General features: G+C 49.8%; 9 protein-coding genes and 1 long non-coding RNA gene across 16 annotated transcripts in view; 6 read left to right on the top strand and 4 right to left on the bottom strand.

The window, feature by feature from the left end:
• SLC25A42 (solute carrier family 25 member 42) overlaps nucleotides 1–2,982 on the bottom strand; it is a 28,581-nt gene extending 25,599 nt beyond the window's left edge. The window contains exon 1 of the mRNA XM_062510033.1: nucleotides 2,928–2,982. The gene's annotated coding sequence lies outside the window, so the exon portion shown is untranslated. The remainder of the gene's footprint in view (nucleotides 1–2,927) is intronic.
• A 964-nt stretch (nucleotides 2,983–3,946) lies between these two features.
• On the bottom strand, nucleotides 3,947–11,166 carry ARMC6 (armadillo repeat containing 6). 4 transcript variants are annotated; one of them, XM_062510091.1, is made up of 8 exons: nucleotides 11,129–11,166; nucleotides 10,510–10,666; nucleotides 9,983–10,065; nucleotides 8,757–9,327; nucleotides 7,953–8,098; nucleotides 6,817–6,948; nucleotides 6,346–6,483; nucleotides 3,947–5,131 (listed from the first exon to the last, which is right to left on the bottom strand). In XM_062510091.1, the coding sequence occupies exons 2-8, from the start codon at nucleotides 10,628–10,630 to the stop codon at nucleotides 4,919–4,921; spliced, it is 1,404 nt and encodes a 467-aa protein (XP_062366075.1). In that variant the 5' UTR covers nucleotides 10,631–10,666; nucleotides 11,129–11,166; the 3' UTR covers nucleotides 3,947–4,918. The 4 variants fall into 4 exon arrangements, with proteins under 4 accessions (XP_062366075.1, XP_062366076.1, XP_062366077.1 ...); XM_062510092.1 differs by lacking the exon at nucleotides 11,129–11,166 and having other exon boundaries at nucleotides 6,817–6,951; nucleotides 7,935–8,098; nucleotides 10,510–10,944; XM_062510093.1 differs by lacking the exons at nucleotides 3,947–5,131; nucleotides 11,129–11,166 and having other exon boundaries at nucleotides 5,894–6,483; nucleotides 10,510–10,944.
• A 723-nt stretch (nucleotides 11,167–11,889) lies between these two features.
• Nucleotides 11,890–40,892, top strand: SUGP2 (SURP and G-patch domain containing 2). The gene is made up of 12 exons (XM_062510076.1): nucleotides 11,890–12,004; nucleotides 13,066–14,685; nucleotides 15,684–15,801; nucleotides 16,435–16,865; nucleotides 16,965–17,006; nucleotides 18,943–19,054; nucleotides 20,851–21,278; nucleotides 23,467–23,531; nucleotides 25,836–25,957; nucleotides 30,713–30,837; nucleotides 39,523–39,780; nucleotides 40,879–40,892. The coding sequence occupies exons 1-12, from the start codon at nucleotides 11,890–11,892 to the stop codon at nucleotides 40,890–40,892; spliced, it is 3,450 nt and encodes a 1,149-aa protein (XP_062366060.1).
• HOMER3 (homer scaffold protein 3) lies at nucleotides 39,517–52,179 on the top strand. 3 transcript variants are annotated; one of them, XM_062510122.1, is made up of 11 exons: nucleotides 39,811–39,831; nucleotides 40,338–40,438; nucleotides 41,769–41,912; nucleotides 43,389–43,545; nucleotides 44,804–44,935; nucleotides 46,146–46,253; nucleotides 47,112–47,233; nucleotides 48,393–48,549; nucleotides 49,372–49,479; nucleotides 50,559–50,639; nucleotides 51,631–52,179. In XM_062510122.1, the coding sequence occupies exons 3-11, from the start codon at nucleotides 41,899–41,901 to the stop codon at nucleotides 51,817–51,819; spliced, it is 1,068 nt and encodes a 355-aa protein (XP_062366106.1). In that variant the 5' UTR covers nucleotides 39,811–39,831; nucleotides 40,338–40,438; nucleotides 41,769–41,898; the 3' UTR covers nucleotides 51,820–52,179. The 3 variants fall into 3 exon arrangements, with proteins under 3 accessions (XP_062366108.1, XP_062366105.1, XP_062366106.1); XM_062510124.1 differs by lacking the exon at nucleotides 40,338–40,438 and having other exon boundaries at nucleotides 39,517–39,831; XM_062510121.1 differs by lacking the exon at nucleotides 40,338–40,438 and having other exon boundaries at nucleotides 39,517–39,831; nucleotides 41,723–41,912.
• A 3,383-nt stretch (nucleotides 52,180–55,562) lies between these two features.
• Nucleotides 55,563–65,445, bottom strand: DDX49 (DEAD-box helicase 49). The gene is made up of 13 exons (XM_062509933.1): nucleotides 65,331–65,445; nucleotides 64,911–65,034; nucleotides 64,167–64,252; nucleotides 63,523–63,644; nucleotides 62,674–62,861; nucleotides 61,605–61,745; nucleotides 61,240–61,315; nucleotides 61,085–61,161; nucleotides 60,323–60,420; nucleotides 59,610–59,684; nucleotides 58,416–58,504; nucleotides 57,397–57,468; nucleotides 55,563–55,902 (listed from the first exon to the last, which is right to left on the bottom strand). The coding sequence occupies exons 1-13, from the start codon at nucleotides 65,443–65,445 to the stop codon at nucleotides 55,744–55,746; spliced, it is 1,422 nt and encodes a 473-aa protein (XP_062365917.1). The 3' UTR covers nucleotides 55,563–55,743.
• A 187-nt stretch (nucleotides 65,446–65,632) lies between these two features.
• COPE (COPI coat complex subunit epsilon) lies at nucleotides 65,633–75,922 on the top strand. Its single transcript, XM_062510132.1, is given in 11 exon segments — nucleotides 65,633–65,761; nucleotides 66,272–66,334; nucleotides 66,978–67,078; nucleotides 67,795–67,947; nucleotides 68,493–68,546; nucleotides 68,826–68,859; nucleotides 68,862–68,909; nucleotides 69,754–69,909; nucleotides 71,228–71,296; nucleotides 72,491–72,565; nucleotides 73,029–75,922. Coding segments are annotated over 11 exon segments (909 nt in total). The 5' UTR covers nucleotides 65,633–65,653; the 3' UTR covers nucleotides 73,077–75,922.
• An 840-nt stretch (nucleotides 75,923–76,762) lies between these two features.
• Nucleotides 76,763–90,614, top strand: CERS1 (ceramide synthase 1). The gene is made up of 7 exons (XM_062510147.1): nucleotides 76,763–76,984; nucleotides 84,223–84,382; nucleotides 85,337–85,517; nucleotides 86,887–87,048; nucleotides 88,724–88,871; nucleotides 89,989–90,125; nucleotides 90,572–90,614. Exons 1-7 carry the CDS (start codon nucleotides 76,763–76,765, stop codon nucleotides 90,612–90,614), a joined length of 1,053 nt encoding a protein of 350 aa, XP_062366131.1.
• Nucleotides 90,615–92,303: 1,689 nt separating this feature from the next.
• GDF1 (growth differentiation factor 1) lies at nucleotides 92,304–94,442 on the top strand. The gene is made up of 2 exons (XM_062510175.1): nucleotides 92,304–92,565; nucleotides 93,631–94,442. The coding sequence occupies exons 1-2, from the start codon at nucleotides 92,304–92,306 to the stop codon at nucleotides 94,440–94,442; spliced, it is 1,074 nt and encodes a 357-aa protein (XP_062366159.1).
• A 5,199-nt stretch (nucleotides 94,443–99,641) lies between these two features.
• UPF1 (UPF1 RNA helicase and ATPase) lies at nucleotides 99,642–125,826 on the bottom strand. Of its 2 annotated transcripts, none has more exons than XM_062510181.1 (24): nucleotides 125,530–125,826; nucleotides 118,377–118,519; nucleotides 117,941–118,030; nucleotides 116,521–116,688; nucleotides 115,553–115,733; nucleotides 114,934–115,095; nucleotides 114,287–114,371; nucleotides 114,048–114,146; nucleotides 113,744–113,861; nucleotides 112,791–112,950; nucleotides 112,555–112,673; nucleotides 112,138–112,302; nucleotides 111,817–111,931; nucleotides 110,984–111,127; nucleotides 109,944–110,157; nucleotides 109,069–109,186; nucleotides 107,919–108,075; nucleotides 106,063–106,205; nucleotides 103,771–103,945; nucleotides 102,487–102,568; nucleotides 101,264–101,425; nucleotides 100,916–101,133; nucleotides 100,473–100,595; nucleotides 99,642–99,725 (listed from the first exon to the last, which is right to left on the bottom strand). In XM_062510181.1, exons 1-23 carry the CDS (start codon nucleotides 125,752–125,754, stop codon nucleotides 100,476–100,478), a joined length of 3,363 nt encoding a protein of 1,120 aa, XP_062366165.1. In that variant the 5' UTR covers nucleotides 125,755–125,826; the 3' UTR covers nucleotides 99,642–99,725; nucleotides 100,473–100,475. The 2 variants fall into 2 exon arrangements, with proteins under 2 accessions (XP_062366165.1, XP_062366167.1); XM_062510183.1 differs by having other exon boundaries at nucleotides 113,744–113,852.
• Nucleotides 125,827–126,295: 469 nt separating this feature from the next.
• Nucleotides 126,296–135,170, top strand: LOC134054317 (uncharacterized). Its single transcript, XR_009934026.1, has 5 exons — nucleotides 126,296–126,377; nucleotides 127,390–128,522; nucleotides 129,461–129,548; nucleotides 130,847–130,973; nucleotides 134,566–135,170. It is a non-coding gene; the product is annotated as an uncharacterized LOC134054317 (long non-coding RNA).
• Nucleotides 135,171–136,842: the final 1,672 nt, after the last annotated feature.

The raw sequence follows: 136,842 nt of genomic DNA, 5'->3' as shown, positions 1-136,842 counted from the left end.
CAGAATTGCCGCGAGCCCCATTCACCTGGCGCCCCTGAGGGAGGTGTTTGCACCCCGCAGCTCAACTCGCCCCTCCAAGCCAAACAGGAAAATTCTCTTCCAAGGATTTCCTTTTACCTGGAAAAATCCAGGCAGAATGAAGAATTCGTCTGGTTTGCGTTGATTTGTCGCCACACGCGCGCGCAATACAAAAGACAGAACTGAATAAATCTACCTCCAAGCAGCAGGAAAACGACTCAAAAATAAAATAATTCCTGGTTCCTGTTTGTTTATTTATTTTTATTTGTTTTTTTCCTGACAGCAAACCTGTCCGACCTGTACCGAGCCCACGGTTTTGAGTTTTATGCAACCTCCAAAAACCAAATCTGACGCACCAAAACCACCTGGAGCTTGTGCAGGGCAGGTGAAGCAAAGTGAAATTCTTGGGGTTGCCAAATTCCAGCTGAAATCCAACAGCCAGGACAGCCCCGGTCCTTGCTTTTCCTCAGCATTTGTGGTTCTAAACAAATTTATTTAAACATTTATTTAAATGTTTATAAATGGAAATTTATAAATAAATGTAAATAAATGGAATATTCCCAGCTCTGTGAAGATGCTCAGGGAGGGGGGAGCTGGAATCCAGCCCTTAAAAATCAATTTTTATTTTTAAATCCCTTTCACCCGCAGGTTGTTGGCGTGATTAAATCAACTCTTATTGCAGCCTCTGTTTCCTCAGGTGGTTGGATTTTATTCCTCTGTTCCAACTTGGAGAGGTTTTAAAAGCCAGGGTGTTTTCAAAACACTCCAAAAATCCATCGAAACCACAAAAAATAAAAACAAGGGAGGAGCAGCCAAACCTCCAGACACGCTGAGTGTCCAAAGGGACAGCAGCTTCCAAATCAGCAGCCAGAAAGGGGAAAAAAAAACCAAACCAAAACAAAAATCCATCAACATAGACAGAAAAGGGGGAAAAAAATCCATCAAGACAGCAAAAATAAAGGGGGGGGGGAAATGCATCAAGAGAGCAAAAAAGGGGGGGGAAATGCATCAAGAGAGCAAAAAAAGGGGGAAAAATCCATCAAGAGAGCAAAAAAAGAGGGAAAAAATCCATCAAGAGAGCAAAAAAAGTTGGGGGCAATCCATCAAGAGAGCAAAAAAAGGGGGAAAAATCCATCAAGAGAGCAAAAAAAGGGGGAAAAAATCCATCAAGAGAGCAAAAAAAGGGGGAAAAATCCATCAAGAGAGCAAAAAAAGGGGGAAAAAATCCATCAAGAGAGCAAAAAAAGGGGGAAAAAAATCCATCAGGAGAGCAAAAAAAGGGGGGAAAAAACCCATCAAGAGAGCAAAAAAAGGGGGGAAAAAATCCATCAAGAGAGCAAAAAAAGGGGGGAAAAAACCCATCAAGAGAGCAAAAAAAGGGGGGAAAAAATCCATCAAGAGAGCAAAAAAAGGGGGGAAAAAATCCATCAAGAGAGCAAAAAAAGGGGGGAAAAAATCCATCAAGAGAGCAAAAAAAGGGGGGAAAAAATCCATCAAGAGAGCAAAAAAAGGGGGGAAAAATCCATCAAGAGAGCAAAAAAAGGGGGAAAAAAATCCATCAGGAGAGCAAAAAAAGGGGGGAAAAAACCCATCAAGAGAGCAAAAAAAGGGGGGAAAAAATCCATCAAGAGAGCAAAAAAAGGGGGGAAAAAATCCATCAAGAGAGCAAAAAAAGGGGGGAAAAAATCCATCAAGAGAGCAAAAAAAGGGGGGAAAAAATCCATCAAGAGAGCAAAAAAAGGGGGGAAAAATCCATCAAGAGAGCAAAAAAAGGGGGAAAAAAATCCATCAGGAGAGCAAAAAAAGGGGGGAAAAAACCCATCAAGAGAGCAAAAAAAGGGGGAAAAAATCCATCAGGACAGCAAAAAAAAGGGGGAAAGTCCCATGGACACACATAAAAACCACATCCCTGACACATCCAGCCCGGGTTTAAGGTCAGCAGCAGCCGGTGCTCAGCTGGAACAGCCAAATTCCACCCTCCCACAGCTCCCAGTGACCCTGCTCCGGCATTCCCTGCATTTCCCAGCTCTCTCTGAAGGCAAAGCAGGGAATTCTGCCCAGCCCTGGAAGGTTTTTTGGGGTTTTTTTTTTTTTTTTTTGGTTCTGTTGAGAGGCAGGAGATGCGTTCAACGCTTTTTGTGCTCGCTGGGATATGGCCCTGAGTACAGAGTTATTGCTTTACCTCGTTTTTCAGCTTTTGGGAGATTTAAATAAATGGGATAAATATCGAATTCAGCATCTGGAAATGATGGATGGGCGAGACCAGCTTGGATTGGGAATAAGAGCAGAGACAGAGAGGATGGCAGGGAAGGAAAAGGGACATTGGGACAGGGATGGAAAAGTGGCAGGGAAGGAAAAGGGCAGAAATCCTGGAAAATGTGGGAAACAGGGAAAGCAGGCAGGGAAAAGGAGCAGAGAACAGGGGCAGGGGTGGGGAAAGGAGTAAAAGGGGAGGTAAAAAGGAGCAAAGGGGGAGGTAAAAAGGAGCAAAGGGGGAGGTAAAAAGGAGCAAAGGGGGAGTTAAAAAGGAGCAAAGGGGGAGGTAAAAAGGAGCAAAGGGGGAGGTAAAAAGGAGCAGGGAAGGCGGCGATGCAGGAGGGAGCGCAGCCCCTTCTCTCTCTCTCTCCCCACCCCGAGCCCGGCCTCGCCTCCCGCTCGGTGCCGCAGCCCGGCCCCAACGCCGCCAAGGCCGGCGCCGCTCCCCCGCACTCCCGAGGCGGCCGCAACAGCCGGGGAGCCGCGCCGCAGCCCCGGCCGGCACGGGGTGACCCCTCGGGAGGCCGCGGCAATGGCAGCCGGTGCCTCGCGCCGCCACAAGGCGCCCGGGGCTCGGGGGCCAGGTCACGGAGGTGAGGACGCGGCGCTGGGCCCGCACTCCCCGGGCCCGCACTCACCGGGCCCGCACTCACCGGCTCCGCTGCGCGTCCGTCCCGGCCGCGTCCGCCGCCGCCAGGCCGCCCCCGCTGCGCCGCGGGAGGCGGGGCCCGCCTCAGGGAGCGGCCAATCAGCGCGGCGGGGGCAGGACCGTGCGCGGGGATTGGTTGTGTGGGGACGATTGATAGGCTAGTTGGCCAATCGATGTGGGAGACAGGCGTGGTAAGAGGCGAAGGGCGGGGCGGCGGTAGCGGCACGGGGGGGCGAGGGGCGGGGCCGGAGAGCGAGGGGCGGGGCCGGAGAGCGAGGGGCGGGGCCCCCGAACAGAACCGGGGGGAGCCCCGAACGGAACCCCGGGGGAATCCCGAACGGAACCGCGGGGGAATCCCGAACAGAACCCCGGGGATCCCGAACAGAACCCCGGGGGAATCCCGAACGGAACCGCGGGGAGCCCAAAGAGCCCTACTGGGGATCCTGAACACCCACACTCCAGGCGCGAGCAGTGCCGATCCCAGTTCCCCCTGCAGCACCGGTACCGGTACCGATGACACTGGGGGATCCCGTCCCGGGGATCCCGTCCCGGGGATCCCACCCAGCTCCACCGTCCTGCAGGCCACGGCTCTGCCCCCTCAGGGCTCAGACCCCGGGGACCGGAGGTGGGAGCTCAACTCTTGGAAATTCAATCTCGTTTATTCTCCCCCAGCCGTGGGGGCTGCTTTTCCCCCCAGAAAGGCAAAGCTGGGGACCACGCTGCCCTCAGCAATCCGCTTCTCCCCAAAATGAAACTGTGCTCTTGTCCACTCTGTGAGGATCCATTCACCCACGCCGGAGTCAGAGCAGTGTAAACCCCCCCAGCTCTTCCCCCAGCAGGCAGAGAGCAGCCAGGCAGGCTCTGGAGAACACACTGACCTTTGCAATCTGCTGGCAGGGCTCTCGGGGAGGTTTAACTCACTAACTCTGCACTGAAGCCTTACCCACCACCTTGCTTTTCCTGCCACAAAACAAAACAACTAAATAAACTTAAAAAGGCTCCACAAAGAGCCAAGCAGCCCTGGAAGGTTTGTATGTTTTATAAGGTCACCATTTCTACAGAGAATATCACATTAAAAACATCCACTCACAAAAACAGCGGCGCAGGAGGAAGGCTCAGCACCAGAGCAGGGCTGGCACAAAACCCTTCAGAGCCTGTCTGGGGCTTGCCTTGCCCACAAATCCACGTTTCTGCCTCAAGCCCGTGAGGTTCTTGGCCTCTTCACTACAATGAAAGCATTCCTGGAGCCAGGGAAGTGCTAAGAGGTGGCAAAGGCTGGGATTCCCAGCGCCTCCTGCAGCGCCAGCTTGGCCCCACTTTGGAATTCCCAGCCCCACTGCCAGTCCCTGCCCTGCTCCTTGCACTGGGGGAGAACATGAACTTTCCTCCTGGATGCCAACAGTTCCTTTGGATATTATCCCAAATCCTTATTTTGCCTTTTGTTGTTGCTGTTGGAATTCTTTTTTGGTTTTTTTTTTGTTGTTTGAAATGTTACGCCGGCGGAAAAATCCCAAAGCAAGCAGCGACACAAGAGTAGGGTCAGCAGTAAAAGAACGAGGGAATGGGACAGAGAGAGCACATTCACAAATGTTGGGGGGATTCCTCCTCATCCAGCCCCTGAGCAGGGGGACAAATGGGAACCAGCAGCCAAACTCCGGGCAGGAGAGAGCCACTCCTGCTGTCACCACGGGGACCAGAGCAGTGACAAGAGCCCCGTCCTGCCCGTGAGGGATGCCAGGGAGGGAGCAGATCATCTTCAGCCGTGAGATGACCCAGGGAACCATCACTACACAGAGTTGATTTTGCAGCTTGTGAATGCAGGAAAAGCCGTTTCAGCTGTAGCTCCCGAGGGGGAAAAAAAAAAAAATTCCCTGCAGCCTCTCCCAAGCCACGTTTGCTTCGGGCATTCCCAGCTGGGCAACAATCCAGGCCTGTCGCCTTTCCCACGAGATTCCAGGGGTGCCTTGGACGTTCCCTGCTTGATGAAGGGAGGATTCACTGAGCCAGGCTCCCCTTCTGGCCCGTCCAGAGCTCCCGAAGCTCCACTTTACAGCCCAGGTCCCTGAGGGCAGCCCTGGCCACGTCATCGCAGTCGCGGTGCGCGGCGCGAGCCTCGGAGATCAGGATCTCAGCCCCCATGTCCAGGATGGGCCGGGACAGGTCCCGGCTGCGCGACACCAGGTTCCGGATCAGCATGCAGGCCTGTTTCTGGGGACAAGGGACAGGGGCTCAGGGCTCCTGCACGGGGCACTGGGGGGCTGTGGAGGGGTGCTGGGGTCAGGGGGTGCTGGGGTCAGGGGGCGCTGGGGTCAGGGGTTCTGTGGAGGGGGCGCTGGGGTCAGGGGCTCTGTGGAGGGGGGCACTGGGGTCAGGGGCTCTGTGGAGGGGTGCTGGGGTCAGGGGGTGCTGGGGTCAGGGGGTGCTGGGGTCAGGGGGTCTGGGGAGGGGTGCTGGGGTCAGGGGGTGCTGGGGTCAGGGGGGCTCAGGGGTCAGGGGGCTCAGGGGTCAGGGGGTGCTGGGGTCAGGGGGTGCTGGGGTCAGGGGGTGCTGGGGTCAGGGGGTGCTGGGGACGGGTGCTGGGGTCAGGGGGTGCTGGGGTCAGGGGGGCTCAGGGGTCAGGGGGCTCAGGGGTCAGGGGTCAGGGGGTGCTGGGGTCAGGGGGTCTGTGGAGGGGGGCACTGGGGGGCTGTGGAGGGGGGCACTGGGGTCAGGGGTTCTGTGGAGGGGGGCACTGGGGTCAGGGGCTCTGTGGAGGGGGGCACTGGGGGGCTGTGGAGGGGGGCACTGGGGTCAGGGGCTCTGTGGAGGGGGGCACTGGGGGGCTGTGGAGGGGGGCACTGGGGTCAGGGGTTCTGTGGAGGGGGGCACTGGGGTCAGGGGCTCTGTGGAGGGGGGCACCGGGGGGCTGTGGAGGGGGGCTCAGGGGTCAGGGGCTCTGTGGAGGGGGCACTGGGGTCAGGGCTTTTCCTAGGGAAGCTTCAGGGTCAGTGGTTTTTAGAGGGAAGACCAGGGATTTTATAGGGGGACAAAGGGGGTTTTGTAGGGTAGCTCAGGGTCAGGGGTTTTTGTAGGGAAGCACTGGGGTTTCTGTGGGAAAGCTCAGGGTCAGGGTTTTTGAAGGGAATCTCAGAGGTTCTGTAGGGGAGCACAGGGTCAGGGATTCTGGAGGGAAGCAGGGATTTTCCCAGGGAAGCACTGGGGTTTTTGTAGGGAAGCTCAGGAATCAATGGTTTCCTAGAGAAGAACAGGGGTCAGTGGTTTTTGCAGGGAAGCTTCGGGATTTTTGTAGGGAAGCACAGGAGTTTTTCCAGCCAAGCCCAGAATTGGACGAGTAAAAAGGCAAAAAAAAAAAAAAAAAAAAATCCCAAAGAACCACGAACTGAACCAAAACCAGCGGTCCCCGAGGCAGGTGAGGGACATACCTGCACAGCCACCTCTCGTGGGTGAGCCTTCATGGCCTGCAGAGCTGCCAAGGCCCCTCCGCCCTCCACGATGACGCTGCAGTTCTCGGGCTTGCGCAGGGCCAGCACGCAGAGGGCAGCGCAGCCCTGCTCACACACCTGCAACACGCAGGGCAGCTCGCTCACAGGCTGCAGCCCGCCCTCCAGGCAGCCTAAAGCAGCGGGCTTGCTCTTTCAGGGCACTTTTGTTTTTATATCCCTTTGCTTTCTCCTGCTGCTCCGCAGCCTAAACCAAAGGGGAGGGTTGGAATAATGACCTTCGAGGCGTTTCCAACCTTTGCAGAGGTGTCAAGCCCACTATCCATCCGATTCAAGAGGAAGAAAAGCAAAACAACGCGAGGGTGGGAAAAACCCCCTCAATTCACCCCAATATCCGCTCCACGTTCAAGGTTTACCCATCCCAGAGGGAATCCCCAAGGCCCTGGAGGTTACCTGGGGGTTGCCCAGGTGGTGGCTGATGGCCAGCACGATGAGCTCGGTGGCCCCGGCGTCCACGATGGCGTCTTTGACGTCGTCGTTGCCGGCCACAGCACGGATGGCACTGAGGACCTGCTTCACCACGTCCTGCTCCAGGGGACAAAAACCAGCTCAAAAAGCAGCAGAGAGAATCTGAGAGACTGGACAGCAAAGCACAACATCCCCCACTGCTCCACAGCAGTGTTTGTGGCAATTAGCAGCTGTAAAAAGTCTGCCCCCAGTCATCTCCTTGTCACACAAAGGACTTTGAAAATCTCTGCCAGACCACCAGTGAAGCTTAAAAAAAAAAAAAACAAACAAAAAAAAAAAATCACACATCAACCTCTGGGATTTGAGTATCTAAATCCTCCTGAATCTCTTCTAGCTAAAAATGGTGGAAAAGCAAATATTCAGCTTTTCTGGGAGCAAGCAGAGTTCTGCTGGTGGAACTGGAGCACGCAGGAATAATTCTGAGCAAGGAGATCACAGATTTTACCTGCAGAGCATTTAATTCTGCATATATGGCTGTAAATAGGGATCAGAGGGGTTTAACTCTACTTGCAACTAAAATTCTGCACAGGCTAAGGCTCATTTATTAAAACAAACCTCATTCCTGAGAGGAATGATGGAACTGTCTTTATAAACAAGCTGGCAGATAAAACCAGCACTGAGAGAAAAAAAGAAACAATGGGATGGAATCCACTGATTGATGAATGGGAAAAGGTATTTGTCTTTACAAACAAGTTGCAGGTTTGCTGATAAATGAAACTGGATATTGAAAGATGAAAGCAGCAATGAGGGGAAAGCATGAATTCTCTAAGAATTAAAAATTAAAAGGGGGGGGGGGGTTATACATTAGAGGGGAATCTCAGGTATCAGGTTCTGGGAAGTCTCAAGTACCTCAGCCAGTGGGGAAAGAGAGAGGGAGATTAGGATAAAAAGGAAGGAAGGCTGCATCCTCCAAAAACTGAAGAGACCCCTTGATCCAAACAAAGCTCCAGGACTCCTCTGCCTCCTCCTTGCACATAAACCTCTGGAGTTTGTGCATTAACTTCCCTTAGAGTGAGCTGCTCCCTCCAAGCCATCCCCAGGACCCTTCCCACACCGCTCACCGGGTGCTCCATGCAGTCAGCCAGCAGAGTCACCATGAAGCTCAATCCCCCGAGGTCCACGATTTCCTGGCAGAACTCGTTCCTCACAGAGAGGCGGGACAGGGTGGCACAGAGCTCGCTGAGAACCCCAGAGTTATCTGTGAAGGCTGCAGAGGAGAGAGGGAGGAGGCACTGCACAGTCAAGGTGGTTTATTTTGATAATTTTAACAGGAAACAGAGTGCTTTTGTTTTATGTGTTAAAAACAGGGGAGAGGACACCAGCTCACTCTGTTCCTAGACAGTCACGGGGTCTTGGCTGGGCAAGAAGCACCTCAGCAGAGACAACGGCCCCCCAGAGGTGTAAAATACTTCCTGAAAACAGTGAAAAGCTGCTCTGACAATCTGACTGCTCAACAGGTTAGCAGCAGCACCACGTGGCACTTTTTGGCTCTCTCAAGGCACTTTATATCTGTAGAATTAAACCCCATTTGAGTGACCAATTCCTAAATCACCTCTGAGGAGCTTCAAGTTATGACAATGAGAAGGAATCAGACAGTGAGAGAAGGAAGGAATCAGACAGTGAGAGAAGGAAGGAATCAGACAGTGAGAGAAAGGAATCAGACAGTGAGAGAAAGGAAGGAATCACACAGTGAGAGAAGGAAGGAATCACAGCACCAGAGCAGGAAGGAATCACAGGTGATTCCTGAGACAATGAGAGAAGAAATCCTGGGTGGTTCTTGTGACAGCGAGAGAAGAAATCAGGACTCCAGAGACAGTGGGAGAAGAAATCACCGTTAGCATCAACATCCCCGGGGTGAACCGTACCTTTTGCAGCTTCAATGAGCACTCTCAACCCATCGTTCTCCAAGACAATCATCCTGGCGTGGTCATGGGCGTGGCCGAAGGGCACACGGATGTCATCGTCGAACGTCATGACCCTGAGCGCCGAGGCTGCCGTCCTGACCACGTCAGCGCTGTCCCCGTGCTGGACGATGGCCCCCGTGAGGAGAGGGAGGATGCCACCCTTGACAAAGCGCTGCCTGTTCCGCTCGTGCTTGAGGCAGGCGTGCCGCACGCAGCGCATCCCGGCCAGCGCCACCTCCGCGTCCTCCCGCCGCTCCCTCAGGCTCTGCAGCAACATCTCCAGCCCGGAGCCATCCAGCAGGTCCGGCTGTCCGTCCAGCAGGGCAGACAGGGTGCACAAGGCTTGCAGCAGTAAATCCCTGTCTCCTGCGGCCAGCTGGCAGGCCGACAACACCACGGGGTAGGCGCCGTTCTGGCCGGCCAGGTAGCGGAACGCCGGCTGCTCCTTGCACTGCGCCGCCAAGGCCGACAGCTGCTGGGGCAACTCGGCCACATCTGGCTCTGCCACGGCTCTGCTCAGCGACTCCAGGCTCTGAGGGACACACGGAGGGTTAGTTCCGCACCTGGACTCCGGGCAGCCTGCTTGTTTTGAGGTTTAAAATCGGTTTGGTGTTACGGGAGGAGGGGTTGTGCTCAACAGCGGCCCTTGGAGGGGTAGGGGCTTCCCTCTGTCACGCCTTCACTGGGCACCAGTGCGACCAGTACAAGGTGAACTGGGTCCAACCAGCTCATTTCCAGCTCTGGGAGTGTCCACAGACAGGTTGGACAAGGCTGGGAGCAGCCTGGGATAAGTGGAACTGATCCCCAGCTCGTCGCCGGCACAGAGTGCTGAGTGCCACATCCTGTCACCCCTTGGACACCTCCAGGCTTGGAGATCCCCAAACCTCTCTGCCCCACCCTTCCCACGAGGAAATCCCTGCTGAGGTTCCCCCTGAGCCTCTCCTGGCACGCCTCGAGGCTGTCCTGCCCTTGGGGAGCAGAACCCCACTTCCCCCTCACTTACACAGATCCTCCCCCTGAAAAGTGCGAGGCGCTCCTGGAATTTTTTTAATTTGCAGAAGAAATGGGATTAACTGCTTGAAGAGCTCCCAGAGAAATGGGGCAGAGGCAGAACTCGGCCTAGTATTTATAACATTATTCTTATATAACCCTGATGCTAAGGAGACAGCACCAAGTTGGGCTCCTACCAGCAGGATTTGATGCTTTTGCCTCTGCCCGTTCTCAGAGGCAGGAGGTCGCACAGCTTTCACAATATTGCTCAGGTCCACACCTAAAAGAGGAAATAAAACCAAGTTTAATACCGGTTCCAGGATAACTACAGCCAAATAAACGGTATTAATCCCAGTTCTAGGGAAAAGCTGCCAAGTTAACCACAGGGAACAAAGATGAACTTGTTGTAAAGATGCTGAAATGTTCAATTCTGATTGGAAGGTCAAATTCAGCCTAGAACAAAGCTAGATGTCAGCTGGGGGGGGGGGAGGGAGAAAAAAAAGAAGGAATTTAATTTCACTGACCAAATTTTGCCCTCCAGCTTCCCTCTAAGCAGTTTTGCAGTCATAATTAATCCACAAAACCAGGCCAGCATTAATGGTGTCTCTGTTCCACTTCACAAAGGCTCCTTTCCAACACTTCATGATCCATCTTTGCCTGCAGGATTCTTTTAAACCTTTGGATTTGTGACAACCCCAGCCTGCAACAACCCGAGCTGCAATACCTTGGGACTCGAACTGCTGCACAGCTTCTCGTACAGCCTCCTCCGGATCCATCTCAAACTCGGCGATGTTCTCCTGCACTGCATCATCAAACGTTTCCTGGGCGATCTGTTTGGACCCCATTTTCCTGGGATGGGATGGATCCACCGCCGTGTCCTGCTGTTCAGAGAGACCTCAGCTAATTTTTCGTGCAAAACCTCCTCACGCCAACAGGAGACAAAGCAGGGGGCTTATTCTTCCTCAAGACAAAAGCTCAGAACTCTGCGTCAAAAACGTACAAAGGCACGGTCGGGTTTTTATTTTACGGGGAAAAATACGGCAGTTAAGAGGGATAAGGAGACATTTCAGCAGCATCTAGATGGGGTTTCAGCGTCTGTCAGCGTGATAGAGCTCTCGCTGCAGCACGGAGGGCACCGTGCCCGGTCACAGCCCCGGGCCCTCAGCCCGCCCTGCCCCGCTTCCCCGGGGCCCCAGCGCATCTCACACCCCTCAGCAGGCCCCGCCAGCCCGCGGGCTCCCACCCCGCAGCTCCCAGCGACGCGGACAGGGCCCCGAAGGAAGGCGGCGGTGCTGGAAGAGCTCCGGGCCGCACCCACGGCCTCGCTCCCCCTCACGACCCACCTGGGCTCCCGCCCGCCGCCGCCGCCGCCGCCGGACAAAAGGCGAGCGCGGAAAGGCCCTACTCGGCCACCGTACGCCTGCCCCGCCCACTCCGCGCATGCGTCGATGCCCTAATTCGCGCCTTTCGCCCTCGCGCCGAGCGACAAAAAGAGCGCGGGGCACCGCGGCGCGCATGCGCGCCGCTCCCGCGCGCGGCCGCTCCCACGCACGTGCCCCGTGCCCAAGCGAGGCCGCTCCTTTGGAGCGCGAGGCCGCGGGCCTCTCCCCTCCCTCCCGTCCCGCTTACCGGCAGCGTGCCCGCACCACCCTCCCGTTCGCAGGGGAAGAGGCGGAGCAGGCGCGGCTCGAGGGGGCGGGGCCCAGGGGCGCGGCTAACCGAGGTGGGGGCGTGGCCGGTGTGAGGGAGAGGCTCGGTTTTACCGTTTGGGGGGCGTGGCCTATAAGGAGGCGTGGTCACCCGCGATCTCCGTGAGGCGCGGGAGGGGGGGCGTGTCTACCGGCGAAGGGGGCGGTGTCGGTGAGGGCGGGCCGGGCTCCGCTCCGCCACCGGCTCCTCCTCATCCTCATCCTCCTCATCCTCATCCTCATCCCGGCGCTGCTCGGGGGGCGGCGGGCAAGCGTGAGGCTCCCCTCAGGCCGCGCCTCCCCTCAGGCCGCGCCGCGGCGGGACCCCGCTGCAGGCCGTGCCGTGCCGTGCCGTGCCGTGCCGTGCCGTGCCGTGCCGTGCCGTGCCGTGCCGTGCCCCGGGCCGTGAGGGGAAAATGGCCTCTCGGAGAATCACCCGCGAGACGTTCGAGGCCGTGGTGCAGGATAAAGTTAAACGGTACCGCATGGAGCGGAGCGATGCCGCGGGGGACTCCATGCATCGTTTCAAAGGTAAAAGGGGTGGTGGTGGGGGGGGGGGGAAATTAAATAAATAAAGAAAAACGGGATGACGGGAGCGGCCTCGCATCGCCTGGCGTTTATTCGCCTGGTGCTGGTGTTTTTCCACATCCATTTTTATGGATGTGGAACAGCTGGGTGAGGACTGACAGCGTAAGGGGGTGGGAAAAAAAACGGGAATTCAGACAAAGGAATTCTCTTCGGCATCAGAGAGTGGGTCCAGTTTCAGCCAGGTCTCCCGGGATGTTGCTGAAGGATGGAATTCTGGTGGTGGTCGGTAAGTCAAATAAATGTAGGAGTGCTCTGGAAGCCTTTGGGTCCTTGTGTTTGATGTTATTTGGGGGGCTCAAAGCTCAAAGCAGGGCACTGACCTCATGAACGTAACCCAAAATGTGGTCCCCAAATTATTTTACCTCCTAAATTTGAGGTGCAAAATGTCCAGCAAGAGGCTTGGATTGCATTCACAGGGATGGACATTGATAGGAGAGCTTGAAAATGAAATCTGTTATTTTTAGAGTTATGTGCGCCCTGAAGAAATAATTTATATTAAACCCTTCCATTTTTTTCCCACTCTTCTTCACTTTCTGAATTGAACTTCTGGGACTGGGGAGCAAGGATCTTGGATACTGAGAAATACCAGAATTGCCCGCGATAATGAGGGAATTGTGGTTGAGTTTATGGAAGATAAAAGAGTTTCTGTCCAGCTGTGGAGTTCCTCCTGGGAATTCTGCTCTGGGTGTCAAGGTGGGGATTGGCCAAAGCTTGGAGTTGATGATCTTGGAGGTCTTGGACAACTTGAACTCTGGGAGAGCTCAAAATTCAGAGTTGTGATGGGTTTTATGCTAGTAGAAGATCAAGACTTGAGAAGGCGATGAGCAAAGAAAAAATTCAAATTAGAGGATTCGGATTCAACTTGAATTGAGCTCCTCAGAGCACGTAGGGGAATAGGGGAACGGGAATAGCCCGAAGTCAGCTTTCCTCCAGAAATCTTGACGTTTGCACTCTTTTAAACCTCTTTGGACTCTTTCACACCTCTGAACGTTTCCTTCCCCCAGCTCACTCCAGGCCTCTGCCCCGACCCCGCTACGACGATGACGACGACGGGAGATTGAGATTCCCTCGCTCCAACTCCCAGCACCAGGACTGGAGCGAGGATCCCAGGGAAGATTATCCCGTGGAAGATTATCCCGGGGAAAACTACCCCGGCCCTTCCTACCGACCCGCCAGCCCCCTGCTCCGTCAGGAGAATTATTTCCACGGACAGTTCCCCCGCCCCGCGCCCCGGGAGCGGGAATTCGGCCGCGATTACGGGCGCCCCGCTCCCCAAAACCGGGAGTTTGGGCGCGCGGCTGTTCCCGACAGGGAATACGGGCAGCAGCCCGCTGCTCACGGCCGGGAGTACGGACAGCAAAACCGGGAATTCGGGCGGGACAGGGATTACGGGCGCGGGCAGGATTACGGCCCCGCGGATTGCTGGGAAGGCAGCGGGCCTCGCGAGCCCGAGTTCGGCTCCTCGGAGCTTTTAGGGGATTTCAGGTCGCCCGGGTTGATGGAGGAGGAGTTTGGCAGCGTGGAGAATGAGGAATACGAGGAGGAGCTCGCGGCGCCCGACGGCGAGTTCCGGCCGCTGCACAGGGGAGGTGTGGGCAGGGGCAGGGTCCTGAGGGGGAAGCGCCTCACCAGGGGGGTGGCGAAACCCAGAGCGTTCAAAGGAGACCTCAAAAGCCCCCTCAAGAAGTGGAACGTGAAGAAGGCACAGCCAGGCCCGGATGCCAAAGCTCTGGATCAGCCTCTGGACGTCGCCGAGCGCCCCGGCCAGAGGCCGGTGCCCCTCCAGCAGCACCCCAAGCTGCCCCCCTCACACCCTCTGGCAGCACCGAGACCCGTCCTCAGGCTGCCAAAACCCACCCACCTCTTCAGGAGCCTCAACTTCGACCTGGTGGATAAATCTGACATTTTCTCCACCTTTGGCATGGAGATCATCAAGTGGGCCGGGTTCCACGCCATCAAGAACGACGCCGAGTTCTCGCGGCTCTTCGGGGCCCTCTTCGAGCTGGAGACTGAGACCTGTGCCAAGATGTTGGCCTCCTTCAAGTGCTCCCTGAGGCCGGAGCACAGAGATTACTGCTTCTTCACCATCAAAAGCCTGCAGCACGCCGCCCTGAAAACCCCCAAGGTGGACAACGAGTTCTTGAACATGCTGCTGGACAAGGGGGCCGTGAAAACCAAGAATTGCTTCTTTGAGATCATCAAACCTTTTGACAAATACATCATGAGGCTGCAGGACCGCCTCCTCAAGGGGGTGACCCCGCTGCTCATGGCCTGCAACGCCTACGAGCTCAGCATCAAAACCAACGGCTTTGGCAACCCCAGGGAAATGGCCAATGCCTTCGAGACCACCGTGTCCCTCTGCCGAAAATCCCTGGCTCTGCTGGGCCAGACCTTTGCTCTGGCCTCTGTCTTCAGGCAGGAGAAAATCCTGGAGGCTGTGGGGCTGCAGGAGATGGCTCCGGCGCCGACGTCCTTCCCGAATTTCGACGATTCCACGCTGTTTGGGAGGGAGTACATCGAGAATTTGAAGGCTTGGCTGGAGAAGAGCGGGTACCCCATCCAGATGAAAAAGGCAGAGGCAGAATCCACGGAGCAGCTCAAGGCAGCCTCCCCTGACACCAAAGGTAACGGGCAGGGAGCTGCTCTGCAGGATGTGATGGATCTCTGTGCTCCTGTTAGGGCAGGAACTGCTGGCTGTGGGAATTCCAGGTGAATCCAAATCAGGGATGGGGCAGGGAGGGAACTCCAGGTGAATCCAAATCAGGGATGGGGCAGGGAGGGAACTCCAGGTGAATCCCAGTTTGGGATGGAGCAGGGATGGAATTCCAGGTGAATCCCAGTTTGGAATGGGGCAGGGAGGGAACTCCAGGTGAATCCCAGTTTGGGATGGAGCAGGGATGGAATTCCAGGTGAATCCCAGTTTGGAATGGGGCAGGGAGGGAACTCCAGGTGAATCCCAGTTTGGGATGGAGCAGGGATGGAATTCCAGGTGAATCCAAATCAGGGATGGGGCAGGGAGGGAACTCCAGGTGAATCCAAATCAGGGATGGGGCAGGGAGGGAACTCCAGGTGAATCCCAATCAGGGATGGAGCAGGGATGGAATTCCAGGTGAATCCCAATTTGGAATGGGGCAGGGAGGGAACTCCAGGTGAATCCCAGTTTGGGATGGAGCAGGGATGGAACTCCAGGTGAATCCAAATCAGGGATGGGGCAGGGAGGGAACTCCAGGTGAATCCCAGTTTGGGATGGGGCAGGGATGGAATTCCAGGTGAATCCCAGTTTGGGATGGAGCAGGGATGGAATTCCAGGTGAATCCAAATCAGGGATGGGGCAGGGAGGGAACTCCAGGTGAATCCAAATCAGGGATGGAGCAGGGATGGAATTGCAGGTGAATCCCATTGAGGAATGGGACAGGGATGGAATTCACCCTGAGATTCCAACAGCTGTCCAAAAAAAAAAAAAAAAAAAATTTTACAATTATCAAATGTGTGAAAATACAAAAAAAAAAAAAAAAAAACCCCAACAAACCGCACGAAACCCCAACCCCACACGTCGCTGCTGCGCTGAGGAGAGCAGCCGAAGGAGTGGGGTTTTAAAGGGGGGTTCTTTTGGTGCCCGCAGCCCCCCAGCGAGCTGACAGGAAAGTGTTGGACGCCATCGAGCGGCTGGTGAGCAGCGCCGCGGCGGGAGCGGCGTCTGCCACGGACGGCGGCGCTCGGAGGAGCCGGCCCGAGTATTGGTGGGTGTGGGCCGCGTTTGGGCTGCGCTGCATTTACACCTCCACCTTCCGCTGCGCGGCAAAGATCAAAGCCCTCTTGGCTATTTCGTCAGAGGTTTTTTTTGGGGTTTTTTTTTTTTTGGTTTTTTTTTTTGTTTTTTTTTTTTTTTTTGAGGGACGGGGGGATGTTTTCCTGGAGTGAATTATCCCTGGAAACGATCCTGCTGTTTGTGCTGTTGCTTTTGATGTGTCAATAATGGCTCTTTGTCTAAATTCAGAAGCAATTTGTATTTTAGGAGCCAGTGCAGGTGATGGAGACACCCAGCAAAGGTAACAGGATTTAGAGTTCCAGGAAAAACGTTGGAAAAGGGGGGAGCTGAGCCATCTCCAGGTGTGTGCCAGCACCTCTGCTGTGTGAGCTGATTAATTACCCCAATTCCTATCAACCCCCTCCATTAATTATTTCCCTGCTGCTTGTTATTCCCAGAAAAAAAAAAAAAAAACAACAAACAAAACTTTTCATACTAAACACCTGCAAAAAAAACCAAACCAAAAACAACCTGGATTGCTGAGGGGTTTGTTCGGTTCTCTTTTTAACTTTAAAAATTCAGATTTTTTTCACCAGATTTTTAATTTTTTTTCTCTTCCCTTCAGGTTCCTTTCTGACGAGGAGAGCCTGGAGTACAAATATTACAAACTGAGGCTGTCAGAGGTGCAGAGGAAGAGTGTGGGTGAGGAAGGCTCAGCCCCAGAATCCCTCAGAGCTCTGCTTTACGCCAGGAGAGTGGCCAGCATCAAAAGGAGACTTTTCAAAAGGCAAAAAAAACCTGGAATTTTCCAGGTGAGATCCAGCAGAACCGGCAAGGTGAGGAGAGCGACGAGCGCTCGCGCTCTGCCGGCAGCTGGGATGAAGCAAGGACAGAAAAATCTTCCAGATGCCGAGATTTGCCTGCCAGGTGCCACCTCGGGCACCACCTCGGGTCCCCAGGGCGCCACCTCGGGTCCCCAGGGCGCCACCTCGGGTCCCCAGGGTGCCACCTCGGGTCCCCAGGGCGCCACCTCGGGTCCCCAGGGTGCCACCTCGGGTCCCCAGGGTGCCACCTCGGGTCCCCAGGGTGCCAGCAGCTCCGAGAGCCCCGAGGCACAAGCAGGTCCTGAGCAGGTGGCGGCAGCAGCAGCAGCAGCACACGAGGTTTTCTTCCCTTTGGGGTCTCAGTTTGCTGCTGGTGAGTGAAAAGTGGGGTTTGGGGAGATTGGGGTTTGGGATCTGGGGTTTGGGATCGGGGGTTTGGGGGTTTGGGGAGATTGGGGTTTGGGATCTGGGGTTTGGGATCGGGGGTTTGGGGGTTTGGGGAGATTGGGGTTTGGGGGTTTGCGGAGATTGGGGTTTGGGATCTGGGGTTTGGGGGTTTGGGGAGATTGGGGTTTGGGATCTGGGGTTTGAGGTTTGGGGAGATTGGGGTTTGGGATCTGGGGTTTGAGGTTTGGGGAGATTGGGGTTTGGGGGTTTGGGGGTTTGGGGAGATTGGGGTTTGGGATCTGGGGTTTGGGGGTTTGGGGAGATTGGGGTTTGGGGGTTTGGGGGTTTGGGATCTGGGCTTTGGGGTTTTGGGGTTTGGGGAGATTGGGGGTTTGAGGGTTTGGGGGGATTGGGGTCTGTGGTTTGGGATCTGGGGTTTGGGGAGATTGGGGTTTGGGGGTTTGGGGAGATTGGGGTCTGTGGTTTGGGATCTGGGGTTTGGGGAGATTGGGGTTTGGGGGTTTGGGATCTGGGGTTTGGAGGGTTTGGGGTTTGGGGTTTGGGGAGATTGGGGTTTGGGAAGATTGGGGTTTGGGGGTTTGGGTTTGGGCGTTTGGGGAGATTGGGGTTTGGGATCTCGGGTTTGGGGTTTGGGGGGTTTGGGGTTTGGGGGGTTTGGGGTTTGGGGGGTTTGGGGAGATTGGGGTTTGGGGAGATTGGGGGTTTGGGGGTTTGGGGTTTGGGGGTTTGGGGTTTGGGGGTTTGGGATCTGGGGTTTGGGATTTGGGGTTTTGGGGGTTTGGGGGATTTGGGGTTTGGGGAGATTGGGGTTTGGGGGTTTGGGGGGATTGGGGGTTGGGGGTTTGGAGTCGGGGGTTTGGGGTTTGGGGGGAAAAGGAGGTTAAAGGGATTGAAGTTAAATTGAAGGGGGAAAAATGGTAAAAATGTGTTGTTGGTTATAAAAACAAAAAGAGAAGTTGTTACCAAAAAAAGTAAGGAATTGTTACAAAAAAAAGGAAGGGATTGTTAAAAAAAGAAGGGATTGTTAAAAAAAAAGGGTTATTACAAAAAAATAAGGAATTGTTAGAAAAAATATGAGATTATTAAAAAAATAAGAAATAATTTAAAAAAATAAGGAACTATTAAAAAACCAAAATTATTTTAAAAATAAGAAATAATTCAAAAATAAAGAAATTATTTTAAAAATATTAAAAAATAAGAAATTATTAAAAAAGTAAGAAATTATTTTAAAAAAAGAAGCCACAAAACCCCTCAAAATTCAACAAAAAACCACCAAAAAAAAAAACCCCAAAACTCCTCCAAAAAATCAAAAACCACAAAAAAAACCCCAAGACCAAACCCAAAAACACAAAAACCACCAAAAAAACAATGTTAGATTTAAAATTTGAAATTTTGTCCCGAAAAAAATAGAAAAAGAAAAAAAATAATCGAACCAAAGTTTTTTTCTGCAATCCAGTTATCCACAAGAAAAAATTCCTGCTGGGAACCCCCTAAGTTTATTTTATTTTCATTTTTCTTTTGCTCTTATTTTACTGGCATTTTACTCCTATTTTATTTCTATTTTACTCTTATTTTACTCATATTTTTCTCTTGTGTTACTCTTATTTTACTTTTATTTTCCCCCCTTTTTCTCCCCTTTTTCCCCCCTTTTTTCCCCCTTTTTCCCCCTTCTCCCCCTTTTTTCTCCCTTTTCCCCCCCTTTTTTCCCCCCATTCCCCCCCATTTTTTCCCCCATTTTTTCCCCCATTTCCCCCCCATTTTTTCCCATTTCCCTTTTATTTTATTCCAATTTTATTCCCTATTTTTACACCAACTCTTCCTCTACTGCGCTGACCTTTCCAAACTCTACCTGACACTAAAATAATTTGAATTTTTTTGTTGTTTTTTTTTTTATTTTCCAGTGGATGCCAAAACCATGGAAACTGCAGAAAAATTGGCCAAATTTGTGGCTCAGGTAGGACCAGAAATTGAACAATTCAGCATTGAGAACAGTGCAGATAATCCTGACCTCTGGTGAGTCCCAAATTCTGGTTTTTTTTTGCTGAAAAAATCTCATTTTTTGGGTATTTAGGAAGAGAGGATTTAAGGCAATTCTCCCCAGTTCTTCAGCACTTCCATGAATGGCTAAAAAAAGAAAAAAAAAAATCGATTTATTTTATGATATATTGATTATTTTTTTTTTAATTTTTAATTTTTTTTTTTTTTTGGATCCTAACAATCAACCTGAATCCTGAAATTCAGGATTTTTAAGATTATTCCAATTAATTAATATTTTCCTGTTGAATTAATTAATTCTTCCCAGAAGAATTTGGTGATTTGCTGATGAAGGGAATTCCTCATTTCTCCCCAAAAATCTCTGCAGTGAGCGCTCTAAAATCAACCACAAATTTATTCCTGATGTCTTGGAAATTAAAGGAAAAATCTCCTTTTGACCTTCATTTCCTTGGAATTTTTAACCTTCATTTTCAGGGATTTTTGACCTTAATTTCATGGAATTTTGACCTCATTTTCATGGATTTTTTGACCTTAATTTCATGGAATTTTGACCTCATTTTCATGGATTTTTGACCTTAATTTCATGGAATTTTGACCTCATTTTCATGGATTTTTGACCTCATTTTCATGGATTTTTGACCTTAATTTCATGGAATTTTGACCTCATTTTCATGGATTTTTGGACCTTAATTTCATGGAATTTTGACCTCATTTTCATGGATTTTTGACCTTAATTTCATGGAATTTTGACCTCATTTTCATGGATTTTTGACTTTAATTTCATGGAATTTTGACCTCATTTTCATGGAGTTTTTTTACCTCATTTCCCTGGATTTTGGACCTTAATTTTCAGGAATTTTTTACCTCATTTTCATGATTTTTTTTTACTTCATTTCCCCCGGATCTTTGACCTTAATTCCCTTGGATTTTCGACCTTGAATTCCCTGGAATTTTGGACCTTAAATTCCATGAAATTTTTACCTCGTTTTCCTGATTTTTTCACCTCATTTCCCCTGGAATTTTGACCTTAATCTTGGATTTTTGACCTCATTTCCCCTGGATTTTTAACCTTAAATTCCATGAATTTTCTGCCTCGTTTTCCTGAACTTTTCACCTCATTTCCCCTGGATCTTTGACCTTAATTCCCTTGGATTTTTGACCTGATTTCTCTTGGGAATTTTATGTTATTTCACTTGGATTTTTGACCTTGAATTCCCTGGAATTTTGACCTTGAATTCCCTGGATTTTGGACCTTGAATTCCCTGGATTTTGGACCTTAAATTCCATGATTTTTTTGACCTCATTCTCCTGAATTTTCCACCTCATTTCCCCTGAAATTTTGACCTTAATCTTGGATTTTCCACCTCATTTCCCCTGGAATTTTGACCTTGAATTCCCTGGAATTTTGACCTTGAATTCCCTGGATTTTGGACCTTAAATTCCATTATTTTTTTGACCTCATTCTCCTGAATTTTCCACCTCATTTCCCCTGAAATTTTACCTTAATCTTGGATTTTTCACCTCATTTCCCCTGGAATTTTGACCTTAACTCCCTCCAACATCCCTCAAATCCCCAATTTATTTATTTTTTTTTTTTAATCCCCCCACCCCAAACCTCACCTCCCTGAATTTCTACCCTTCACCCCCTCCATCTCTTCCCCTCAATTCACCTCTTCACCTTTCACCTCTTCACCTTTCACCTCCTTTATTCATTCGCCTCTATTTATTTTTTAATTTCTGATTTTTTTTTTTTAATTTTTTTTTTTTTTTTTCACCAAAAAACCCCTCTCTCCCCAAAATCCCCACCACCCCAGGTTCCTCCAGGACCAAACCAGCCCAGCCTTCAAATTCTACAGAATGAAAGTCTACGAGCTCTGCCCTTCCATCACCTTCAACCCCAACTCTTCCCAAAACTCCAAAACCTCCGAGACAACCCCGGAGCTCTCCGAAGACGACGACGACGAAGACGAAGAACTGGAAACCTCCCAAGCTGCAGGAGACGAGGATGAGGATGATGAGGACTTGGCAGCAGGTAGAAGGGTGACAAAGCTAGAGGAAGATTTGGTTTCCAGAGCAGGAGAGGAAATGTCAGGAGGTGACGGCGCTGTCCCAAATCTGTCGACACAGGCACCGAGCCCGGCCCCCGGCGCGCCCTTTCCCCGAAAAAGGGTCAGCAGCAAATCCCTCAAAGTGGGCATGATCCCGGCTTCCAAAAGGATCTGCCTCATAGAGGAGCCCAAAGGTCAGTTTTAGATTAAAAAAAAACAAAAAAAACCCGAGGATTTGGGCAAAAATCACGAATTTTTTAGGTGATTTTTTAGTTAAAATTCGCGTTTTTCGCGCAAAAACGAGCACGGAATTTAATTTGGATTTTCTTTGAAGTGGTGAAGGAGAAGCTGCATGGAGGAACCCAAAGGTCAGTTTTAGATTAAAAAAAACCAAACACAACGAGGATTTGGGTAAAAATCCCCAATTTTTTAGGTGATTTTTTTGGATAAAAAAATCGCGTTTTTCGCACAAAAACGAGCACGGAATTTAATTTGGATTTTGTTTGAAGTGGTGAAGGAGAAGCTGCATGGAGGAACCCAAAGGGGGGTGGACACTGAAATATTTCACTTTTTTGTCAAATGAGAAGAGAATTTGGGCAAAAATCCCAATTTTTTAGGTGATTTTTTAGTTAAAATTCGCGTTTTTCGCGCAAAAACGAGCACGGAATTTAATTTGGATTTTGTTTGAAGTGGTGAAGGAGAAGCTGCATGGAGGAACCCAAAGGTCAGTTTTAGATTAAAAAAAACCAAACACAACGAGGATTTGGGTAAAAATCCCGAAATTTTAGGTGATTTTTTGGATAAAAAAATCGCGTTTTTCGCGCAAAAACGAGCGAAAATCGGAATTTAAATCTTCATGGAAGTGGTGGAGGAGAAGCTGCGTGGAGGAACCCAAAGGTCAGTGAGGATCAAAATAATTTTATACAGAAATAAAAAACAGGATTTGGGTAAAAATCCCCAATTTTGGGGTTTTTTTGGGTTTTTTTAGTTTTTTTGGGGGGGTTTTTTGGGGTTTTTTTTGGGGTTTTTTGGGGTTTTTTTTTGGTTTTTTTGGGTTTTTTTTGTTTTGTTTTTTTTTTTTAGTTTTCTTGGGTTTTTTTTTTTTTGTTGTTTTTTTGGGGTTTTTGGATTTTTTTTGTTTTCTTGGGGTTTTGGGGATTTTTTTGGGTTTTTGGGGTTTTTTTGTTTTTTTTTTTTTGTTGTTTTTTGGGGGGGTTTTTAGGGTTTTTTTGTTGGTTTTTTTGAGGTTTTTTTTTGTTTTTTTATGTTTTCTTGGGGGTTTTTGGGGGTTTTTTTTGGTTTTTTTGGGTTTTTTTTGTTTTGTTTTTTTTTTTAGTTTTCTTGGGTTTTTTTTTTTGTTGTTGTTTTTTTGGGGTTTTTGGATTTTTTTTGTTTTCTTGGGGTTTTGGGGATTTTTTTGGGTTTTTGGGGTTTTTTTGTTTTTTTTTTTTTGTTGTTTTTTGGGGGGGTTTTTAGGGTTTTTTTGTTGGTTTTTTTGAGGTTTTTTTTGTTTTTTTATGTTTTCTTGGGGGTTTTTTGGGGGTTTTTTGGGGTTTTTTGGGATTTTTTTGGGTTTTTGGGGGTTTTTTTTGTATTGATTTTTTTGGGTTTTTTTTGTTTTTTGGGGGGTTTTTTAGGTTTTTTTTGTTGGTTTTTTGAGGGTTTTTTTTGTTTTTTTTTGGTTTTTTTTTTGTTTTCTTGGGGGTTTTGGGGGTTTTTTTGGGTTTTCTTTGGGGTTTTTTTGTTTTTTTGTTTTTTTAGGGTTTTTTGGTTTGGGGTTTTTTTTTGTTTTTTGGGGGTTTTTTTGGGTTTTTTTTTGTTTTTTTGGTTTTTTTTGTTTTCTTGGTGGGTTTTTTGGTGGTTTTTATTTTTGTTTTTTAGTTTATTTTGGGGTTTTGGGGTTTTTTTTTTGTTTTTTTTTATTTTTTGGTGACTTTTTTGTTTTTTGTGTTTGTTTTTTGTGGGTTTTTTTTTTTTTTTGCTTTTTTGTTGTTTTTTTAATATTTTTTTTTGTTTAAAAAAAATTTCATTTGTCCATCCAAAAAAAGAATCAAAAATTTCACTTCCAAAGCAAATCTGAACAAAAAATTTCTTTGCTGTTCCGGCGGCGACGTCCGTATCAAAAATCTTCAATATTCTGAATATTTATTAAAATAAAATGAATTATAAATTAAATTTTTAATTCGTTTTGTGCCTTTTTTTTTTAAATTATTTTTACATGGATCTAATTTTTCTCGTTGCTTCCATTTTAGGTGCACGGAATTGGGATCGAAATGAATTTTTTGGGAGGTTTTATTTAATTTTTTTTTTTTATTTTTATTTTTTGGTTTTTTAATCAAAAGAATGAAGAATTTCCAGCTGAATTTTGGTTTTTATTTGCAGTTCATGAACCTGTCAGGATTGCTTATGACAGACCCCGGGGTTGTCCCATCATGAAGAAGAAAAAGGTAAATTAAAAACAAAAAAAAAAAAAAAAAAAAATTCACGTTTTGGTCACCAAAAAAAAGAAACAAAAAACAAACAAACAAAAAAAAAAAAACACAAAAAACAAACAAAAAAAAATAAAAATTAAAAAAAAAAAAATTTCAAATTTTGGTCACAAAAAAAAAAACACAAAAAAACAAACAAACAAAAAAAAAATTAAAAAAAAAATTCACATTTTGGTCACCAAAAACAAAAAAAAAACCAAAAAAAAAATACAAAAAACCAAACAAAAAAATAAAAATTAAAAAAAAAAAGAAAAAATTCACATTTTGGTCACCAAAAAAAAAAAAAAAACACCAAAAAACAAACAAAAAAGAAAAAAAACACAAAAAAACAAACAAAAAAATAAAAATTAAAAAAAAAACAAGAAAAAAAATTTCACATTTTGGTCACAAAAAAAAAACAAAAACAAAAAAAAAAACAAAAAAATAAAAATTTTAAAAAATAGGAAAAAAATTTCACATTTTGGTCACCAAAAAAAGAAAACAAAAAACAAAAACAACAACAAAAAAAAATAAAAAAAATTAAAAAAAATTAATTTTGGTCACCAAAAAAAAAAACCAAAAACCAAAAACCAAAACCAAAAACAAAACAAACAAAAAAAAACAAAACAAAAAAAACCAAAAAAAAAACCAAAAAAACAAACAAACAAAAAAAAAAATTTAAAAAAAAAAATAAAAAAGAGAAATTTGGGAAAAAAAAACAAAAATAAAATCAGAATTTTCTGGGGGAAAAAAAATAAAAGAAAAATCTGGGCTGAAGGTGAATTTTTAATTTTTATTTTTTGCTTTTTTTTAGGGTTTTCTTAGTGTCAAAATTAAAATTTTTAAAGGATTTTTAAAGGATTTTTAAAGGATTTTTAAGGAATATTAAAGGATTTTTTAAAGGAATTTTAAACGATTTTTTAAGGATTTTTAAAGGATTTTTTTAAAGGATTTTTAAAGAATTTTTAAGAAATGTTAAAGGATTTTTTTAAGGTTTTTAAAGAAATTTTAAGGATTTTTCAAAGATAATTTTTAAGGATTTTTTAAAGATTTTTTTAAATTCCTATTTAAAAATCCCTTTAAAAAATGGAATTTCCTATTTAAAAATCCCTCTAAAAAATGGAATTTCCTATTTAAAAATCCCTCTAAAAAATGGAAATTCCTATTTAAAAATCCCTTTAAAAAATATTTGGGGTGATTTATTTGGGGTGATTTATTTGAGGTTATTTTGTGTTATTTGGGGTCATTTATTTGGGGTTTTTTTTGGGGTTATTCGGGGTTATTTTGGGTTATTTTGGGTTATTTTGGGTTGTTTTTGGTCATTCAGGGTTATTTGGGGTTATTTAGGGTTATTTGGGGTTATTTAGGGTTATTTGGGGTTATTTAGGGTTTTTTGGGTTATTTAGGGTTATTTGGGGTTATTTTGGGTTATTTGGGGTTATTTGGGGTTATTTTGGGTTATTTGGGGTTATTTAGGGTTATTTGGGGTTATTTTGGGTTATTTGGGGTTATTTGGGGTTATTTTGGGTTGTTTTTGGTTATTTAGGGTTTTTTGGGGTTATTTAGGGTTTTTTGGGTTATTTAGGGTTATTTTGGGTTATTTTGGGTTGTTTTTGGTTATTTAGGGTTATTTGGGGTTATTTAGGGTTATTTGGGGTTATTTTGGGTTTTTTGGGGTCGCTCAGGGCTGTCTATCCCCTGTCACTCCCCAGACCCTGGGGTTTTATTTAGGGTTATTTAGGGTTATTTGGGGTTATTTTGGGTTATTTGGGGTTATTTGGGGTTATTTTGGGTTGTTTTTGGTTATTTAGGGTTATTTGGGGTTATTTAGGGTTATTTGGGGTTATTTAGGGTTTTTTGGGTTATTTAGGGTTATTTGGGGTTATTTAGGGTTGTTTTTGGTTATTCAGGGTTATTTAGGGTTTTTTGGGGTTATTTAGGGTTATTTGGGGTTATTTTGGGTTGTTTTTGGTTATTTAGGGTTATTCGGGGTTATTTAGGGTTATTTAGGGTTTTTTGGGTTATTTTGGGTTATTTTGGGTTATTTTGGGTTGTTTTTGGTTATTCAGGGTTATTTAGGGTTATTTGGGGTTATTTTGGGTTGTTTTTGGTTATTCAGGGTTATTCAGGGTTATTTAGGGTTTTTTGGGGTTATTTAGGGTTTTTTGGGTTATTTAGGGTTATTTGGGGTTATTTTGGGTTGTTTTTGGTTATTTAGGGTTTTTTGGGGTTATTTAGGGTTTTTTGGGGTCGCTCAGGGCTGTCCATCCCTGCTCCTTGCAGCTGCAGAGGCCGCGGGGTCCGGAGCCGTTCCGGGGGGGGCCGAGCCCCGGGACCGGGGGGTCCCAACTGCTGCGGGGGATGGGACGGCACCAGGGCCACGGCACCCGCCAGGCCCTGCGCCTGTAAGGGGGCACTGGGGGTACTGGGGGGTACTGGGGGGTACTGGGAGGGGATTGATGGGGTAATGGGGGCACTGGGGGGTACTGGGAGGGTACTGGGGGCACTGGGGGGGATTGATGGGGTAATGGGGGGGGATTGATGGGGTAATGGGGGCACTGGGAGGGTACTGGGGGGTACTGGGGGGGATTGATGGGGTAATGGGGGCACTGGGGGGTACTGGGAGGGTACTGGGGGGTACTGGGGGGTACTGGGGGGGATTGATGGGGTAATGGGGGCACTGGGGGGTACTGGGGGGTACTGGGGGGCACTGGGGGGGGATTGATGGGGTAATGGGGGCACTGGGGGGTACTGGGAGGGTACTGGGGGGTACTGGGGGGTACTGGGAGGGGATTGATGGGGTAATGGGGGGTACTGGGGGGGTACTGGGGGGTACTGGGAGGTACTGGGGGGGTACTGGGAGGGGATTGATGGGGTAATGGGGGGTACTGGGGGCACTGGGGGGGTACTGGGAGGGTACTGGAAGGGGATTGATGGGGTAATGGGGGCACTGGGAGAGTACTGGGAGGGTACTGGGAGGGTACTGGGGGGTACTGGGGGGGATTGATGGGGTAATGGGGGCACTGGGAGAGTACTGGGGGGCACTGGGAGGGTACTGGGAGGGTACTGGGAGGTACTGGGGGGGGATTGATGGGGTAAGGGGGGCACTGGGGGAGTACTGGGGGGCACTGGGAGAGTACTGGGGGGCACTGGGAGGGTACTGGGAGGTACTGGGGGGGATTGATGGGGTAATGGGGGCACTGGGGGTAATGGGAGGGTACTGGGGGGCACTGGGGGGGTACTGGGAGGGGGTGATGGGGGGGATTGGAGTGATGGGGTAATGGGGGGGAGTGATGGGGAGCATTGATGGGGTACTGGGGGCACTGGGAGTACTGGGGGGAGTGATGGAGGGGATTGATGGGGGTACTGGGGGGTACTGGGGGGGTACTGGGTGTAATGTGGGGTACTGGGGGGGTACTGGGGGGGTAATGGGGGGTACTGGGGGGGTAATGGGGAGGTAATGGGGGGTACTGGGAGGGTAATGGGGAGGTAATGGGGGGTACTGGGTGTAATGGGGTTACTGGGGGGGTGCTGGGGGGGATTGATGGGGTAATGGGGAGGTAATGGGGGGTACTGGGGGAGTACTGGGGGGGTAATGGGGGGCAGTGATGGGGGGATAATGGGGGATTAATGGGAGGGATGAATGGGGGAATAGTGGGGGCTACTGGGGGGGATAAAGGGGAATTAATGAGGGAATAATGGGGGGGTACTGGGGGGAATAATGGGGGAATAGTGGGGGAATAATGGGGTTTGAGGGGGGCATAATGGGGGAATTAATGGGGGTTTAATGGTGGAATTAATGGGGATTTAATGGGGGAATAATGGGGTTTAATGGGGATTCAATGGGGGAAATAATGGGGATTTAATGGTGGAATTAATGGGGGAATAATGGGGGAATAATGGGATTTAATGGGGGAATTAATGGTGGAATTAATGAGGATTTAATGGGGGAATTAATGGGGATTCAATGGGGGAATTAATGGGATTTAATTGGGGAATAATGGGGGAATTAATGGGATTTAATGGGGGATAAATGGGGTTCAATGGGGGAAATAATTGGATTTAATGGGGTACAATGGGGAAATTAATGGAGAAAACAATGGGGAAACAAGGGGTTTAATGGGGGAAATAATGGGAAAAACAAAGGTTTTTAATGGGGGAAATAACGTGGAAAATTGCATTTTTAATGGGGGAAGAATTCCCTAAATCTCCATAGAATTCCCTTTAATCCAGAATTCCGTGGCACTCCCCGCTCCCTCCCCAAATCCCCCTGCACTTCCATGGCAGAAAGCCCAAAATTCACTTTTTTTAACCCATATCAATTCCCAATGTCAATTTCCATTCCAGTATCAATTCCAACATCAATTTTAACATCAATTCCAATTTCCCTTCCAATCTCAATTCCCAATCTCAATTCTAATTCCCAATTCCAATTCCCAATTCCAATTCCCAATTCCCAATCTCAATTCCCAATCTCAATTCCAATTCCCATGTCAATTCCCATGTCAATTCCAATGTCAATTCCAATTTCAATTTCCCATGTCAATTTCCATTCTAATGTCAATTCCCCATTGTCAATTTCCATGTCAATTCCCAATGTCAATTCCAATGTCAATTCCCAATGTCAATTTCAATTCCCATGTCAATTTCCAATTTCCAATTCCAATTTCCATTCCAATGTCAATCTCCAGTGTCAATTTCCATTCCAATTCCAAATTCCATTCCCATGTCAATTTCCATTCCCATTTCAATTCCCAATCTCAATTCCCAATGTCAATTTCCCATTGTCAATTCCCCAATGTCAATTTTCTTTCCCATGTCAATTTCCTTTCCTGTGTCAATTTCCACTCCCATGTCAATTTCCCAATCTCAATTTCCAATTTCCCAATGTCAGTTTCCCAATATCAATTTCCCATTGTCAGTTTCCAATTTCCCAATGTCAATTTCCAATTTCCCATTGTCAATTTCCCACTGTCAATTTCCCATTGTCAATTTCCAATTTCCCATTGTCCCTTTCCCATTTCCCATTGTCCATTTCCCATTTCCCATTTCCCATTGTCCCTTTCCCATTTCCCATTTCCCATTGTCCATTTCCCATTGTCCCTTTCCCATTTCCCATTGTCCATTTCCCATTGTCCCTTTCCCATTTCCCATTTCCCATTGTCCCTTTCCCATTGTCCATTTCCCATTGTCCCTTTCCCATTGTCCATTTCCCATTTCCCATTTCCCATTTCCCATTGTCCATTTCCCATTTCCCATTTCCCATTTCCCATTTCCCATTGTCCCTTTCCCATTTCCCATTGTCCCTTTCCCATTGTCCCTTTCCCATTGTCCATTTCCCATTGTCCATTTCCCATTTCCCATTGTCCCTTTCCCATTTCCCATTTCCCATTTCCCATTTCCCATTGTCCATTTCCCATTTCCCATTTCCCATTGTCCATTTCCCATTGTCCATTTCCCATTGTCCATTTCCCATTGTCCATTTCCCATTTCCCATTGTCCATTTCCCATTGTCCCTTTCCCATTTCCCATTTCCCATTGTCCCTTTCCCATTTCCCATTTCCCATTTCCCATTGTCCATTTCCCATTGTCCCTTTCCCATTTCCCATTTCCCATTGTCCCTTTCCCATTTCCCATTTCCCATTTCCCATTGTCCCTTTCCCATTTCCCATTTCCCATTTCCCATTTCCCATTGTCCATTTCCCATTGTCCCTTTCCCATTTCCCATTTCCCATTGTCCCTTTCCCATTTCCCATTTCCCATTTCCCATTTCCCATTTCCCATTGTCCCTTTCCCATTTCCCATTTCCCATTTCCCATTGTCCATTTCCCATTTCCCATTTCCCATTGTCCATTTCCCATTGTCCATTTCCCATTTCCCATTGTCCATTTCCCATTGTCCCTTTCCCATTTCCCATTTCCCATTTCCCATTTCCCATTGTCCATTTCCCATTGTCCCTTTCCCATTTCCCATTTCCCATTGTCCCTTTCCCATTTCCCATTTCCCATTTCCCATTGTCCCTTTCCCATTTCCAATTTCCCATTTCCCATTTCCCATTGTCCATTTCCCATTGTCCCTTTCCCATTTCCCATTTCCCATTGTCCATTTCCCATTTCCCATTTCCCATTTCCCATTGTCCATTTCCCATTGTCCATTTCCCATTTCCCATTTCCCATTTCCCATTTCCCATTGTCCCTTTCCCATTGTCCATTTCCCATTGTCCATTTCCCATTTCCCATTTCCCATTTCCCATTTCCCATTGTCCCTTTCCCATTTCCCATTTCCCATTTCCCATTGTCCATTTCCCATTTCCCATTGTCCATTTCCCATTTCCCATTTCCCATTTCCCATTTCCCATTGTCCCTTTCCCATTTCCCATTGTCCCTTTCCCATTTCCCATTTCCCATTGTCCCTTTCCCATTTCCCATTTCCCATTTCCCATTTCCCATTTCCCATTGTCCCTTTCCCATTTCCCATTTCCCATTTCCCATTGTCCATTTCCCATTTCCCATTGTCCATTTCCCATTTCCCATTTCCCATTTCCCATTTCCCATTGTCCCTTTCCCATTTCCCATTGTCCCTTTCCCATTTCCCATTTCCCATTGTCCCTTTCCCATTTCCCATTTCCCATTTCCCATTTCCCATTTCCCATTGTCCCTTTCCCATTTCCCATTTCCCATTTCCCATTGTCCATTTCCCATTTCCCATTGTCCATTTCCCATTTCCCATTTCCCATTTCCCATTGTCCCTTTCCCATTTCCCATTGTCCCTTTCCCATTTCCCATTTCCCATTGTCCCTTTCCCATTTCCCATTTCCCATTTCCCATTTCCCATTTCCCATTGTCCCTTTCCCATTTCCCATTTCCCATTTCCCATTGTCCATTTCCCATTTCCCATTGTCCATTTCCCATTTCCCATTTCCCATTTCCCATTTCCCATTGTCCCTTTCCCATTTCCCATTGTCCCTTTCCCATTTCCCATTTCCCATTTCCCATTTCCCATTTCCCTTCCCATGTCCATCCCAATCCCCCCTTCGGCCCCTTGGATCCGTTTCCTTTCTGCCGGAACTCGATAAAACGCTCGAACCCCTGCGATCCACGTCAATGAATTCGCGCCACCGGCGTTAATTAATTAACGTTAATTACTGTGATTCCTTTCAGGGGCGCCCCGGCGGCGGGGGAGGGGCTGGGCGTGGCCGAGGGGGAGGGGGAGGGGGACGCGTTCGACGTGTTCCGGCAGAGGATGATCCACAGGTACCGGCAGAGGAGGGCACGGGCACCTGCAGGTGAGAGCTGGGATCCCGAAAAGAGCAGGGAATGGTGTGGGGGGGGAGAGGGAATTCCCAAAAATGTCAAATTATGGGGTCACGGCGTGGGGGGGATTGAGGGAATTCCCAAAAATGTCAAATTATGGGGTCACGGTGTGGGGGGATTGAGGGAATTCCCAAAAATGTCAAATTATGGGGTCACGGTGTGGGGGGATTGAGGGAATTCCCAAAAATGTCAAATTATGGGGTCACGGTGTGGGGGGATTGAGGGAATTCCCAAAAATGTCAAATTATGGGGTCACGGTGTGGGGGGGATTGAGGGAATTCCCAAAAATGTCAAATTATGGGGTCACGGTGTGGGGGGAGAGAGGGAATTCCCAAAAATGTCAAATTATGGGGTCACGGTGAGGGGGGATTGAGGGAATTCCCAAAAATGTCAAATTATGGGGTCACGGTGAGGGGGGATTGAGGGAATTCCCAAAAATGTCAAATTATGGGGTCACGGTGTGGGGGGGAGAGAGGGAATTCCCAAAAATTCCAAAGAGAATTTCACTTTCCTGATTCCCCTTTTCCCTTTTTCCCATTTTCCCTTTTTCCTTTTTTTCTCTTTTTAATTTTTTCTCTTTTTAATTTTCTCTCTTTTTTTCTCTTTTTCTCTTTTTCTCTTTTTCTCTTTTGAATTTTTTCTCTTTTCAATTTTTTGTCTTTTTTTTTCTCTTTTTCTCTTTTTCAATTTTTTCTCTTCTATTTTCACTCTCTCTTTTTTCACTTTCTTATTCTCTTTTTCATTTTCTCTTTTTCAATTTTTTTTCTTTTTCACTTTCTCTTTTTCTCTTCCTCTTTTTGTTTTTCATTTTCTTTTTCATTTTCTCTTTTTCACTTTTCTCTCATTTTTCTTTTTCATCTTTTTTAATTTTTTCTTTTTCACTTTCTTTTTCTCTTCCTCTCTTTGTTTTTCATTTTCTTTTTCTCTTTTTCACTTTCTCTCTTTTTCTCTTTTTTATTTTCTCTTTTTCACTTTCTCTCATTTTTCTTTTTCATTTTCTCTTTTTGAATTTTTTCTCTTTTTCACTTTCTTTTTCTCTTTTTCCTCTTTTTTATTTTTCTCTCTTTTTCACTTTCTTATTCTCTTTTTCATTTTCTTTTTCATTTTTTTCTCTTTTTCACTTCTCTCCATCTCTCTCTCTCTTTCCTTTTCCCTTTCCCCTTGTTTTTTTTTCCCCTTTTTTTCCCCTTTTTTTCCCCTTTTTTTCCCCTTTTTTTCCCCTTTTTTTCCCCTTTTTTCCCCCTTTTTTCCCCTTTTTTTCCCCTTTTTTTTTCCCCTTTTTTCCCCCTTTTTTTCCCCTTTTTTTCCCCTTTTTTCCCCCTTTTTTCCCCTTTTTTTCCCCTTTTTCCCCCTTCCCCTCCCCAGCTCCAGGCTCTGTTCCATGGAATTTCCTGCCCCGTTCCCTCTCTGCTGTCTCTGCTGATTTTTGCTCGGATTTTTCCTCCACCCCCTGCAGAAATTCCCTCCAAGAAACAGAAAAAAAAAAAAAAAAAAGAGAAAAAACAACAACAACAACAAAAAAAAAGAACATTTTCCCCCATTTTAGTGTAAGTAACTCTGGTAGAAATGTTAAATTTCTGGTAGCTGCAATAAATGTAGAGCTGGGCAATTTCTGCTTCCTGTGACTTTTAATTTTGGGTTTTTTTGGGTTTTTTTTTTTTTCAATTTCTGCTTGTTTTTGGCCATTTGGAAGAGATATGCATTTTTATTTCTACCCGCTCCATTCCATTTTCTTTTTTTTTTTTTTTTTTTTTTTTTTTTTAAATTCCTGTGGCTGCAGAGCAGGATTTTGGGGTCAAAAAAAAAAAAAAAAAAAAAAAAAAAAAAAAAAAAAAAAGATTTTTGGGATGGGATTTCCTCACCAAAAATTGGAATTAATGCCTGTGCTCAACCCTTTCTCCAACCAAGGATCTTTTTTTAATTTTTTTTTTTTTTGCCAAAATTCAGATTTTTAAGATTACTAAGGAGCTATTTTTGGGGTAAATCTTTTCCCCCCTTTTTCCCCCTTTTTTCCCCCCTTTTTCTCCCCTTTTTCCCCCCCCTTTTTTCCCCCCCCCTTTTTTCCCCCCCTTTTTTTCCCCCCCTTTTTTCCCCCCCTTTTTTTTCCCCCCCTTTTTTTCCCCTTTTTCCCCCCTTTTCCCCCCTTTTCCCCCCTTTTTCCCTTTTTCCCCCCTTTTTCTTCCCCTTTTTTCCCCCTTTTTCCTCCTTTTTTTCTCCTTTTTTTCCCCTTTTCACCCCCCTTTTCCCCCCCCCTTTTCCCCCCCCTTTTCCCCCCCCTTTTCCCCCCCCTTTTCCCCCCCCTTTTCCCCCCCCTTTTTCCCCCCCCTTTTTCCCCCCCCTTTTTCCCCTTTTCCCCCCCCTTTTTCCCCTTTTTCCCCTTTTTTCCCCCTTTTTTTCCCCTTTTTTCCCCCCTTTTTTCCCCTTTTTTCCCCTTTTTTCCCCTTTTTTCCCCTTTTTCCCCCTTTTTTCCCCTTTTTTCCCCTTTTCCACTTTCCCATCCCCCCTTGGTTTCCTGTTACCTTTAAATCCAAATTATTTTATTTTTTCCCTTTCCCCACTCTCCTTTCAATTTATGGCGCCCAAATAAAACCTGGCCTCAAAAAAAAAAAAAAAATCCAATTATTTTCCTTTTAGATCATTTCAACAATTACAACAATATCAGAATTAAAATTAAAAAAAAAAATCAGAAAATCTCTTTGATCACCTTTTTAACCCTGCATTTCTCACACCTGAGTGGCCAATCACAACCCGATGTGGATTTGAGGAAACAACAACCAAAAAAAACCTGAAAAATGAGAATTTCCTCAAGAAAAAAAAAAAAAAAACAAAAAAACCACCAGGATCCATCTGAAATAAATCAGTTTTTGTTTGTTTTTTTATTTTTATTTTTTAATTTTTGGTGAACTTTGTGAAGTGGGAGCCTTGGCTGGGAACTGTTGGCGTTCTCTGTGGGCAATAAAATTCTGTTTGAGGAATTTTGGGGAGTTTTCCTTTGGTTTTGTGGGGTTTGGGATGGGAGGGACCCCAGAGCCCACCTGGGGACACCCCCGGGACCTTTTGGGCCACCCCAGGTGGCTCCAGCCTGGCCTTGGGCATTCCAGGGATCCTGAATTCCCATCCCAAATCCATTCCCCGTGTCCCTGAATTCCCATCCCAAATCCATTCCCGTGTCCCTGAATTCCCATCCCAAATCCATTCCTGTGTCCCTGAATTCCCATCCCAAATCCATTCCCCGTGTCCCTGAATTCCCATCCCAAATCCATTCCCTGTGCCCTGAATTCCCATCCCAAATCCATTCCCGTGTCCCTGAATTCCCATCCCAAATCCATTCCCGTGTCCCTGAATTCCCATCCCAAATCCATTCCCTGTGCCCTGAATTCCCATCCCAAATCCATTCCCGTGTCCCTGAATTCCCATCCCAAATCCATTCCCCGTGTCCCTGAATTCCCATCCCAAATCCATTCCCCGTGTCCCTGAATTCCCATCCCAAATCCATTCCCGTGTCCCTGAATTCCCATCCCAAATCCATTCCCGTGTCCCTGAATTCCCATCCCAAATCCATTCCCGTGTCCCTGAATTCCCATCCCAAATCCATTCCCCGTGTCCCTGAATTCCCATCCCAAATCCATTCCCCGTGTCCCTGAATTCCCATCCCAAATCCATTCCTGTGTCCCTGAATTCCCATCCCAAATCCATTCCCTGTGCCCTGAATTCCCATCCCAAATCCATTCCTGTGTCCCTGAATTCCCATCCCAAATCCATTCCCGTGTCCCTGAATTCCCATCCCAAATCCATTCCCGTGTCCCTGAATTCCCATCCCAAATCCATTCCCCGTGTCCCTGAATTCCCATCCCAAATCCATTCCCGTGTCCCTGTCCCCTGCTCTCGTGTCCCCTCCAGTGCTGTCCCCGTGTCCCCAAGGACTGAGGTGACACCGGGACTGAGGTGACACCGGGCGTGTCCCCAAGGACTGAGGTGGCACCGGGTGACTCCTGCACAGCCGAGGCCACCAGCACAGAGCGGTTTTGTCACTTTTGTGCTCTCCTGGTGCTCCAAAATCCAAACATTGCCAGGAACAGAAAATCCTCAGGAGCCTCCTGGGCACGGGGACAGAGGGACAGGGGGACAGAGGGGACAGAGGGACAGAGGGACAGAGGGGACAGAAGGACAGAGGGACAGAGGGGACAGAGGGACAGGGGGACAGAGGGACAGAGGGACAGAGGGACAGGGGGACAGGGGGGACAGGGGGACAGAGGGACAGAGGGACAGGGGGACAGAAGGACAGAGGGACAGAGGGGACAGAGGGACAGGGGGACAGAGGGACAGAGGGACAGAGGGACAGGGGGACAGGGGGGACAGGGGGACAGAGGGACAGAGGGACAGGGGGACAGAGGGACAGGGGGACAGAGGGGACAGAGGGACAGAGGGACAGAGGGACAGAGGGACAGAGGGGACAGAGGGACAGGGGGACAGAGGGGACAGAGGGGACAGAGGGACAGAGGGGACAGAGGGACAGGGGGACAGAGGGACAGAGGGACAGGGGGACAGAGGGGACAGAGGGGACAGGGGGACAGAGGGACAGAGGGACAGAGGGACAGAGGGGACAGAGGGGACAGAGGGACAGAGGGACAGAGGGACAGGGGGACAGGGGGACAGGGGGACAGAGGGACAGGGGGACAGAGGGGACAGAGGGACAGGGGGACAGAGGGACAGGGGGACAGGGGGACAGAGGGACAGAGGGACAGAGGGACAGAGGGGACAGAGGGACAGAGGGACAGAGGGACAGGGGGACAGAGGGGACAGGGGGACAGAGGGACAGAGGGACAGAGGGACAGAGGGACAGGGGGACAGAGGGAGGGACAGAGGGACAGGGGGACGGAGGGACAGAGCTGCTTTAATGAGGTGTGCGGTTAATGAGTTAATTAATGGGTTCATTAATGGGTTAATTAATGGGTTAATTAATGGGTTAATTAATGGGTTAATGGATTAATTGGTTAATTATTTAATTTGGTTAATGGATTAATTGGTTAATTGGGTTATTTGGTTAATTGGGTTATTTGGTTAATTGGGTTAATTGGGTTAATTAATTGGATAATTGGATTTTTTGATGTTTTTTGATTTTTTTTGGAAGGGGGGGATGTGGGAAAAGTCAAATTAGGAGGGGGAGAAAAAAAAAAGTGAGGGAAAATAATTGTGAGGGGATAAATAAAGGGAAAAGAGAGAAAAACAAAAAGGGAAAACCAGATGTGACCCCTCTGGCCAGTGAGAAATAAATGAATATATTAATAAATTAATGAATTAATGAATGGAGAAATGGAGAAATTAATAAACGGATATATTTATATATGAATAAATTAACAAAGTAATAAATCGATAAATTAATGAATTAATAAATTAATAAATGCATAAATAGATTATGAATTAATAAATGAATAAATGAATAAATGAATAGGTTGATAAATTAATAAATTAATAATTTAATAAATTAACATTTTGGTTAAAATAATAAATGAATAAATTAATAAATTCATAATTAAATGAATAAGTTAATAAATTAATGAATTAATAGATTAATGAAATAATAAATTAATAAATTAATAAATGAAAAAATTGATAAATTAATAAATGGAGAAATGGAGAAATTACTAAATGAATAAATTAATATATCAATAAATGAATAAATGGAGAAATGAATAAATGGAGAAATTACTAAATTAATAAATGAATATATCAATAAATGGATAAATGAATAAAAGGATAAATGAATAAATGAATAAAAGGATAAATGAATAAATGGAGAAATGGATAAATGAATAAATAAATATATCAATAAATGAATAAATGAATATATCAATAAATGAATAAATCAATAAATGAATAAATGAAGAAATGAAGAAATGAGGACCTGGGCATTGGGGTTTAAAGGATTTTGGGTTTAGAGGATTTTTGGGTTTAGAGGATTTTTGGGTTCCAGCACAAACAGAGCCCACACAAAGTTAAAAAATAAAAGTGGATATTTTTAATTTAACGAGCGGCCTGCACGGACGATGGAATTTTCCAGGTTAAGTCTCCTTTACAAATTGATTTCTTTACAAAATTAAGATTTCATCCTCCAATTCCAGCCTCATCCCCCCACAAATCCCCTTGTGCTGATATTTTTTTGGTTTTTTTTGGGGGGGCCCCGAGGCTGTGAGGTTTCTGCGGGTGCCCAAAATTCAAACACACAACTGCACCTCACTCGGGGGGGAAAAAAAAAAAAACCAAAGAAAACCCCCAAAGTTGGAACCTGGAAGGCACCGGGGAAAAGTTTGGGGTTTCAGGGATGGAAAAGGGAACATTTTAAGGCACAGGAGCAGTTTGGGGTTTCAGGGATGGAAAAGGGAACATTTTAAGGCCCCGGGAGCAGTTTGGGGTTTCAGGGATGGAAAAGGGAACATTTTAAGGCCCTGGGAGCAGTTTGGGGTTTCAGGGATGGAAAAGGGAACATTTTAAGGCACAGGAGCAGTTTGGGGTCTCAGGGATGGAAAAGGGAACATTTTAAGGCCCCGGGAGCAGTTTGGGGTTTCAGGGATGGAAAAGGGAACATTTTAAGGCACAGGAGCAGTTTGGGGTTTTAGGGATGGAAAAGGGAACATTTTAAGGCACAGGAGCAGTTTGGGGTTTTAGGGATGGAAAAGGGAACATTTTAAGGCACAGGAGCAGTTTGGGGTTTTAGGGATGGAAAAGGGAACATTTTAAGGCACAGGAGCAGTTTGGGGTTTCAGGGATGGAAAAGGGAACATTTTAAGGCACAGGAGCAGTTTGGGGTTTTAGGGATGGAAAAGGGAACATTTTAAGGCACAGGAGCAGTTTGGGGTTTTAGGGATGGAAAAGGGAACATTTTAAGGCCCCGGCTGCTGCCGGCGCTGGGAATAAAACCGGGAGAAGGAAAAAGCTGCGAACGTGAGTGGGATGGGGCGGCTGGAGCGGGGAAAGAGCGAGCTGGGAACGGGCCCGGGTCAGACCCGGGTCAGGCCTGGAACCCTCCGTGCATCCGTCCATCGTCCGTCCGTCCGTCCGTGCTGGAAGGGAGGAGGGAGCCAGGGCACAGCAGGGTCCCGTTCCCGTTCCCATTCCCGGTTCCGTTCCCATTCCCGGTCCTGTTCCCATTCCCATTCCCATTCCCATTCCCGGTCCCGTTCCCATTCCCGGTCCCATTCCCGGTCCCGTTCCCATTCCCGGTCCCGTTCCCATTCCCATTCCCGTTCCCATTCCCATTCCCGGTCCCGTTCCCATTCCCGGTTCCGTTCCCATTCCCGGTCCCATTCCCGGTCCCGTTCCCATTCCCGGTCCCGTTCCCATTCCCATTCCCGTTCCCATTCCCATTCCCGGTCCCGTTCCCATTCCCGTTCCCATTCCCGTTCCCGTTCCCGTTCCCGTTCCCGTTCCCATTCCCGGTCCCGTTCCCATTCCCATTCCCGGTCCCGTTCCCATTCCCGTTCCCGTTCCCATTCCCGGTCCCGTTCCCATTCCCATTCCCATTCCCATTCCCGGTCCCGTTCCCATTCCCGGTCCCGTTCCCATTCCCATTCCCGTTCCCATTCCCATTCCCGGTCCCGTTCCCATTCCCGTTCCCATTCCCATTCCCGTTCCCATTCCCATTCCCGGTCCCATTCCCGTTCCCATTCCCATTCCCGTTCCCATTCCCGTTCCCATTCCCATTCCCATTCCCGTTCCCATTCCCATTCCCGGTCCCGTTCCCATTCCCATTCCCGTTCCCATTCCCATTCCCGGTCCCGTTCCCATTCCCGTTCCCATTCCCGTTCCCGTTCCCGTTCCCATTCCCGGTCCCGTTCCCATTCCCATTCCCGGTCCCGTTCCCATTCCCGTTCCCGTTCCCATTCCCGGTCCCGTTCCCATTCCCATTCCCGTTCCCATTCCCATTCCCGGTCCCATTCCCATTCCCGTTCCCATTCCCATTCCCGTTCCCATTCCCATTCCCGGTCCCGTTCCCATTCCCGTTCCCATTCCCGTTCCCGTTCCCGTTCCCATTCCCGTTCCCATTCCCGTTCCCGTTCCCGTTCCCATTCCCATTCCCATTCCCGTTCCCATTCCCATTCCCATTCCCGTTCCCATTCCCGGTCCCGTTCCCATTCCCATTCCCGGTCCCGTTCCCATTCCCGTTCCCATTCCCGTTCCCGTTCCCGTTCCCATTCCCGTTCCCATTCCCGTTCCCGTTCCCGTTCCCATTCCCATTCCCATTCCCGTTCCCATTCCCATTCCCATTCCCGTTCCCATTCCCGGTCCCGTTCCCATTCCCATTCCCGGTCCCGTTCCCATTCCCGTTCCCATTCCCGGTCCCGTTCCCATTCCCATTCCCGGTCCCGTTCCCATTCCCATTCCCATTCCCGGTCCCGTTCCCATTCCCGTTCCCATTCCCGGTCCCGTTCCCATTCCCGGTCCCGTTCCCATTCCCATTCCCGGTCCCGTTCCCATTCCCATTCCCGTTTCCATTCCCATTCCCGTTCCCATTCCCATTCCCGGTCCCGTTCCCATTCCCGGTCCCGCCCAGCCCAGCCCAGCCCAGCCCAGCCCGGCCCAGCCCGGCCCGGCCGTGCCCGTCCCTGCCCCGCTCGCTCCCCGAGCAGCTGCGAAAGCTTCAAAGTGAAATTCCGGAGGAAATTTAAAGAGCATCCGGATCCGGAGAAAGAGAGAAAGAAAGAGGAAGGGGGAGAGAGAGGCGGAGGCGGGGATCGGCTCGGGTCGGGCGGGATCGGGTCGGGTCGGGCGGGATCGGCTCGGGTCGGGCGGGATCGGCTCGGGTCGGGCGGGATCGGCTCGGCTCGGCTCGGGCGGGATCGGGTCGGGTCGCGTGCGATCGGATCGGATCGGATCGAATCGGGTGCGATCGGCTCGGCTCCGCTCGGCTCGGCTCGGCTCGGCTCGGCTCGGCTCGGCTCGGCTCGGCTCGGCTCGCAGCAGATGAGGTGAGACCTCCCGCGCGTTGATTTTTAATTTTTAACTTTTTTGGGGTTTTTTTTAATTAATTTTTTTCCCTCCGCTCCCTTCCCCACGCCCGAGGCGCTTTTGGAGAGGCAGCGGAGGCAGCAGTTAAAGGGTTAAACGCCCGCAATGCTTTTCCTTTTTTTATTTTAATTTTTTAATTTTTTTCTTTTATTTTTTTTTCCTTTTTCTTTTTTTCTTTTTTCCCTTTTTTTCCTTTTCTTTTAATTTTTCCTCTTCTTTCTTTTAATTTTTACTCTTCTTTCTTCTTCTTTTTTTTTTACTTCTTCTTTTCTTTTAATTTTTCTCTTATTTCTTCTTTTTTTTTTACTTCTTCTTTTCTTTTAATTTTTCCTCTTCTTTCTTCTTCTTCTTCTTGTTTTTTTTTACTTCTCTTCTTTCCTTTTAATTTTTCCTCTTCTATTTTTTTTTTTAAATTTTCGCTCTATTTTTTTCCTTATTTTCCTTTAAAAAAAAACCCAAAACCAAGAAAAAAGAAATGAAACCTTTTCCTTTTGACCTAATTAGATAAAAGAGTCAGACACAGCTCGGGGAGGAGAAGTGACAGAAATGTCAGAGGATCCAGGACAGGTTTAACAAAACCCAGATTTGGGACTCAATTTATCTTGCAGCTCTGGGATTTTATTTTATTTTTTTTTTTTTTTTTTCCCAGCTTTAAAAATCTTGGGATGCAGCCTCAGTATGGAATTAAAAACAAAAAAAATTAAAAACAACACAAAACAAAACAAAACAAAAAAACCCAAAAAACACCAAAAACAAACAAACAAAAAAACCCTAAACAAAACAAAAACAAAACCAAAAACAACAAAAAACCCCATTGCTCAGGCAGAAATTACCACCCCAAAAATTCCTCATTTCCCCCCAAAATTCCTCCTTTCCCCCCCAAAATTCCTCATTTCCCCCCAAAATTCCTCCTTTCCTCCCCAAAATTCCTCATTTCCCCCCCAAAATTCCTCATTTCCATCCCAAAATTCCTCATTTCCCCCCCAAAATTCCTCATTTCCCCCCAGAAGGGTTCTTGTAGTGAATATTCACTGATAGGAGGGGTTGTTTTAGTGAATATTCATTAAAAGAAGGATTTGGATGGGACAGGGACACAGGGATGGGACACGGGAATGGGACAGGGACAGAGGGACAGAGGGACAGAGGGACAGAGGGACAGAGGGACAGAGGGACAGAGGGACAGAGGGACAGGGACAGGGACAGAGGGACAGAGGGACACAGGGACAGAGGGACAGAGGGACAGAGGGACAGGGACAGGGACAGAGGGACAGAGGGACACAGGGACAGAGGGACAGAGGGACAGAGGGACACAGGGACAGAGGGACACAGGGACAGAGGGACAGGGACACAGGGACAGAGGGACAGGGACACAGGGACAGAGGGACAGAGGGACAGAGGGACAGGGACACAGGGACACAGGGACAGAGGGACAGAGGGACAGAGGGACAGAGGGACAGGGACACAGGGACACAGGGACAGAGGGACAGAGGGACAGGGACACAGGGACACAGGGACAGAGGGACAGAGGGACAGAGGGACAGAGGGACAGGGACACAGGGACACAGGGACAGAGGGACAGAGGGACAGAGGGACAGGGACACAGGGACACGGGAATGGGACACAGGGACAGAGGGACACAGGGACAGAGGGACAGGGACACAGGGACACGGGAATGGGACACAGGGACAGGGACACAGGGACAGAGGGACAGAGGGACAGAGGGACAGAGGGACAGGGACAGAGGGACAGGGACACAGGGACACAGGGACAGAGGGACAGAGGGACAGAGGGACAGAGGGACAGAGGGACAGGGACGCAGGAACAGTAAAAGCTCAACTTCTCCATTTGCAGAGACGCAGCAGGGAATAACTGAGGGATGGAATTCCTGATCCTGCAGGGAATGAATCCCGGGGGAGGCGCCAGGAGGGAGCCCCAGAGCAGCTGAGAGAGCCCCGAGGAGGAGGAGGAGGAGGAAGAGGAGGGACCCCAAATCCTGCACCCCACTGTGACCCCCTGCCCCGGGACAAATGTCAGCACCTCGGTAAGACCGACCCCTGCTCCCCCCAAAACGAGAAAAGGGCCACAAACAGCCACAATTCCCAGGAGAAATCCTGATCCGAGTGGAAATTGGGAAATCTGGGTGGTCAGGGGCAGAAAAATCCAATTTTTTATTCCTTGTGTGTCCAGGAGAAATCCTGATCCGAGTGGAAATTGGGAAATTTGGGGGTTCAGAGGCAGAAAAATCCAATTTTGAAATTTGAACCTCATCCCAAAATGCCCAGGCTGGGAGGAGAAAACCAAATTCCCCTGTGGGGTTTGGGGGTTTTGGGAAGCAGGAGGTGCCTTTGGATTTTTGGGAGCAGCAGGATCTGGGATTTTGGGGAGCAGGATTCCAGTGCCAGTGGGGGAAATTTTCATTTTTTTGGGGGGGAAAAAAAAAAATCCATTCAAGATTAATTTTATTTTATTTATTTTTTTTTTAATTTCCTGATATAAAATTCTCAAGTGTGCCTGGGGAGAAATTCCCTCTGGGATTTTGTTTTGTTTTGTTTTGTTTGGTTTGGTTTTCTTTGGTTGGTTTTGTTTGGATTTTTTATTTTGGGTTTTTTATTTTGTTTTGGGGTTTTTTTTGTGTGTGTGTGTGTTGGGGTTTTTTTGGGGTTTTTTTGGATTTGTTTGGGGGTTTTTTTGGCGGGGGGGTTTGTTTTTGTTTTGTGCCAGGGAGATTTTTCCAAGTCCCAGGAGCTGCTGTCACCTTTTGGGGACAGTGGGGACAAACAGGAGGAAAGGGAAAAGGGAAAAGGGAAAGGGAAAAGGGAAAAGGGAAAGGGAAAGGGAAAGGGAAAAGGGAAAAGGGAAAAGGGAAAGGGAAAAGGGAAAGGGAAAGGGAAAAGGGAAAAGGGAAAAGGGAAAGGGAAAGGGAAAGGGAAAGGGAAAAGGGAAAAGGGAAAGGGAAAAGGGAAAGGGAAAGGGAAAAGGGAAAAGGGAAAAGGGAAAAGGGAAAGGGAAAGGGAAAAGGGAAAAGGGAAAAGGGAAAGGGAAAAGGGAAAAGGGAAAAGGGAAAAGGGAAAGGGAAAGGGAAAGGGAAAAGGGAAAGGGAAAAGGGAAAAGGGAAAGGGAAAGGGAAGGGAAAGGGAAAAGGGAAAAGGGAAAAGGGAAAGGGAAAGGGAAAGGGAAAGGGAAAGGGAAAGGGAAAAGGGAAAGGGAAAAGGGAAAAGGGAAAGGGAAAAGGGAAAAGGGAAAAGGGAAAGGGAAAAGGGAAAGGGAAAAGTGAAAAAGGAAAAGGGGAAAGGGAAAAGGGAAAGGGAAAGGGAAAAGGAAAGGAAGGAAATTCTGCACTTCCCCTTCCTCACATCCCTGATTTCCTGTCCCTTTCCGTTTCCCTCTCCCTTCCTCTCACCCTATTTAGGATTTTTGTTTTCCTTTCCCTTCCCCACGTTCCTATTTAGGATTTTTCCCATTTCCCTGTCCCTTTCCCTCACCCCTCTTTGGGATTTTCATTTTCCTGGCCCTACAGGGAGCAGCCCATTTTCAGCACCAGGGCTCACGTGTTCCAGATCGACCCGGCCACCAAGAGGAACTGGATCCCGGCCAGCAAACACGCCCTGACCGTCTCCTACTTCTACGATGTCACCCGCAGCGTCTACAGGATCATCAGCGTGGGGGGAGCCAAGGTGGGGCCTGGCCCGCAGGGGCTGTGCAGGAGCGGCTGTCCTCAAGGAAACAATGATGTGCAGCTGTTGTCAAAAAAATATACAGCTGGTAACCAAAAAAATACAGCTGTTAACAAAAAAAAAAAAATATACAGCTGTTGTCAAAAAAAATATACAGCTGGTAACCAAAAAAAATAATACAGCTGTTGTCAAAAAAAATATACAGCTGGTAACAAAAAAAATAATACAGCTGTTGTCAAAAAAATATACAGCTGGTAACCAAAAAAATACAGCTGTTAACAAAAAAAAAATACAGCTGTTGTCAAAAAAAATATACAGCTGGTAACCAAAAAAAATATACAGCTGTTGTCAAAAAAAATATACAGCTGGTAACCAAAAAAATACAGCTGTTAACAAAAAAAAATATACAGCTGTTGTCAAAAAAAATATACAGCTGGTAACAAAAAAAAATAATACAGCTGTTGTAAAAAAAATATACAGCTGGTAACCAAAAAAATACAGCTGTTAACAAAAAAAAATATACAGCTGTTGTCAAAAAAAATATACAGCTGGTAACAAAAAAATACAGCTGTTAACAAAAAAAAATATACAGCTGTTGTCAAAAAAAATATACAGCTGGTAACCAAAAAAAATAATACAGCTGTTGTAAAAAAAAATATACAGCTGGTAACAAAAAATACAGCTGTTAACAAAAAAAAAAATATACAGCTGTTGTCAAAAAAAATATACAGCTGGTAACCAAAAAAATACAGCTGTTAACAAAAAAAAATATACAGCTGTTGTCAAAAAAAATATACAGCTGGTAACCAAAAAATACAGCTGTTAACAAAAAAAAATATACAGCTGTTGTCAAAAAAAATATACAGCTGGTAACCAAAAAAAATAATACAGCTGTTGTAAAAAAAAATATACAGCTGGTAACAAAAAATACAGCTGTTAACAAAAAAAAAAATATACAGCTGTTGTCAAAAAAAATATACAGCTGGTAACCAAAAAAAATAATACAGCTGTTGTCAAAAAAAATATACAGCTGTTATTAAAAAAAAAACCCAGACCCCAAACTCCAGGTCCCAAACCCCAAACCCCAAATCCCAAACCCCAAATCCCAAACCCCAGATCCCAAACCCCAAACCCCAAACCCCAAACCCCAGATCCCAAACCCCAGATCCCAAACCCCAAACCCCATCCCCAGGTCCCGGGGCCACCCCGAGTCCCGTCCCGGCCCCGTGTCCCCGCTGACCCCGTGCCTTGTCCCCAGGCCATCATCAACAGCACCATCACCCCCAACATGAGCTTCACCAAAACCTCGCACAAGTTCGGGCAGTGGGCGGACAGCCGCGCCAACACCGTCTACGGGCTGGGCTTCGCCTCCGAGCAGCACCTGGCGCAGGTGAGACGCGCTGACGGACACACGGACGGACTGACTGACACACGGACTGACAGACTGACTGACTGACTGACAGACCGACTGACAGACTGACGGACACACGGACGGACTGACTGAATGATTGACAGACTGACTGACTGACAGACTGACTGACACACGGACTGACACACGGACTGACACAGGGACTGACACATGGACTGACTGAATGATTGACAGACTGACTGACTGACTGACTGACTGACAGACTGACTGACTGACAGATTGACTGACTGACAGACTGACGGACACACGGACGGACTGACTGACTGAATGATTGACAGACTGACTGACTGACTGACACACTGACACACAGACAGACAGACTGACTGACTGACTCACAGACAGACAGACACACAGACACACAGACTGACAGACAGACAGACAGACAGACTGACTGACACACAGACTGACACAGGGACTGACACACGGACTGACTGAATGATTGACAGACTGACTGACTGACAGACTGACTGACTGACACACGGACTGACACAGGGACTGACACAGGGACTGACACACGGACTGACTGAATGATTGACAGACTGACTGACTGACAGATTGACTGACTGACAGACTGATGGACACACGGACGGACTGACTGAATGATTGACTGACTGACTGACAGACTGACTGACACACGGACAGACTGAATGACTGACTGACACACCGACACACAGACAGACAGACACACACACACACACAGACAGACTGACACACAGACAGACTGACAGACACCTGGCACAGGTGAGAGCCCTGACACACAGACAGACTGACACACACACAGACAGACAGACTGACAGACAGACAGACAGACAGACTGACTGACACCTGGCACAGGTTTTAAACAGTTTTCAATTTTGAACAGTTCTGGATTAAAAGCAGATTTCATTTAAAAACTCATGTCAATTAAAAACAGGTTTCAATTAAAAGCAGATTTCCATTAAAATTGGGAATATTCCCTAAATTTCTCTAATTTAATGGAAATTTAAAATAATTTTATTCTGCGGGCCCTGGTTGGGTCCTGAGTGCCAAATTCAGGGAATATTCCCTAGATTTCTGTAATTTAATAGACATTAAAAATAATTTTAAATGATTCTGCAGGCAGGGAGGGATCCCAATGCTCGTTCCAAATTCCCAGAAAATTTCCAGGGAATTTTTTTTCCTTCCTCTCCAGTTTGCAGAGAAATTCCAGGAGGTGAAAGAAGCTGCTCGTGTGGCCAGGGAAAAATCCCAGGATAAAACAGAACTGACCAATCCTGCCCTGAACATCTCATCCCAGCAGGTAAGGGTTGGGAAAAAAGTGGGGAAAACAGGGAAAAAAATTGGGAAAAATATGGGGGGGGGGAAATGTGGGGAAAATGGGGAAAAAATGTGGGAGAAATGGGGAAAAAATGTGGGAGAAATGGGGAAAAATGGGGGGGGAAATGGGGAAAAAATGGGGGGAAAATGGGGAAAAAATGGGGGGAAAATGGGGAAAAAATGTGGGAGAAATGGGGAAAAAATGGGGGGGGAAATGGGGAAAAAATGGGGGGGACATTCCCCATTTTTTGGGATCTGTCCCCGTTCTCTGTTGCCCCATAGCAGGGCTGGTGGCCCCATAGCAGGGTTGGTGGCCCCATGGCAGGGTTAGTGGCCCCATAGCAGGGCTGGTGGCCCCATAGCAGCTCTGGTGGCCCCACAGCAGCTCTGGTGGCCCCATGGCAGGGTTGGTGGCCCCATGGCAGGTCTGGTGGCCCCACAGCAGCTCTGGTGGCCCCATAGCAGGGTTGGTGGCCCCACAGCAGCTCTGGTGGCCCCATGGCAGGGTTGGTGGCCCCACAGCAGCTCTGGTGGCCCCATGGCAGGTCCAGTGGCCCCATAGCAGCTCTGGTGGCCCCATGGCAGGGTTGGTGGCCCCATAGCAGGTCTGGTGGCCCCATGGCAGGGTTGGTGGCCCCATAGCAGGTCTGGTGGCCCCACAGCAGCTCTGGTGGCCCCATAGCAGGGTTGGTGGCCCCACAGCAGCTCTGGTGGCCCCATAGCAGGGTTGGTGGCCCCACAGCAGCTCTGGTGGCCCCACAGCAGCTCTGGTGGCCCCATGGCAGGGTTGGTGGCCCCATGGCCAGTGCAGGTCCCCGTGAGCACCCCTGTTGACCCCCAGGTCCTGCCCAGCCCCATGATCAGCTCCAACGGCCCTGGGGAGGATAAACTGTTCCGCAGCCAGAGCGCTGACGTGGAGATGAGCACCGAGAAGGAGAGGCTCAAGAAGATGCTCTCGGAGGGGTGAGATTCCCAAAATTCCCTCCCCTGCTGGGATCTGTCATCCCAAAAAGTTCCGAGCCAGGAAGTTGCTCTCAGAGAGGTGAGATTCCCAAAATTTTTCCTTTGGTTGGATTTGTGATCCCAAATAATTCCGAGCCACTCTGCTCTTTAATTCTGTCAGAGGGGTGAGATTCCCAAATCTTCTCCCCCGGTTTGATTTGTGATCCCAAATAATTCCGAGTCAGGAAGTTGCTCTCGGAGGGGTGAGATTCCCAAAATTTCTCCTCTCACTGGGATTTGTGATCCCAAATAATTCCGAGCCACTCTGCTCTTTTAATTCTCTCCATTAATGCCCCTGATCAAATCCTCCTCTGGATTCATCTTCCCCTTTTTTTCCAGCAATAAAAAATAAATAAAATAATATAATAATGTAATAAAATAATAAATAAAATATAGGAATAGATATTTATATTTCACAAGAGATAGATCAAAATAGCTCGATAAAAGAATAAATAGATATTTATTCTATTTTAAATACATGGATAAACAACTAGATAAATGAATATGTATTTATTTGAAAAATAATAATATTAATAATATACCTTTAAAAAAGGCCAGATGTATAGAACCCACCTTAACATTTCCAAAAGATTAATATTAACACCCATAACATACATTTTAAAAAACCCATTTCATTTCTCCCCATTTTTTTTCCCCATTCCCAAACCCTGACCCCACAACACCAATTTCTGTCGATACACCAGGAAAATTCCCTTTTTCCTTTTACACACCTTAACATTTCCAAAATATTAATATTAATACCCATTATAGACCTAGAAAAAGACCACACATATAGAACACACCTTTAAAAAACCCATTTCATTTCTCCACATTTTTTTTGCCATTTCCCCATTCCCCATTCCCAAACCCCGACCCCACGACACCAATTTCTGTCGATCCACCAGGAAAATTTCCTTTTTCCTTTTACACACCCTAACATTTCCAACATATTAACACCCATAACGTACATTTTAAAAAACCCATTTCATTTCTCCCCATTTTTTTTTGCCCATTCCCAAACCCTGACCCCACGACACCAATTTCTGCCGCCTCACCGGGAATTTTTCCTTTTTTTTTTTTTTTTTTCCCTGCTTCCCCCTCCCTGCTGCTGCTTTCCCAGCTCGGTGAGCGAGCTGCAGTGGGAAGTGGAATTTTTCAGCCTCCAGGACAACAACGCCCGGCTCGTGGCCGCCCTGCACGAGGCCCAGGCCAGCGTGGAGCAGTGGAAGGAGCAGCTGGGGCTGTACCGGGAGGAGACGGAGAGCCTGAGGCACAGGGTGAGCAGGGCACAGCACAGCACCCACCTGAAATCAACTGAATTTGGGTCTGTTCCAATGGGGGTCTTAGAGGGGATCAGTTCAGAGAGGGAAATCCATTGAATTATGGGTTCTGTTCCAATGGGGATCTCCAGGGGATTAGTTCAGAGAGGGAAATCCATTGAATTATGGGTTCTGTTCCAATGGGGATCTTAGAGGGGATCAGTTCAGAGAGGGAAATCCATTGAATTATGGGTTCTGTTCCAATGGGGATCTTCAGGGGATCAGTTCAGAGAGAGAAATCCATTGAATTATGGGTTCTGTTCCAATGGGGATCTTCAGGGGATCAGTTCAGAGAGAGAAATCCATTGAATTATGGGTTCTGTTCCAATGGGGATCTTCAGGGGATCAGTTCAGAGAGAGAAATCCATTGAATTATGGGTTCTGTTCCAATGGGGATCTTCAGGGGATCAGTTCAGAGAGGGAAATCCATTGAATTATGGGTTCTGTTCCAATGGGGATCTTCAGGGGATCAGTTCAGAGAGGGAAATCCATTGAATTATGGGTTCTGTTCCAATGGGGATCTTCAGGGGATCAGTTCAGAGAGGGAAATCCATTGAATTATGGGTTCTGTTCCAATGGGGATCTTCAGGGGATCAGTTCAGAGAGGGAAATCCATTGAATTATGGGTTCTGTTCCAATGGGGATCTTCAGGGGATCAGTTCAGAGAGGGAAATCCATTGAATTATGGGTTCTGTTCTAATGGGGATCTTCCAGGGGTCAGTTCAGAGAGAGAAATCCATTCCCCAAAAGCACAATCAATAACTCTGTTGAGCCTGGCAGGTGGCAGAGCTGGAGGCGCGCGGCGCCGACGATTCCCGCGGCGGGAGCAGGGAGGAGCTGAGCCAGAGCCTGGAGGAGCTGGAGCTGCTGCTCAAGGCCAAGGACGAGGTCAGGATCTCAGTCCCTGCTGCTCCGTCCCCCCCTCGGTCCCAAAATCCCATCCCGTGACGTTTCATCGGCCCCGGGAAAAGGGAGCGGGACAGGGAAGGGCCGGGAGGTTGCTGGAGCGGAGAATCCCTGCAGGTCCCTCCGGGCCGTGCGCCGGGGGATTCCTCTGCTCTGAGCTGCTTTCAAATGATTGAAACGATTGAAATGATTGATTGAAATGATTGATTGAAATCATTGAAATGATTGAAATGATTGATTGAAATGATTGAAATCATTGAAATGATTGAAATGATTGATTGAAATGATTGAAATGATTGAAATCATTGAAATGATTGAAATGATTGATTGAAATGATTGAAATGATTGAAATCATTGAAATGACTGAAATGATTGAAATGATTGATTGAAATGATTGATTGAAATGATTGAAATCATTGAAATGATTGAAATGATTGATTGAAATCATTGAAATGATTGATTGAAATCATTGAAATGATTGAAAGACGAGTTTTGATTGGAGAGGGGGAGTGGAGGTGGAGAGAGGATTTCTGTGATTTCCGCCCCAGCTCTCTGTGATTTCCACATCCTGATCCCACTGATCCCATTGATTCCATCCCACTGATCCCACTGATCCCATTGATCCCATCCCATTGATCCCACTGATCCCACTGATCCCATTGATTCCATCCCACTGATCCCATTGATCCCATCCCATGATCCCATGATCCCATCCCATTGATCCCACTGATCCCACTGATCCTATTGATTCCATCCCAGTGATCCCATTGATCCCACTGATCCCATTGATTCCATCCCATTGATCCCATGATCCCATCCCATTGATCCCACTGATCCCACTGATGCAATTGATTCCATCCCAGTGATCCCATTGATCCCACTGATCCCATTGATCCCATCCCATTGATCCCATGATCCCATCCCATTGATCCCACCGATCCCACTGATCCCATTGATTCCACCCCAGTGATCCCATTGATCCCACTGATCCCACTGATCCCATTGATCCCATCCCATGATCCCACCCCATTGATCCCATTGATCCCATGACCCCATCCCAGGAGATCCAGCTGTTGAAGAGCCAGAGGTGCGGCCGCTGGGAGGCCGAGGGCGAACGCGAGGAGACGCTGCAGAGGCTGCAGGTAAAGGTGACACCTGTGGGGTGACACCTGTGGGGTGACACCTGTGGGATGACACCTGCGGGGTGACACCTGCGGGGTGGCACCATTGGGGGTCATGGGGGCTCAGAGCAGGCAGTCAGTCAGTGTGGCCATCCGTCAGTCTGTCAGTCAGTCAGTGTGTCTGTCAGTGTGTCAGTCTGTCAGCCTGTCAGTGTGTCAGTCAGTCAGTGTGTCAGTGTGTCAGTCTGTCAGTGTGGCAGTCAGTCCGTCAGTGTGGCAGTTTGTCTGTCAGTGTGTCAGTCAGTCTGTCAATCCCTCTGTGCGTCCATCAGTCAGTCCATCAGTCCATCAGTCTGTCAGCCCATCAGTGTGTCAGTCAGTCTGTCAGTGTGTCAGTCAGTGTGTCAGTCAGTCTGTCAGTGTGTCAGTCAGTCTGTCAGTGTGTCAGTCAGTGCGTCAGTCTGTCAGTGTGTCAGCCCATCAGTGTGTCAGTCCATCTGTCAGTGTGTCAGTCAGTGCGTCAGTCAGTCTGTCAGTGTGTCAGTCAGTCTGTCAGTGTGTCAGTCAGTGTGTCAGTCCATCTGTCAGTGTGTCAGCCCATCAGTGTGTCAGTCCATCTGTCAGTGTGTCAGTCAGTGTGTCAGTCAGTCTGTCAGTGTGTCAGTCAGTCAGTGTGTTAGTCAGTCTGTCAGTGTGTCAGTCAGTGTGTCAGTCCATCTGTCAGTGTGTCAGCCCATCAGTGTGTCAGTCCATCTGTCAGTGTGTCAGTCAGTGCGTCAGTCAGTCTGTCAGTGTGTCAGTCAGTCTGTCAGTGTGTCAGTCAGTGTGTCAGTCCATCTGTCAGTGTGTCAGCCCATCAGTGTGTCAGTCCATCTGTCAGTGTGTCAGTCAGTGCGTCAGTCAGTCTGTCAGTGTGTCAGTCAGTCTGTCAGTGTGTCAGCCCTCAGTGTGTCAGTCAGTCAGCCCATCAGTCCATCACCCTGTCCGTCCGTCCGTCCGTCCGTCCCCGCAGGAGCTGGAGGCGCGGAACGCGGAGCTGGAGCAGAGGCTGAGCCGGGCGGAGCAGAGCCTGGCGGAGAGCGCGGCGCAGCGGGACAGGACGCACGGCGAGATCTCCAAGCTCGCCGACATCGTGGACGTGAAGATCTTCGAGCTCAGCGAGCTCAGGCAGGGCCTGGCCAAGCTGGCGGAGAGCGACTGAGCCCCGGAGCCCCCCGGAGCCCCCCGGAGCCCCCCGAGCCCCCCGAGCAGGGCCAGCCCCAGCTGGCAGCGGGCACCGAGAGCGCCCGGCCGGGCGGGGTTCGTGTCCCCAGCTCCGGCAGCGGAGCCGAGCCCGGAGAGAGGCAGCCAGAAGGGCCCGGGGCAGCAGAGCTCCTGCAGGGGCTGCGGGGAGCAGCGGCACCCCCAGACCCTCACCTGCACCCCCAGCCCCTCACCAGGGCTTCCAAATCCTCACCTGCACCCCCAGACCCTCACCTGCACCCCCAGCCCCTCACCAGGGCTTCCAAATCCTCACCTGCACCCCCAGATCCTCACCTGCACCCCCAGACCCTCACCTGCAGCCCCAGACCCTCACCTGCACCCCCAGATCCTCACCTGAACCTCCAAATCCTCACCTGAACCCCCAGACTCTCACCAGGGCTTCCAAATCCTCACCTGCACCCCCAGACCCTCACCTGCAGCCCCAGACCCTCACCAGGGCTTCCAAACCCTCACCTGCACCCCCAGACCCTCACCTGAACCTCCAAATCCTCACCTGCACCCCCAGATCCTCACCTGCACCCACAGACCCTCACCTGCACCCCCAGATCCTCACCTGCACCCACAGACCCTCACCTGCACCCCCAGATCCTCACCTGCACCCACAGACCCTCACCTGCACCCCCAGATCCTCACCTGCACCCCCAGATCCTCACCTGCACCCACAGACTCTCACCTGAACCTCCAAATCCTCACCTACACCCCCAGACTCTCACCAGGGCTTCCAAATCCTCACCTGCACCCCCAGACCCTCACCTGAACCTCCAGACCCTCACCTGAACCTCCAAATCCTCACCAGAGCTTCCAAATCCTCACCTGAACCCCCAAATCCTCACCTGCGCCCTCAGCCCCTCACCTGAACCTCCAGCCCCTCACCTGCAGCCCCAGATCCTCCCCAGGACCCCCAGATCCTGCCCGGGGAGCTCCTCAGGCCCCCCCAGCCCCTGGCCCCGCCCAGCTGTGCCCCCTCCCCCCCCCCAGGTTTTTACATTTTCTAAGGGGAGGGGCCCGAGCAGCCCCCGCTCAGATTTACCAAAAAAAAAAAAAAAAAAAAAAAAAAAGGGAAAAAAAAAAAAAATTTTTTTTTCTGTAGTTTTTCATTTTTTTCCTATTTTTGTAGGAAATCCGCTCGCCTTTCCCAAATCTCCCTCTCCGCTTCCTTCCTGTGCACAGCCAGGACAAATTCCTGATTTTTCCCTTTTTTTTTTTTCTTTTTTGGAATTTTTTTTTTTCCTTTTTTTTTGGATTTTTTTTTTGTTTGTTTTTTTTTGTTGTTGTTCGTTTTTTTTTCCCTCCTTCCCCCCCTCCTTCAATCCCAGGTTTTCCAGCAGGATCCAAACCTGGGATCCAGGAGCATCCCCCCCCCCTCTATAAAGTCTCTCCCCCCACCCATCCCGGGGTCTTTTGCCACTTGAAGAAAATTAAAAAATAAAAAAAAAAAAAAAAAAAATTAAAAAAATAAATAAACTAAAATAAACCAAAATTCAGGATTTAAACCAAATTTCAGGATGAGTGGTGGGAGATGTGGGGCAGGGGAGGGGTGAATTTGGGAACGAATCACAGCCCCTCTTGGTTCTGGGTTTTGGGGATTTTTTTGGGTTTTGTTTTTTTTTTTGGGGGGGTGTTTTTATATCGAGAAGCAGCTCCCAGAGATGTCCTGCTCTGTTGTCCTTGAAATCCCAGGAAGGTTCCATGAGAATCGCAGGAAAATTGCATGAAAATCTCATTAAAATTCCATTGAAATGCCATGAAAAAATCCCATGAAAAATCCCATGGAAAAATCCCATTAAAAATCCATTAAATATCCCATTAAAAATTCCATTAAAATCCCATGAAAATCTCATTAAAAATCCATTAAATATCCCATTAAAAAATCCATGAAAATCCCAATAAAATCCCATTAAAATCCACAAAAATCCCATTAAAAATCCATGAAAATCCCATTAAAAATCCATTAAAATCCCAATAAAATCCCATTAAAATCCACAAAAATCCCATTAAAAAATCCATGAAAATCCCAATAAAATCCCATTAAAATCCCATTAAAATCCACAAAAATCCCATTAAAAAAATCCATGAAAATCCCAATAAAATCCAATTTAAAAAATCCATGAAAATCCCAATAAAATCCCATTTAAATCACAATAAAATCCCATTTAAAAATCCTTGAAAATCCCAATAAAATCCCATTTAAAAAATCCATGAAAATCCCAATAAAATCCCATTAAAATCCCAATAAAATCCCATTTAAAAAATCCATGAAAATCCCAATAAAATCCCATTAAAATCCCAATAAAATCCCATTTAAAAATCCATGAAAATCCCATTAAAATCCCATTTAAATCCCATTTAAATCTCAATAAAATCCCATTAAAATGCACGAAAATCCAGCCCAGTTTTGATTCCTCCCCCTCCTCCACAAAAACCACAATCGCCTTCCCTGAATCCTGGATTTTAATTTAAATTTCTGAGGTTCCTGCAGAACCAGGAGGACAAAAAATCCACGCTGGGAAACCTCGGGGTGAATTTCAACAAGAGCTGAAATTCATTCCCTTCCTCCCCCACACCAAAAAAAAAAACAAAACCATAAAACAACAAACCCCAAAAATAATTTCAAAAGCTGGGGGGAAAAAAAAAAAAAACAAACTAAAAAATTCCCCCCCCTAAAAAAAACAAAAAAAAAACCTAAAATCCCACAAGGAAACCCAAAGAATCTCCAAAAAAATCCCACCAAAAATATGAAAAGAATCCCCCCCAAATCACCCCAAAATCACCCCAAAATCACCTTCAGCACCCCCAAATCCCCCTAAATCACCCCAAAATCATCCCAAAATCACCCCAAAATCACCTTCAGCATCCCGAAATCCCCCCAAATAACCCAAAATCACCCCAAAATCCCCCTAAATCATCCCAAAATCACCTTCAGCACCCCGAAATCCCCCCAAATAACCCAAAATCACCCCAAAATCCCCCCAAAATCGTGTTCAGCACCTCCAGACCCTCCTAAATCATCCCAAAAATCACCTTCAGCATCCCCAAATCCCCAAAATCACCCCAAAATCCCCCTAAATCATCCCAAAATCACCCCAAAATCACCTTCAGCACCCCCAAATCCCCCCAAATAACCCAAAATCACCCCAAAATCCCCCCAAAATCGTGTTCAGCACCTCCAGACCCTCCTAAATCACCCCAAAAATCACCTTCAGCATCCCCAAATCCCCAAAATCCCCCTAAATCATCCCAAAATCACCTTCAGCATCCCCAAATCCCCAAAATCACCCCAAAATCCCCCTAAATCATCCCAAAATCACCCCAAAATCACCTTCAGCATCCCCAAATCCCCAAAATCACCCCAAAATCCCCCTAAATCATCCCAAAATCACCCCAAAATCACCTTCAGCACCCCCAAATCCCCCCAAATCACCCCAAAATCACCTTCAGCCCCCCCCCAAATAACCCAAAATCACCCCAGAATCACCTTTAGCCCCCCCAAATAACCCAAAATCACCCCAAAATCACCCCAAAATCACCCCAAAATCCCCCTAAATCACCTTTAGCATCCCCAGACCCCCCTAAATCACCCCAAAATCACCTTCAGCCCCCCCCCAAATAACCCAAAATCACCCCAGAATCACCTTCAGCCCCCCCGGCCCCCCCAAATTCCCAGCTGTGGCTGCTCCACCCCTGGGCCAGCCCTGGCCGGGCAGGAGGCTGCAGAGCTTTGGGGTTTTTGCCAAGCCAGCCCCGGGATTTTGGGGACCCCGTCCCCGATTTCAGCTCCGGCACGCGCAGGTCACGGAAAACGTTCGATCCCAATCGTCCCCCAGCAGCAGCAGCAGCTCCAGGGCAATGCAGGCCCGGGGGGTCACTGCTCTTCCTCCTTCTCCTCCATCTTCCTCTTCCTCCTCTCCATCCTCCTCTGCCTCCCCCCCCGCAGGCGCTGCCGCAGCTTGGCCCGACACTCCCGATTCCTCCTCCGGATCCCGGCCAGCTCCGCGCTCCTGCGGGCAGCCAGGGCCGGGTCCTGCGGGGACGGGGACGGGGACGGGGTCAGGGACAGGGACAGGGTCAGGGAGGGGACAGGGACAGGGAGGGGACAGGGTCAGGGAGGGGACAGGGACAGGGAGGGGACGGGGTCAGGGAGGGGACAGGGTCAGGGAGGGGACAGGGTCGGGGAGGGGACAGGGTCGGGGACAGGGACAGGGACGGGGACAGGGTCAGGGAGGGGACAGGGACAGGGACGGGACAGGGACGGGGACGGGGACAGGGATGGGGTCAGGGTCAGGGAGGGGACAGGGACAGGGAGGGGACAGGGAGGGGACAGGGTCGGGGACAGGGACAGGGACGGGGACGGGGACAGGGATGGGGTCAGGGTCAGGGAGGGGACAGGGACAGGGACAGGGACGGGGACGGGGACAGGGATGGGGTCAGGGTCAGGGAGGGGACAGGGTCAGGGAGGGGACAGGGTCAGGGACAGGGACGGGACAGGGACAGGGATGGGGTCAGGGTCAGGGAGGGGACAGGGACAGGGACAGGGACGGGGACGGGGACGGGGTCAGGGACGAGGACAGGGTCAGGGAGGGGACAGGGACAGGGATGGGGACGGGGACAGGGTCAGGGACGGGGTCAGGGTCAGGGACGGGGTCAGGGTCAGGGAGGGGACAGGGACAGGACAGGGACAGGGACAGGGTCAGGGACAGGGACAGGGTCAGGACAGGGACAGGGACAGGACAGGGACAGGGTCAGGGACGGGGTCAGGGTCAGGGACGGGGTCAGGGTCAGGGAGGGGACAGGGACAGGGACAGGGATGGGGTCAGGGACGGGGTCAGGGTCAGGGAGGGGACAGGGACAGGGTCAGGACAGGGACAGGGACAGGGACAGGGACAGGACAGGGACAGGGTCAGGGACAGGACAGGGACAGGGGACAGGCCACTGGGGACACTGGGGGCACTGGGAACAACGGGAACAGGGACAGGGACAGGGCACTGGGGACACTGGGGGCACTGGGAACACTGGGAACAACGGGGACAGGGACAGGCCACTGGGAGCACTGGGAAAAATGGGGACAGGGACAGGGACAGGCCACTGGGGGCACTGGGAAAAATGGGGACAGGGACAGGCCACTGGGGGCACTGGGGACAGGGACAGGGCACTGGGGGCACTGGGAACAACGGGGACAATGGGGACAGGGACAGGGACAGGCCACTGGGGGCACTGGGGACAGGGACAGGGCACTGGGGATAATGGGGGCACACCCAAACCCCTCAGCCTTTCCCCAGTGCCCACACCTGAGGAGCTTCCAAATTCAGCTCCTTTTTCCTTCCCTTCCCTTCCCTTCCCTTCCCTTCCCTTCCCTTCCCTTCCCTTCCCTTCCCTTCCCTTCCCTTCCCTTCCCTTCCCTTCCCTTCCCTTTCCCTTTCCCTTTCCCTTTCCCTTTCCCTTTCCCTTTCCCTTTCCCTTTCCCTTCCTCCCTCCCCATTTTCCCAGCTCTGCTCACTCCACAGAGCTCAGCTCTCACCTTCCCTTCAAGGATCATCTGTTTCCTTTTATTGATTTCCTTCTTCTCATCAAAATCCGTCCCCTCCAGCTCCTGGCAGAGGGGGGAGAGCAGCAGAGCACGAGCTCAGACACACAAACCACAATGACAAAAAAAAACCCCAAAAACTCTGGGGAAAAAAAAAAACAAACCAGAAAAAAGCACCCAGGGGGATACAAGGGCAGCTTCTACCACAGGAGAAATGGGAAAAGGGGGGAAAAAGGGAAAAAAAGGGAAAAGGGAAGGGAAAAGGGAAGGGAAGGGAAAAAGAAAAGAAGAAAGGAAAGGAAAGAAAAAAGGAAGAAAAAAAGGAAGAAAGGAAGAAAAGAAAGAAAGGAGGAAGGAAGGGAAGGGAAGGGAAGGGAAAGGAAAGGAAAGGAAAGGAAAGGAAAGGAAAGGAAAGGAAAGGAAAGGAAAGGAAAGGAAAGGAAAGGAAAGGAAAGGAAAGGAAAGGAAAGGAAAGGAAAGGAAAGGAAAGGGGAAAGGAAAGGAAAGGAAAGGAAAGGAAAGGAAAGGAAAGGAAAGGAAAGGAAAGGAAAGGAAAGGAAAGGAAAGGAAAGGAAAGGAAAGGAAAGGAAAGGAAAGGAAAGGAAAGGAAAGGAAAGGAAAGGAAAGGAAAGGAAAGGAAAGGAAAGGAAAGGAAAGGAAAGGAAAGGAAAGGATGAGGGACAATATGGGGATATAATAGAGATATGAAGGAAACTGAGAAAATGAAGAAATGATGGAAATGAAGGAAGTGCAAGAAATAAAGAAAATAAAGAGAAAGATAGAAAATAAAAAAGGAAACAGAAAACGGAGAAAATTGAGAAAATTACATTTTAAAAATGAAATAAAAAATAATTTGAAAATAAAATTAAAAAATAAAATTAAAAAATAAAATTAAAAAATAAAATAAAAACAAAAATAAAATGAGAAATCAAATGAAATGCAGGAATGAAGGCAGCAATGAGGGGGTGCAGGCCAGCCCCCCAGGCTCCCTGGCAGGTCCCAGGCACACTCACAATCTCACACTCCCTCCTGGTGACATTCACGTGGGTCAGGATGTCCAGCACCAGCTGCTCGTCCACAGAGAACTCCTGCAGCTTCAGCTCTACAGAAAATCAAAAAAGCTGGGATTTGGGGAGGGAAAAGCAAAAAAATCTGGGGGTATGGGGAGGGAAAAGCAAAAAAATCTGGGATATGGGGAGGGAAAAGCAAAAAAATCTGGGATATGGGGAGGGAAAAGGAAAAAAATCTGGGGTATGGGGAGGGAAAAGGAAAAAAATCTGGGATATGGGGAGGGAAAAGGAAAAAAAACTGGGGTATGGGGAGGGAAAAGGAAAAAAAACTGGGGTATGGGGAGGGAAAAGGAAAAAAATCTGGGGTATGGGGAGGGAAAAGGAAAAAAATCTGGGGTATGGGGAGGGAAAAGGAAAAAATCTGGGATATGGGGAGGGAAAAAAAGGGGAAAGGAGGAAGGGGAAAGAAAAGGGGAAAAAGGGGGAAAAAGGGGGGGGAAAGGGGGACACAGGGGGGACAATGGGGACACAGGAGGGACACAGGGGGACAATGGGGGGACAATGGGGGGACAATGGGGACACAGGAGGGACACAGGGGGACACTGGGGACACTGGGGACACAGGGGGACACTGGGGGACAATGGGGACACAGGGGGACACAGGGGGGACAATGGGGACACTGGGGACACTGGGGACACAGGGGGACACGGGGGGACAATGGGGACACAGGGGGACACAGGGGGACAATGGGGACACAGGGGGGACACAGGGGGCCACAAGGGGACAATGGGGACACGGGGGGACAATGGGGACACAGGGGGACACAGGGGGGACACTGGGGACACAGGGGACACAGGGGGGACACTGGGGACACTGGGGGGACAATGGGGACACTGGGGACACTGGGGGGACAATGGGGACACTGGGGGACAATGGGGACACAGGGGGACACAGGGGGGACAATGGGGACACTGGGGGGACAATGGGGACACTGGGGACACTGGGGACACAGGGGACACAGGGGGGACAATGGGGACACTGGGGGGACAATGGGGACACTGGGGACACTGGGGGACACGGGGGGACAATGGGGACACGGGGGGACACAGGGGACACAGGGGGGACAATGGGGACACAGGGGGACAATGGGGACACTGGGGACACTGGGGACACTGGGGACGTGCTGCGGGCCCTGACCGATGTGGGTCTCGATGGCGTGCAGCAGGTGGATGTCGTACTGAGTCACCAAGGTGACGGCCAGGCCCCTCCTCCCTGAAGAGGGCAATAAAAACCGCGATTGGAGAAACTGGGGAATGCCGCAGCCGGGAATTGCCGACCCCTGCATCCCGGCGGGAGGGGCAGAGCCCTTCCCTCCCTCTGGAAACTTCCGTGGGGGGATCCGTCCTGGGGGGGGTCTTGGGGTGGGAACCAGGGGTGGGAACCAGGAGGGGAATCCTGGGGAGGGATCCAGGGGGGGAATCCTGGGGGGGTTCCTGGTGTGGGATCCAGGAGGGGAATCCTGGGGGGGGATCCAGGGGGGAATCCTGGGGTGGGAACCAGGAGGGGAATCCTGGGGGGGGATCCAGGGGTGGGAACCAGGAGGGGAATCCTGGGGGGGGTCCTGGGGGGGGATCCTGGGGGGGGATCCTGGGGGGGAATCCTGGGGGGGGATCCCATGGGGGGATCCAGCTGATCCTGGAGGATGTGAGGATGTTCCTGGCACAGCTGCTGGTCCCACACTGGGGGCTCAGGGATTTGGGATGGATTCAGGGAAAGCCTCCAGGTTGGGCTCAGCCCCTCCCTGATGGCTGTGACCCCCCCACCCACCCCGGGGTAGCCCAGGTGGCAACACAAGACCCCTCCCTGGTGGCCACCACCCACCCCGGGGTAGCCCAGGTGGCCACACTCACCGGCCCGAGCCGTCCTGCCCACACGGTGGATGTAGATTTTGGGCAGCCCTGGGGTGTTGTGGTTGATGACAACCTGCACTGCAGGGATGTCCAAACCTCTGCAATGCAGGGAGGGAAAAACATCGCTCAGTTGTGGGGGGGGGGAAGGGAGAAAATAAAATTTAAATATTACAGAATTCTGAATTGCCAGAATGGTGCGGGTGGGAGCTTTAAAGTCCTTTAGTTCTTGGGCAGGGACACCTCCACTGAGCCAGGGAGCTCAGTGCAATTCCTGCTCTCTCCAAAAGACCCAGAGTTCCATGGATAAAGTCTTTATTGCATGATGGGAAGGAAAATTCCTCCCTCAGAGAGTTCCACAATTCCCTAATGGCTCTGTTCCCAGAGTTCCACAATTCCCAACTCATTCCTCAAGGACTTCCACAATTCCCAACTCATTCCTCAAGGAGTTCCACAATTCCCAGCTCATTCCTCAAGGAGTTCCACAATTCCCAGCTCATTCCTCAAGGAATTTCACAATTCCCAGCTCATTCCTCAAGGAGTTCCACAATTCCCAGCTCATTCCTCAAGGAGTTCCACAATTCCCAACTCATTCCTCAAGGAATTTCACAATTCCCAACTCATTCCTCAAGGAGTTCCACAATTCCCAGTTCCACAATTCCCAGCTCCTCCCTCCCAGTTCCACAATTCCCAGTTCCCCAATCCCCACGGATTCTGCTGAACAAATCCAGGTGTGAGAGCTCCACTTTCAGCTCTCAGTTTTACCTGGCAGCCACATCGGTGGCAATGAGGATCTTGAAGATGCTGGACTTGAACTTGGCCAAAGCTGCAAATCTCTGTTTCTGTCAGGAGGAAAAATTGCAGGTGAGGGGTGTGGGATGCACCTGGAGCAGCCCCTGGCAGGTCCCTGCATTCCTCACCTGCTTCATCATGGAGTGCAGAGCCACGGAAGGGAATTTGAATTTCCTCAGCATCATGTTCAGCACCTGGCAGTCCCTGGAAGGGAGGGGAAAAGTAAAAAAAAAAAAATCAAAATGGGAAAATCCTCAGGATTGCACCAAGGGAATGGATCAGGACAGAGCAGGGATTGTGCCAGGGTGATCCAGGGACAATTCCAGGGTGGGAAAACTGGGACGGGCAGGGACTGTCCCAGGATGCTCCAACATGGCCAGGGACAATTTCAGAAATGGGAAAACTGGAATTTTCACAGGTAGGGACAGTCCCAGGGTGATCCAGCCTGGCCAGGGACAATTCCAGGGCCGAGTGCCAGGACAGGCCCCCTCACTTGCAGGTCTTGGTGAAGATGATGATGGCCCAGTCCTCGTGCTGCTCCCGGAAGCTTTGCACCAGGTGCACCAGGTGTGCATCCTTGAGTGCCTCAGGTACCAGCAGGTACCGCTGCTCCAGCTCCTCCACTGTCCTCACCCTGAGGGGATTGGGAAACAGCCAGTGCTGGGGAAGGGAGCCTGGAAAAACCCTCCAGGATCACGGAGTGCATCCCACACCACACCCAGCCCTCCCCTGGATACCTCCTCCTTCCTGCCTGGCCACCCTTCCCATGAGGAAATTCCTGCTCTTCTCCCACCTGGAACACCCTGAGGCCGTTCCCTCCTGTCCTGGTGTCCCCTGGGGTCCCCCCTGGCTGTCCCCTCCTGTTGGGGACTTGGGGAGATTGGGAATGTCCCCCCTGATCCTGATTTTCTCCAGGCTGAGCCCATTCCCAGCTCCCTCAGGAATTCTCCAGCCCTTTCCCAGCTCCCTCAGGAATTCCCAGCCCCCTCAGGAATTCTCCAGCCCTTTTCCAGCTCCCTCAGGAATTCTCCAGCCCTTTTCCAGCTCCCTCAGGAATTCTCCAGCCCTTTCCCAGCCCCCTCAGGAATTCTCCAGCCCTTTCCCAGCCCCCTCAGGAATTCCCAGCTCCCTCAGGAATTCCCAGCCCCCTCAGGAATTCCCAGCTCCCTCAGGAATTCCCAGCTCCCTCAGGAATTCCCAGCTCCCTCAGGAATTCTCCAGCCCTTTTCCCAGCTCCCTCAGGAATTCTCCAGCCCTTTTCCAGCTCCCTCAGGAATTCCCAGCTCCCTCAGGAATTATCCAGCCCTTTTCCCAGCTCCCTCAGGAATTCCCAGCTCCCTCAGGAATTATCCAGACCTTTTCCCAGCTCCCTCAGGAATTATCCAGACCTTTTCCCAGCTCCCTCACCCACTCCTGCTTCTCCAGCCCCTCCCTGTTCCTTCTCCTGCCACTCCCCAAAAACCCGGAGGTGCCACCAGCACAGAAAAAAAGCAGGAAAACTAATAATAATAATAAAAAAAAGGGAAAAAACCCAGGAAAGAAGCGGAATTGGGGTCACTCACTGGGACACAGCCTCCCAGAAGAAAGGTTTGTTGGCAGCCAGGGCCTGCAGCTGGCTCAGGGTGGCCGTGAGGGTGGCACTGAAGAGCAGAGTCTGGCGGCGAGCGGGCAGCGCCTCCAGGATCAGCTCCAGGTCGGCGCTGAAATCCGCACAGCCCTGCTCCAGCAGCCGGTCAGCCTCGTCCAGCACCTGGGGAACAGCTCCCTCAGCTGCAGGCACGGCTGGAAAAACCAGCAGGCCCCGTGGGAATGCACCCATGGAATGAGGGAAGGCACTGGGATGGTCAGGGATGAGGGAAGGCACTGGGATGGTCAGGGATGAGGGAAGGCACTGGGATGGTCAGGGATGAGGGAAGGCACTGGGATGGTCAGGGATGGAGGGAAGGCAGTGGGATGGTCAGGGATGGAGGGAAGGCAGTGGGATGGTCAGGGATGGAGGGAAGGCAGTGGGATGGTCAGGGATGAGGGAAGGCACTGGGATGGTCAGGGATGAGGGAAGGCACTGGGATGGTCAGGGATGAGGGAAGGCACTGGGATGGTCAGGGATGGAGGGAAGGCACTGGGATGGTCAGGGATGAGGGAAGGCACTGGGATGGTCAGGGATGAGGGAAGGCACTGGGATGGTCAGGGATGGAGGGAAGGCAGTGGGATGGTCAGGGATGGAGGGAAGGCACTGGGATGGTCAGGGATGAGGGAAGGCACTGGGATGGTCAGGGATGAGGGAAGGCACTGGGATGGTCAGGAATGCAGCCAGGGAGGGAAAAAAATCCAGCAGGATTCCCGGGAATCCACCCATGGAATGAGGAAAGCCCAGCAGGATTCCCAGGAATCCCCCAGGGCTGGGTGCTTACCAGGAATTTGATTTTCCTGAGGCTGAAGGTGCTGGAGCTGCGCAGGTGGTCAGCGAGGCGCCCGGGGGTGGCAATGACCACGTGGGGTTTGCGAGCCAGCTCCAGGGCCTGGGCCACCATGTCTGCAGGGAAAACACCAGGAATGTGCTGGAATCCCCTGGGAATGGGGCATGGGAACAGCCAGGGAATCCCAAAGGGGGCTGGGAATGTTTGGGTCCGGAGAAGGGAAAGGTTCAGGGGTTTGGGATGGATTCAGGGAAAGGTTCAGGGGTTTGGGATGGATTCAGGGAAAGGTTCAGGGGTTTGGGATGGATTCAGGGAAAGGTCAGGGGTTTGGGATGGATTCAGGGACTGGTTCAGGGGTTTGGGATGGAGATCAGGGAAATGTTCAGGGATTATGGGATGGATTCAGGGAATGCTTCAGGCATTATGGGATGGATTCAGGGATAGGCTCTTCCCCCAAAGCCTGCTGGGGCACAGACTCCCTCGGGGAACGTTCCAACCCCAAACCTCCCAGAGCTCCAGCATTCCCCAGGCTGGGATCTTTAGCACTGACTCAACCACCCTGAAGGTGCCTCCCAGCTCAGGGAATTCCCAGCAGGCCCTGGGAAGAGGCAGAAAGTCGGGATTTGCTCAGGACTCACCCAGACCTCCAACCACGACGCACTCCTTCAGGCCCAGGGGTTTGCCCAGCACCCGGAACTGCTCAGCGATCTGAGACGCCAGCTCCCTGGGGGACAGCAGGGGACAGCAGGGGACAGCAGGGGACAGGACAGCAGGGGACAGCAGGGGACAGCAGGGGACAGCAAGGGACAGCAGGGGACAGGTCAGCAGGGGACAGCAGGGGACAGCAGGGGACAGCAGGGGACAGGACAGCAGGGGACAGGTCAGCAGGGGACAGCAGGGGACAGGACAGCAGGGGACAGCAGGGGACAGCAGGGGACAGGTCAGCAGGGGACAGAGCCACCTCAGCTCCACCCCCTTGTCCCCGGGTCTCACTTTGCTGTTTTGCAGACTCTCTGCTGCCTGCTGTGAAATTCTAGATTTGGTGTTAGGTGTGAAGTTCTCTTCACCGGCTGGTTACACACACACCAATCCCTTCCCAGCTCAAGAACAACACCCAAAATTTAAAAGGAAAGGGGGCAAGGCAGAGGGGGCGAGACTGCAGAACCTGCAGCTGTAATTGGAAAATTAACCCCAAGGTGCAGATGAACCAGGACTTCTAAAAGTGTAAAACTCCTGACCAGGATCCAGCCCGGGTGCAGCTCTTGCACTCCCCAGGCTGCATCCTTTAAAGACCTCGCAATAAATAAATAAATTTTATTATTTCAGCTCAGCCTAATCCATTCCAGATCAGCCTCCGGAGGCAGCAGGGGCCCCCCGGGTACCTGGTGGGGGTCAGGACGAGGCAGAAGATGCCGAAGGGATCCTCGGAGAGCACCTGGAGCACAGGCAGCACGAAGGCTGCTGTCTTCCCACTGCCCGTCTTGGCACAGCCCAGGCAGTCCCGGCCTGCGGGGACAGAGGGGGAGTCAGTGGGAATGGGGAAAAATTGGGATGGGAATGGGAAATGGGAATGGGGGAAACGGGAATGGGGAGTGGGAACTGGGGAAACGGGAATGGGGGATCGTCACGGGTTGTTCCCGCGGATGCATCGGAGCCCGTGAGGGGAGTTCCCGGGGATGGAACCGGGAATGTGAGGGGCCATTCCCGGGGATGGGACGGGGGATCCCGAGGGGCCGCTCCGGGCGCGGAACCGGGCGCATAAACGGCTGCCCCCGAGAGCGGGAGTGCCCCGCCACGCTCACCCTGCAGTATGGCCGGGATGCAGGCGGTCTGCACGGCCGTGGGCCGGACCAGCCCCACCTGCCGCGCCTGCTCCGCCAGCCACGGCGCCAGCCCGAGCGCCCGGAACTCCGCCATGACCGCCGCCCTCCCGCGTGCGCGCCGCGCGTCCTGATGGCGTCACGGCCGCGCTCACCGCTCATTGGTCGGCTGGCTCTAACCGCGCCCACACGCAGAGACGCGTGTCGCTTTGATGACGTACATTGCTATTGGCGGTTTCCGTGGAGACGGCGGCTCCCGGCAGCCCACGCGGAGCGGGCGCTTCCGGGGGACGTGGCTGAGGGCAATGGCGGGCGCGGCGCCGGCGGGGGAGCCGGATGAGCTCTTCGATCTCCGCAACAACTTCTACATCGGCGCCTACCAGGCCGCCATCAACGAGGCGCAGCGCGTCAAGGTCGGGCACGGGCGGGTGGCGCTGCCCGGGCCCCACCGCGGCTCCAGAAGGGTTGGGGCTCCCTGAGGGCCTGGCGGGTGTTGGTGTTTCCAGGAGTGTTCGTGTGGGGCGGGTTTGTGCGGGGCCGGTTTCTGTGGGCTCCTCCAGGGGGTTTGTGTGGGGCTGGTTCCTGCGGGCTCCATCGGGCGGGATTTCTGTGGGGCTGTTTTTTGTGGGGCTGATTTTTGTGGGGCCGGTTCCTGTGGGGCTATTTGTGCGGGGATTTCTGTGGGGCTGGTTCCTGTGGGGATTTCTGTGGGGCCGTTCCTGTGGGGATTTTTATGGGGCTGGTTCCTGTGGGGATTTCTGTGGGGCCGTTCCTGTGGGGATTTTTATGGGGCTGGTTCCTGTGGGGATTTCTGTGGGGCCGTTCCTGTGGATATTTCAGCGTGCTGTCTGTGTGGTGCTGTTCCTGCGGGCTCTTTTCGGGTTTCGGAGCCCTCAGAGGTTTGTGTTCCTCCCTCCCCGCAGCCGGGCAGCCCCGAGAAGGAGCTGGAGCGGGACGTGTTCCTGTTCCGAGCCTACATCGCCCAGGTGAGGCCCCGGGGGCTCCTCAGAGCTCCTCCCTTTGGGGCTTCATTCCATGAGCTTATTCCACTCTTCCCATCCCGTCATTTGATTCCATTGTTTCATGTTAATCTATTTTTCAAAAGCTGTTTTATTCTGTTGTTTCATTCTGTTATTTCATTTTGTTAGCTCATTTCCTTCTTTATTTTATTATTTTGTTTTCTTATTTTATTTTCTTTTTAAAGATCATTTCATTCCATCATTTTATTTCATTCCATCCTTTAATTCCATCGCTTCATTCTGTTCTTTAAACCCATTATTTAATTCCATTCTTTAATTGCATCCTTTAATTCCACTTTTCATTCCGTTCTTCAACTTCACTATTTCATCCCCCGATTAAATTACAATAATTGTAATAATATAATAAATTGTAGTAATGCCATTCCATTCTTTTATTTTATTATCTCCTTTTTAAGCACATTTTATTTCACTATATTATCTCCTTTATCAAACTCATTTCCATTCCCACCCTCCTTTGGGAATTCCATCCCAAATCCCACCCACCCCTGCCCTGTGGGAAGCCATTCCCCGTGTCCTGCCCCTCAAATCCTTCAGAGTTCTGCTCCAGCTCCAACCTCTGAGCTTTTCCTGCTTTTCCTGCCTTTCCCAGAGGAAGTTTGGAGTGGTGCTGGATGAGATCAAGGCCAATGCCAGCCCCGAGCTGCAGGCTGTGAGGATGTTTGCAGAATTCCTGGCCAACGAGGGCCAGAGGTGAGGCATGATCCAGCCCAAGGGGAAAATCCACGGCATCAGGGAATTCCAGTCAGCCTGGAACAGGCAGAGTTCCTGAAATTCCACCTTTTTTTTGGGGTCGGAGGGGATTTTAAAGATGATGTAGGGATACCTTCCACGGTTCCAGGATGCTCCAGCCTGGCTTTGGACATTTCCAGGGATGGAGCAACCACAGACCCTCCCATTTTTTAATCCCATTTTCCCTTTTTTTTCTCTCCCCTTTTTTTTTTCTCTCCCCTTTTTTTTCTCTCCCCTTTTTTTTTTCTCTCCCCTTTTTTTTTTCTCTCCCCTTTTTTTTTTCTCTCCCCTTTTTTTTTTCTCTCCCCTTTTTTTTTTCTCTCCCCTTTTTTTTTTTCTCTCCCCTTTTTTTTTTCTCTCCCCCTTTTTTTTTCTCTCCCCCTTTTTTTTTCTCTCCCCCTTTTTTTTTCTCTCCCCTTTTTTTTTTCTCTCCCCTTTTTTTTTTCTCTCCCCTTTTTTTCCTTCCTTTTTCCCTCCTTTTTTCCTCCCATTTTTTTCCTCCCATTTTTTTCCTCCCATTTTTTTCCTCCCATTTTTTTCCTCCCATTCTTTTCCCCTCCCTTTTTTCTCCTCCCATTTCTCTCTCTCATTTTTCTCCCCCCATCTCCCCCCCCTCCCCATTTTACCCCATTTTCTCCCCAAACCACCCCCACATCCCCCCTTTCCCCACCCCTCAGGGACTCCATCGTGGCAGACCTGGACAAGAAGATGGCCAAGAGTGTGGACGTGGCCAACTCCACCTTCCTGCTGATGGCAGCTTCCATTTATTTCCATGACCAGAACCCCGACGCTGCCCTGAGGGCCCTGCACCAGGGGGAGAGCCTGGAATGGTGAGGGAATTCCCAGGAATGGCAGCAGAGCTTTCTTCCTCCTCTCCTGAAATGGGAGTCAGGCTCTGGCTGGTGTTTGATTTCATCCAGAGGCTCCTCAGAGGTTTTATTTTTGCTTGTGGGGATTTGGGGTTCTTCCTGCAGTTCTCAGGGGGAAGGTGAGAGTTTGGGTATTGATCCATGTGGGATCTGAGCCAGGGAGGGAGCTGGGAGCAGCTCCAGGGATCTGAGTTTGGGTTGGGAGGGACCTGCAGGACCATCCCGGGTGGGGTTTGGGGTCAGGAGGGACCTGCAGGACCATCCCGGGTGGGGTTTGGGGTCAGGAGGGACCTGCAGGACCATCCCGGGTGGGGTTTGGGGTCAGGAGGGACCTGCAGGACCATCCCGGGTGGGGTTTGGGGTCAGGAGGGACCTGCAGGACCATCCCGGGTGTCTCCAAGCCCTGTCCAGCCTTCCCATGGCCGTTCCCGGGCCTGGGAATTCTCTGGGATGTGCCATGGCTCCCATGGGATGCGGGGTCAGTCCCTGTGCTCCTGTCCTTGCAGCTTGGCCATGATGATCCAGATCCTGCTGAAGCTCGACAGGCTCGACCTGGCCAGGTGGGACTGGGGCTTTTCCCCCCCCCCTTTTCCCCCCCCCCCTTTTCCCCCCCCCCCTTTCCCCCCCCCCTTCCCTTCCCCCCCCTCCTTTTCCCCCCCCCTTTTTCCCCCCCCCCCCTTTTTCCCTCTCTTTTCCCCCCCTTTTTTTCCCCCCTTGTTTCCAGGAACCAAACCAGGCCTCTCCTGATGAAATAAAACAAAACTCTAGAGGAAAACCCTCAAGTTTTTTGTTTTGTGCTGAAATCCCTTTTCCTTTGTGATTCCCACTTTTTCCTGCAGGAAGGAGCTGAAAAAAATGCAGGAGCAGGACGAGGAGACGCGACCCTGACCCAGCTGGCCACAGCCTGGGTGAACCTGGCCTTGGTGGGGTACCAAACATTCCCAAAACATTCCCAAAATATCCCAGAGGAGGATGGGGAGCTGCTCTGCTCCTCCCACCCAGACTCCAGGACACAAAAATTTCCTTGGAGATGTTTGGGAATGAGGTGAAAGCGCTCAGTTTGGGAGCGCGGGAGGGGTTGGGAATCAACTCCCAGAATTCCGGGGATGGAAATCGGGAATTCCCAGTTCAGGGAATTTCCAGTGGGTGGAAATGAGGAATTCCCTGAGGATGGAAATGGGGAATTCTCCGTGGGTGGAGGTGAACAATTCCCAAAGTGTGGGAGTGAACAATTCCTGGTGTAACTCCCGGTGTAACTCCTGGTGCAGTTCCCGGTGTAACTCCTGGTGTAATTAACTAACTCCTGGTGTAACTAACTCCTGGTGTAACTAACTCCCGGAGCAGCTCCCGGTGTAACTCCCTCCCTCCCGGTGTAACTCATTAACTCCCGGTGTAACTCATTAACTCCCGGTGTAACTCATTAACTCCTGGTGTAACTAACTCCCGGAGCAGCTCCCGGTGTAATTCATTAACTCCTGGTGTAACTCAGTTCCCGGTGTAACTCCCTCCCTCCCGGTGTAACTCCCTCCCTCCCGGTGTAACTCATTAACTCCCGGTGTAACTCCCTCCCTCCCGGTGTAACTCATTAACTCCCGGTGTAACTCCCTCCCTCCCGGTGTAACTCATTGACTCCCGGTGTAACTCCCTCCCTCCCGGTGTAACTCATTGACTCCCGGTGTAACTCCCTCCCTCCCTCCCGGTGTAACTCATTGACTCCCCGTGTAACTCCCTCCCTCCCTCCCGGTGTAACCGGCTGTGCCCCGGCAGGGCGGTGAGAAGCTGCAGGACGCGTTCTACGCCTTGCAGGAGCTGCAGGAGCGCTGCTGCCCCGCGCTGCCCCTGCTCAACGGCCAGGCCGCCGCTGCCATGGGCCAGGGGCGCTGGGACGAGGCCGAGGGGCTGCTCCAGGAGGCCCTGGACAAGGTACGGCCGGAATTCCGGATTGTAGTCATGGGAACGGCCCCAGTAACAGATCACAGCCCTGGGAACGGCCCCAGTAACAGATCACAGCCCTGGGAATGGCTGGAATTCATGGGAACAGCCCCAGTCCCATGTGGGAACATCCCCAGTCCCATGTGGGAACAGCCCCAGTCCCATGTGGGAACAGCCCCAGTCCCATGTGGGAACCCATGTGGGAACAGCCCCAGTCCCATGTGGGAACAGCCCCAGTCCCATGTGGGAACAGCCCCAGTCCCATGTGGGAACAGCCCCAATGGGAACAGCCCCAGTCCCATGTGGGAACAGCCCCAGTCCCATGTGGGAACAGCCCCAATGGGAACAGCCCCAATCCCATGTGGGAACAGCCCCAGTCCCATGTGGGAACAGCCCCAATCCCATGTGGGAACAGCCCCAGTCCCATGTGGGAACAGCCCCAATGGGAACAGCCCCAGTCCCATGTGGGAACAGCCCCAGTCCCATGTGGGAACAGCCCCAATGGGAACAGCCCCAGTCCCATGTGGGAACAGCCCCAGTCCCATGTGGGAACAGCCCCAGTCCCATGTGGGAACAGCCCCAATGGGAACAGCCCCAGTCCCATGTGGGAACAGCCCCAGTCCCATGTGGGAACAGCCCCAGTCTCATGTGGGAACAGCCCCAATGGGAACAGCCCCAGTCCCATGTGGGAACAGCCCCAGTCCCATGTGGGAACAGCCCCAATGGGAACAGCCCCAGTCCCATGTGGGAACAGCCCCAGTCCCATGTGGGAACAGCCCCAGTCCCATGTGGGAACAGCCCCAGTCTCATGTGGGAACAGCCCCAGTCCCATGTGGGAACAGCCCCAGTCCCATGTGGGAACAGCCCCAGTCCCATGTGGGAACAGCCCCAGTCCCATCTGGGAACAGCCCCAGTCCCATGTGGGAACAGCCCCAGTCCCATGTGGGAACAGCCCCAGTCCCATGTGGGAACAGCCCCAGTCCCATGTGGGAACAGCCCCAGTCCCATCTGGGAACAGCCCCAGTCCCATCTGGGAACAGCCCCAATCCCAGCTCACACCCACAGGAACGGCTGGAATTCTGACTTGCAGCCCCAGCAGCAGCCATGCCATCCCCTAAATCCTATCCCATAAATCCCCCATTCCCATCCCCACGATCCCAGGCAGCTCCAGGCTGACCCGAGGCGCTTGCAGGGCTGGGGGCAGCCCCGGATTTCTGTGGGAATTGCATCCCAGAATTGCCCCGATGCTGCTGGCAGGCCCTCCCCGTGTCCCTGGCCCTTTTCCCGGGCTCATCCCGCTCTTTTCCAGGACAGCAGCCACCCTGAGACGCTGCTGAACCTCGTGGTGCTGTCCCAGCACCTGGGCAAGGCCCCCGAGGTGAGCTGGGACTGGGGGCACTGCAGCAGGGATTGAGCCCAGAATTCCAGGGGATTCCCTGAGGGTGGAAATTCCAGGGGATTCCCTGAGGGTGGAAATTCCAGCGGATTCCCTGAGGGTGGAAATTGGGAATTCCCTGAGGGTGGAAATTCCAGCGGATTCCCTGAGGGTGGAAATTCCAGGGGATTCCCTGAGGGTGGAAATTCCAGGGGATTCCCTGAGGGTGGAAATTCCAGGGGATTCCCTGAGGGTGGAAATTCCAGCGGATTCCCTGAGGGTGGGAACTGGGAATGATCCTGAGGGTGGAAATTCCAGGGGATTCCCTGAGGGTGGAAATTGGGAATTCCCTGAGGGTGGGAAATTGGGAATTCCCTGAGGGTGGGAAATTGGGAATTCCCTGAGGGTGGAAGTTCCAGGGGATTCCCTGAGGGTGGAAGTTCCAGGGGATTCCCTGAGGGTGGGAAATTGGGAATTCCCTGAGGGTGGAAATTCCAGGGGATTCCCTGAGGGTGGAAATTCCAGGGAATTTGGTCAACTGGGAATGACCCTGAGGGTGGGAAATTGGGAATTCCCTGAGGGTGGGAAATTGGGAATTCCCTGAGGGTGGAAATGAGGAATTCCTGGTGGATGGAAATTGGGAATTCCCTGAGGGTAGAAATTGGGAATTCCCTGAGGGTGGAAAATTGGGAATTCCCTGAGAATGGAAATCCCAAATTTGGGGATCCTGGCTGTCCCCAGCAGGATTTGAGGATAAATGTGAGACTTTTGGGAATGGGGAGCTCCCAGGGGAGTGCTGGGAATAGCAGGCATTTTCTTTTCCCATGGAATTTAATGATCCTTCCAACCCAAACCATTCCATAATTCCACATTACTGAGAAAACAAAACAAAACAAAAACAAACCAAAAAAAAAAAAATGAGCAGGAAAAACATTTGGAGTTCTAAGTTCAGCTCTTCATGATTTTTATTTTTTTTCTTTTTTACTCAAAACCAACACCAAAAGTTTATTTTGTAATATTTTCTTTTTTTTTTTTTTTTTAATTTCAAGCATGTTCATGGATCCTTTCTGCTTTGAAGTGGGACAGTGAGAGAAAAATCAGGATTTTAGGTGTTAAAAAAAAAAACACATTTAGGTGGGATTTGTTCTACTGTAACAGGTCAAAATTCCATTTTTTTTTTTTTTTGTCTTTTCCCAGGTGACCAATCGTTACCTGTCCCAGCTGAAAGATGCTCACAAAAACCACCCCTTCATCAAGGAGTACCAGGCCAAGGTAGAGAAAGGAAAAAAAAAAAAAATAAAAATAATAAAAGAAAGAAATCAAATAAATTGAATTTTATCACATTCTGATGGAGCTGGGGGCGGGGGGCAACTCTCATTCAGATTTTCCAGCATTTTTGGGAATCTCAGGAAAAAAAAGCTCTGAGGTGCAGATTTTTAATTAAAAAAAATTAATTAAAAAATTAAAATTTGGGCTCAAACAGGAAAAATTGGGAGAGGGGAATTTGAGGAGAGCGGAAGGGAAAAGCAGCAAAATGACCAAAAAAAAAAAAAAGAAAGAAAATTGGGATTTGCTGCTGGAATTCCTTCAGTTTTTGGGAGCTGCTTGTGGTGTGTTCAGAGGAGAGTTAATAAATGTGAATTTGAGGGTGATTGATTGGTTAGTGATGGATTAAAATAGTGAATTAATTATTAATTAATGCAAATTTTTTTTTTTTTTTTGGCTGTGGTTGTAGGAGAACGACTTTGACCGCCTGGCCCTGCAGTATGCACCCAGTGCCTGAGCCCTGGGACCCAAAAAATTCCCTCTGGGACCCAAAAAATTCCCTCTGGGACCCAAAAAATTCCCTCTGGGACCCAAAAAAGTCACCCTGGGATCCAGAAATTCCATCTGGGAACCAAAAACGTCACCCTGGGATCCAGAAATTCCCTCTGGGAACCAAAAACGTCACCCTGGGATCCAGAAATTCCATCTGGGACCCAAAAAATTCCCTCTGGGAACCAAAAAAGTCACCCTGGCATCCAGAAATTCCATCTGGGAACCAAAAAATTCCCTCTGGAACACAAAAAATTCCCTCTGGAATCCAGAAATTCCATCTGGAACACAAAAAATTCCCTCTGGGAACCAAAAAATTCCCTCTGGGAACCAAAAAAGTCACCCTGGGATCCAGAAATTCCATCTGGGAACCAAAAACATCACCCTGGGATCCAGAAATTCCCTCTGGGAACCAAAAAATTCCTCTGGAACCCAAAAAATTCCCTCTGGAATGGGAAAAATTCCCTCTAGAACCCAAAAAAGTCACCCTGGAACCCAAAAAAATTCCCTCTGGAATACAAAAAATTCCCAATGGGACCCAGAAATTCCCTCTGGAACAGGGAATTTTCTACCTGGAACCCAAAAAATTCCCTCTGGAACCCAAAAAAAAAAAGAAAAAAAAATCCGTTTTGGAACCCAGAAAATTAAATAATTGTAAATTAAATAAATTAAAAAATTAAAAATAAAAAAATCATAATCCTCCAGTATTTTCTTGAATTTTCCCCCAATCCCTGCAGGATTTTTAGGAAATGTTCTCACTTCCCCATGGAATCCTCAACACGAATTTTGGGAATTTTTTTAGGAATTCTGCAGGCAGTGGAGGAGTCCAAATTTTGGGGTTTTTTTAGGAATTCTGCAGGCACTCCTGTGCAGTTTCATTGAGAATTTTGGGATTTTTTTTAGGAATTCTGCAGGCACTCCTGTGCAGTTTCATTGAGAATTTTGGGGTTTTTTTAGGAATTCTGCAGGCACTCCTGTGCAGTTTCATTGAGAATTTTGGGATTTTTTTAGGAATTCTGCAGGCACTCCTGTGCAGTTTCATTGAGAATTTTGGGGTTTTTTTTTAGGAATTCTGCAGGCACTCCTGTGCAGTTTCATTGAGAATTTTGGGGTTTTTTTTAGGAATTCTGCAGGCACTCCTGTGCAGTTTCATTGAGAATTTTGGGTTTTTTTAGGAATTCTGCAGGCACTCCTGTGCAGTTTCATTGAGAATTTTGGGGTTTTTTTAGGAATTCTGCAGGCACTCCTGTGCAGTTTCATTGAGAATTTTGGGTTTTTTTTAGGAATTCTGCAGGCACTCCTGTGCAGTTTCCATTGAGAATTTTGGGGTTTTTTTAGGAATTCTGCAGGCACTCCTGTGCAGTTTCCATTGAGAATTTGGGGTTTTTTTTTAGGAATTCTGCAGGCACTCCTGTGCAGTTTCATTGAGAATTTTGGGGTTTTTTTAGGAATTCTGCAGGCACTCCTGTGCAGTTTCCATTGAGAATTTTGGGGTTTTTTTAGGAATTCTGCAGGCACTCCTGTGCAGTTTCATTGAGAATTTTGGGGTTTTTTTTAGGAATTCTGCAGGCACTCCTGGGCAGTTTCCCTCTCAAAGGTCCCTTTGTGCTCGGGCTCTCTGTGGGATCAATGTTCCCTTTGTGGAGCTCTCAAAGGCTCCAGTGTGCTCCAAAATTCCCTGGAAAAACCCAACAATCCCAGCCTGGGGAGCCGGGGGCACCCGGGGGGACCCCAGAACAACGAGCCTGGGGCTCAGCCTGGGCTGGCCCAGAGAAATTGGGGTGAAAATTGGGGTTTGGTGTGGTTGTTTTTAAAAATTATTTTATATTTAAATTGATTTTATTCTGGTTTTTAACTTGTATTTTTATTTTTTTTTTTTGTTTTTATTTGTTTTATTTTTATTTTTATTTTTTTATTTCCATTTCCATTTCCATTTCTATTTTATTTCTATTTCCGTTTCTCTTTCTATTTTTTATCATTTTATTTTTATTTATTAGTACTTTTTATTTTCTATTTTTATTTCTATATTGGTTTTATATTTATATGGCTTTTATTCCAGTCTTTCCTTGTATTCCTATTTTTATTTTATATTTAAATCAGTTTTATTCTGTTTTTTTATTGTATTTTTATTTTCTTATTATTTATGTATTTTTTATTTTTTATTTCTATTTTTATCTTTATTTCTATTTTTATTTTTATCTTTATTTCTATTTTTATTTTTATTTCTATTTTTCTCTTTTTCTCTTACTTTTTCTATTTTTATTTTGTATTTAAAATGCTTTTATTTCAGTTTTTCCATCTATTTCTGTTTTTATTTTATATTTCGATCGGTTTTATTTCACTTCTTCCTTCTATTTTATTTTCTATTTCAATCAGTTTTATTTCACTTTTTCCTTCCATTTTCATTTCTAATTTATATTTCGATCCGTTTGATTTCGCTTTTTCCTTCTATTTTTAATTTTTATTTGATATTTAAATTGATTTTATTTCAGTTTTTCCTTTCCTCTGGGAGGGAATTTGATTTTTACAGATCCCTTTTGTTTTTCCAGACCCACTTCAAGGTTCATTTCATGACTCCAGACCCATCCCAAAGGTGAATTTTATTATTCCAGATCCATTTCCAAGTTTCATTTCTTGATTCCAGACCCATCTTTAAGGTGGATTGGGGTGCCAGAACCTGGGGGTACCAAAACTTTGGGGAACCAGAACCTCAGGTACCGAAATTTTGGGGTACCAAAACCTCGGGGTACCAAAACTTTGGGGTGCTGAGACCTCTGGGTTCTGAAACTTTGGGGTATCAAAATTTTGGGGTACCAAAACCTGGGGTACCAAAACTTTGGGGTACCAAAACTTTGGGGTGCTGAGATCTCAGGGTACCGAAACCTCGGGGTAACAAAACCTGGGGGTAACAAAACTTTGGGGTACCAATACCTGGGGTACCAAAATTTTTGGGTGCTGAGACCTCTGGGTTCTGAAATTTTGGGGTACCAAAACCTGGGGTACCGAAACCTGGGGTACCAAAACTTTGGGGTACCGAAATCTGGGGTACCAAAACTTTGGGGTACCAAAATCTGGGGTACCAAAATTTTTGGGTGCTGAGACCTCTGGGTTCCGAAACTTTGGGGTACCAAAACCTGGGGTACCGAAACCTCGGGGTACCGAAACTTTGGGGTACCGAAACCTGGGGTACCAAAACTTTGGGGTACCAAAATCTGGGGTACCAAAATTTTTGGGTGCTGAGACCTCTGGGTTCCGAAACTTTGGGGTACCGAAACCTGGGGTACCAAAACTTTGGGGTACCAAAATCTGGGGTACCAAAATTTTTGGGTGCTGAGACCTCTGGGTTCCGAAACTTTGGGGTACCGAAACTTTGGGGTACCGAAACCTCGGGGTACCGAAACCTCGGGGTACCGAAACCTCGGGGTACCAAAACCTCGCGCTTCTCTCCGCTCCCCTCTCCCGCTCCGCCTCCTCCTCCGCGTTCTTCCCTCTCCCTTCCCTCTCCCCGAGCCGCTGCCCCCTCCGGGAGCCCGAGGGGGCCGGGCCGGGCCGGGCCGTGCCAGGGGGCGGCTCCCAGCCCGGTACCGGCGCGGGGGGAGCTCGGTGCCCGCCCCGCCGGAGCCTGCGCGGGGCCGGGGCCGCGGCAGCTCCGCGATGCCTCCTCCGGAGCCCATGCCCGGTTACGGGGAGCTGCTCCGCCGGGGTTACGGCAGCTTGGTCGGGGCCGCCCGAGGCTGCGGGGATTGCGGCTGGGAGCTGGCTCGCCGTACCTGGGAGGAGAACGCGCACCTGGGCTGGGCGGAGGTGCTGCTGTGCGGGATCTGCGCTCTGGGCTGGACCGCGCTGCGCCGCGCTTGCTGCCGCCGCCTCTTTGGGGTCAGTGCGGGTGCGGTGGGGTGCGGGAGGGAGGGAGGGATGGCGGTGCCAGCCATGGGGGGAAACGTGGAGAGAGGCCCGGTCGTCCTCCTGGTTGTGGGGTTGGGGACGGAGCGGGGGGTGCGTTCCGCGTGGTTTTTGGGGTGAGGGATGCGCCCCCCCCCCCCCCCCCGGTTCTCTGCATCGCCGAGTGTGGAGCATCCCGAGAAGCCCCCGGTGCCTTCCGCCCCCTCCCTCCGCCGCCTTCCCGGCGCTGCATCCCTTCAAGGTTGAGCGCTTTTTCTTCCAGGTTATTCCCAGGTTATTCCGTGCTTTTTCCCGGGGCTGTATCCTGTAGGATTTGAGCATCCCGGAGCATCGGCAGAGCCCCCCCGCTCCCCTTCCTCCCCCCCCACACACCCCCGGTCCTTTTTCCCTCCCCCACGTTTCCATCCCCGCATCCCCTCAAGGTTGAGCGCTTTTCCTTCCAGGTTATTCCCGGGTTGTTCCGTGCCTCCCCGAGGATTTGAGCATCCCGGTGCTCCGGGAGAGCCCCCCCTGCTCCATTTCCCCCGGCCCCATCCCCCCTGCATCCATCCCTGCGTCCCCTCAAGGTTGAGGTGGTTTCTTCCCGGTTATTCCCCGGTTTTTTGTGCCTTTCCCAGGGCTGCATCCCTAAGGATTTCGCCATCCCTGCGCACCCGCAGAGCCCCCCCCGCTCCTTCCCCCGCTCCCATTCCCATCCTCGCATCCCCAGAAGGTCAAGGATTATTTTCTTCCCGGTCATTCCGTGCCGGGGAGAAGGGGGAAAGACGAGGGGACGCATTCCTGCGATTTTTGGGGGAAATCTCCGGAGCGGTGGCGCGAGGCTCAGTGCTGCAGCTCCAGGAGCTCGGGGATGCAGCGATGCTCCCTCAGCTCGGGGATGCAGCGATTCCCCCTCAGCTCGGGGATGCAGCGATTCCCCCTCAGCTCGGGGATGCAGCGATTCCCCCTCAGCTCGGGGATGCAGCGATGCTCCCTCAGCTCGGGGATGCAGCGATTCTCCCGGAGCTCGGGGATGCAGCGATGCTCCCTCAGCTCGGGGATGCAGCGATGCTCCCTCAGCTCGGGGATGCAGCGATTCCCCCTCAGCTCGGGGATGCAGCGATGCTCCCTCAGCTCGGGGATGCAGCGATTCCCCCTCAGCTCGGGGATGCAGCGATGCTCCCTCAGCTCGGGGATGCAGCGATTCCCCCTCAGCTCGGGGATGCAGCGATGCTCCCTCAGCTCGGGGATGCAGCGATGCTCCCGGAGCTCGGGGATGCAGCGATTCTCCCGCATCCCCCGCAGCGTTTCTCCGGCCGCTGTCGCCGCTGCTGTCGCCGCTGCTGTCGCCGCCTGGGTGGGGACAGGCCGAGCAGGAGATGCCCGGGCAGGAGGAGCAGCTCTGGCCGTGCTGGAGAGAGCAGAGCTCTCCTCCCTCTGCCGCGGCTCCGTTTCCTCGAGAGATGCTGCAGGCTCTGGCCTGGCCTGCAGAGGACTTGAAGGGCAGAACCAGCGGAAATCTGGAGGATTTGGGGGGGTTTGTCACTTCTAGTGCCACCAGGCCTTGAGGAGGCTGGGCCAGGCCTCGTTCCTCGTTCCCTGCCTGAGCTGGATCCTCATGGATCAGGCAGATCCCTGTGGGAGTCACCTCTGCCCCCCTGCCCTAAAGGGGCTCCCCCTTCGCTTTTTTGGGGTCTTGACCTTGTGCAAGGCCCAGCCTGAGCCCTCCAGGGCTGCTGAGAGGGGCTGGGGTGAGGAATCTGCTGGGAATTTGTGCCAGACTGGATTTCCCTCACCCCCTGCCCCATCTGGCTCTGAGGGGCAGAGCTGGATCGAGCCTGGATCCAACTAAAGTCGATTCCCTTCATGCTCCAGCTCCCCCTGGAGCCAGGCTGTCCCTGGAAGGGCTCTGGGAGGCTCCTGGCAGCTCCCAGGTGCCATTCCCTGGGGAATTGGGGAATTGGGTCACTCCTGTAACTGCAGAAGGGCTGAGTGGGGCTGGTTCCTGTGGCTCCATCTGCATGTGGCTGATCCTGATGAGATGCTGAGCAGGATTCTGGTGGCATCAGGTGTCCCCTGGCAGCAGGGAGGGACAGTTCCATCTCCAGAGTTGTATTTTAAAAAAGATTGGGAGCTTTTCCTGGAATTGCTGTGGGGAAAGGATGGGAATTGTGGCTTTTCTGTAAAACAGGTTTGGTTCTCGGGGAGATGTTTGGACCTCGCAACCCCTGGAAAGGCAGGGATGGTTCAAGGGGAGAAAAAAAAAAAAAAGTGTTTAACCCCAGGGACTTCTCCCTTGCTCAGGATTTTCCTTCTTGGGGCATTGGGGCATCCTTCCTCATTTTTTGGAGCCTGTTCCTGTGAGAACTGAGAGGGTGGAAATGGCTCCTTGGTGTCCTGCCTGCTCAGGATCTGTGAATCTCGTGGTGCTCCCCCAGCAGCTGAGGAGGAAATGCTCTCACCACAAGAGCTCAGCTCAGCCCTGGCCACCAGAGAAACCCCTGAAGGTGCTGAAGCCTCTTCCTGTGCTGTCTGTGGGGCCTCAGGTTCTCCCCCAGCCCAAAATCCCTGTCCCAGCAGGTCCCCAGTGAGGTTGGAGCTGCAGCAGGGGGGATGGGGAGGGTTTGGGTTGGCTCGGAGTGGATTTTTCCAGCAGTTTTTGGTTTTCTCCTCGTCCTTCTCAGAACAAATTTTGGCCCTTTTGCTTCTTGTTCACAGAATCCTCGGTGCGAATGCAGGAAGGGGGTTGTGCTGGGGTGGGAAAGATCCCAGTTAGGGGAGGAAATGTGGATTAAAAGGTCGGGAAAGACCCTCAGAGTCAGCTGTGCTGGGGCATGAACATCCCTGTGGGATTTATCCGTCCTTTCCCAAATCCCTGCTCTTTGTCCCACTGATTTTTTTTTGGGTGCACAAACATCTGTACAAGCTCCCTGGGCTTGCAGATCAACTCTAGAAATGAAACCCAAGTTCCAGGGGAGCGCTGCCATCCCTGAAATCCTTGGATTTGCCCCTGTGGTGCTGCCTTGGTGGCCGAGCCCTGCCCTTGGCGTGTCCCTGTGGGACAGTGACTGGAGCCAGCCTGGAGGACTTGGATTAAAAAGCAGCAACCTGAGCACGTCTGTGTTAATTAAAACTCCTGGAGGGCACCTGAGCCTAGAAAAGGAGTGGGAAAAAAAAAAAAAAAAGCTGGGAGGAGCCCCTGGAGCTCTTCGGGAGCACACCTGGATTGGGGCACACCTGGAGTTGCTGTGACCCCCCCGGGCTGCTGGACTGGAAGGGAGGAAAATCCTCAGGGTGGAAAAGTTGGGTTTGGGGGTGCTCGGGTGTCCCCTCTGTCCCCAAAGCTTTGCTCTGCAGAGAACAAAATTCTCCATTTTTGGCCCAGGTGTTTGTTCCAGTGGTGTCCAGGTTTGTAGGACATCCCAGTGTCCTCTGCAGGGAAAAGTGCTGGAAGATGTGTTCAGGGGAGCAGGGCTGGAGGGGACACATCCAAAGCAGCCCCAGGGAGGAGGATGTGGAAGCTGGAAATTCAGAATTCCTCATGTCCTCGCGGATTTTTAGGCAACTTTCCTCCACCCTGCGGCACCACCGGGGTTTCATTTTCCAATCCCCAACACTTGGAGCAGGGGAACATCCCCAAAATTTGCCCCCCAGCACAGTCTGGGAGCGAGGAACCCCGAGCTGGGGGCAGGCTCTGCTTTTTCCTCCTCCGAACACAAACCCTGGGAGCTCCCGAGGGGATAAAAGCCACAACAAAGAGCCCTTTATTCCCCCGGGAGCAGCTCGGCTCGGCGGGGGCTGCTCTGCTGTGTCAGCTCCTCGGAGCATCTCCTGCTGCTCCTCTCCCCGCCAGGGACACGGAATCGAGGGGGAAAAAAAAAAAATAATTACATCAGCTCAATATTTTGGTGGGAAAATTTCTAATTTTTAATTTTATTTTTTTTTTTTTCCGGAAAAAAAACGCTGAAATGTTGGGCAGAGCTTGGTACGGTGCGGGGAAACTGAGGCACGGAGGGGCTGCAGGGATGGAGAGAGGAGAGCTGGGGCTGTCGTGGGGAGGTGACAGTCACTGTCCCGGGGGGCCCCAGGCCAGTCTGGCCTCGGAGATCAGGGACTTTTTTCCTGGTTTTTCCTTCTTTTAACCTGCCAGAGGCAGCGCTGGGTGGGATATTGGGGAGGAATTGTTCCCTGGGATGGAATTCCCAAAAAAACAAACAAACAAAAACATAACAAACAAAATAAAACCCATCTGAGGCTGCCCCATCCCTGGGAGTGTCCCAGGCCGGGGTTTGCAGCGCCCTGCGGTGGTGGAAGGTGTTGGTTTGGGTTTTAAAATCCTTCCGAGTCGTTCTGGGATTGTTTGGGAGCCACATCCCAGTGTGGGTGCAGGGACAGGGGGACAGAGGGACAGGGGGACGGAGGGACAGGGGGGACAGAGGGACGGAGGGACAGAGGGACAGGGGGGACAGAGGGACGGAGGGACAGAGGGACAGGGGGGACAGAGGGACGGAGGGACAGGGGGACAGAGGGACAGGGGGACAGAGGGACAGAGGGACAGGGGGGACAGGGGGGACAGAGGGACGGAGGGACAGGGGGACAGAGGGACAGGGGGACAGAGGGACAGAGGGACAGGGGGGACAGGGGGGACAGAGGGACGGAGGGACAGGGGGACAGAGGGACGGAGGGACAGGGGGACAGAGGGACAGGGGGACAGAGGGACAGGGGGACAGGGGGACAGAGGGGACAGGGGGGACAGAGGGACGGAGGGACAGGGGGACAGAGGGACGGAGGGACAGGGGGACAGAGGGACAGGGGGACAGGGGGACAGAGGGACAGGGGGACAGAGGGACAGAGGGACAGAGGGACGGAGGGACAGAGGGACAGGGGAACAGAGGGGACGGAGGGACAGGGAGACAGGGAGACAGGGGGACAGGGGGACAGAGCCCCCCGGGGCACTTCCCCCGCCCTGGGAAGGACCCCGAGCCTCAGGACCAGGCTCGGGAGCTGTCCTGGCTCATCCCGCGGCCCTGGCACTGCCATTTCCCGGGAATGCTCCGTGCCAGCCGCTCCTTTGTGTCCCTCGGGAACGCGCTGTGCTCCGGCCTGGGGGGATCCAGGAATTGCTCTGGAGCAAACGGGACTGAGAACCGCCCCATTCCCATTCCTCATTCCCATTCCCATTCCCCATTCCCATTCCTCATTCCCCATCCCCATTCCCTGGTATTCCCGGGTTCTGCTTCTGGGGCTGGGGGTTCATTTGGGGATCCCTGGGGTTCATTTGGGGATCTCTGGGGTTCATTTGGGGATCCCTGAGGTTCATTTGGGGATCTCTGGGGTTCATTTGGGGATCCCTGAGGTTCATTTGGGGATCCCTGGGGTGCATTTGGGGATCTCTGGGGTTCGTGTGGGGATCCCTGGGGTTCATTTGGGGGTCCCCGGAGCTGCCCCCCAGGAGCCCCCCCTGCCCTGTGGGGTGGAAGGGGGGGTGGGGATGTCCTCCCATCACCCGGCTGCCGTTGCCATGGTGACGGCGCAGAGATGCTGTTGCCAGGGGTGACGGAGCCGCGTCGGGAGCCGGGATCTGGCTGGGGCTGGAAGAGCCCAGGGCTCCCGGTGAGCGATGTCATGGGGCTCTGCTTAAAGGGCATCCTCCTCCTCCTCCTCCTCCTCCTCCTCCTCCTCCTCCTCCGGGCTGGGACAGGAGCCCAGCAGGAGCTGGGGCTGTCACCTGGACACTCCTGGCTCTCCCCGAGTCTCTCCAGAGCCAGCTCCCGTTCCCGAGGGGTTCCCGGGGTGACCCCTCGGCCCCAAACCCCCTGAGCTGTCCCCGTGTCCCTGCCGTGGGCACCCTCCAACAATTGATGCTTTCTGTGCCCAGGACTTTCTGTCCCTGCATTATTTATTCCCCCTCCGAGCTTCCTCCTCTTTCTTCTCCCGTTGGAAAAGGCCTTGGCAGCAACTCCGACCGTGAGACGTGTCCAGAAAATCCAGAGCTTTTGGGATTGGAGCCCCTGGAAAAGGGGAGAGGGGCCAAAAAACTGAGACAGCCACAGCGTGGGGACAGCTGGGATCTTAATTTAGGAGCAGAAATTGCTGACCCGGGGCAGGGTCCAGTTACTGCCCAGGCATTTTGTTTTCACCTCCAGCTCTGAGGTTCTGAGGGGGGGATTTGGGTGGTTTTGGTTCCCCCCAAAACCCTTCCCCGTGCCCTCCCCTGTCCCCAGGGGCTCCGGAGGGGCCCCGGTGCTGGCACCACCCTGATGGGAAGCAGGAATTGGGGCTGGAATTGTTCAGCTGGCACCGAGGGACTGGGAAACCTCCCTGGCCTGAGCCCCTGGGAGCACATGGGGCTCCCAGCACCCCCGGCTCCATTTATTCCCAAAAACACCCAGGCTGTGCCTTCCTGGATCCATTTATTCCCAAAAAACCGAGGCTGTACCTTCCTGGATCCATTTATTCCCAAAAACACCCAGGCTGTGCCTTGCTGGATCAGTTTATTCCCAAAAAACCAAGGCTGTTCCATGTTTTCCTGTGATTCCCAGGCTGTCCCTGTCCCCCTCGGCAGCCAGGATGAGGAATTTTGTTGGGATTAACCCCGACCAAGCAGAGCTGATTTTGGGGCAGGTCTGGGGAGATTTGGGCTCCTCAGGTGGGAGGATGCTGCAAACACCACAGGGAGAAATCCCAGCGGGATTTGGGCTGGAAAAGCCCCTGGGAATGTGGGCAGGGGTGGCAGAGCACCCGGTGCTGGTGGCACCTGGTGGCAGTGCCAGCGTGCCCAGGGCTCTGCCAAACCTTTCCCTGCCCATCCAGAGGTTTGGGTGGGTTTTTTTTTTTTTTCTTTTCTTTTGTTTTGTTTTGTTTTTTGTTTTATTTTCCTGGGAGCTGGCGGCGCCAGCGGCTCCATCCGCCCGGGATAATGTTGTTACAGCTTCTCCTCCGGGGTTTTCCTGCCTTTTATTTTTATTTTATGAGTTCTTGGCTCCACCCTGCCAGAGCCAGCCCTGACCAGGATGCTCCCAGGGTGGGGGAGGATGCTCTGGGCTCCACTTCCACCCCTCCAGGCTGGCTGGGAGCATCTCCAACCTCCTGATTTCCCCTTCCCCAACCTCATTCCTGCTGGAAAAATGAAGATCCGGCACCACCCGAGCTCTCAGAATGCTGCTGCTCCCCTGGGGATGCTTTTTTCCCCTCCTTTCCCTGATGAAATTCCCCTTTTTTTTTCCTTGCAGCCCTTTGGGGAATGGTGCAACCTGCAGCCCAAAGATGCTGCCAAGATGCCCGAGAGTGCCTGGAAGTTGCTTTTCTACTCCTTGTCCTGGTCCTACGGCGCCTACCTGCTCTTCTGCACCGACTACCCCTTCTTCCACGACCCCCCCTCTGTCTTCTATGGTGAGAAAAAACAGCAGAAGGCCCCAAAATTCCCTTTTCTTGTCATGCTCTGGGGTGCAGAAAGGGCACAAGGGGATGTCTGAGCACTTCCTTCAGTCACTCGGTGGATGCTGGAGGGGCTGGGGAGGTAAATCAGGAAAGGATTAAAAAATGGAATGGTTTGGGTTGGAAAGGGGTCTGGGAGATGATGTCATGGCAATGGGCAAGGGCAGCAAATCAGAGCCTAAAAATCACCTCGTTCCAACCCCTGAATCAAATCAAACCCTAAAAAAATCACCTCATTCCAACCCCTGCCCAAATCAGGGTTTAAAAATCACCTCGTTCCAACCCCTGAATCAAATGAGAGCCTAAAAATCACCTCATTCCAGCTCCTACCTAAATCAGGGTTTAAAAATCACCTCGTTCCAACCCCTGAATCAAATCAAACCCTAAAAATCACCTCATTCCAGCTCCTACCTAAATCAGGGTTTAAAAATCACCTCGTTCCAACCCCTGCCCATATCAGGGTTTAAAAATCACCTCTTTCTAACCCCTGCCAATATCAGGGTTTAAAAATCACCTCTTTCCAACCCCTGCCCAAACCAGGGTTTAAAAATCACCTCTTTCCAACCCCTGAATCAAATGAGAGCCTAAAAATCACCTCTTTCCAACCCCGGCATCAAACCAGGCTTTAAAAACCACCTCATTCCAACTCCTCCCCAAATCAAATCCTAAAAAAAAATCACCTCAAACACCCTACACCAAATCAAGGTTGAAAAACCACCCCATCCCCACCCCGCCGCGCCACCCAGACCCTAAAAGCGGCAATTCCCACGTCTCACCTGGGAACACTCAAACGCCACCCGCTCGCCCCGAACCCGCTGCAATCCAGAACCGTTACCGAAAACCCAACGCCCGACGGCGGAATCCAAAAATCCAACCCCGTTCTCCCTTGCTTCTGCTGGACTCCCCCAGACTGGAAGCAGGGCATGGAGGTGCCCACGGACATCGCCGTCGCCTACCTGCTGCAGTGCAGCTTCTACGGGCACTCGCTGTACGCCACCGCCTACATGGACACGTGGCGCAAGGACTCGCTGGTGATGCTGCTGCACCACGTGGTCGCGCTGACCCTCATCGCCTCCTCCTACGCCTTCAGGTGAGCCCCAAAATCCTCGGGATCTTGTGGGGATCCTCTGGTGAGCGCCAAAACCCACGGGAACTTGTGGGGATCTCCTGAGCCCCAAAATGTTTGGGATCTTGTGGTGAGCCCCAAAACCCATGGGAACTTGTGGGGATCTCCTGAGCTCCAAAATCCCTGGGATTTTGTGGGAATCCTCTGGTGAGCCCCAGCTTCCATGGGAACTTGTGGGGATCTCCTGAGCTCCAAAATGCTTGGGATCTTGTGGTAAGCCCCAAAACCCTTGGGATCTTTTGGGGATCTCCTGAGCTCCAAAATCCCTGGGATCTAGTGGGGATCCTCTGGTGAGCCCCAACACCCTTGGGATCTTGTGGGGGTCTCCTGAGCTCCAAAATCCTCGGGATCTTGTGGGGGATCCTCTGGTGAGCCCCAACACCCATGGGAACTTGTGGGGATCTCCTGAGCTCCAAAATCCTCGGGATCTTGTGGGGATCCTCTGGTGAATGCCAAAACCCATGGGAACTTGTGGGGATCTCCTGAGCCCCAAAATCCCCAGGATCCTCTAGTGAGCCCCAACACCCATGGGATCTTGTGAGGATCTCCTGAGTTCCGAAATCCTCGGGATCTTGTGGGGGATCCTCTGGTGAGCCCCAAAACCCTTGGGATCCTGTGGGGATCTCCTGAGCTCCAAAATCCCTGGGATTTTGTGGGAATCCTCTGGTGAGCCCCAGCTTCCATGGGAACTTGTGAGGATCTCCTGAGGCCCAAAATCCTCCAGATCTTGTGGTGAGCCCCAACACCCATGGGATCTTGTGGGGATCTCCTGAGCCCCAAAATCCACAGGATCCTGCAGTGAGCGCCAGCATCCATGGGATCTTGTGGTGAGCCCCAGCATCCTCGGGATCTTGTGGGGGTCTCCTGAGCCCCAAAATCCCCGGGATCTTGTGGTGAGCCCCAAAACCCATGGGATCCTGTGGGGATCTCCTGAACCCCAAAATCCACAGGATCCTGAAGGGATCTGCCGAGCCCCAACATCCATGGGATCTTTCAGGGATCCTCCAGTGAGCCCCAACATCCTTTTTCTTCCCTCTTTTTTTGCCCATTTTTTGCCCTTTTCCCCCCTCTTTCCTCCTCCTTTTTTCCTTCCAACTTCTTTCCCCCTCACACTTTTTTCCTGCCCTTTTTTCCCTCCCTTTTTTCTCCCCGCCCTTTTTTCTCCCCACCCTTTTTTCTCCCCCTTCCCCCTTGTTTTTCCCTCTTTTCCTCCCCCTTTTTTCCTCCTGTTTTTTTCCCCCTCGCCCTTTCTTTCCCCATCTTTTCCCCCCGTTTTTTCCCGTTTTCCCCCCGTTTTCCCCCCGTTTTTCCCATTTTCCCCGTTTTTCCCCAGGTACCACAACGTGGGTATCCTGGTGCTGTTCCTGCACGATGTCAATGATGTGCAGCTGGAGTTCACCAAGCTCAACGTTTACTTCAAGCACCGCGGCGGCGTCTACCACCGCCTCAACGACGTCGTGTCCAACGTCGGCTGCCTGGCCTTCAGCATCAGCTGGTGAGTGTGTCCCTGATCCTAATCCTAATCCTGATCCTGATCCTGATCCTGATCCTGATCCTGATCCTAATCCTGATCCTGATCCTGATCCTGATCCTAATCCTCATCCTAATCCTGATCCTGATCCTGATCCTGATCCTAATCCTGATCCTGATCCTAATCCTGAGCCTAATCCTGATCCTGATCCTGATCCTGATCCTGATCCTAATCCTGATCCTGATCCTGATCCTGATCCTGATACTGATCCTAATCCTGATCCTGATCCTGATCCTGATCCTGATCCTGATCCTAATCCTGATCCTGATCCTGATCCTGATCCTAATCCTCATCCTAATCCTGATCCTGATCCTGATCCTGATCCTGATCCTGATCCTAATCCTCATCCTAATCCTGATCCTGATCCTGATCCTGATCCTGATCCTGATCCTGATCCTAATCCTGATCCTGATCCTAATCCTGAGCCTAATCCTGATCCTGATCCTGATACTGATCCTAATCCTGAGCCTAATCCTGATCCTGATCCTGTCCCTGATCCTGATCCTGATCCTGATCCAAATCTTGAGCTTCCCTGCTGGGTCTGTGTCCTTTATCCCAATCCCAATCCCAATCCCAGTCCCTGTCCCAGTCCCAGTCCCAGTCCCAGTCCCAGTCCCAGTCCCAGTCCCTGTCCCAATCCCAATCCCAATCCCTGTCCCAATCCCAGTCCCTGTCCCAGTCCCAATCCCAATCCCAGTCCCAATCCCAGTCCCAATCCCAATCCCAACCTTCCATGGTGTTTCTGTGTCCCTCACCCCGTTCCCTGCCGTGCCAGGGCAGGGGGGGCTGTGCTGGGGGGGCACTGACCTCACACTGTCCCTGTCCTGTCCCTGTCCTGACCCTGTCCCTGTCCTGTCCCTGTCCCTGACCCTGTCCCTGTCCTGTCCCTGTCCCTGTCCCTGTCCCTGTCCCTGTCCCTGTCCCTGACCCTGTCCTGTCCTGTCCCTGTCCTGTCCCTGTCCCTGTCCCTGTCCCTGTCCCTGTCCTGTCCCTGTCCTGACCCTGTCCCTGTCCTGTCCCTGTCCCTGACCCTGTCCCTGTCCTGTCCCTGTCCCTGTCCCTGTCCCTGTCCCTGACCCTGTCCTGTCCTGTCCCTGTCCTGTCCCTGACCCTGTCCCTGTCCTGTCCCTGTCCCTGTCCCTGTCCCTGTCCCTGACCCTGTCCTGTCCTGTCCCTGTCCTGTCCCTGTCCCTGTCCCTGTCCCTGTCCCTGTCCTGTCCCTGTCCCTGTCCCTGTCCCTGACCCTGTCCCTGTCCTGTCCCTGTCCTGACCCTGTCCTGACCCTGTCCTGTCCTGTCCCTGTCCTGTCCCTGTCCCTGTCCCTGTCCCTGTCCTGACCCTGTCCTGTCCTGTCCCTGTCCTGTCCCTGTCCCTGTCCCTGTCCCTGTCCCTGACCCTGTCCCTGTCCCTGTCCCTGTCCTGTCCCTGTCCTGTCCCTGTCCCTGTCCCTGACCCTGTCCTGTCCTGTCCCTGTCCTGTCCCTGACCCTGTCCCTGTCCTGTCCCTGTCCTGTCCCTGTCCCTGTCCCTGTCCCTGTCCCTGACCCTGTCCCTGTCCCTGTCCCTGTTCCTGTCCCTGTCCCTGTCCCTGTCCTGTCCCTGACCCTGTCCCTGTCCCTGTCCCTGTCCCCGTCCCCCAGGTTCTGGTTCCGTCTCTACTGGTTCCCACTGAAGGTTCTGTACGCCACCTGCCACTCCAGCCTGCAGTCCGTGCCCAACATCCCCTTCTACTTCTTCTTCAACGCCCTGCTGCTCGTGCTCACCCTCATGAACATCTACTGGTTCCTGGTGCGTGACCCCACAGAGATACTGGGACCCCGCAGGGATACTGGGACCCCACAGGGATACTGGGACCCCACAGGGATACTGGGACCCCGCAGGGATACTGGGACCCCACAGGGATACTGGGACCCCACAGGGATACTGGGACCCCACAGGGATACTGGGACACCACAGAGATACTGGGACCCCACAGAGATACTGGGACACCACAGAGATACTGGGACACCACAGGGATACTGGGACACCACAGGGATACTGGGACACCACAGAGATACTGGGACACCGCAGGGATACTGGGACACCACAGAGATACTGGGACACCACAGGGATACTGGGACCCCGCAGGGATACTGGGACCCCGCAGGGATACTGGGACACCACAGGGATACTGGGACCCCACAGAGATACTGGGACACCACAGAGATACTGGGACCCCACAGAGATACTGGGACCCCACAGGGATACTGGGACACCACAGGGATACTGGGACCCCGCAGGGATACTGGGACCCCACAGGGATACTGGGACCCCGCAGGGATACTGGGACCCCGCAGGGATACTGGGACACCACAGGGATACTGGGACACCACAGGGATACTGGGACACCACAGGCAGCTGGCCTTAGAAACAGCAGAAAAATGTCCCCAGTCCTTGGGGTCACTGCTGCTCCTCACTGTTCCTGCTGGGATTGCAGGGAGGGAGGAGGATTTGTGGGGTTTTGGGGGGTTCAGGGGAGAAGGGAAGCCTGGAGGGGCTCCCTTTGGAATTCAAAGTGTCTGACACCCCTGGGATCCACAGGGAGGGAGTGATAAGAGCAGCTGGAATTTGAGAGAGGTGTGAACGGGCTGGGAATGTTCCCTGCATCCCGGGAATGTTCTCTGCATCCCGCAGGATTTTTGGGGAGGGATCCCATGAGGCAGGGAGTGGAAATTGCTGATCCCATCACCGTGAAATCAGGGAAGGGGGACTTGCAGGAACTGTGCTCCAAGTCACAAACCCCATCCTGGAGCTGTGACCATGCCTGGGGGGAGCTGCCCTGCCCCAAACGGGATGGGGACAGCAGGAAAAGCTCCCCCCAGGCTGGGGCCGTGCCTGAGGGTCTCTGTCCCCCTGTCCCCCCCAGTACATCGTGCTGTTCGTGGCCAAGGTGCTGCTGGGGCAGATGAAGGAGGTGAACGATGTCCGTGAGTACGACATGGAGGAGAGCAGGAAACCCGGGAAGGAGCCTGAGATCCGAGTGCCCCGGGCTCTGAAGGAAGGGTACGTGGTGGCCAGGGGGGGTGACACAGGGAATTCCAGACTGCTCTGGGCTGGAAAACCCTAAAACACATCCAGTTCCACCCCTGGGACACTTCCCACTATCCCAGGGTCTGGCCTTGGGCACTGCCAGGGATCCAGGGGCAGCCACAGCTGCTCTGGGAATTCCAGCCCAGCTCATCCCACTCTCCCAGCCAGGAATTCCTTCCCAATATTCCCCCTTTCCCAGTTTGGAGCCGTTCCCGTGTCCTGTCCCTCCATTCCAAATCCCAAATCCCTCTCCAGCTCTCCTGGAGCCCTTTTAGGCTCTGGAAGTGGCTCCAAGGTTTCCCTGGTGCTGGATCTGTCCAACTGCCCAGGCGTGGGGACAGGAGCAGGATCAGCAGGGGAATGAGGGAGGGAATTTTGGTGTGGCCACCGGGCTGACCACGGGCTCTGCTCTCCCCCAGGCTGCGCCTCAAGAACGGCCTCGTGAAGGACAAGAGGTTGTGAGAGCTGCCAGGACCTGGCACTGCCCAGGGCCCTGCCAGGGACAGGCCCAAGGAGAAGTTCACCCCTGACCCCCTGCCAGCCCTGCCAGGACCCCTCGGGGCTGGGCTGTGCCCTCTCACTGTCCCCTGTGCCTGGGGGGTCTCCCTGTGGCCCAGTCTGGCCAGGAGCCTGGTGGCTCTGCTGGCCCAGGTAGGATTTGGGGCTGGCTTTGTGTCCCCTGGTGTTTGCTCCACGTTCTCAGCCCTGCTGTGATTCCCTCTGGATTCCTCCCTCTGCTCCCTCCCCAGCTGCTCCTGCAGGCTCCAGCTCCAAACTGGGCAGGGGAAGGTCCTGTCCTGTCCTGTCCTGTCCTGTCCTGTCCTGTCCTGTCCTGGGGAGCCCGAGCCCAGCTGGGACTGCAGAGGTGACCCTTGGGGGAGTCACTGTCACCTGCAGCTCCCACGGGCAGCTCTACCTGGAACTCCACCCCAGGAGCTTCATCCCAGCCCTCTGGAGGAAGCCCAGGAGGTTTAATTTGCTTGGAAAATCCCCATGGAAGTCTTGGAGTGACTTTAAAAGGATCCTGCAGGTCTCTGTCCCCAGGACTGTCCCCAGGACTGTGCCCTTGTGGAAGGAAGAACAGAGAATTCCTGCTCCCCCAGTTGGATTTCCAGGAAGAACAGAGAATTCCTGCTCCCCCAGTTGGATTTCCAGGAAGAACAGAGAATTCCTGCTCCCCCAGTTGGATTTCCAGGAAGAACAGAGAATTCCTGCTCCATGCAGCTCCATCCCTGCAGCTTTCCCAGCTCCCTGTCCTGGGCAGCTCGGTGGGTTTGGGTCCCTCGGACCCCGCTGTCCCCTCGCTGTTCAGGACATTCATTCCAGGTGTGAGGGTGGGAATTTGTGGGATTTTTTCCATGTTTGGTCTGTCCTGGTGATTCCCCTCCAGACTTGTGTCTGAGCCAGGGAAAGGCCCTGAATGGGGCTGGTGGAAATGTCCCCAAGCTGTGGCAGGACTTTGTCACTCTCTCTGTGGCTTTGAGGGTGTCAGAGGAGCAGCCCGGGGCTGGAATTCCTTGGGAATTCAGTGGGATTTTGCAGGGCAGGATGGGAACTGCTACCCCAGGATGGGCCGGAGCAGAGCTGGGCTGACCTTGGGGGGATAAAAGTGAGTTTTGCAGGGCTGGCATTGAGCTGGGTGGGGTTTGGTGACATCCATGTGGTGGTGGCAGCTCTGCTGTGATGGCTGGGAAGGGACGGGGGGAGCGGGGGGTGCCTGGGGGGTTTTTGGGACCCGTGGTTTTTGGGGCTGTGTGAAGGTTGGATGTGCTGGAGGTTGATGGCTTTAAGAGAGAAGCGCTGGACGCCGTGATTGAGTTCAAAATGAAGAAGGTTTTTTGGGAGGAAGAGCCGGCTCCGGGTGTGCCCCCAGCTCCGGGCAGAGATTTTGGGAGCGGCGCTGGATTTTCCATCCCCATCCCTGAGCCCACGGACTGTGCTGGAGCCCGAGTGGAGATGCGGGAAGGACGGCGGAGCTCCTGAAAGGGTTAAGGGGTGCGGGGGAGCCTGGAGAGATCCCACCCTCCTCCCAATCCCGGGAATCCCGCGGTGCTAATTAAGCACCGAGCCCATCAAAGGCTCCAAATCCGGCGATCAACACCCCCGGGGCCCCAGCCCGGGCCGCTCTTTGTCTGGGCTAGCAGAGCAGCGATGTGGCTTCTCCGCAGCCTCGCCTGGGCTCTCCTGAGCCCCATCCTGGCCACCGAGCTGAGCCCGCAGGAAAGTTCCCTGTTGAAATCGCTGGGTCTGAGCGCCAAGCCCAGCCCCAAAAGCCCCGTCCCGGTGCCGCCCGTGCTCTGGAGGATCTTCCAGAAGAGGAAGGCGCTGCCCCGGCCGGACAAGGAGCGGGATTCCTGCAGGGTGGAGGAGCTCAATGTCCCCGGGGACATCGTCCGGGTCTTCGCTGACCAAGGTACGGGCACGCCGCGTTTGGGGCTTTCCCTGGCACCGAGCCTGGGCTCCGCTCCTTCCTTCCCGGTGTCCTGAGCCCCGGAGCCGCTCCAGGAGAAGTCCCGGCTGTGCCGAGTCCCTCCGGGCGCTGTGGGTGATGATTGATGGGTTTGGAACCCCGAGGTTGGGGGGGTGAGCTGTGCCAGGCTCTGCCCTGGAGCGCCCTAAACCCCTCCCGAGGTGCTGGCTCGATCCCAGTCCTGATTCCCGGCTCGATCCCAGTTCTGATCCCAGGCTTTGGGGTCCGCGGTGGTGGAGGTGAGTGGGAATGTGGGGGCAGGAATGGGATCAGCCCCAGCTCGGGCAGGGATGGGATGCTCGGCCCTCGGGCTGTGTCGCCCCGCTGTCCTCATTGTCCTAACGCCTCTGGCTGACCCCCGGCACATCTGGCTGACCCCCGGCACATCTGGCTGCTCTGAGCCGTTCCCAGTTCCCTGTGGAATTGTTCGATTGGTGTCCCTGAGGTCTCGAGGCACCACTGAACTCTTTCCTCTCGTGGTTCCAGTTTTCCTCGGGCTGGCTAAACCAGGCAATTCCCCAAATTCGCTGCTGCTCGCCCTCTTTTCCCCGTCCATCCCAAACAGCCGGGATGCACATCCCGGGGCAGACAGAGGGGGAAGGAGAACACCACCCCAGGATGTGGAGCAGCATCCAGAGGAGATGCTGGAGTGGCTGCAGCGTCCTGGGGCCCGGCCGGTGCCTCCAGGGCTTCCTGCAGGGCTGGGAACCCTCCCTGCAGCCTGGGCACCTCCACCGCTCACCAGCCCCGCTGCCTCCTGCCAAACCCTGGAGCTGATCCTGCCCAGTCCAGGAGTTCCAAACCCTGGAGCTGATCCTGCCCGAGGGTCCCAAACCCTGGAGCTGATCCTGCCCAGCCCGAGGGTTCCAAACCCTGGAGCTGATCCTGCCCAGCCCGAGGGTCCCAAACCCTGGAGCTGATCCTGCCCAGCCCGAGGGTTCCAAACCCTGGAGCTGATCCTGCCCGAGGGTTCAGCCGCCCCCACCCCTATTTCTCCTTCTCTGTCAGGCCGTTTCCTCCCCGAGGGGCAGCCCCAGGGGTGGCTCTGTCTGCGGAAGCTCCTGTTCTTCAACCTCTCCGTGCTGGAGGAGGGCGAGCGCTTGACCATGGCCCAGCTGGAGCTCCGGTTCCACCACAACTCCTACCACGGCCCCGGCCCGGGGCAGGTTTTGGAACTCCGCCTTTACCAGGTGTCCCCCCGGGGGCTGCCCCAGCCCCAGCCCGGCCGGAGGCCGCTGGTGGAGCGGTCATTTGTCCAGCTGCACAAATCCCTGCTCTTCAACCTGAGCGCGGCGCTGAAGGACGGGAAGACGCCGGGCAGGAATTTGGCTTTGGTGCTGGAGATCTCGGCCAGCGGCCGGGCCGGGACCAGCGGGACCCTGCGGAATTTCTGCTCCGGCACCGACGCCTTCACGGCCACCTCGCTGCTGGTGGTGACCCTGGGCCAGCAGTGCCAGGCTGGCCGCAGCAGGAGGAGCGCCCCGAGCCCTTCGGTGACCCCCAGCCCCCTGTGCAAACCCCGCAGGCTTTACATCAGCTTCAGCGACGTGGGCTGGGAGAAGTGGATCATCGCCCCCCAGGGCTACCTGGCCAACTACTGCGGTGGGGAGTGTCCCTTCCCGCTGGCTGCCGAGCTCAACAGCACCAACCACGCCGTGCTGCAGACCATGGTGCACTCCCTGGACCCTCAGGGCACTCCCCAGCCCTGCTGCGTCCCCGTCAGGCTCTCCCCCATCTCCATCCTCTACTACGACAACAGCGACAACGTGGTGCTGCGGCACTACGAGGACATGGTGGTGGACGAGTGTGGCTGCAGGTAGAGGGGATTTGTGGGGATGGATGATGGATGGATGATGGATGGATGGATGGATGGATGATGGATGGATGGATGATGGATGGATGGATGATGGATGATGGATGGATGGATGGATGGATGATGGATGGATGATGGATGGATGGATGGATGGATGATGGATGGATGATGGATGATGGATGGATGGATGATGGATGATGGATGGATGGATGGATGGATGATGGATGGATGATGGATGATGGATGATGGATGGATGATGGATGATGGATGGATGGATGGATGGATGATGGATGGATGATGGATGGATGGATGGATGATGGATGGATGATGGATGGATGGATGATGGATGGATGATGGATGGATGGATGATGGATGGATGGTGGATGATGGATGGATGGATGGATGGATGATGGATGGATGGATGGATGATGGATGGATGATGGATGGATGGATGGATGATGGATGGATGATGGATGGATGATGGATGGATGGATGATGGATGGATGATGGATGGATGGATGGATGGATGGATGATGGATGGATGATGGATGGATGGATGATGGATGGATGGATGATGGATGGTGGATGATGGATGGATGGATGGATGGATGATGGATGGATGATGGATGGATGATGGATGGATGGATGGATGATGGATGGATGATGGATGGTGGATGATGGATGGATGATGGATGGATGGATGATGGATGGATGGATGATGGATGGATGATGGATGGATGGATGATGGATGGATGGATGATGGATGGATGATGGATGGATGATGGATGGATGGATGATGGATGGATGGATGATGGATGGATGATGGATGGATGGATGGATGGACAGGGGTGGGTGGGTGGAATAAACCCCGCTCTGTGTGAAATCCCCGCTGTGCTCAGGGCCTTTGGGGTTAGGCTGGCATTGCTGGAGCTGGTTTAGGATTAGTTGGGATGGGATTTTTGGGGTTATGACCAAGCTGGGTGTTGGTTTCCTTCTCTGTAGGGGATGGTGGCACCGGGCTGTGAATCCCAGATTTTTCCCCCTTTGCTCGTGCCAGGCTCCCCAGGGCTGCAGCTTTTTGGGGTTTTTGGCTGAACTCTGCAGGTTTCTCAGGGCATTAAACGACTTTTGTGGGTGAAATGGGGCCGGGGGTTCCCTGGGGGTGATGCAGGGATCAGGGATGGGGTGACCAAACCCCTGCCCAGGACAGGCAGAGCCAGGCAGGAGCTCTGTCCTGTGCTGTGGGAGCTGATTGTAGGGTGGGGTTGGTGATGGGGTGGTTTGTGGACAGGGATTGTGTTGGGTGGCCAAATGCACTGGAGGTTTTGCCTAAAAAAAAAAAAAAAGGATGATTTTTGCCTAAAAAACGGGGATTTTTACCTAAAAAAATCCTCCGGGAGTTGCGTGCCAAGGGCAGGGAATGTGGCTGAGGGAATCCAGGGGGGTTTGCTGGGGTCAGTGTTAATTAATTTACCTCATTAGCAGATCGATGAGCCCAGGGTGTCCCCTGAAGGGCACAGCACAGAGCTCTGCACGTTTTTGCTTTTTGGGGTTATTTTTTTTTTGTCGTTGTTTTTTGTTGGTTTTTGGCAGCCCCAGGCCCTTGGTGGTGTCACTGAGCTCGGGGCAGGGAGGGGCAGCAGGGACCCAAATTTGGGACCTTTCTGTTCCACTCCCAGCCTGTGGGATTTGGTTTTTCCCGAGGTTTGGAGCCGGGCTCAGCTCCTGAGCTGTTCCCTGAGTGTAAAACCAGAGCGAGGCTCCTCTGCCACTTCTGGGATTTTGGGAGAGCTGAAAAAGGAATCTGAATTAGACTTGAATTTTTTCCCTTGATTTTTGAACTGTGAACCCGTAGTGCAGCTTTGTTTGGGTTTTGGTTTTGTTTTTTTTTTTTTTTGCTGTTTTCATACCGATGTTGTCTCTGAGGTCTGATGAAGTTTTCCCACCTCCTCCCCCAGGGAGGGTTTAACCACTGGGGGTCCCTTTTTTGGTGTTTTTTTTCTGGGTTTTTTTGTTTTTTGGTTTTTTTTTTTTTTTTCCTTGTTTGAACACCCAAAATGTGGAGCTGAAGACCGAGCCTGGAGCAGCTTGAGTTGGGCTCACATTCCCAAATCCAGGTGTTTCCCACCCATTTCAGTGTTTGAAGATCTGAGCTCCAGCAGGAGCCATTTAATTCTGATTTTACAAGGGCAGAGGAAGAAAACCTTGCAGTGCTCCTGGGTTTGGCACAGCCAGGACAGGACTCGGGCTCACCCAGGCCAAGGCCAGGCCTAAACTCCCCCCAGACCCAGCTTTGAGCCCCCAGCCCTGAGCCTGGCAAGGCAAAGCCATTTTTGTGCTTCCAGGCTGGAAGCTTTTCCCAAATCCTGGGGCTGGAAGAGGGTGGGGAGGGGGGGGGAGGCACTTCCCAGTTTTCCCAGTTCTCCCAGTTGAGTTGCTCACCCCCCTCTGCTATGCACACCCCCCCACACACACTTTTGTACTAGTCTTGTGTTTAAAAAAAAAATAAACTTGAAGTTTATACAATCAGACTAAAGCTTTAATGAACTTTGCATGGTTTCCTCATTGAAACTTAAGGGCCACCTTGAATGCAAGAGCTGTTTATTTTTTTTTTTTTTTTAATTTTATTGATGACAAACAGGTTTTAAAACAAAACAGACAAAAAAAAAATTTGATTTAAAAAAAAAAAAAAGAAACAAAAAAGATTTTCAACACCGTGCTAGCACTGATGTCTGGATTTGTAAAACTCAAAAAGAGTTTGAACTGCTACAAAGGAAAAAAAAACCAGCACGAAGCAGAGGCAAGCATTCCCAGCAGTGAAATAAAGGGTGAGGGGAGAGGAGGGGGTACATTACTCATGGATAGCTTTGCACAGAGGGGTTCAGCTTAAACCTACCCGAAAATTCTACGCCACTACGCAGCCTACGAAGGGAAAAAAAAAAAAAAGGAAATTAAAAAGCCCTTCGGCAATGTCAATAAATAAAACGAGTCCATCTCACGAGGAAGGAAGGTGGCCTGTGTCTCCATTCTTTCACTGGTTTTGAAGTCTAAACTCTGGAGGCTTTGGATGAGAAAAGAATGGGTTTAGTGAGTTTTTTATAGTTTTTTTTCTTTTTTTTTTTTAGTTTTTTTTTTTTTTTTTAGTTTTTACAGTTTCTGCAGTTTTTTCTCCCCCTCCCTGGGGCTGGGGGTGGTTCCACACCAGGGGCTGCTCTGGGGGCAAATCCAGGGCAGGGATCTCCAGGAAGGATGGGAATGAAAAGTTTTTCCTCCCTCCCTGGGTACAAAAATGGGCTTTGAGCTGTTTGAAGTACATTCAGATGAGAGGTATTCTGAGTTTTTTCCCCCCCCCAAAAAAAGGACAAGAAACACTTGGAGCCCTTTGAGTGTAAAGCTTAACTCCAGCCTGAGAACAGCCAGGCTCTGGATCAATCTCTGCTGCTGCTGCTGCCAGCTGGGAGGTGGAGGTCATTCCAAACTCAGGGATCTGCTAAAAACAGGGCTGGAGGAATCAATTCTCTCTCTGTGCTGCTCCTAAATTGGTTTTTGACAGAAATGAAAAGCTCCCAAGTGCTCCCCTGTGAGTGTTTCAGACACGGCTACAGCTCAGAGCTTGGTTGGATTCTTCTCCTCCTCGTGGGCTCCTCTCAGCCCTGATTCCCCAGCTGGGCTCAAAACCTCACATTTAACAAAGTTTTGGGAGTTTTTTTTTCAAACTTTCCCCACAATGAAACTTTGCTTCAACACCTCACCCTGTCCCTCTCCTGCCTCCGTCACCCAAAGCCTGACCCATTCTCCCAAATTAAACCCAGCTCTGTCTCTGAGGCCACCACCTTCCACCACCTGCCTGCTTTGTCCCTTTGTCCATCCTGCTCTCCTCCAATGGAATCTTCACTTCCCGACCAAAATAATCCCCAATTTCCACTACGCCTCCCCCCCCCCCAAAAAAAAAAAAAAAAAAAAAAAATTAAAAACAACCCAAAAAACAAAGCTGTGGGGACCAAAGCAGGCCTGGCTGCACCTTCCCTCCAGGGCCGAAGGGCACAGGAACCCGTCCCCCTTTCAAGCACAAAGTTCACCTTACAGAAATGCTGCTTTTCACAGAGTACAGTCCAGACAGTTGCCAATTAAAGCATTACAGAAAACACTTGGAAACCCTCCTGCTCGAGCACGCAGGCTCCTCTCACTCTAAACTGCTATCCCGTGTAGGAAGAAGAGGCTGATTGCTGCAACTTGAAATCACACTCAAAGTTCTCGAGGATGGTGCTCTAATTTTTGTTTGAAACTGGTTTTTTTTTGGTTTTTTTTCCTTTTTTTTTAGGTTTTTTTTTTTTTTTGTAATATAAGCTTCTCAGAACAAGGATCTAAATCTCCCAGGTCCACCACTAAGAATTCAGAGACAAAACTTCTTATAAAAACTCAGTGCTCCTTTTGAAAGAATCTCTTTTTAAAAACCACCTCGTTCAGAACGTGGGCGACACGATGACACCAAAATTTCAGAGCCAGTGTTGGACAACAAAACCTGCACCTCAGAGTTGAGCAGCATTGGAATTCTGCTTGGCTGGCTGTCACCCAGGCAGGGACTTTTCTCTCTTCTTTTAATTTCTCTTTTCCCCTCTCTCTCGGATACTCCGCTTCTAAAACATTAAACACTTCCTGCTAAAAATTTTGTTTTTACCCTCCATAAGAACAATCCCAACTCTGAGACGAGGGTTTTCTGCTAAAATCTTTTTTTTTTTTTGCCTCTTTTAGTACCCCTCACAAAAAAAAAACAAGCCCAACTCTGAGATGAGGGTTTTCCTCTCCCCATCTGCTCTGAAAAACTTCACGTGCCCTGCTCGCTAAAGAGAAGTATGGAATGAAGTGAAACCTGCTTTTTTTTTTGTTTGGTTTTTTGTTTGGTTGGTTTTTTTTTTTTTTTTTTTTTTGTTTTTTAAGGCCCTTCTCCGGAGCTGGGGGTGACTGGGGGAGCAGGGACTCAGCTGAGCCCTCCTTTGGGGTGGTTCCTTCCCAGCGAGGTGCAGCCAGTCCTCCAGGGCTCGGTCTCCTCTCGCAGTCTCCGTGGCTCAGGGAGCTCCAGCAGTGGCTCTCGCGTGCTCCTCTCTCTCTCTCCTCTCTCCTCTCTCCTCTCTCCCGTGGTTGGTTTCTCTTTTCTCCTGTTGCTCTCACACAGTGGTGCTTCAGTTTTAGCAGTGGAAAACAGGTATCCATTTTATTTTATTTTTTTTATTACCCAGAATAAAATGCTGATGAACTAAGCTCCACGCAAGCTTAGCTCTTCTTCCTCAACCTGGGGGCACAAGGAGAGTTTGGTTAGGATTTAATTGAAATGGGGTTAAATTAGGGGGGGGGAACAGTTTAAATAAGAGGGTATGGTTTAAATCAGAACGGGGAGGGTTTAAATCAGGGAGGGACAGTTTAAAACAAGGAGGGACAGTTTAAATCAGAATGGGGAGAGTTTAAATTGAGTTGGGACAGTTTAAATCGAGGAGGGACAGTTTAAATCAGAATGGGGACAGTGAAGAGGGGAGAGTTTAAATCAGGAGAAGGGAAGAGTTTAAATCAGAATGGGGGCAGTTTAAATCAGGGGAGGGGACAATGAGGAGGGGACAGTTTAAATCAGGGAGGACAATTTAAATTAAGGCAAGGGGACAGTGAGGAAGGTTTAAATCAGGGAGGGACGGTTTAAATCAGAATGGGGACAGTTTAAATCAGGGGGAGGGACAGTTTAAATCAGGGGGAGGGACAGTTTAAATCAGAATGGGGACAGTTTAAATCAGGGGGAGGGACAGTTTAAATCAAAATGGGGACAGTTTAAATCAGGGGGAGGGACAGTTTAAATCAGGGGGAGGGACAGTTTAAATCAGGGGGAGGGACAGTTTAAATCAGAATGGGGACAGTTTAAATCAGGGGGAGGGACAGTTTAAATCAAAATGGGGACAGTTTAAATCAGGGGGAGGGACAGTTTAAATCAGGGAGGGACAGTTTAAATCAGAATGGGGACAGTTTAAATCAGGGAGGGGCCCGGGGTCCTCACACTCTAATACTGTGACAGCCCTGTCACTCCACCATGTTGATAAGCTCGTTCTCCCTGGTAAGTTGAGTCCTGTGACAGCGCCACGTCAATCTGGGATTTAAACTCATCACCAAGGTAACTGTCCTGGAAGGGAAAGGGGAGGGAAAACCCAGAGTCAGTGTCCAGCCCAAGTGCAAAGCAGAAGCAGGTCGAGGATAAAGCTGGGAGCGTTTGGGGTTTGTTTTTTTTTTGAAATGTGCTTTTCTTGGTGTGGAATTTCCCCAGATTAAGGAGTTTTTGAGCTGCTCGGAGCTGAAGCAACATTTCACTTGCACGTGCAGGGTGCAAACGCTGCAGCAGAGTCACTGAGAGCAGCTCCACTTCCACTTCCCTCAGCGAGGAGGAGGCGCAGGCACAGATCAGACCCCACAAAACCTCCCAGCACCCCACAGCTCCCCTCTCACCTGGGATAATTCGGGCTGGGAGAGCCCGGGCTGGCTCATCTGGGAGGGCTGGCTCATGGAGATGTAGCCCTGGGTCAGGGGGCCCTGCGAGAAGGGCTGGGACACCACGTCCTGGCTGGCCTGGCTGTTGGGGAGGTTGGACTGGCTCGTGCCAGGAATCCCAAATCGATTTTTCTGCCGCCCGCCGCGGCCGGTCTTCCCTTTGGGAGCTCCACGGCCTGGGGGAGAATCATCCAACACTGACAGCTACTGCAGCTACAAACACTTCTTGGTTTTCAAGGGAACCGGATCCCTCCCAGGTGACTCCTTGATTTTTTTATTTATTTATTTATTTTTTTCCCCCCTTACCTGCAGCAGGGCCGTTGGCTTGGCCGAAGTACCCCGGGGGTGGCATGGGGGGCATGACGAGGTTGAAGGGGATGGGAATGTTCATGGCAGTGACGTGGCTGGGACCAGCACTGATCATCCCAATCTGGTCGTGGGTTTGGAAATACATGTTGGATGGACGCCCTGGGGAAGGGGAAAGCACAGGGATATTGCAGCTCTGGGCATTTCAGGAGCAGCTCCCAGCCCTGGAGAGGTTGTGCAAAAAGGATGAGCTCTCGTTGCCAGGAGCCAGAAGAGTTTGTGGCTCCTTGTTTATCACACACCTGGAAATTCCAGGAGTTCACCTAACAAATGTTGATTATTCCCACAGCTCCATCTGGGATTCCTGAAGTGCTTCTCACACCCCCCCTCCCCTCATTTTGCACTTCTCTGCACACACCAGGCTGGGATTTCATTTACAGAGAGAAAAATCCAGCCTGGACATTTTCAGCCCTCAAATTCATCCCAAACATTTCCAGCCCTCAAATTCATCCCAAACATTTCCAGTTGTTAAAATTAAATCCCAAACATTTAATCTTCAATTTCATCTCAAACATTTCCAGTCCTTAAATTAAATCCTAAATATTTCCAGCTGTTAAATTAAACCCCAAACATTTCAGCTTCAAATTCATCCTGAACATTTTCAGTCCTTAAATTCAATCCCAAACATTTCAGCTTCAATTTCATCCCAAACATTTTCACTTCCCAAATTCACCCCAAACATTTTCACTCCTCAATTTCATCATGAACATTTTACCCCACATATTTTCAGTCTCAATTTCACCTCAAACATTTTTCACTCCCCAAATCCACCCCGAACATTTTTCACTCCTCAAATTCATCCTGAACATTTTCACTCCTCAAATTCATCCTGAACATTTTCAGTCTCAAATTCATCCTGAACATTTTACCCCAAACATTTTCAGTCTCAAATCCACCCCGAACATTTTCACTCCTCCAATTCTCCCCAAACATTTTTCACTTCCCAAATTCTCCCCAAACATTTTCACTCCTCAATCCCGTATCATTTCCAACCCTCAAATTCTGCGTTTTCCTGCAGTTCAAAGTTCAAACCTTTAACAAATACCAAACTTTTCAGAGCTTTGAAAGTTTTGAAGAAGTTTCAAAGTTTGGAGTGGTTAAGATGTGACCCCTCAGGGGTCAGGAGAACATCCCAGGGAGTGGATTTGGGGAATTTCCTTTACCTTGGCTGCTGCGGTCGTAGACAGAGCCAGGGATGATGGCCTCACGTGCATCATACATGGCAGTGGTCATGAAACGGGCACCCTGCAAAATTTGGGCAATTAGGCATTAATTCTCTTTTTTTATTCCCAAAAAAACCTTGTACTGCAAGCTCAGCGGGAGATATTTGGAGTAGAAATCCATAAAAATGACACAGATTGCATAAATGAGGGAATGGATTAATTTGAACATATGGAGGATGTTTAATTATTATTTCAGTTATGTCATTTTGGGTAAAAATCCCTAAAAACTCCACTGATCACCTAAATGAGGGAATGGATTAATTTGAACATATAGAGGATGTTTAATTATTATTATTATTATTATTATTATTATTATTATTATTTCAGTTATGTCATTTTGGGTAAAAATTCATAAAACTCCCCAGATCACATAAATGAAGGAGTGGATTAATTTAAACACAGAGAGAATATTTATTATTTCAGTTATATCATTTTGGGTAAAAATCCATAAAATTCCACAGATTGAATAATTTTAACACCACACTGGGGGGGATTCTAACTCCATACTGGGGGGATTCTAACTCCATACTGGGGGGATTCTAACTCCACACTGGGGGGGATTCTAACTCCACACTGGGGGGGATTCTAACTCCATACTGGGGGGATTCTAACTCCATACTGGGGGGATTCTAACTCCATACTGGGGGGGATTCTAACTCCATACTGGGGGGATTCTAACTCCATACTGGGGGGGATTCTAACTCCATACTGGGGGGGATTCTAACTCCACACTGGGGGGGATTCTAACTCCATACTGGGGGGGATTCTAACTCCATACTGGGGGGGATTCTAACTCCATACTGGGGGGGATTCTAACTCCATACTGGGGGGGATTCTAACTCCACACTGGGGGGGATTCTAACTCCATACTGGGGGGGATTCTAACTCCATACTGGGGGGGATTCTAACTCCATACTGGGGGGGATTCTAACTCCATACTGGGGGGGATTCTAACTCCATACTGGGGGGGATTCTAACTCCATACTGGGGGGATTCTAACTCCATACTGGGGGGATTCTAACTCCATACTGGGGGGGATTCTAACTCCATACTGGGGGGATTCTAACTCCATACTGGGGGGGATTCTAACTCCATACTAGGGGGGATTCTAACTCCACCACTCAAATTCAGAAGCCTTTCACAAGACTGCAGGTTCCCATGGGTGTTTCTGGGGTGGTTCAGCACACAGCACAGGAGAAGGGCAGGGGTCCCCGGGGCACTCACGGGGTTGATGGTGTTGACGAGCTTGCGGGGTTTGCTGAACTGCATCAGGCTCTCCCTCAGGTTGTTCAGGGGTCCCTCCACCAGCACCTTCTGCTCCTTGTAGTAATTCAGGAGGTGATTCCAGAGGGGCTGCTTGGACAGAGCTTTGGGGTTCCCCACAATGATCACCCCGTACCTGGGAACAGAGGAACCACAGCTTCGTTCATTTAACCACAACCACAGCTTCGTTCATTTAACCACAACCACAGCTTCGTTCATTTAACCACAACCACAGCCTCATTAATTTAACCACAACCACAGCTTCGTTCATTTAACCACAACCACAGCTTCGTTCATTTAACCACAACCACAGCTTCGTTCATTTAACCACAACCACAGCTTCGTTCATTTAACCACAACCACAGCCTCATTAATTTAACCACAACCACAGCTTCGTTCATTTAACCACAACCACAGCTTCGTTCATTTAACCACAACCACAGCCTCATTAATTTAACCACAACCACAGCTTCATTAATTTAACCACAACCACAGCTTTGTTCATTTAACCACAACCACAGCTTCGTTCATTTAACCACAACCACAGCTTCATTAATTTAACCACAACCACAGCTTTGTTCATTTAACCACAACCACAGCTTCATTAAATTTAACCACAACCACAGCCTCATTAATTTAACCACAACCACAGCTTTGTTCATTTAACCACAACCACAGCTTCATTAAATTTAACCACAACCAGTTTCATCAATTTCAACACAACCACCATTTCATCAATTTACTCACAATTAAAATTGTATTTTAAAATTCACATTTATATTTCATATTGTATTTATAATATATAAATATAAGTAATTGATATTAATTCAGTTCTATTTCTATTTTATATTTGATATTCAAAGTGTGATGATGTCAGAACAGCCCCCTGGGTTCTTGTCTCTGGCAATAAAATGGGAGCTGCAGGAGGAGCCTGAACTGTTTGCAGCAATTGTTCCAGATGTGGCTCAAACATCTGGAAGGAGATTGATGCAGCCAGGTTTTTTTTTCCCCAGCAGCACAAATTTCCTCCTTCAGGCTTGCTCAGTGTTCAACCAAACTCCTCCTGTGCTGGTTTGGAATTTGGAAACACCAGGGGAGCCAAGCAGGACCATGCTGGATTCCAGCTCAGACTTTTTGGAATTAAATCCATTCAAAAAAAATATAAAATGGGCAAAGAACGATTGCTGGAAGTGATAAAGAAGCAGATGAAGGGAAGGGATCTGTGCTGGAAATGGGGAGGATGTGATGACTCCTGAAATTCCTGATGCCAAATGGTGACAGGGGCTGAGATCAGCAGTGAAAATGGGACAGGAATGGTTTGGGCTGGAGGGACCCCAAAAACTCACCCAGTGCCACCCCCACCATGGGCAGGGACACGTTCCCAGTGCCCAGCCTGGCCTGGGGCACCACAGCTGCTCTGGGAATTCCAGCCCAGCCAGGAATTCCTTCCCAAAATCCACCCAAATTCCCCTTTTCCAGTTGGAATCCATTCCTGTGTCCTGGAATTCCCATCCCAAATCCATTCCCTGTGCCCCTGAATTCCCATCCCAAATCCATTCTCTGTGCCCCTGAATTCCCATCCCAAATCCATTCCCTGTGTCCCTGAATTCCCATCCCAAATCCATTCCCCGTGTCCCTGAATTCCCATCCCAAATCCATTCCCCGTGTCCCTGAATTCCCATCCCAAATCCATTCCCCGTGTCCCTGAATTCCCATCCCAAATCCATTCCCCGTGTCCCTGAATTCCCATCCCAAATCCATTCCCCGTGTCCCTGAATTCCCATCCCAAATCCATTCCCTGTGCCCTGAATTCCCATCCCAAATCCATTCCCTGTGTCCTGTCCCTCCATCCCAAATCCATTCCCCGTGTCCCTGAATTCCCATCCCAAATCCATTCTCTGTGCCCCTGAATTCCCATCCCAAATCCATTCCCCGTGTCCCTGAATTCCCATCCCAAATCCATTCCCTGTGTCCTGTTTCTCCATCCCTTGTCCCAAATCCTCTCCAGCTCTCCTGGAGCCCTTTCAGGCTCTGGAAACAGCTCCAAGGTTTCTCTGGAGCTTCCCTTCTCCAGCCTTGGACACTTCCAGGGATCCAGGAGCTGCTCTGGGAATTCCAGCCCACCCTCACAGGGGAGGAATTCCTTCCCAAAATGCCACCTAACCCTGCTCTGTGGGAAGGCATTCCCTGAGTCCTGCCCCTCCATCGCTGTCCCAGTTTCCTGCAGCCCCCTGCATGCCCAGGTCCCTTTACCTGGCTCTCGTCAGGGCCACGTTGAGCCTCCTGGGGTCGTTGAGGAAGCCAATGCCCTGGTGTTCATTGGCCCTGACACAGGACAGGATGATGAAATCCTTCTCCCTGCCCTGGAAAGCATCCACACTCGCAATTTCCACTTCCTGCAACACAGGAAAACACCTCAGCCACGGAGGGAAAACAGCTCTGCCACCACCAGGCACTGCCAAAGTCCCTGGAACCTTCCATCAGCTGAGAAAAATGTTGGTTTTGGAGTGAGGAGTGGTTGTGGTAATTCCTCTGGGCAATGAGAATCTTCCCCAGAGAGGACAGAGAGTCTCAGTTTAGGAGAAATCCTTTTCATGTTCACAGCTTTGTGCTTCTCCTGTTTCCCCCCACAAAACTCTTTGCCGAGGACACCGCCAAAAGGTTCTGACTGTTCCAAAATTTTGCAGGATGAGAGGCTCAAATTAGCCCTGAGAAACCTCAGGGAGAGGAGACACATCCTTGCTGGCACAGGGAGAAGATTTCCACCGAGCTTCCCTGCAGTGAGAACAGGGCTCAAGTTCTCAGTGCTGCAAAACAAGACCAGGTTTAAACACACAACTGTCCTGTTTGTCCCACTGATGGCAGGATGGGTTTTATTTTCCAGGATTAATAAATCCCGTGGCCAGCAGGATTTATTTGCTTGGTTTCCTGCACGATGGCAGACGAAGGCACGAGGTTTTCCACAGTGACTTCTCCCTCCTGTGCCTCAGAGGATTTGTTGGGGCCTCTTTCCTCACAGATTTTAGCAGGGCTTTCTCCTTTCCCTGATCCTATGGGTACATCCTAACTCCCCCCCCCCTTGATTTTTTATCAAAACCAGCTTAAAAATTTAAAAAGAAAAAGAAAAAAAAAAAAAAAAGTTGATATTAACCAAAATCAAACTCAAATATTGAAGGCTGAAGATGGAATAAACACACACACCAAAAAAAAAGGAAAAGAGAAGAATTCAATCGATATTAACCAAAACCAAACTCAAAAACTGAAGCCTGAAGATGGAATAAATACAACAACAACAACAAAAAGGAATTTGATCGACATTAACTCCAAAATCAAAGCCTGAAGATGGAATAAACACACAAAAAAAAAAAATAAAAAAGAGGAATTGGATCGACATTAACTCCAAAATCAAAGCCTGATAATGGAATAAACACACAAAAAAAAAAAAAGAAAAAAAAGAGGAATTGGATCAACTAACTCCAAAATCAAAGCCTGAAGATGGAATAAATACACAAAAAAAAAAATAAAAAGAGGAATTCAACCAATATTAACTCCAAAATCAAAGCCTGATAATGGAATAAATACACAAAAAAAAAAAAAGAGAAAAAAAAGAGAGGAATTTAATCGACATTAACTCCAAAATCAAAGCCTGAAGATGGAATAAACACACAAAAAAAAAAAGAAAAAAGAGGAATTGGCTCGACATTAACTTCAAAATCAAAGCCTGAAGATGGAATAAATACACAAAAAAAAATAAAAAAGAGGAATTGGATCGACATTAACTCCCAAATCAAAGCCTGATAATGGAATAAATACACAAAAAAAAAAAAGAGAAAAAAAAGAGAGGAATTGGCTCGACATTAACTCCCAAATCAAAGCCTGAAGATGGACTAAATACACAAAAAAAAAAAATAAAAAGAGGAATTCAACCAATATTAACTCCAAAATCAAAGCCTGAAGATGGAATAAATACACAAAAAAAAAGAAAAAAGAGGAACTGGCTCGACATTAAGTCCCAAATCAAAGCCTGAAGGTGGAATAAAGAGCCAGCCCCAGAACTGAAGTCCCTCCAAGTGCAGAGCCCGTGCCTGGGGCTGCGTGCAGCCCAGTACCTGGTAGAGCTTGGTGTGCAGGGAGCCACTGAACTGCATGTACTGCACCAGGTACGAGCGCTGGCCCTCGTACGGCGTGATGATCCCAATCTGGTCAGGCTTGGCCCCCGCCTTCAGCAGCTTCGTGGTGATCTTCTCCACGTTGGCAGCTTCAGTCCTGGGGAGGGCAAGGAGGGGAAGGACGTCGGGGTTCAGTTTTTGGGGTGCTGGTGGGGTTTGGGGGGTTCCCACGTGAGGCTGTTGCAGTGGGAACGTGAATTGTGCTCAGTTCCTCCTCGCTCAGGGCGTGCACGGAGGAGCTGGGGGCAAGGCCAACGTTTAAAGGTCTCAGGAAAACACAGATTTCACCTTCGCCTTCTCAGAACCGCACAGCAAACAGCAAAACCTCAACCCCCAAACAGAATCTCCTGCTTGGACTTAGATGCACACATTGAACTTCTACAAATCAACATCATTCCAAACATCCCCCAGATCCTCTGGTTGCTTTATCTTAAAGTTTTAAATACAGAATGTTTAGAATGTCAGTGGCCTGTATCAGCCAAGCACTGTGTTGGTTTTGTTTCTGAACAATCTGCTTCACTGTACCCAGTCTTGCACATGCTGCTCAGGAAACAGACTGAGATTAAAAATATCTCAGCTGGTATTTTTTTTTTTTTTTCACATGTTGGGCTGGTTTCCCTGCCAGGCACGTGAATAATCACGACCCAAGAGGAGAAAATTTTATTTGTTGAAAAAGAAGGTGGAACGTGCAGAAAAAAGAAGGTGGGGGGGAACAAAAGTTCATTTCCAACCCTTTTGGACTAAATCTAAGTTTAGGATTCTACTTGAGGAGTTATTGGAATTCAAAATGTGACTTGGTCAGCATTTCCTGCTGGCCCAAACTCATCCCCATCAGGAATTTTGTAATTTATGCCCTGCTCTATACCCAGTGAGGGAAGAACTCCTCCACACCAATCCCAGCTCAGCTCTGAGCCTTTTTCTCCTGGTTTGCTGTAAAAGGAGATCAGGAAAAACCAATTTGAGTTTCACCCCCCAGTAGGAGCTTTTATTAAAGCAGCAAACAAGGAGTTATTAACTGAGAGATAAAAGCCCCAAGAGCAGCCCTGTCCTACACACCTAGGCCAGGTTTAGCTCTCAGAGCTGGGCTCACCTGTTGAGGTAAGAGGTGCCTGAGCTGGCAATCTCCTCCTGCCCCTGGGTCACGTAGAAGAACATGGGTTTGTCAGGCTGGGGCCACTGGAAATCAAATCCTTTCTTCACCCTGTCAGCTGAGGAGAACAGCAACAGGGAGCACAACAAATCAGCAACAGCACTCTGCAATTTCCAGATCAAAGCACCTCAAAATGAAGTGTAATGCAAGTTTTTTTCCTTTTTTCTTAAAACACCAAACCCAGATGAGAGAACTCCTGCTTTGATCCCTGCTGAAGATTTGCAGTTCTCCCCAAAGGTTCAGGAACCTTTAGTGTCACTCTCTTTTCAGATGATCATTTTACTATAAAATCGTGTTCACTCTCCAGATTGTTCCAACAGCACCAACATTTCCAGGCCATAGAAACAGAAACTAGCAGGGCTAGCCCCCAAAGGAACAGGAATAACCCCAAAGGAACAGGAAAAACCCCAAAGGAACAGGAATAACCCCAAAGGAACAGGAATAACCCCAAAGGAACAGGAATAACCCCAAAGGAACAGGAATAACCCCAAATGCTTCGCCCTGGGATGCTAACAAAGACTTTACCTGCACTGTGGGCCTGGCACAGCCCCTCACCTGCACCGTGGGCCCAGCACAGCCCCTCACCTGCACCGTGAGCCCAGCACAGCCCCTCACCTGCACCGTGAGCCCAGCACAGCCCCTCACCTGCACCGTGAGCCCAGCACAGCCCCTCACCTGCACCGTGGGCCCAGCACAGCCCCTCACCTGCACCGTGGGCCCGGCGCAGGCTGGCACAGCCCCTCACCTGCACTGTGAGCCCAGCACAGCCCCTCACCTGCACCGTGGGCCCGGCGCAGGCTGGCACAGCCCCTTACCTGCCGTGACCCCGTTCTGCAGGGAGCCCTCGTAGAAGATGTTGGAGGGGAAGGCGCTCAGGGCGGGGTGCATGCGGTACTGCACCTGCAGCCGGATGGGCCGGATGCCCAGCACCACCAGCCTCTCAAACAGCGACTGCGACAGCCCAGCCTTGGCTGCCTTCTTGCACATCACCACGGGCCCCAGCTGGCAGTGGTCACCCACCAGGATCAGCTGTGGGAAGAGTTTGGAACCAGCTCAGTTTGGTTGCTGGAGGTTGTTTAGAGTGACATAAATATCCTGCTGGGAAATGCAGGATGGTGATTTGGGTTGGGAGGGTCTTTAATCCCACCCAGGTTCCCCTTTCCCAGTTTGGAGCCATTCCCTGTGTCCTGTCCCTCCATGCCAAATCCCAAATCCCATCCAGCTCCCCCGGAGCCCCTTCAGGCTCTGCAAGGGGCTCTGAGCTCTCCCTGGAGCTTCTCTTTCCAGCCTGGCCTTGGACACTCCAAGGGATGAGGCATCCCCAGCTTCTCTGGGAATTCCATCTCAGCCCCTCCCCTCCCTCCCTCCCTCCCTCCCTCCCATGTAATGATTTCCCCTAAATAAAAAAATCCAAACCCACTCTCTCTCAGTTTAATCCATTCTCTGACACTTTAGGAATTAATCATTCTAAATTCTGATAAGCTTCAGCTCTCCCCAAAGGCTCAGGAACCTTTAGTGTCACTCTTTTTTCAGATGATCATTTTAATATAAAATCTTATTCACTCTCCAGATTGTTCCAACAGCACCAACACTTCCAGGCCATGGAAACTAGCAGGGTTAACTCAAAATGGACAAGACTAACCCCAAATGAAAAGGAATAGCCCCAAATGGACAGAGCTCACCCCAAATGGACAGAGCTCACCCCAAATGGACAGAGCTCACCCCAAATGAAGTTGGTCAGGTTTATGTTATGCAAAAGGAAAATTCCTGTGTGCCTACCCTGGGCACGTGGCTGCTCAGTGCTACTTCCTGCTGTGCTCCCAAAGCCCATCTAGAAGGAAGCCCAAAGATTTACCTGCTTGGCCCCCAGGACCACGGGCACCATGCACTCGGGCTCGGTGGCCTGCGTGCTCTCGTCGATGAGGATGGAGCGGAACTGCATCTTGGCCAGCCGGGGGTCTCCAGCTCCCACACACGTGCAGCAGATCACATCTGCATTCTGGGGACACAGGGAGAGGGGTCACACTGGGAGCAGGATCACGCTGGGGGCTGCACTGGCACGGCAGCTGGGATCTGGGGTGGCAGCTCTGGGATCTGGGGTGGCAGCTCTGGGATCTGGGGTGGTGGCAGCTCTGGGATCTGGGGTGGTGGCAGCTCTGGGATCTGGGGCGGTGGCAGCTCTGGGATCTGGGGGTGGTGGCAGCTCTGGGATCTGGGGCGGTGGCAGCTCTGGGATCTGGGGGTGGTGGCAGCTCTGGGGTGGTGGCAGCTCTGGGATCTGGGGGTGGTGGCAGCTCTGGGATCTGGGGGTGGTGGCAGCTCTGGGATCTGGGGGTGGTGGCAGCTCTGGGATCTGGGGGTGGTGGCAGCTCTGGGGTGGTGGCAGCTCTGGGATCTGGGGGTGGTGGCAGCTCTGGGATCTGGGGCGGTGGCAGCTCTGGGATCTGGGGTGGTGGCAGCTCTGGGGTGGTGGCAGCTCTGGGATCTGGGGCGGTGGCAGCTCTGGGATCTGGGGCAGTGGCAGCTCTGGGATCTGGGGGTGGTGGCAGCTCTGGGATCTGGGGTGGTGGCAGCTCTGGGGTGGTGGCAGCTCTGGGATCTGGGGCTGGTGGCAGCTCTGGGGTGGTGGCAGCTCTGGGATCTGGGGCTGGTGGCAGCTCTGGGGTGGTGGCAGCTCTGGGGTCTCACCATGAGCAGCTCCCTCTCCGCCGTGCGTTTCAGCGCCCGGTAACGCTTCTCATCAGCAGAGGAAAGTTCTCCAGTCTCATCCTTGAGCTGCTGCAGCTTCTGAAGCTCTGGCATGCTGAAAAAAACCCAACCAACCAAACAAAAAACCCAGGAATTCTACTTTACAGCCAAACCAACTTTATAGCACTGCAGTCCAAGTGATTTTTAACTGAAACAAAATAAACCCATCACGCAAACAACGGTGCTGCAGTGACAACGTCCCTCAGCCGCGCCCATCACAAACACCAAAATGGAATTTTTGTGTTTTTCTTCACTCCTCACCTGTCCATGTTCCTGATCTGGTTGTGCAGTGCCAGGAAGGACACGGGGGAGTCGATGGCCTCACGGCTCTTGGCACACAGACGAACCACCTTGAGGCCAGTCTGGTGGATCTTCTCTGTCAGCTGGTCCACGGCGATGTTGCTGGGGGCACACACCAGCACAGGTCTGCAAAAACACCCGAAAAAACAGCCAAAACTTTCAGTAAACTGGAATTGGCTTTTTCCACTTGAATTGTAGTAAAGTATAATTAATAACACATCCCTTAAAATTATGCTGGGGAAGGGTATTTTGTGCAACGAGCCCAAGAGTCCCCAGAAAATACAGCTCAGGGATACAGATGAATTTTGATTTTAAAATCAAGGTGATTTGTGCATTAAACAGCCTCATCCATAAAGGCTCAGAGAGAGCAGCTCTCACCCATTGCCCTGCCTGGCCAGGTGATACACAATGGTGGCTGATGTCACTGTTTTCCCAGTGCCAGGGGGACCCTGGATAAGGCTCAGAGGACGCTGCAGGACGGTCTTGACAGCATAAACCTAAAAAAAAAAAAAAAAAATTAAATAATTAATTTTATTGCAATTTAACATTTCAAGCACGTTGCTTCACCTGTATTTATGAACCTTTGCTGCCATCGATGGGAGGGGAGGGGTTACCTGAGAGTGGTTGAGATCAGGGAGTCCCTGGGCTGTGAAACGTTTTGGCAGCTGGCATTTGATGATGACATCTTCCACCTCATGGCCCAGCAGTTTGTGGTAAATGTACCCAGACACTGAGGTCTCGTCCACTGCAAATGTTTTCAGAGCACTCTGCATCCTGAAACGAAGGAAAAAAAACAGGAAAATTATTCCTAAAGATCAAGTGTGGCCTCAAAAGAGCCACCCATGGGTGTCCTACACCAGATACCAGACACAAATGGGAAAGACAACAACGTCCAACATTAATTAATAGAATTAAAATCACTAAGATTACACTCTGAGAACACAGATTTTGCTTTTCTTCCCCCCACGTGAACATTAAAAGGTGTTCCCAGAAAAATGTGGAGAGGAACACCAACCTTTGGTGACAGAACCTGTCAACAATCTTACAACAATTTAGTTGTAAGATTTGAAATAAATTTGCAGCCACAATGAATAAAATAATAGGATAAGGGGAGGTAATAATAATGGGATACATTACTAATAGGAAATTCTAATAATAGGATCAGAAGCAGCTCCTGCATTACCCAACACAGACTTGGCTGAAGCCTCTGGGTCCCACAGCCAAATTTTGATATTTTAACTGTTTAAAGCAATTTTAGGAAGCTGAACTATAAAACTTGCTTTTCTTGTGCTTCAAGTATTACCAAACATAAAAGTAAATTTTTCTCCCTTTGGTGTCTTTGCCACAAACCCTTCAAATGGAGACAAATTGATCATTTTGTGCCATTAATTCCAGTTTTGGCCTCTCTGAACCAGGCACCAGCTGCTCACCAGATTTCTGATGGGCGATGCCAAAACAAGACCATTTTTTTTTTTTTTTTTCTTGTCGTTCAAAAAAACCACTGAGTGAAGGCAAAGAACAAAAATCCACCCAGAGCCTGCCCAGCTGGGAGGTGCTCCCTCAATACCTGTCAAAGGAAGTTGACTTCCACACAAAATCCACCTGGAAGTTGTGGGTGACCTCCACGGGAGCTCCCACGCTGCTCCTCAGCTCGATGGCAATCTCATCACCATAATCTGTAGAACCTCGTTAAGTAGTAATTTCCAGCAAAAATTGGGATTTTATTCTCCCCAATTTTGGTGATTTTTCTTCTGTATAGCTCCCCCCCACCCCCGACAGATCTTAAATCAGCAGAGAATTATTTGTGGGTATAATTAATGACTTCTTAAGGACTCCAGCTTAGGGCTGGGGGCTCTCTAAGTAAAGGATACTATCAGGAACTTTGATCACGTGCCCAATTCCTTTCCAGAGTGGGGCCAGGTCTCCCTTGTACCTCAGGCAGATCTCATCTCCTTGCATGAGGCGCATGTCTGCAAAGGAAAGGGAAAGAAAAGCTCTGAACAACCACAAAAAGCCTCCCAGAGCCACCTCGGAGTGCTCTGAACGTTGATTTTATTCAGAAGGCAGAAAAAACCAAACCCTGACCAAGACACAGGGCAGGTGTCCTTACCTGAATCAGTCTTTGGCAAAGTAAAATAAGCAATTCTCTTCTTGTTCAAGCCCAGGTCCCACCTGACTGTGATGTTATCTTGGGTCTGAGGGGAATAAAAAAAAAAATAAATTTATTATTGTCTTGAAGAGCTGTTTGTGAACCACCACAGTCCTGTGCTTTAAAACAGTGCAGAAATTACAAAACTTGCTGCTCTAATGTCACCAAAAATCTGATATTTATTCCTGTGGCTGAGTTCACAGCACCTGCAGGAGGTGAACTCTGCTCTAAGAGTTAATGATGAGAAACAAAGTGCTGCTCACCAGCTGTAATTCTCCCCCAATTCAAACACCCATTAAATGTTTCCAGGAGCTCCCAGAACTCCCATTTCCCTGCCAGGGAACTACAGCTTCTGAAGGTAACAAAAAGCTGCAGTTCTGGGAGAGAAGGTGATTTTTGGAAAGAAAAACTTTAAGGTGAGAAGTTCCCAAGTGATTCAGGTTCTTCAAACCCCTCACTGTGAGGATTTTGCTCTCCTCTCCCTGCAATCACTGCTGATATCCCAGTGCTGCTGCACCACAGCAATCCAAATATTTATTTATTTCACTCCAGGTTTCCTTCTCGTGCTTTCATTCCACGTTTGATCAGGCAAATCTCACACATTTTACCTGAGATTCCTTGAGTTTCTTGTCATAATCTGCCTCAAGCTTGACCAGAGGACCAAATATATTTTGGTATTGATAAGCATCTTCATATCTAAGCAGGACATGTTGAGGTTCCTCATCAACACCAGGTTTTTCCAAGTCCTCCAGAGTTGCAGATGGATTTTCCTGGTGATTAAAGCAGATGTTTTGTTTCAAAGTCTGAAGTATAAAAATTGACAGCAGGATTGATAAAACTCTGTTTTTACTGATACAGGGAGCGATATAAAGGTGGATTACAAATCATATTAAACCCAGTTTAAATTTTAAAGGATGCACAAAATACCTCTCAAAAACCCCACAACTGAACGAAGCAACAATCCCCTGCTCTGCTGGACATCACTTAAACCAGAAATATTTTAAATCTTGATATGAGCAAGGAAAATTATTTTACAACTTGGGGAAGCTTTCAACAATCCCCTGAATCTTTTGACCAATTCCCTGTGGCACTGCAGGATTTTGTGTGATTTGTGCTTTACAGATCTCCTAAAAGTCTTCAAAACAAAACAAAACAAAACAAACAAAAAAAAAAAAATAAAAATCTCAGAATTGAGTAAAATAAATCCCCAAAACAAGAATTCCAGACCTTCCAGAGCTCCTCCAGTTTGTTGATCTGCTGGGCTGTGATCTGCCGGGCCCGGAGCTGCTCCTGCTCCGAGGGAATCTTCACCAGCCAGGAGAGGAAGCAGCGGTCCTGGATCAGGGGCTGCCACTGGGAACTGTCCCAGTTGATGTCCTTCAAGCTGCTCTGGCTGGCACACGGCTGCCTGCACAGCCAAAACACAACTGTTAGCTAAGTGGGAGGGGAAGTGGTGTGGAGGGTGAAAACGGGGCTGGTGCGCTCCTGAAATTGCTCAAAAATCAGGAAAAATGCAAGCAAAATAACCTTGGTCTGCTGGGAAAAGTGAGGAGTGTTGCTTGGGTGTTTCCAGGATTGAAAATGTGTTTGAAATATTGAATGTGACACTTTTGGAGGTGGTTATAATCCATGCAGGTTGTGCACAGGCTGATCAGAAAAAGAGGGTAATTCCCAAATAGAAATGTAATTTTTAGTGGCAAGCACACAGTGACAGCACTGGATTCAAACACACACAATTAGAAATGATCAGTTCTGACTGAGCCTGTCAGAAAAATTTCTGATTTATTGTGACCTCAAATCATTCTGGGAGCTGAGAGAAAAACACCCTGAGTAATAATCACTGTTCCATGGTCCAGAGTCACCTCCTGAACTGAGCTGGGGCTCTTCCAAAGTGGAAAAAAGGGGGGAAAAGAGAGAGGGGGGGGAAAAAAGAGGGGAAAAACCACCTTTCTCCATGAAGGAATGCAGAATTTAGGAAAAGCACCTCTTTACAGAACTAAGACTCCAAGACAGAACAGAGTTCCCTTTGCTGCATTATCCATCTACGTCCCTGAACTCGGCGGCAAAGCAAACCGCATTTTTTTTCATGGAATTAAATCAAATTATTTCACGAAATGAAATGAAAATAGAAGCAAGAGGTGGTTTTTAAAAGCTGAGATGGAGAAGGAGAGCTGTCAGCCAAGGTTTGGTCTCACCTGCACAGCAGAACCACCACGGAGTCAGCCTTGGCAGGGATGAAGCCCAGCAGGAAGACGTTGCGGCAGCCGCAGTTGTAGCACTCCAGGACTGTCTCTCCCAAAGGTCCATCCTTGTGCAGGGTCACCTCCTTGCACTTGGCTCTCACCAGGTGGTTCACGATGTGGCTGTGAGCAAACACAACAGCTTCAGGGCAGTTTCACACCAAAATTGCATTTGTTGGAAGGTTGGTAAATTTATTTGTCGTGTTGGAGTGTGGAAACAGAGGTCTGGGTTAGTCAGAGAGAAAACAGGATACAGGAATTGAACTAAAACCTTCAGTGAAATTAAAATGTAGTAATACACACAGACATGAAATGAGGTGTAATAAGTAAGCAAGAATATGTTTTGAGTGTGAAAACAGAGGTCTGAGTTAGTCAGAGAGAAAACAGGATACAGGAATTGAACTAAAATCTTCAGTGAAATTAAAATATGTTAAGCCACACAGAAATGAAACAGAGGTGGAATCTTTAGTTTTAAATAAGTAAGAATATGTTTTGAGTGTGAAAACAGAGGCTTCTGAGTTCCTCAAAGAGAAAACAGGATACAGGAACTGAACTAAAACCTTCAGAGAAATTAAAATATATTAAGCCACAGAGACATGAAACAGAGGTGGAATCTTTAGTTTTAAATAAGTAAGAATATGTTTTAAGTGCTTTAAAGAGAAAGCCTTAGAACCTGGTGTAAAAAAAAAAAAGCTTCAAAAACAAGCTACAGTGAGAGCTCAAAAACAGTTCTAAATAATAGTGGAGAAAAACCTCAAAAAGCAGCTTCAGTGCGAGCTCAGGAATAGCTCCAGACATAAATAAAAATTTAGTAAGAATATTGCTTACATTTTTCAGACAGAACAGATATATTCACAAATTCCACATGAACTTTTGTATTACAGACCCATAATTCTAACAGGTTTAGAAGAAACACTTCAGGTTCCTGTTTTTAGCTCATTGGGCAATTTGTAAATAAAAATCTGTGTATTGCAGTGAGAGCTCTCTCTCCCTCAGTCTTCCTCCACCATCATCTTCATCACTACATCACATGAAAGGAGAAAAATAATAAAAGAACAGAGGAAGAGCAGGGAGCTTCTGCCTTTGCTCAGAATTCTGTCCCAGGCTGCAGCTTCTGCCCTTTCTCAGGAGCTGCTTTGATTTGGGACTCTGTGCTCCAAGTTTTCAGCACGTTGGACTCTTTGCCTTTTGAGACTGAGGTGCCTTTACAATAAACAACTTTAAACAACTTTGCTCTGCTGTTTTGAAGACCTAAACCCAAGATCCAAGCCATGCTGGGAACAGTTCCAGGAGTTTCTCAGCGCATGGGTGCTTTGGGTGTGAAAGAAATAGGTACAAACCAGGCATTTTTTATTTCCATCATTACATCATTTACCTGCCAGAGGTGTTTCCACGGCCGTTGCAGAACCATTTCTTGCTGGTGTTGCAGTAAACCACACAGGCAGGGTCGTGGATCCCACAGTAACTGCAATTCCAGAGGGAAAACCAGGAAGAGGTTGGTCATTGCATCGAGGAAAATCCAAACACAAACTCTTAATTCCATTTACAGGGCACAGAAATAAGGCAAGTGGAAACTGGGGAACAACAACAGCACTGGGAGAAGCATCAAAGGAGCCAAATTTCTGTTGTGAGCCATAAATTGTACAAGGTCCCATCACTGGGGTGGCTGAGCATGGGATTTATTCCTCAGGGAGCTCTGAGCTGGCCAGAAGTGAACGTGGCAGCTCCAAATCTGTCCCAGAACTGCCAGGAGCAGCACAGGGAGCTTGTCCCAAAATGCCCCTTTCCCTCCTGCCCTCTGGAATTCCCACCTGCAGGCATGCACAGGCAGATCCTTGGTGTAATAAGTGTCCTCCTCATCCTCCTCAAAGTTGAGCTCTGCCAGGAGCTGGCTGGTCTTGGCCACATTCTCATCCACAGCTCCGTTCTGCAAGATCCCATCAGGACCATTCACCTGCAATTGAGGTGTGCACCCAAAAAAAAAAAAAAAAAAAAAAAAAAAAAATTAAAAATAAAAAATAATATCAACCCCAAAAAGCTCCACAGCAAAGTGCTGCCAAGACTGGAACACACTCATTACATAACCAAGATTTGCTCCATCAGGTCCCATTTTCCAGGATTGTTTGAACTCCAACTGATAAGTTGGAATAAAGTTCCCAGAAAGAGATTGCTTTCCTGCAGGTTGTGTTTTTCCATTCAATCCCACAATCAATACCTGCTCCATCACCTCCTGTTTCACAGGATTATTGAAACTCCCACTGATAAGCAGGAAAACAAGGAGATTGCTTTTCTGCAGTTACATTTTTCCACGGCCTTACATAACCAAATTCCATTTCAACAATTCCCAGCAGCCCTTCTTTTTATTCCAGGGATCTACCTGCAAACAGGGATTTTCACTGCACAGGATTTTCCCCACCTACTCCTGTATCCACCATGGAATTCTGCAACATTTGGTGCTGTTTCAGCAACTTTCCCACCCCCAGCCTTTCTCCTTATAAAAATAACTCCAATTTTTGGGCACTTTTAGCACCAGGAGGTGTGGATGTCATGCTGGGATTTTGGCATGGCCACTGCAGGTGTTGCCCCTTTGGCTTCCCAAGTGTCCTGGTTTTATTTCTCCAGCCTTGAAGGGTTTTAGCAGCTCAATACTGAGTTGGGAAAGACCCCAAAATTTGGTTTATTCTCTGCCTTCTTCAATCAAGATGCCACCAAAAGATGGACAGGGATAAGTTTATCCTAATCCATGTTGATTTTGAGTGGAAAATGTGGGCAGGGGGCCACCAGAGTGATTGGAATATTCACAGCACATCTGAGGGGAGTGCTGGGATCATTTCCCTATCACAGGGATAATTAACACCCCCTCAATGTTTCTAAAGTTAAGATTTATTTATCAATTTTAACCAGCCAAACAGGACAAAAATAACTCAAGGCCTTTGTCTATGAATACAGTATTTTAACAACTTAGATTTAATACAGTTTATCTGGGAGGTGTAACTTAATTCTGACAGAATTAAGAACACAAAACCTTTACTAGAAGAAATTTTAAAAGAAATAAAAAGTTCCTCTCTTTGAGCTGTAATGAAACAAACAAAACTAATTTCTCACTAAAAATTTAGCAGCTAATTGCAGGATTAAACTCCAAAATTCCCACTTGTCCTGAGCCATCAGGACCTGCCCCCAAAGCTCCATTTCCAGCTCTGCAAATGAAATGAGGAGCATTTAAATGAAATAAATAAATGGGCTGACTTTTTACTGGTTTTATCTGCAAGCTCTGCCTTTTAATAGAAACCATCAGCCCAAAGGAACTGAATGGGCAAGAAGGGAAAAGTGGGAAAAGAAATCAAACCCCACAGCAGCACAACTCCATTAGTGGGGTGAGGGCAAATCCCCTCATGTGCACAGATGTCATCAGATACATAAACACTCGGCTGAAATATCCATTTCCAATTGATAAAAGCATTTTATAGAAGATAAACAAGAGCTGGTCGTGGCACAGGTGGAATCCCAGAGCCTGGAGCTTACCTGAATTCCTTACAAACATTTCTATCCCACAGTGCATTATCTTAAGATTGGTTGATTTTAATAATTTTGAGGTGCTCATAAAAAATTGGCTTCCTGTTTCTGTTTTAAAAGAAGCAGCAAAGTTTGGGTTTGGTTGGGGATTTCGGAAGGCAGAAGAGGAAGCAGTGTCAGTGCTGTGCTGTCCCTGCCCTCAGGGTGACAGCAGTGATGTCACCTGGGCTGGGAAATGCTGCCCCAGCCCTCGGCAGCATCCCGATGAGGAAGTGACTGTTCCAAACCCTCCTGATGTCAGCCTGTGTGCACTGGATTAAAAACCTGGCACGGGCAGCTCTGGTGGCAGGAGGACCACGGTTCTGTTCTGAAAAAAAAAATGTTGGCTGCAACTTCTGGCACGGCAGGTTTGGCAGCTCTGAGGTGCCACAAAACTACTCCCAAAAAACTCCTGGGGCATTCCTCACTCCTCTGCTGGCCTCAGGAATATTCACTGGAGACAAAACAAGGGCCAGGGACTGAGTTAAAAGGCAGAAAACACCGGGGCAGGGGGAAGCTGTGGCTGCTCCACCCCTGGAAATGCCCAAGGACAGCTTGGATGGGGTTTGGGATAGTGGGAGGTCCCAGCCCCTGGCAGGGGGGGATGGGATGGGATTTAAGATCCTTCCAACCCAAACCACTCTGGGATTCCCTGATTCCATGAACAGGGTGACAAGATGGTGTTAACCAGGCTGCCAGTCCCCGAGGGGCTCCAGGGGAGCTGGATGGGATTTGGGATGGAGGGACAGGACACAGGGAATGGCTCCCACTGTCAGAGGGCAGGGATGGGTGGGATACTGGGAATTAGGAATTGTTCCCTGGGAGGATTCAAGGCCAGGCTGGAAAGAGAAGCTCCAGGGAAACCTTGGAGCCACTTCCAGAACCTGAAGGGCTCCAGGAGAGCTGGAGAGGGATTTGGAACAAGGGATGGAGGAACAGGACACAGGGAACGGCTCCAAACTGGGAAAGGGAAACATTGGGAAGGAATTCCTGGCTGGGAAGGCGGGGAGGGGCTGGGATGGAATTCCCAGAGTTTCCCTGGATCCCTGGCAGTGCCCAAGGCCAGGCTGGACGAGCTTTGGAGCACCCTTGTATAGTGGAAGGTGTCTCTCCCTCTGGGACTTCTAACATTTAAGGTCTTCCAACACAAATCATGCCGAGATTCTGGGATTCTGCTGCCTGTGAGTCCCCAGCTCAGGGTTAACAGAATATTTCCAAACCAGGCCAGGAGCAGAGCTCCAGGTGAGCAGAGCAGAGCACAGCCCCCAGGTGAGGTGAGCAGAGCACAGAGCCCCCAGGTGAGCACAGCCCCCAGGGGAGGTGAGCACAGAGCACAGCCCCCAAGTGAGGTGAGCACAGAGCACAGCCCCCAAGTGAGCTCAGAGCACAGCCCCCAGGTGAGCACAAAGCCCCCAGGGGAGGTGAGCACAAAGCCCCCAGGGGAGGTGAGCACAGAGTCCCCAGGGGAGGTGAGCACAGAGCACAGCCCCCAGGTGAGGTGAGCAGAGCACAGAGCCCCCAGGTGAGCACAGAGCACAGCCCCCAGGGGAGGTGAGCACAGAGCACAGCCCCCAGGTGAGGTGAGCACAGCCCCCAGGTGAGGTGAGCACAGCCCCCAAGGGAGGTGAGCACAGAGCACAGCCCCCAGGTGAGGTGAGCACAGCCCCCAGGTGAGGTGAGCACAGCCCCCAGGGGAGGTGAGCACAGCCCCCAGGGGAGGTGAGCACAGAGCACAGCCCCCAGGTGAGGTGAGCACAGCCCCCAGGGGAGGTGAGCACAGCCCCCAGGGGAGGTGAGCACAGAGCACAGCCCCCAGGTGAGCACAAAGCCCCCAGGGGAGGTGAGCACAGAGTCCCCAGGGGAGGTGAGCACAGAGCACAGCCCCCAGGTGAGGTGAGCAGAGCACAGAGCCCCCAGGTGAGCACAGAGCACAGCCCCCAGGGGAGGTGAGCACAGAGCACAGCCCCCAGGTGAGGTGAGCAGAGCACAGAGCCCCCAGGTGAGCACAGAGCACAGCCCCCAGGGGAGGTGAGCTCAGAGCACAGCCCCCAGGTGAGCTCAGAGCACAGCCCCCAGGTGAGCACAAAGCCCCCAGGGGAGGTGAGCACAAAGCCCCCAGGGGAGGTGAGCACAGAGCACAGCCCCCAAGTGAGGTGAGCACAGAGCACAGCCCCCAGGGGAGGTGAGCACAGAGCCCCCAGGTGAGGTGAGCACAGAGCACAGCCCCCAGGTGAGGTGAGCAGAGCACAGAGCCCCCAGGTGAGCACAGAGCACAGCCCCCAGGGGAGGTGAGCTCAGAGCACAGCCCCCAGGTGAGCTCAGAGCACAGCCCCCAGGTGAGCACAAAGCCCCCAGGGGAGGTGAGCACAAAGCCCCCAGGGGAGGTGAGCACAGAGTCCCCAGGGGAGGTGAGCACAGAGCACAGCCCCCAGGTGAGGTGAGCAGAGCACAGAGCCCCCAGGTGAGCACAGAGCACAGCCCCCAGGGGAGGTGAGCACAGAGCACAGCCCCCAGGTGAGGTGAGCACACCTGCAGCCTGCTGGGCTTTCCAGCGCTGCATTTCAAGGTGCAACAAGAACCTGAGCTGCACTGCAGCAGGGACTGTGCTGTAGCGAGGCTCCAGCCCCGTCCTGCTGGACTTCACAAAGCCCCCAGCTCAGGGAATTGCCCCCAGAGCCCACGTTTTGGGGTTGGCCGTTCCATTTTCGCTCCAGAGCTGGGCAGCAGTGCCTGAGCTGCGCTGTGATCGCTCTCCCGGGGAGGGCGATTCGCTTTCCCTTGCCCAAGGAGGAAGCTGGGGAAAGCCTCGCCCCTGGGAGGGAGCGGCAGACGGGACCTGAGCAACAAGGCCTGGACAAAACAGCCTTTGTTAGGACTGGAAATTAAACCCGGCCTGCCTAGGCTAGACCTAAGAGCTGTCCCAGCCTCGCTGAGCCACTGCAGGGGCTGAGTTAATCCAAACCGAGGGTCCCAGCAGCACAGTCCCACCCGCCGCAGTGAAAAAACAAAGCGGGAATGAGAATTCCAGAGAATCCCGGGATGGTTTGGGGCTGGAAGGGACCTTAAAGCCCACCCAGGGGAACCTTCCGTGATCCCAGAGAGCTCCTTGGACACTTCCAGGGCTCCAGGGGCAGCCACAGCCGCTCTGAGGATTTTAAACTCCTCTTAGGATACTTCAGAAAATCCATCCTTGCGTTTATGTAGTTCTAGGAAACAATGGGAGTAGAATTTTCTGTGGAAGAACGAGCAGGGAATGTTTGTGCTCTGCTCTTACTTCTGTCAATTGACCACTAATCAATGGCACCGCTGTTAAAACTATTAATTAAATATATTGGCAAGTTTAGATTAAAATCTTCAAACTGTCCTAAAAAATGAGGTGCCTTGCATTGCTCAACTCGTCTTTTTAAAAAGACCCCAGAAACAGCAGAGCAGAAATTCCTGCCTCCAACATTCCTCAGTTCCAAATAAAATTATTTCTTTAATTAGCTTTAATTATAATCACAGGGTTAATCTTTCATTAGGCAAAACCTGATCAGTTTGAGAAGTTATTATTTAAGATGCCTCCTGCCAAAAACGAGTAACAAACTTGAATTATCTGGTGAGGGCGGCAAAACTTTTGCCCAGAACCTTTTTTTTTTAAAAAAAAAAACCACTTAATTTCTGATTTTATCAGCCCTGAGCCCGTTGAGAGGGACAGGTCTGAGCAGATCCTGGGGTTTGTTTCACTTCACTCAGGAGGAACCGGAGCCTGTTCCACCTCTGAGAGTCCCTCCCCAAAAATGACATTTCTAACGTCAAAATGAGCACCAGGATGATCACAAAAGTTTGCAGAAGCTTAAATCCACCTTGATTAAAAAATAAAATCAACATAAAATCCCTTCCTTTTAGCCAGGAGACAAAAACAGTACCTGAAGCTGCTCTCCAGAGTTTTTATTACTTTTTTTTTTTTTTTTTTTACTTTGACTTCAAAGGTTTTTCAGACATGTTTAGACATAAAAAAAAGGCCCATTAATAATCCTCTTGTCTGGACTTTCAGCTTATGAGGCTGATTTTGGGGTGGTTTTTCTTCTCCTTGGCCACAGATTCTCTACTGGGAGCTCTGGAGTGAACACAACCCATTAAAGGTTTATAATTAAATGTGATTAAAATGTTCTCTTTAATGTATAGTCTTGAGTATTTTGCTCAGAGATTTGACTACTGGTAGAAAACAATTCTGATTTCTCAATGCCCAAATTGGATAAATTCTATCAAATCCAAAGACTGAAAAAAAAAACCCAAAAAACACCAGAAAATAACCCAACAGCTCTGAGCTCTCAGACTCTGCCTTACAAACAGAGTGACCTGAGCACATCCCTGCTGTCACCGAGCACTTTCAGGCATAAAAAATGATTTAATCTGTGCTGGGACAGGAGAAATCCTCCCTCAATCCTGCCCTGCACACCTGTGGAGCTGGATGTGCTCCTGCTCCCACTCTGCTGCACTCACAGGCTGGTTTTGCAAATAAAAGGCCAAAAAGAACATCAGGTCCAGGATGTTTGGGTTGGGGATAAAAACTCACCTAAAGCTCTCAACTCCTCTTTAAACTCATCCCTTAATACGTGGGTGATGTGCAAGCATTTAATGGTTAATAATGGGATTTCAGGAGTCTGGGAGGAAGCTGAATATTCCATGATCTTTAAACTGGAGGAAAGTGTGTTTTTTAAAAAAAATACGGGAGAGTCTCAGTGTTTTTGTTGTTTACACTGAGATTGTTATCTTCATTTGCAGCGTTTCCCGTGAGCTGTAATCCTAATTCCTCCCCTGCCTACGAGTAGTGAATTGCTACATAAATACAGTTTCACAGTTTTTTAAGCACCAACCATCAAGTGTAATAATTAAAAACAAAACAAAACAAACAAAACAAAAGTAAAACCTGTTTTTAAGCCACGAGGAACCAGAGCTCAGAACTTGTCTCAGGCCTGTCCCTGCCACACAACCCCTAAACAAAGCAGCCCAGCAACCGTGCAGCGATAAAAGTGCGAATTAAAATTTGAAAAATTAATATTCACAGTAATAACAAGGAGAAACTAAAGCGCGTTTTGGCGACAGGAAGTGAAAAAAGCCGAATTTCCTCAGCACCCAACTTTCGATAAGCAAAACACCACCCAAACCCCTTGTTTGAAGAAGACAAAACCTGAACTGACAACCGTTTTTTTTTTTTTCCCCCCAACCTCCCCATCGCAACGACACAACTATCGCGACTCGGCCGGTTTCAAGTTTTCCTCCTCGGAACAACTCGCTCCAATTCCGGCTCCTGCACACGCGGCTCCCGCCTCGGGGGAAGGAGGAGGAAGGGTGAGAGCCCCGAACGCCCAACCCCACCCCCCCCTTCCAGCCTCCCCTCGCTTCTCCACCGCCTCACGACCCCCTCACCTGCGCTTCCAGCGGGCCCGGAGCTCCCTGCCCCGCACCGGGAGGCCCCTGGCCCTGAGCCGGCCCCGCCTGGCCGGGCCCGGGCGGGGTCTGGGTCTGGCTGGGGAGGGTGAAGTCGGTGAACTCGAACTCGGAGCCCTGCGTGTCCGCGCCGAGCAGTTCGGCCTCCTCGGTGTCCAGGAAGGTGAGGGTCTGCGAGCTGGGGCCGTACGCCTCCACGCTCATGGCGGCGGCGTTTCGTCTAGCCGGGAGCCTTCGTTTTGTTTTTTTTTTTTTGGTTTTTTTGTTTTTTAACACCCCCCCACCCCCCCCAAGCACACACGCACACACTACCCCGGGCCTCCCCCTCAGCGAGCCCCGGGCGGCCGCGCTACGCGAGCGGCGGGATCCGCCGCGCGCACCAGGCCGCGCGCCCCCCCTTTACCCCCCCCCCCCCCCTTCGCCGCCGCCGCCGCCACACACAAAAACGAACCCTCCCGCCGCCTCCGCGCTCGGGCCGGCTCGACGGGCGGACCCGGAGCTAACGGGCGGGAGAAGGGAAAGGAGCGGGGCCCCGTCCGAGTTGTTCCGGCCGGGTCCGAGCGTCCGTCCGGCCGCGGCCGCCGCGCGCCAGGCCCGTGAGCGGTGACGCGGAGCGCGCGCGGGGGACGCGCCGACGGCAGCGCGCGCGCGCGCGGGAGGGGACGGCGGGCGGGGGAAGGGGGAGGCGGAAGGGAGTGGGGGGGGGGGTGACGCACACGCAGCACGTACGGCCGGTAGGGGGCGCGCCGCCCGCCCCGTGACCATCATGGGGGAGAGGCGGGGCTAGGCTCTGAGTGACGGGAGGAGGCGGCCAATGGGGTGTGGAGGTGAGCGGAGGGGGGAGGGTGTTCGCCGCGCGCGGCCGCTGCACGCGTGGGGGAAGGGGCGGGGTTTGGGGCTGAGTGATGGGTGTGGCGGCCAATGAACCGTCGAGGTACGGGGGGGAGAGCGGGGTGGTGGGGGTGTCCGGAGCCGCCTCCGGGTGGGGGGGGGGGCGCCTCCCTCACGCACAGGGAGGGGTGGGATTTGTCCTGAGTGACAGCTGTAGCAGCCAATGAGGGCGAGGGGTGCGCGCCCCACCCATCAGCGCCCAATAGGCTGGGCTTAGCTCTGAGTGACAGCCAATGGGTTATTGAGATGAAGTGATGGGCGGGACTGGCTTTGAGTGACGGCTGTAGCAGCCAATGGGACATCGGGATGAGGGGCGGGGGCGCTGAGGTGGTGGAGAGGTCACGGAGATGGATGTGGTGGCTCTGGAGCGTTGGGAGGGGCTGAGGTGGGGGACGGGTCACTCTGAGGGGACAGGTCACTCTGAGGTGGGGGACGGGTCACTGAGGTAGTGGGACAGGTCACTCTGAGGGGACAGGTCACTCTGAAGGGGATGTGGTGACTCTGGACCCTCGTGAGGGGATGGGGGAGCTGTGGTAGGTGACCCTGTGGTGACAATGGGGTCACTTCATCCCCTGTGCCCACCACGAGCTGCCAGCTCTGGCTGTTCCTGTTGGAGCTGCCAGGAGGGACACAGGGGGAATTAAGGATCAGAATTAAGGAATTCCAGTAACACCTGCTCCAGGTGTAATTGCTGTTACACCTGTAATACCCCCCAGCCCTGAGGGAAAGCTGAGCTGCTCTGGGGATTCTCTGAGGTTGTGCAGAGAAGGGAGCACCACATTTCCACCTTTAAATAAACAAAAAAACTTTGGATTTATCCTCATTCCATGTGATCAGCACACAGTCAATCCCTGTGGATATTCAGTCCTTCTTCCCTACCAGGTTAAGATGCAAATACGTATCTTGTCTTATAAATAACTTGTTTTTGAATTCTTGCTCTTGGTGTAGGGTAAAGCCCGACCTGAAACAACGTGTACCAGACTGCAGCTGATGGCTGAAGAGATGGAGACTGGAAAACATCCTTGTCCTGGGGATATTGTACAGCAAAAGGAGAGGAAAAAACAAGTTCAGAGAACACAGGAGTCACCACTTCTGCAGAGAGACTGAATTAATCTTATTTTTAAGCTTTTGAGTAGAATAAACTGTTCAGAACGAAGCGCAACGGGGAGAAAGCACGAAACAACATTCGAGGATGAAAGTGGAACTGGAGGGGAAAAACAGAAAGTACAAAGCCAGGTGGCTGCTTGCTGCGAACACTTTTATTTATTCATAAACACAACACACCCCAAACATTTGGCTGCTTGACAGAATCCTCAAAAGTCTTGGAAAGGGATCAGAGTTGTGCTGCTGTGCCGGGTTCCTCTCCCTGCCACAGCTCGGGGAATAACGCTGCCTTTAAGGACAAGTGTGGAAATGTCCCTCCCGTGCCAGCAGGAGGTGGCTTTGTCCCCTCAGGGTGGCCTTGGGGACACTTTGGTGCTGCTGTCTGAGGTGCTGAAGCTGCAGATTCCCCTCACCACGGCCTGGGCCTGGCCAGAAGGAACTGGAAAACCAAACTGGCTGTTAACTGGTTGAAACTGGAGGCTGAAATTCTCTTTATTCACAGAGCAGAGGAACTGGAAAACCAAACTGGCTGTTAACTGGTTGAAACTGGAGGCTGAAATTCTCTTTATTCACAGAGCAGAGGAACGTGAATTTTCTGATAATTTTGCCTCGTTTCACCGCTGGAAACTCTGGGGGCCACTTGGAAGCTTTTGAGGATAAAATGGATCCACAGCCAGGCTGCAGAGCTCCCAGGCTGTATTTTCTTGGTGTTTTGTTCAAGTTTTCTCCCTCCAAGCCAGGCTGCTGCACAGGGAAGGTGCCGTGACTCACTGGGCTTGACTGCTGAGCAGCCAATATGGAATTTAAAGAGGCAAAAACTGGCACAATTCCCTGAAAACAATGCTGAGTTTCCCATTTCCCTACAGATCAAAAAAGCTGGAATTCACAAGCCAGAACCACAAGAAGAGAAGATTTGATGTTTCAAAAGATATTTGCTGCTTCCAGGAGGTGAAAACGTGCAGGGTGATGATCCCGAGGTGACAAAGCCAGAGCTGCTGGAAGTGCTGGGAGAATTCCCAGCCCTGGGAATAAGGGGAGGCTTTTCCTTGAACCTGATTTGAATTCCAAAAACCCAGCAGCTCTGGGATTTGCTGGCATCAAATCCTCCTCCACTCTCAGGGGAAGGCAGGGGTTGGATTGGATTGGTCTCCAGGAATTCCCAGCCATGGAGATAAGGCTGGAATGGCTCCTGTGACAGCCAATAGAGCCCAGCCTGGCCAAAAACCGGAGGGGAGGGGGGAAAAATGGGATATTTTTATCCTGGGATGAAATAATTTGGGTTAGGGGGAAGTGAGGGTGGAGCAGGGAGCAGGTGGGGAGGGAGGAGCTCAAGGGAAGCTCCCACCCACAGCAATAAATACACCCATTAAACAAATTAATCACTTTATTCCCCCCCCACCCCGCTGCATTCCCATATTTTTATTTAATGCTCGGGGAGTGGTTAAAAATGAGAATTCCAGGGTGGTTTTAAATCCCTTAAATCCCATCCACTGCCCATGGCAGGGACGCCTCCCCTATCCCAGGTTGTTCCAACCCCATCCAAGCTGTCCCTGGACACTCCAGGGCTGGGGAATCCACACCCAGTCTGTTCCAGTGCCTTTTAGAACCCAGCATTTCATCCCAATTCTTCATTTTCTTCCTTTTCCGCCTCTCTCTCTTACTTGCCTTTTTCTTCCCTTCAAAAAAATCCCAAATAAAAATCCCTTAAAACTTGATTTATTGCACCACACCTGAATACCAATAAACGAACTAACACACACACCAAAAAAAAAATCTGTTTTTTTTTTTTAAATTAAAAAATTCCCTATGCTGACAAAATTCCAATAAAATAATTTTTATTATTATTTTTTTTTTTAAGGGCTAAATGCAGAGGGGGGGGAAAAAGAAAAATTAGGAACGAGTTTTTCCATTGCAGCTGGACCATTTCTTCTGAATTACCACGAGAGGGACACAGAAGGAAACGAAAGGAGCTGGGGAAGAAAGAATCCAAGGAACAGCTCGAGGTGGGATCATGGCAACACATTTCCCTTTTGTTTGGGAATTTCTGCCTTCATCCCATAAAAAATCCTAAAAACTCCTCACAGCTAATGGGATGAGAATTGTGAATTGTTAAAATGTTGGGGTTTGGTTTTTATTTTTTATTTTTTACTTTTTTTTTAATCGGAATTTCCTCATTTCCCCTCAGTTTTTTTTTTTTTTTTTTTTTTTTTTTTTTTTTTTTGTTTTGTTTTGTTTTGTTTTGTTTTGTTTTCCGCTTTAGGACCAGGAGGGCTTGGGATGGTTGGGATTTTTTTTTTTTATTATTTTTTTTTATTTTTTCCCATCCCCAGCTCCTAGAGCAACAAATCCCACAGGATTTTGTGGGTTTGGGGAGGTATTTTGGTTTAATCCCAGGGAATTTTTATTTATTGAGGTTGGGGGGGGGGGTATTTTTGTTTATTCCCAGGGAATTTTTTACTAATTAACAGCTGATGATGAAAATGCCAGGAAGTCCCAGATCCCATTAAATACCTGCATGGAACAAATGCCCCATAAAACCTCCTGAAGTAAATATTGAATATTTCCTGGGCTCTTGTGGAATTAAAAATCCCAGTCCTGAAATACCCTGGGTTGGAATGAATTCAGAGTGGAATTTTAGGGATCTGCAGTGGATTCATCCTTAATGTCACTTCCAGCCCTGAAAAATGGGCAGAAAAATGCTGGGAAAAAAAAGATAAATAGGAGGAAAAAAAAATAATTTTTGGTTTTTTTTTTTAAAGTAACTTTATAGGCTGCAGTCTCACATTTTTGTGACAGCATTTTAACATCACAGTGCTGGGACACAGATTTGGTCATTTTTATATATTGATATATTTCTATATTGATACATATTTATATATAAATACATGAATATATGAATATATTTGTGCATCTGTGGAACAATTCATATTTTATATTTGTCTTTACTGTTGCATTTCTGTGTTTTTACTGTTTTATTTTCTATTTTTATACTATTGTATTTTCCTATTTATTTCTATGCTTTCATATTTTCCTGTTTGTTTTTATATTTTTACCAAGCCCTTTTAATGCCCAGGATGTTTTCACAAACTAAAACCATCTCCAAAACGTGTTAGTAAATAAATGTAAGAATTTCTGTAAGGTGCCAGAAATTCTAGTTCAACAGGAAATTCAAATCCAGCTTTAATTTCTGTGGAGAAAAATCACACAAAAGGGTTTTAAAAACGATTATTTTATTTTTTTTTTTTTGCTTTTATCCTTCAGCAAATTATGATAAATCTGATTAATTCTGATTTACCTGCAGATTTAATTGGGGATAAATATTCCCAGAACAAATCACAGGGATGTAACTCCAGGAAGGAAAAGGAGAAGATGATTTTGGCCAAAATCCAGGGATTTGGAATGAAGAAAATTCATAGAAATTAAGGATGGTGAGTGACATTAAAAGGTAAAAGATAATAAAAGATAACAGCAGGAGATGAAAAGCAGGAAATGAAACTTGGTGCTCTAAACCAGCTCCAAATGGGCATTAAAAATCAATAAAAAACAAAAATATTCCAATAAATTGGAATTTAATATTCAAATAAGAATTAAAAATACTGAGTTTCAGTAGGAAACTTGAAAATCAAGGAATTGATGTAGGAAAAAAAAAAACCTTTTTATGGACAGAACTTGGGGCTTTTGTTGGTTTTTAACTGCAGGATTGCCATGTGAAGTTAAAATTCACTGGGGAAAAAAAAAAAAAAGAGTTCCTAAAATCCAAGGAAAAAAAAATGCTGGAATTCCTGAATTTCTTCAAGGTCTTTGGGAGGATCTGTTTCCTCTTAGAGCTGCTAAAGCTCTAAAAAAAAGAGTTAAAAATCCTTTTAAAAAATTGTTAAAATGGTTAAAAATCCTCAATTTCCAAAGGAGCATTGACAACTCCTGGAATAAAATAAAAATACAAAAAAGAGTTAAAAATTCTTGTTAAAATGGTTAAAAATCCTCAATTTCCAAAGGGGCATTGACAACTCCTGGAATAAAATAAAAATACAAAAAAGAGTTAAAAATTCTTGTTAAAATGGTTAAAAATCCTCAATTTCCAAAGGGGCATTGACAACTCTTGGAATAAAATAAAATTTAAAAAAAAGAGTTAAAAATCCTTATAAAAATTGGTTAAAAATCCTCAATTTCCAAAGGGGCATTGACAACTCCTGGAATAAAATAAAAATTTTAAAAAGAGTTAAAAATCCTTTTAAAAATTGTTAAAATTAGTTAAAAATCCTCAATTTCCAAAGGGGCATTGACAACTCCTGGAATAAAATAAAAATTTTAAAAAGAGTTAAAAATCCTTTTAAAAATTGTTAAAATTAGTTAAAAATCCTCAATTTCCAAAGGAGCATTGACAACTCTTGGAATAAAATAAAATTTAAAAAAAAAGAGTTAAAAATCCTTATAAAAATTGGTTAAAAATTCTCAATTTCCAAAGGGGCATTGACAACTCCTGGAATAAAATAAAAATTTTAAAAAGAGTTAAAAATCCTTTTAAAAATTGTTAAAATTAGTTAAAAATCCTCAATTTCCAAAGAGGCATTGACAACTCTTGGAATAAAATAAAATTTAAAAAAAAAGAGTTAAAAATCCTTATAAAAATTGGTTAAAAATTCTCAATTTCCAAAGGGGCATTGACAACTCCTGGAATAAAATAAAAATTTTAAAAAGAGTTAAAAATCCTTTTAAAAATTGTTAAAATTAGTTAAAAATCCTCAATTTCCAAAGAGGCATTGACAACTCTTGGAATAAAATAAAATTTAAAAAAAAAGAGTTAAAAATCCTTATAAAAATTGGTTAAAAATCCTCAATTTCCAAAGGGGCATTGACAACTCTCAGAATAATAATAAAAAAAATAAATAAATAAAATATATTTATAAAATAAAAAGGATTTCACCAAAGCAGATGTTGTTGGAGCTGAGCTTAAAATCAAAATTTGGATTTCTTGCTGGGCTCTGAAGTGTCCCTGTTTGTTGGGATTTCTGGCAGCTTTCCTGGGCAGATGGAGGTGATTGTGGAGTAATGGAAAATGCAGAAATCCAGAAATGCAGCTCCCCACAGGGCTGGGATGTGTGTGTGTGTGTGGAGCTGCTGATCCTCCACTAAAACAGGGAAAAATTGGGAATTTTCCCGTTATCCCATGGAAATTTTGGGAGTGTGTGGAGTTCCAGCAGTTTTTTTTTTGTTTTTTTGTTTTTTTTTTTGTGTGTGGTCAGAGCTGGTTTGGTTGGTGCTGATGCAGGTTTGTAATTTTGGGGCAGGGTTAAATCTGAGGTTGGGTTTTTTCAAAAGAAAAAAAAAAATCAATTAAAAATCAGGGATTTTGGAGTCCCACCTTGTTTTGTTTTGTTTTGTTTTGTTTTCTGTGCTTTTGGTGTCAAGGAATGACATATTTACATTTTCTGCATTAAAAAAAAAAAAGAAATCCTCCTTTCCTGCTGTGGGAGAAATCTTAATTTGCCTCTTCATGATGAAGTAATGTAAGGAATCAATAATTGGGGTTTGGCTGAGGGTCCCAACACGTTTGATTTCCACGAGGGCACCAAAATCCCTCACCCAAAAAAAAAAAAAAAACCAAAAAAAACCTGAAACAGGAAAATTCCATTCTCAGGCCTCCATCCCTGCAGAATTTTCCTTTTCCATCCCCTTTTGATGTTGAATTTCCCAGCCTGGCCTTATCTTTTCCTTGCAAAAACTCCCCAAGTTTGGAAAACAAAGGGTGCAAATCCATTTATGCTTCCACAGCTGTAGGAAAAACCGATGCTATTTCATCCAAATGAAGTTTATTTCTTCATTTTTGCTTGAATAAAAATAAAACCTAGAATGGAGGGAGCCCAAAAGTGCTGCAGTCGTTTTGCCATCATGGAAGGCCTTCCAAGGAGCTGTGTCTGTGGTGCCTGGGGGATGGTTTTAGGAAAGGGGAGGAATGTTTTTCCTTGCAGAATTCTGTGGATTTTAGGAGGAATCCAGCCAGGGCTGCCCTCGGGCTGTCAATGGTCCCAGTGTAGTTTTGCGAGGCCTTCCCAGAAATCAGGAGCTGCTTGGAAATGACCCCAGGAATGTCATCAAACCACCTGGGACAAGATCAAGGGGGCTGTGGGCTCCCACATTTCCCCACATTGCCATTCCGTGATGGCACCAGCCCCTAAAACAGAGGGATCCTTAAACTCTGCCTGCCCCCCTACGTGCAGGGAGGGGATGTCAGGTGCTGGCCCCACGTTCAGGGCTCTCCCAAGGATCAGCAGCTTTCCCTTTTTCCCTTTTTCCCTTTTTCCCTTTTTCCCTTTTTCCCTTTTTCCCTTTTTCCCTTTTTCCCTTTTTCCCTTTTTCCCTTTTTTCTTTTTTCCCCTTTCTTCCCCTTTCTTCCCCTTTCTTCCCTTTCTTCCCTTTCTTCCCTTTTCTTCCCTTTTCTTCCCTTTTCTTCCCTTTTCTTCCCTTTTCTTCCCTTTTCTTCCCTTTTCTTCCCTTTTCTTCCCTTTTCTTCCCTTTTCTTCCCTTTTCTTCCCTTTTCTTCCCTTTTCTTCCTCTTTCTTCCCCTTTCTTCCTCTTTCTTCCCCTTTCTTCCTCTTTCTTCCCCTTTCTTCCTCTTTCTTCCCTTTCTTCCTCTTTCTTCCCTTTCTTCTTCTTCCCTTTCTTCTTCTTCCCTTTCTTCTTCTTCCCTTTCTTCTTCTTCCCTTTCTTCTTCTTCCCTTTCTTCTTCCTTTCCCCCCCTTCCCCCCCCATTTTTTTCCCTTTTCCCCTTTTTTTCCCCCTTTTTCCCCCTTCCCATGTGGTTCCACCCCCTCAGGATGGAGGGGGGAGATCCTCCCAGTCCCAACTGGTGCTGCTGGCTCCTGGTTGAGGATGGTGATGGAAACACCTCTGGAGCTCCCTGCAGAGCCACCAGAGCCTCTTGGATTCTGTGTGGGGAGGCACAGTTCCCACTGGGACAGGCACCCAGCTGGAAGAACCGTGGAAATTCAGAGATAAGAGATTTTTTTTTGTTCCCTCCAGGGCCACCACCAGAGTCAGGATTCACATTCCACAGGTGCTCTGATGGAAGTGGAGCCTGCTGGAGTTCCTGGATTTTGAACGAGGCCTGTGGCAGCACAGCAAACCCATGGAGGAGTCTGGAAACTCTGGACTGGGGCTGTTTGTACTAAAAACACCACACTGGTCTTGATTTATGAACAAACAGGAGTTTGCAAATGGCTTTGGGAGACTGGTCCAGAAATCCATGAGCCTGATGTCATGTGGAGAGGGCCCAGAACACAGAATTATTTTTATGGAGCTGTTAGCAAGTGTTATTAAAAAAATTGAAATGTCCAATTGGAATTTTTTTTTTTTTTTTTGGCTATAGGACTAGGGCAGAGCAAAAAGTCCTGGAATGGATGTGGACAAGACATTCCAATTTTAGGCCACTCTTCCTGGCTGCAGATGAGAGCAGGGCTTTGCTGGAAGAGGGGATTGCAAAAGGGGATGTGAGGGAGGTCTGGAGAGCAATAATTTTAAGCAGCACTTCAGCCATGATGTCATTTCAGCTGAAAAATAATGTTCAAGTTTGGGCAAGAAGAACCCAGGGCCAGCAGCCAGGGTGGGGAGGAACTGCAGCAAAATGGAAAGTCCAAAGCATGGAAGGTCATGCTGGAAAACTAAATTAGAATAACCCTGAGGAAAGGTGGATAAAAAAACACTTGGAATTTTCTGGGAGCGTCAGGATTCCAAGGAAATGGAGGGGAGGAAGATGTAAAAACCCTGGGCAGGTTTTCACTTTTCTGTCTGGAAGTCAGAAGCCAAATTTTGGGGGGAGCTGGAGCAGAGGAACAGCCTGAAGGGTTGTTGGGATCCCAGAGTGATCCCGAGCTCTTCTCTTTGGGATTTGACCCAAATCCAGCCAAAATCTGCTTCCAAAAGGCTGAAACAACCAAGGGATGTTGTTCCAGTGGATACGGACATCAAAAACATCATCTGAAAATTGCTTTGTGGGGTTTCTCCCTCGTGGGCTGAAATGGAGGATCACCCTCAGGCCAAGCTATGGGATTTAAAAATGTAAAATTCCGTGAAGTTTTAAGTGGACTCCCACTAATTCAGCCAGAAAAAGCTGAGGCTTGGTCAGCCTTGGCTAAAACCTCGCACGTTTTGTCCTTTTTTTGTTCCCTGTCCCACCACAAGCCTCACCTAGGGAAAAAATCCCAACAAAGCAAGCAGAGGAAGGGGCACCTGCAGCTGGAAATGACACAAAGCTCCTGTTTTCGGGGCAGATTTAGGACTTGGATCTCCTCAGGAACAACTTCTCTTCCCGCTGTGCTGGGAGCCAGGAGTGAGCTCAGGCTGTGAGCTCAGGTTTTGCTGAGTCTACAGGGCTGAGCTTGTTCATTCCTCTTTTCCAGAAGTTCCCCTCTCCGAGCCATGCCTGGAGATTTGATTTCCTTGGGAAATCTCGGCCCTCTCAGCAGCTTTTGCTGCTTTTTGTGTGCCGGACGCTCAACTCTGCCAGCAGAAAAGTTGATTTTGTCATTCCCATTTCTCCACCTGAGGCGTGGGGTTCCTGGAATTGTGGGAGCTTTTCCTGGAAGAAGTGGCGGAGGCAGGAATGGCTTGTGCAGAAAGCACTCCGAGGCTGAAAAATGTCCTGGAATTCAGGGGGAGCTCTTGGAATTCTCTCTCCTGGTGGGTATTTCTCCAGCTGTTGATGTCACACCCAACGTGCTCTGGCTCGAGGAGAAGTTCAGGGAAGAACCTGACCCCGTGCTGGCCAAAAGGAATTGGAATTTTATGGAGAGAACACTGCAAAAATGCAGAGGATTGATCTGGTTTCCACCTGGAATTCAAATTAAGGCGATTTGGGACCATCACAATCAGGCCCAAGCTGTGCCCCTGCATTTTTTGGGTGGGAAGAGCAGTTCAGATGAAGCAAGGACTGACTGTGGATCTCTCCACGGGCCCATGATCCTGAAAATGATTCTGGAGAAAGAGCAGGTTTGCCCTTGGGGCTGTTTTTCAGCTCTGGGTGGGGTCGGGACAAGGCACTGCCAGCATTCTCCAGAGCAGCTTCATTCCTGGGAGATCTCTGGGGCCGAGGTTTTCTGGAAAACTCCAGAGGTTTGGATCAGTCTCCATCCTCCTCCTTTCTGGAGAGCTTCCCACCCCTTGTGAGGCTGCACACGCCGTTTTTCCATTCCTCTGGAAGTGACAAAAAACCCCCAAACAAGCCCAGAGCCTGGATGATGCTGAATTTTCCTCTGAGCTCATCGAGGATGTCCAAAGCAGCACCATTTGCAAATGGGGCCA

This window comes from Cinclus cinclus, chromosome 28 (assembly GCF_963662255.1).
Source record: "Cinclus cinclus chromosome 28, bCinCin1.1, whole genome shotgun sequence".
NCBI classification, from domain to species: Eukaryota; Metazoa; Chordata; class Aves; order Passeriformes; family Cinclidae; genus Cinclus; species Cinclus cinclus.
The sequence above is the reverse complement of the archived record's forward strand: the minus strand, read 5'-3'. Positions and strand labels throughout refer to the sequence as shown.

Excerpts from the sequence above, each read along its gene's own strand:
- ARMC6 (XM_062510092.1), bottom strand. The coding sequence starts at position 10,630 with ATGGGGTCCAAACAGATCGCCCAGGAAACGTTTGATGATGCAGTGCAG. Across the intron at positions 6,484-6,816 it reads ACCACCTGGGCAACCCCCAG|GTGTGTGAGCAGGGCTGCGC; the intron begins GTAACCTCCAGG and ends TGCGTGTTGCAG. Across the intron at positions 5,132-6,345 it reads CACGAGAGGTGGCTGTGCAG|AAACAGGCCTGCATGCTGAT; the intron begins GTATGTCCCTCA and ends CCTTGTCCCCAG.
- SUGP2 (XM_062510076.1), top strand. The coding sequence starts at position 11,890 with ATGGCCTCTCGGAGAATCACCCGCGAGACGTTCGAGGCCGTGGTGCAG. Across the intron at positions 14,686-15,683 it reads AGCCTCCCCTGACACCAAAG|CCCCCCAGCGAGCTGACAGG; the intron begins GTAACGGGCAGG and ends TGGTGCCCGCAG. Across the intron at positions 16,866-16,964 it reads TCCCCAGGGTGCCACCTCGG|CACACGAGGTTTTCTTCCCT; the intron begins GTCCCCAGGGTG and ends CAGCAGCAGCAG.
- HOMER3 (XM_062510124.1), top strand. Across the intron at positions 44,936-46,145 it reads CCGAGCAGCACCTGGCGCAG|TTTGCAGAGAAATTCCAGGA; the intron begins GTGAGACGCGCT and ends CTTCCTCTCCAG. Across the intron at positions 48,550-49,371 it reads CGGAGAGCCTGAGGCACAGG|GTGGCAGAGCTGGAGGCGCG; the intron begins GTGAGCAGGGCA and ends TGAGCCTGGCAG.
- DDX49 (XM_062509933.1), bottom strand. The coding sequence starts at position 65,445 with ATGGCGGAGTTCCGGGCGCTCGGGCTGGCGCCGTGGCTGGCGGAGCAG. Across the intron at positions 62,862-63,522 it reads TCAGGAAAATCAAATTCCTG|GTGCTGGACGAGGCTGACCG; the intron begins GTAAGCACCCAG and ends GCTGTTCCCCAG. Across the intron at positions 61,316-61,604 it reads ATCTTCACCAAGACCTGCAA|GGACTGCCAGGTGCTGAACA; the intron begins GTGAGGGGGCCT and ends CCTCCCTTCCAG.
- CERS1 (XM_062510147.1), top strand. The coding sequence starts at position 76,763 with ATGCCTCCTCCGGAGCCCATGCCCGGTTACGGGGAGCTGCTCCGCCGG. Across the intron at positions 87,049-88,723 it reads CTGGCCTTCAGCATCAGCTG|GTTCTGGTTCCGTCTCTACT; the intron begins GTGAGTGTGTCC and ends CCCGTCCCCCAG. Across the intron at positions 88,872-89,988 it reads TGAACATCTACTGGTTCCTG|TACATCGTGCTGTTCGTGGC; the intron begins GTGCGTGACCCC and ends TGTCCCCCCCAG.
- GDF1 (XM_062510175.1), top strand. The coding sequence starts at position 92,304 with ATGTGGCTTCTCCGCAGCCTCGCCTGGGCTCTCCTGAGCCCCATCCTG. Across the intron at positions 92,566-93,630 it reads CCGGGTCTTCGCTGACCAAG|GCCGTTTCCTCCCCGAGGGG; the intron begins GTACGGGCACGC and ends CTTCTCTGTCAG.
- UPF1 (XM_062510181.1), bottom strand. The coding sequence starts at position 125,754 with ATGAGCGTGGAGGCGTACGGCCCCAGCTCGCAGACCCTCACCTTCCTG. Across the intron at positions 109,187-109,943 it reads GCAGAACGGGGTCACGGCAG|CTGACAGGGTGAAGAAAGGA; the intron begins GTAAGGGGCTGT and ends TGTTCTCCTCAG. Across the intron at positions 100,596-100,915 it reads CCCAGCCCGAATTATCCCAG|GACAGTTACCTTGGTGATGA; the intron begins GTGAGAGGGGAG and ends TTTCCCTTCCAG.